Below are 144,179 nucleotides of genomic sequence, written 5' to 3'. Positions count from 1 at the left end.
CCCATGAGGTCTCTTCCAACTCTTTTGATTCTATGATTCTATGAATATTATTTCAGCTTTTTGAGACCTGAGATAGACGGGCAAAATTTTATTCCAGGGCAGATTGTGTGATTCTTTGAAAAATGAGTGAAAGCATACTGGACATTGGGCTGGGGGCATTCAACACATTCAGCATTTCACTCCTTTGTCTGCAGTTGAAATGTTGTTCCAGATTTTTCAAGATAACCATTGCCTTGATTTCCATCCTTCCCCTCTCATTATTTTTATCGGAGGTGTCCTTGATGTGCTAGATTGCCCTAACTGATCTGCTGTATCTCTTGGAAACAACAGAACTCAATATAGACAATGGTATCTTCTGTCACCTGGCGCAATATGCCCACTTCATGGAAAGTAACAAGCGAATGCCAGGAAGCTTTATTCTTGTGTTCCTCCACGGAGATTAAGATGACACAGTGATATTCAGGGACAAAAGACCAGGCGTCACTCAACCCCAAGCCCGCTCCCTGCATTCATTGAACTCTCCATAAATACCAGGACTTTGGACCTTGCTTTTCATCCACTCTGGTGAGTATCTTCTCCTTCATTGGATCCTGCAACCAGAGCTTCACCATGAGAGCCATATTCCTTGCCTTTGCAGTACTCCTGCTGTGCATCGTGGCCACAGAAGGTAAAAGGGAAATGGGGAGTTCGGTGGTTTTCTTGTATAAAGATTGTATTATTTATTGTTGATATTTAGTTTTTACCTCATCTTTTTCTGATAGAGAGACTCAAGGTAGCTAGGACCAGATGCAGGATTAGAAAAATGATTTCCTGATTTGCTTTTAATCCCAATGATTATGTAGTGGGTTATTTCTTTGAGGGGCAGAGTTATCTCTCCCATAGTCCAGGGTTCCGTCCTGGGCCCGGTCCTGTTCAGGATCTTTATTAATGACTTAGATGAAGAGCTAGAAGGCAGGATCATCAAGTTTGCAGACGACATCAAATTGGGAGGGATAGCCAATACTCCAGAGGACAGGAGCAGGATTCAAAACAATCTTGACAGATTAGAGAGATGGGCCAAAACTAACAAAATGAAGTTCAACAGGGACAAATGCAAGATACTCCACTTTGGCAGAAAAAACGAAATGCAAAGATACAGAATGGGGGACAATGCCTGGCTCGAGAGCAGTACGTGTGAAAAAGATCTTGGAGTCCTCATGGACAACAAGTTAAACATGAGCCAACAATGTGATGTGGCGGCAAAAAAAGCCAACGGGATTTTGGCCTGCATCAGGAGGAGCATAGTGTCTAGATCTAGGGAAGTAATGCTACCCCTCTATTCCGCTTTGGTTAGACCACACCTGGAATATTGTGTCCAATTCTGGGCACCACAATTCAAGAGAGATATTGACAAGCTGGAATGTGTCCAGAGGAGGGCGACTAAAATGATCAAGGGTCTGGAGAACAAGCCCTATGAGGAGCGGCTTGAGGAGCTGGGCATGTTTAGCCTGAAGAAGAGAAGGCTGAGAGGAGATATGATAGCCATGTATAAATATGTGAGAGGAAGCCACAGAGAGGAGGGAACAAGCTTGTTTTCTGCTTCCTTGGAGACTAGGACGTGGAACAATGGCTTCAAACTACAAGAGAGGAGATTCCATCTGAACATGAGGAAGAACTTCCTGACTGTGAGAGCCGTTCAGCAGTGGAACTCTCTGTCCCGGAGTGTGGTGGAGGCTCCTTCTTTGGAAGCTTTTAAACAGAGGCTGGGTGGCCATCTGTCAGGGGTGATTTGAATGCAATATTCCTGCTTCTTGGTAGGGGGTTGGACTGGATGGCCCATGAGGTCTCTTCCAACTCTTTGATTCTATGATTCTATGATTCATCAAACTATCCCAAAGTTGTAATGGTACTTTTTGGACTTCATCTCCCAGAATATCAGTTTAGTCACTGGAGTGAATGAGTGCCCCAGGAGACCACAATGGACATCCAATCCATTCCCATTTTGCAAAGTATTGGAAGATGTAAATCCAACCTCTGTTTAGAGACCTTCAAAAGGCCTCCCCCTATGAAGGTCTCTGAACAGAGGTCAGATTTACCTCTGAAACAGATGTACCATTCTCCAAGGCAGTAATTCTACTGTCAAAGCACTCTTCCTAATTGATAGGTAGAAGTTCTTTTCTTGTGAATTGAATCCAACAGAAAACAAGTTTGTGGCATCTTTGGTATCACATCCCTGCTGATATTTAGAAATGACTATCATGTCACCTCTTCTCCAATCTTTTTAAAGTATGCTTGTATAGGGTTGAAAAGGGTACATGGTTGGAATACATTCCATTGATACTAGGTATGGTTCTAAATGGTTCTAAAGTACTTACAAAACTAAAGTTCTGGTGGTAAAAACTAGGAGGCTCTGGTGCTTTGCTTCTACAGTGTTGCTAATGTTCTGGTGGTGAAAATTTCAGAACTCTAACAAAATTTTCAAAATTTCATTATAAATGGTAGTTCCTAATTGGTTATGTAATAAAAATCATCAATAATGAAATAATAATGAAATTTTGAAAGTTTTGTTAGAGTTCTGAAATTTTCACCACCAGAACTTTAGCAACACTGTAGAAGCAAAGCACCAGCGCCCCCTAGTTTTCACCACCAGAACTTTAGTTTTGTAATTACTTTAGAACCATTTAGAAATTATGTTAGTAATGGAAGGTTTCTGTAAGTAAGTATAGCATCTTGTATAGCCTCTGAAAACCTGAAATGGTCCTATCACCCAACCAAGCAACCATGCTGTTGAATCAGTCCCTGATGAATCATTGATAGTGCTTGTTCTCCTTGAAAACCTTTTCCTAGCTTCTGCATGGTCTAACCCTAGACTTTCTCTTTTGCAGCCTATCCACAGAAAGGCAAATGCGGCCTTCACTGTCCTCATGGACTTTGCCAGAAACATTGTGCCTATGGTGTAAATGCTGCTGCAAACTGTGCATGTGCTTTCCGAGGATATGGATATCAGTGCTGCCGTGTGCCACCACCTCCACCACCTCCACCTCCTCCACCACCACCACCTCCTCCTCCTCCTCCACCACCACCACCACCACCACCACCACCACCACCACCAAAGCATCACAAACATCCCAAACATCACTGGGTAGCACCACAACCTCACAAGAAAGGCTGAGCACCTGGGGAACCAATGGAGAGGAATGTGAAAAACATTTCTTCAGCAGTTGAAAAATAAATCTGTTACTCCTTATTATTCAAACAATAAAAAGTGTTAAACTCAACATTTTTGTTGTGTGTTGCATTCTGCCAAACTGAGAGAGCTCAATAATCTGTAAAGCAGTGCTTTTTGTTATCATTGCCAGAAACCTTTTTATTTCTATTATGACAGTCCTGTCAACCAGAACTTTTCAAACAGTTCCTTGAACTAAAACTGCAGTCCAACACATACTAGGGTTAGTAAGTTTTAAAGCAGTTGGAGAACCTTCCTAATGCCAGTTCCTCATGTTGTGGTGACCCCCAACCCTAAAATTATTTTCATTGCTACTTCATAACTATAGTTTTGATACTGTTATGAATCGTAGTGTAAATATTTGATATGCAGGTTGTATTTTCATTCACTGGACCAAATTTGGCACAAATACCCGATATGCCCAAATTTGAATACTGGTGGGGTTGGGGGTGATTGATTTTTGTCATTTGGGAGTTGTAGTTGCTGGTATTTATAGTTCACCTACAATCAGAGAGCATTATGTACTCCACCAACAATGGAATTGAACCAAACTTGACACACAGAATTCTCATGACCAACAGAAAATACTGGGAGGGTTTGGTCGGCATTGACTTTAAGTTTTGGAGTTGTAGTTCACCTACATCCATAGAGCACTGTGGACTCAAACAATTATGGATCTGGACCAAACTTGGCATGAATACACAAAATGTCAACACTGTTGGAGTTTGTGGAAAATAGACCTTGACATTTGGGAGCTTTAGTTGTTGGGATTTATAGTTCACCTACAATCAAAGAGCATCCTGAACCCCACTAATGATAAAATTGGGCCAAACTTCCCACACAGAACCCCCATGACCAACAGAAAATACTGGAGGGATTTGGGATGAATTGACAGTGATTTAGGGGAGACATCTGGAGAACAGTGTGAACCCAAACGACTATGCCAAAGGGATTCGTGAGACCATTGGAAATATGTGCTTTCTGATGGTCTTTTAACAACCCCTCTGAAACCCCTCATAACCTGTCCAGGGTCCCAACTCTCAGGTTGAGAATCACTGGTATATGTCATGGTAGTTAAGCATATTATACTGTTTTTCAGGGATGGCATAGCTCTAGACTGCCTGCATTAGTAGTACATGAAACTAAATCAGAGAGCATTATGTCATCCTTTATCAGCTATGGTTTCAAGGCCTTCACCAAACACATTCAAATTTGTCAATATTGTTCATGAACTGTTATGCCCAGTTCTTAGTGTCCTATCTGAGGTCTGATCAAAGGAGGGTAGAGTTAGTCTCTTACTGTAATGGGACCATAGACTCACAGATCTGGAAAGGCCATCAGCCAGTCCAACCCCATTCAACCATGCAGGGAGATACAATAAAAGCACTTCTAATAGATGGCCATCCAGTTTCCGCCATGCCTCGAGCCAGCTGCATATTCCCAGGTTGAACAGATCTTTCTGTTAGGAATTCCTACTTAATGTGTACATCGAATCTCTTTTTCTTTAATTTTTTTTTATTTAGCAGTCTTAGGGTCCATCTAAATAAGCCAAATGAATGATGATAGGGTGAATTGACTACATTTATTCATTTTTATTTGCAGTATTTATATTCCGCCTTTCTCATCCCGATCTGATTTGGCCACGGTAGTCCACGCTCTGGTTATATTTTGTATAGACTACTGCGATGCGCTCTACATGGGATTGCCTTTGAAGACTGCCTGGAAGCTTCAAATGGTCCAACGGATGGCAGCCAGGTTACTAACAGGAGTGACGTTCAGGGAGAATACAACTCCTCTGTTGCACCAGCTTCACTGGCTGCCGGTTTGCTACCAGGTGCAATTCAAAGTGCTGGTTAAAGCCCTAAACGGTTCTGTCCCAACTTACCTGTCCGAATGCATCTCCCCTTAGGAACCAGCTAGGATTTGGGTGTGCTGCAATGCTCCAGTGGGATTCCTTCCCAGGTAATCCTCAGTGCTTGGGGTGCTTGTCTGTTCTTAAGATGAAAAGCACATGTCTGTGTTTTAGATGGGTTAGGAATCAGCTGGTTTTCCCTGTAATAGGCAGTAAGAGCACTTAGAGCTTCGGAGAGCTTCTGTTCAACCATCTCAAAGCTCCCTGCTTGAGCAGTAATGGCACAATCATCAGCATAGGTGAAGCTCTCTGTCCCTTCTGGCAATGGCTGGTCATTTGTGTAAATGTTGAACATGGATGGAGCAAGCATGCTTTCCTGAGGCAGGCCGTTCTTCTGTTTTCGCCATGTGCTTCTTTGGCCCTGGAACTCAACAAAAAAGCTCCTGTTTTGTAGCAGATTTCCTATGAGGCAGGTGAGATGGTAAACCTTTGTGATATTATACATTTTACTCAGGAGGAGGTGGTAGTTTATAGTATCATAAGCCGCTGACAGGTCTATGAAGGCAGCTCCTGTGATCTGCTGCCTTTCAAAGCCATCTTCTATGTGCTTAGTCAGGTTCAGCACTTGTGATGTGCCGCATTTGCCTTTTCTGAAGCCAGCTTACTGTGGAATCAGACATGGGTCTATTTTTCCATAATTCTATGCAAAATAAGTCTCTCCAGGACTTTTTAGAGGTGGCACAACAGGGAGATTGGTCTATAGCTTTTTGGATCATTACGGTCTTTGCCTGGCTTCAAGATGGCTATGACTCTTGCTTTCCTCCAGATTTTGGGGATCTGACAGGATGCAATGCAGTTGTTCATCAGCTCCAGCAGCCAGCACCTTGCTTTTGGACCAGAGTTCTTGATTTGTTCCATCCGTAGATCATCCAGGCCAGCTGCTTTGCCATTTTTACATTTATTGAGAGCCATATCCAATTCAGGAAAAGGTTCATGAAGGTTGTTGTTCTCAGTATATTGGTTTCTTTCCTACTTTGGTGGCAAGGTTGGGTTTCCCATTCTTGAAGAATGCCTAGAATTGCATTGGCTTTATTAGCTGTCACTGCACACTATTGACTCATGTTTAGCTTGTGGTCTAGTGTGACTTCTAGATCTCTTTCACTTATACTGTTTATCAAGCAAGGTGTCACGCATCCTATATCTTTGCATTTCATTATTTCTGCTTAAGTATATTACCCTACATTTCTTCTTGCTGAAATTTCCTATGTTACTTCTGGCCCAGTTCTCTAACCTGGACTTTATCCACAGGATAAATCAAGCATTTGGGATAATTGTTTTTTCTTTAATCTTCACCACACCCTGTTTGGAAGTTAAACAGAAGATTTTCCTACACCCTTAACATCTAATCTTTCTCTCCGCTTTCTTTAAGATTCATCCATTTGATTTGCCATCACACAATAAAGACTTGTTTTCCCCACTGTCCGTTCCCCATTTTCTTTTTTTTAACTTCTCTCTTTGTAATCTTGGGAATTCAAATTAAAGCTCAAAAACACAGACTTGAGAACAAGATGGAGTTCTAGCTCTCTTATATGTCTGTCTTTGGTAGCCTTTTGATAGGCAAAACAAAAACCTGGCAGCACAGCTGGAGTTTCAGAGGGGCACGAGTTCAAAAGGACATTTATTACTGACACGGGAAGAGGGGGAAATGTTGAAAGAGGGAGCTTGCTAAGGTTACAGAGAGTCGAGAAAAAGTGCAGGATTTGCATGCTTTCATTTTCTCCTGAATATTTTGAATTTCTTTGAATGTTTGCTATACCTCCACAGTCCAAAAGAGGTAATGGCAGAAGAAAATTTATTTATTTATTTACTTCATTTGTATACCGCTCTTCTCAGCCATTAGACAACTCAGAGCGGTTAACAACAAACAGCGGCAAAAATTCAATGCAAACATTATACAAACCATTTAAAAAACAATTAACACAATAATACACTAAGCAATTATCATCAATAACCATCAATAAACATCAATAAACAACTCACTAGCGTCTCATAACTAAAATCATAATCCAAGCTCGTCCGATTTCCGATTTCCTATAATTCATTGTAATTAATTGCACTGCCTATTCAAACGCCTGTTCAAATAACCAGGTTTTCACTTTCTTCCGAAACGCCATTAATGAGGGAGCCAATCTGATGTCTGTGGGAAGGGCGTTCCACAGCTGAGGGGCCACCACTGAGAAGGCCCTGTCCCTCGTCCCCGCCAACCATGCCTGAGTTGCAGGCGGGATCAAGAGCAGGGCCTCCCCAGAAGATCTTAAAGTCCTAGTGGGTTCATAGGCGGAGATGCGTTCGGATAGGTAACTTGGGCCAGAACCGTTTAGGGCTTTATAGGCCAATGCCAGCACTTTGAATTGCGCCCGGTAGCAAATTGGCAGCCAGTGGAGCTGGCACAACAGAGGAGTTGTATGCTCCCTGAGTGTCACTCCTGTTAGTATCATGGCTGCCGAGCGTTGAACCAGTTGAAGCTTCCGAGCAGTCTTCAAAGGCAACCCAATGTAGAGAGCGTTGCAGTAGTCTAAATGGGAGGTAACTAGAGAAAAGAATCCATAATGCCCATCTCAACCCCTCCCTCCATAGTGATGTCACTGTTATGTTTACAAATGGTGAGAGGGAATTGCTATCACATGTTAAACTGGCCATTTTTACACATCTCTATGTGGGGAATTGTGGAATAAGTCGCTTGCTAACCAGCTTAGGAATTGTCAGTAAAACACAAACTTTAGAAATGGCAAGATACCTCTACCCCACTTTTGAAGCTTGTGTCATCGGCTGCAGTTTCTTAAGTGTGTAGAAACACTGATTTTATTGCATGTGATGATGTCACCTCTTAACAACATTCCTTTCCAAGTGCTTAAATACTTTCTAATTAATCATCTGCTATAGATTGTTTGAAATAGATGCCAGACCAACCAGTAGTAATTGTTTGGGCCCTCCCCTCCTCCTTTGCCTTCACCAGTCTGCTTGGACTTTTCCTTTTCTTCATAACTATTAACATAATCAGAAAAAAACTCTTTTAGTTGTAAGGAAATCAGAAGACGCTTACTTCTTGGGAGGAGAGCAATGTCCAATCTCGATAAAATAGTAAAGAGTAGAGACATCACACTGGCAACAAAGATCCGCCTAGTCAAAGCCATGGTATTCCCTGTAGTAACCTACGGATGTGAGAGCTGGACCTTAGGGAAGGCTGAGCGAAGGAAGATCGATGCTTTTGAACTGTGGTGTTGGAGGAAAGTTCTGAGAGTGCCTTGGACTGCGAGAAGATCCAACCAGTCTATCCTCCAGGAAATAAAGTCCGACTGCTCATTGGAGGGAAGGAGACTAGAGACAAAGTTGAAGTCCTTTGGCCACATCATGAGGAGACAGCAAAGCCTAGAGAAGACAATTATGCTGGGGAAAGTGGAAGGCAAAAGGAAGAGGAGCCGACCAAGGGCAAGATGGATGGATGGAATCCTTGTAGTGACTGGACTGACCTTGAAGGAGCTGGGGGTGGTGACGGCCGACAGGGAGCTCTGGCGTGGGCTGGTCCATGAGGTTACGAAGAGTCGGAGATGACTGAACGAATGAACAACAACAAGTTGTAAGTTCTTTAGATAAGTATATTTTTTTCTTTAGATATTTCCACTCCTGATTGGAACTGTTTGAAATTGTGCCTTTAGTATCTCATTTTCTAGAATCTCCCATCCATTATGAACCCCCTTCTCTTTTAGTATTCTTGAACTTTTTCAGATTTGGTTGTTCAAGGCTTGGGTCAATATATTCCCTTTGATCATCTCTAGGTCCTCCAGAGTGATTGTATTACCAACCTCTGCCCAAAATTAACCAATACCAGGTCTCACTGAAGACTCTAGAGCTTCACAAAAAGAACTCTAGGAATCTTTAGAACCTCTAGGATGGGTCTGTAGTCAGCTTCTAGAAGAAGTTGACCAAATACGAGGGCTGAATGAAATGTAATGCCTCCACCTTCATAACTCCTCAACAAATGGCAGTACTGGTAGGCAGTAGGTACTGGCTTGTTCAGTAGACTCTCCTCTACAGATCCATTTTGATGAGAAGCCATAGCATTGAATTGTTGTGTTGTTAAAATGCAAAGTATGGAACCCTGCGCAGACGGTCAGTCTATGTGACTTAAGCAATGTGCAGTCATTGAATTCTTGACAGTAGAAGGTGTCACCCCAAAGGTGATTCATCAGAGAATGCAAGATTTTTATGGTGATTGTGTTGATGTGAGTACTGTGCATTGTTGGGCAAGTAAGTTTAAAGATGTCGAGGTGGGAACATCTGACTCGTGTGACAAACAAAGTGTTGGATGTCCTGTGACAGCAACCACCGAATTTCACAAGCAAAAGATTGACAGATTGATTCAGGACGATCGTTGTATCACTCAGAGAGAAATCCCAAGCATAATCAGCATTTCACAAGAACATGTGGGTCACATTATTGCTTTGCTTGGCAATATCTGTGCACGTTGGGTTGCGAAAACAAAGTGTCGACTTCTTTCGTGACAACTTTAGAAAATGTGTTCATCATTGGCAGAATAGTATCGAATTGTCTGGTGATTATGTAGAAAAGTGAATAGTGGTAGTTAAAGAACACATTCACAGGATTATTTCTGCATTTGCTTTATTAAAATATTCCCATCCAAACCCAAATAATGAAGGTGGAGGCATTACTTTTCATTCAACCCTTGTATTAACCTTGGAGGACCTAGACATTATCTCAGTATTATTGTTCGCAGTTTTCCCATCTTTGCTGCTTTCCCATCTTACTATACCGGAAGCATGATACTGGTAGTTGTTATAGAAGTCAACATTAAAAGAAAGCTGGAACCTCAACCAGACCATCATATATTTTGGCCTCTCACGCCAAGAATATTCCAGTCAGTGGCCATGCTGGCTAAAAATGTATGGGAACTGAAAAGCAAAAATGATGTGTAGATATCCATCACTGTTGAAGCAAATATGGAAGGAGATGCCTTCAAACCTGAGATTCAAGTCTGTAGGGGTTTAAGGGTCAAAATGAAAACTATAACTAGAAATATATTGGGAGGTGATACAGCAGGTAGAATGGATTATATATAATGACTATGAGAGCCAGGCCCGTAGCCAGGATTTCGTTTCGGGGAGGAGGGCTGAATTTTTTTCAGGGGGGGTTTGGGGGGGCTGAGTTTTTTTGGGGGGGGGGCTGAGTCTGAGTGAAAGAGGGTCTAGCCTAGCAAACCTTTTGTATCATTACCCCAATACCCCCAAGCATATGGGATATATTGAGCATGGTGATCAGATCATGATATGAATAAACATAATAGTTTAAATAATGCACTAGTAAGGCCTTTTCGCAAACCACCATGAGAATTTCGGGGGGGGGGGCTGAAGCCCCTCAAGTCCCGTCCCCCCCCCCCCCTGGCTACATTCCTGATTGTGCATATCTAAGTCCATACCAAAGTCTGTGTATCCAGGTCCTATATCTAAGTCCCACATATCTAAGTACCACATCTGAGTTCACCTATCTCAATCCCATATCTACGTCCCTGTATCTAGGCCCAACATCTAAGTCTATATCTAAGTTCCCCAGATCTAGGTACCTACATCTAAGCCCCATATATAAGTACATATCTAATTCTGCACATCTGGTCCTAATTCTAAGTCCCATATTTAAGTCAACATCAATCAGTGTATTTTAGTCCTATATCTAAGTCGAAGAAAGCGCAAAAGCCGGGTTGCAGCTAAACGTCAAAAAAACCAAGATTATGGCAACAAGAATGATTGACAACTGGAAAATAGAGGGAGAAAATGTGGAGGCCGTGACAGACTTTGTATTTCTAGGCGCAAAGATTACTGCAGATGCAGACTGTGGCCAGGAAATCAGAAGACGCTTACTTCTTGGGAGGAGAGCAATGTCCAGTCTCGATAAAATAGTGAAGAGTAGAGACATCAGACTGGCAACAAAGATCCGCCTAGTCAAAGCCATGGTATTCCCTGTAGTCACCTACGGATGTGAGAGCTGGACCTTAGGGAAGGCTGAGCGAAGCAAGAGAGATGCTTTTGAACTGTGGTGTTGGAGGAAAGTTCTGAGAGTGCCTTGGACTGCGAGAAGATCCAACCAGTCCATCCTCCAGGAAATAAAGCCCGACTGCTCACTGGAGGGAAAGATACTAGAGACAAAGTTGAAGTACTTTGGCCACATCATGAGGAGACAGGAAAGCCTAGAGAAGACAATTATGCTGGGGAAAGTGGAAGGCAAAAGGAAAAGGGGCCGACCAAGGGCAAGATGGATGGATGGCATCCTTGAAGTGACTGGACTGACCTTGAGGGAGCTGGGGGTGGTAATGGCCGACAGGGAGCTCTGGCGTGGACTGGTCCATGAGGTCACAAAGAGTCGGAGATGACTGAACGAATGAACAACAACATCTAAGTCCTCCATATCTTGGTTCCACCTCTACACCCATATCTGAGTCTGCTAAATCCCATGTCTCTGTCCATATCTAAGTTCATACCTATATCTAAGTCCTGCATATCTGTCCAACATCTGAGTCCACCTATCTCAATCCCATGTCTAAGTCCATATCTAGGCCCTACATCTAAGTCTATATCTAAGTCCCCCATATCCAGGTACCCACATCTAAGTGCTATATATAAGTCTAAGTCTACATATCTGGTGCTGATTCCAAGTTCCTTATTTTAAATCAGTGTACATCTAAGACCCCAATATCTAAGTCCGTATATCTAGGTACTATACCTAAATCTGTGTATCCCATATCTAAGTCTGCATGAGAGCTATGGAACAAATGCAGTTTTCAGACCATTTTGAAAGGCACTTCTAAATGTTTTAAGGTCATTTTTTAGGATCTGAGGTGGACTTCTGCATGATTTCATTCCATGGTGGACTCTCAGAACAAAGCAAAGCATTCTGGGAGACTGGCAGAGGGCATTTAAAGTGTCTGGCCTTTGTCTCATTGTCTCAAACTAAAATGTTCCAGATTCTTGATGATAGCCATCAACTTGATTTCACTCTTTCCCCTCTCATTATTTCCTATTTGTTTTGATTGATCTCAATGGCTGTTAACTTTGAAACAGCAGAGGCCAATCTTGGGGGTTGTACATGCCGTCACAATAGGGGCTCCTCATGGAAAGTAAATAAAGAGACTGCTCTGATGCTTTCTTTTTGTGTTCTTCTGTTGGAGTCAAGATGACAGAGTGGAACTCAGATAAAAGCCCAGACATCACTTACCTCCAAGCCCGTTCCCCTCAATTCACTGAACCCTCCATAAATACCAGTCCTCTTGACCACACTCTTCATCCAACCTGGTGACTTCTCCTTCGTTGGATACTACAACTCAAGCTTCATCATGAGGGTCATTTTCCTTGCCTTGGCAGTTCTCCTGGTGTACATTGTGACCACAGAAGGTAAATAGAGGAATGGGGAACTGAGTGATTTCCTTCTAGAAGGATACCAAGAATGGACAAGAGGTTTCCTAGTTTCCCTTTTTATCCAAATGTTGTTTAGTGGGTTATTTCCTTGAGGGACGGGGTCATCTCTCCCTTAGTCATAAGATCCTAAAGCTTGGAATGTTACTTTTTGTATATCAGCTCATAGAATTTCACTTAGTCTGGTCAGTTGAGTAAATTAGAGCCCCAAAAGTAGCATTTCCACATCCTGTATAAACCTTTTATGGCATAGTGATTGCGGTATAAATATTGGGGTCAGAAACTGTGAATAGGGAAGGCTTTCTTAAATTGTTTTTTGTGGTAAACACTTTAAAATAATGGGGAGGGGGACTGTGTTTTAACTATAACGTCCAGAACCTCTTATTATTTTCTTTGTTGGCTAGGCCTGATAGGATATTTAGGCAGGAAAATGAAACAAATTGCACCATTATACATTTCTATTTTAAAGTTAATTTATTGGGTTAGTGGTAGAGATATGAGTAATGCTTAATGTATTGTCGAAGGCTTTCATGACCAGAATCACTGGCTTGTTGTTGGTTTTTTCGAGCTATATGTCAATGTCTTAGAGGCATTCTCTCCTGACGTTTTGCCTGCATCTATGGCAAGCATCCTCAGAGGTAGTGAGAGTGCTGCCTCTAAGGATGCTTGCCATAGATGAAGGCAAAACATCAGGAAAGAATGCCTCTAGAACATGACCATATAGCCCGAAAAAAACCTACAACAACCCAAAGGGGCACTGCTTATTTCTCTAAATCCCTGAATAAATATGAAATGTGAGGGCATCAAATTAGGGACATGAAGAGCTAACCATAACCAATATGAGTGCTCACAAAGGATAGAGAAGGCATCAGACATTACATTCCTTTTTGCAAATTAATTACAGAATCTCAGAATCTTAGAATTTTCTACACCAATCCCCTATCATGAAAGAATACACAATATACATATACTGCAGGTTTTAACTGGTTTACCAATCTCATTGGAGCCCCCGGTGGCGCAGTGGGTTAAAGCCCTGTGCCTGCAGGACTGAAGACCAACAGGTCGCAGGTTCAAATCTGGGGAGAGGTGGATGAGCTCCCTTTATCAGCTCCAGCTCCTCATGCGGGGATATGAGAGAAGCCTCCCACAAGGATGGTAAAACATCAAAACATCTGGGTGTCCCCTGGGCAACGTCCTTGCAGACGGCCAATTCTCTCACAACAGGACACTCCTGACACGACCAAAAAAAACCAATCTCATTGTGTTGCTCTCTAATCCCAAGGAGATTTACGGGTTGTGCTTGAGGGTGGGCATTTCTAACAGAGAAATCTTGCTATTTTTCATGTTTTTTCATTTTTTTCATTTGAAAATTTGATTGTAAACTGAAAAAAAATGAATCTGGCTAGCTTTTATTGATTCCTTTAGAGATAAAATATCAAACTGTAAAATTCAGTTATATGTTCCACCTCCCAATCAATATGGAAGCCACCAGCTGGCTCTCTCGGCTGAATCAGTCCTTGATTAATCAATTATAATTCAGTGCATGTTCTCCTTTGAAAACCTTTTCCTAGCCTCTGCATGGCCTAACTCTGGACTTTCTCTTTTTCAGCCTATCCACAGAAAGGCAAATGCGGCGTTCGCTGTCATCATCATCATGGACATTGTCAGAAACATTGTGCCTATGGTGTATATGCTGCTGCAAACTGTGACTGTGCAACCCGAGGACATGGATATCAGTGCTGCCGTGTGCCACCACCTCCACCTCCTCCACCACCACCACCACCTCCACCTCCTCCACCTCCTCCACCTCCTCCACCACCTCCTCCTCCTCCACCACCACCACCACCAAAGCATCACAAACATCCCAAACATCACTGGGTAGCACCACAACCTCACAAGAAAGGCTGAGCACCTGGGGAACCAATGGAGAGGAATGTAACAGCCATTTCTTCAGCAGTTGCAAAAGAAATCTTTATCTCCTTTTATTGAAAAAATAAAAATGTTATAACCTCCACATCTTTGTCGTGTGTTCCCTTCTGTCAAACTGAGATAGCTCAAAATTCTGCAAAGCAGTAGTTTTAAAAATTACTACCAGAACCTCCTCTTATCTCTACTGTAAGAACTGTGTGCAATCAGAACTCATCAGATGCATTTCACTAGAACTCTAGTGTTTAATACAGTCGTTCTCAATCTTTCTAATGCCGCAAACCCTTAATACAGTTCCTCATGTTGTGGTGACCCCCAACCATAAAATTATTTTTGTTGCTACTTCATAACAACAATTTCGCTATTGGTATAAATTGCGTAATCTAAATATCTGATATGCAGGATGCATTTTCATTCACTGGACCAAATTTAACACAAATTCCCAATATGCCCAAACTGGAACACTGGTGGGGTTGGGGGGGATTAATGTTGTCATTTGGGAGTTGTGGTTGCTGGGATTTATAATTCATCTACAATCAAAGAACATTCTGAACTCCATCAACGATGGAATTGAACCAATATTGGCACACGGAACTGCCATCACCAACAGAAAATATTGGAAGAGTTTGGTAGGCATTGACCTTGAGTTTTGGCATTGTAGTTCACCTACATCCAGAGAGCACTATGGACTCAAACAATGATGGATCTGGACCAAAGTTGTCATGAATACTCAGTATGCCCAAATGTGAACAATGGTAGAATTTGGGGGAAATAGATCTTGAGATTTGGGAGTTGTAGTTGCTGGGATTTATAGTTCACCTACAATCAAAGAGCATTCTGAACTCCACCAACAATAGAATTGGGCCAAACTTCCCACACAGGACCCTCATGACCAACAGAACATACTGTGTGGTCTTTGGCGATCCCTCTACACCCCCTTGCGACTCCCCCCCCCAGGGGTTTTGACCCCCCAGATTGAGAAACACTGGTTTAACACATACTATGAACAGTAGGTTTTAAAACTATTGGTAAGTACAGATTCCTCACAAGATGGCTTCAGTGATTTTTCCTAAGATGGGTGATCATCAGTGTTGTCATTTAATCTTATCAAAATATATGTTGTAATAGTTAAGTCGACGCCAGTGATTTGTCAGCATGGTGTAGCTGTGAATTACCTGCATTGGTGGTAATAATAATAATAATAATAATAATAATAATAATAATAATAAAGTAATAATCACAAGCCAGAAAAGGTTACAGAGAATGAACTCGCCAAACTCCTCTGGGACTTCCGGATTCAGACAAAGTTTTGGAGCATAATACTCCTGACCCCACAATCGTGTTAAAAAACAAAGTATAGATCAGGGGTCCCCAAACTATGGCCCACGGACTGTATGCGGCCCGCCGAGGGCGTTTCTCCAGCCCGCGCGGCATGGGCTGGCCTGGCCACGCCCATCCGGCACCGCTCCGCCAATAGTGGGAACCCTCTGCTCTGGCCCCTCTGCTCGTGTGGGAGGGAGAAGCCTCCCAGGTGGATCCTCTGGAAACCAGAGCGGCCAGAGCAGAGGGTTCCCGCTATTGGCGGAGCGGCGTCGGGTGGGCGTGGCCAGGGGGAACCCTCTGCTCCAGCCACTCTGCTCTCCGCGGCCACAAGGCACCTCCCACTCCACTCCTAGCCGTGCCGGGAGAACAAGCCCTGCAGCGCCGCTCTGAAAAGGTTTGACACATTTGGGCACATCAATAATAATAATAATAATAATCAGTGGCAAGTTTGGTCCAGATCCATCATTGTCTGAGTTCACAGCAATCTCTGGATTCTATTTCCCCCAAACTCCACCAGTGTTCACATTTGGGCATATGGAATATCAGTGCCAAGTTTGGTCCAGATCTATCATTGAGTCCACAGTGATTTATGGAGGCAGGTGAACTACAACTCCAAAACCAAAGGACACTGCCCACCAAACCCTTCCAGTATTTTCTGTTGGTCATGGGAGAACTGTGTGCCAAGTTTGGTTCAATTCCATCGTTGGTGGGGTTCAGAATGCTCTTTGATTGTAGGTGAACTATAAATCCCAGCAACTACAACTCCCAAATGTCAAGATTCTATTTTCCCCCAAACTCCACCAGTGTTCACATTTTGGCATATTGAGCATTTGTGCCAAGTTTGATCCCGATCCATCATTGTTTGAGTCCACAATGATTTCTGAATGTAGGTGAACTACAACTCCAAAACGAAAGGACACTGCCCACCAAACCCTTCCAGTATTTTCAGTTGGTCATGAGAGAAATGTGTGCCAAGTTTGGTTCAAGTCCATCGTTGGTGGGGTTCAGAATGCTCTTTGATTGCAGGTGAACTATAAATCCCAGCAACTACAACTCCCAAATGACAAAATCAATTTTTTGAGTGAAGGACATACATTGGGTTGTTAGGTGTCTTGTGTCCAAACTTGGTGTCAATTCGTCCAGTGGTTTTGTTCTGTTAATCCCACAAACGAACATTACATTTTTATTTATATAGAAGTGTGGGTTTTTGTTTTTTGTTTTTGGGGCGGGGGGGGGGGGGGGTTGCACTGCAAATAATATATGTGCAGAGTGCATAGGAATTCATTCATGTTTTTTTCAAAATATAATCCGGCCCTCCAACAGTTTGCAGGACTGAGACCCGGCCCTCTGTTCAAAAAGTTTGGGGACCCCTGGTATAGATTGTCGATGTTGCAATCCCAAGTGACAGCAGAGAGCACTGTGGTCTCAAACAATGATGGACCAAACTTGGCACTAATACTTAATATGCCCAAATGTGAACACTGGTGGACTTTGGGGAAAATAGATCTTGACATTTGGGAATTGCAGTTGCTGGGATTTGTAGTTCACCTACAATCAAAGAGCATTTTGAACCCCACCAACAATAGAGGCACCAGGTTCACTGATGAATCTAGGATCACTCCCAAGCTGAGAACCTGTGCCTTCAAAGGGAGTGTAACCCCATCTAGCACAGGCTGTAATCCTATACCCTGTTCGGCCTTATGACTGACCAAGATTCTGGAAAAGATTGTTAAGGAAGTGGTCTGCAAACACTTAGAAACAAATGCGGTCATTGCTAATAGTCAACATGGATTTATCAAAAACAAGTCATGCCAGACTCATCTGATCTCTTTTTTCGATAGAGTTACAAGCTGGGTAGATGCGGGGAATGCCGTGGATGTGGCGTACCTGGATTTCAGGAAGGCCTTCGACAAAGTCCCCCATGACCTTCTGGCAAGGAAACTAGTCCAATGTGGGCTAGGCAAAACTACGGTGAGGTGGATCTGTAATTGGTTAAGTGGACGAACACAGAGAGTGCTCACTAATGCTTCCTCTTCATCTTGGAAAGAAGTGACAAGTGGAGTGCCGCAGGGTTCCGTCCTGGGCCCGGTCCTGTTCAACATCTTTATTAATGACTTAGATGAAGGGCTAGAAGGCAGGATCATCAAGTTTGCAGATGACACCAAATTGGGAGGGATAGCCAATAGTCCAGAGGACAGGAGCAGAATTCAAAACGATCTTGACAGATTAGAGAGATGGGCCAAAACTCACAAAATGAAGTTCAACAGTGACAAATGCAAGATACTCCACTTTGGCAGAAAAAATGAAATGCAAAGATACAGAATGGGGGACAATGCCTGGCTCGAGAGCAGTATGTGTGAAAAAGATCTTGGAGTCCTCGTGGACAACAAGTTAAACATGAGCCAACAATGTGATGTGGCGGCAAAAAAGGCCAATGGGATTTTGGCCTGCATCAATAGAAGCATAGTGTCTAGATCTAGGGAAGTAATGTTACCCCTCTATTCTGTTTTGGTTAGACCCAGGGGTGGCTCAACCCATTACGCAAAGTAAGCATTTGCAGTATAGTTGATTTTGCCCAGGGGTGCTCTTGAGGCGTTCTTGGGGGAAAATAGACCTTGACAGTAGTTACTGGGATGTATAGTTCACCTACAATCAAAGAGAATTCTGAACTCCACCAATGATGGAATTGAACCAAATATGGCACACAGACCTCCCACGACGAACAGAAAATATATATCAGTGATTGGTTGGGGGGGCAAAATACTGTTTGCTTACCGTTGAAAATTACCTAGGGCTGCCTCTGGTTAGACCACACCTGTAATATTGTGTCCAATTCTGGGCACCACAATTGAAGAGAGATATTGACAAGCTGGAATGTGTCCAGAGGAGGGCGACTAAAATGATAACTCCAGATGATCTCTCCCAATGGCTTCATATAGATGTTAAACAACATGCGGGACAATACTGAGACCTGTGGGAGCCCTCAAACTCTTACACCTACAGTGAAGATGCACCCATTGACTCATAGACCCTTAGAACTTCAAGGGACATCTACTCCAACCTCCTGCCATACAGAAAAACACAAATCCTTTTTAAAGGCCCCCCAAAGATGGAGAGTGCGCTATGCTCCAAGGCAGTCTATCCCACTGTCAAGAAACTCTTACTGTTAAGATCTTTGTCCTGACATTTAAATGGAACCTCTTTACTTGTAATTTGGATCAATTGGTTTGTGTTTTATTTCCTGGAGCCGAAGAGGTTTTCAAAGGCTGTTCCAAACTAGACTAAAATGATCAAGGGTCTGGAGAACAAGCCCTATGAGGAGTGGCTTAAGGAGCTGGGCATGTTTAGCCTGAAGAAGAGAAGGCTGAGAAGAGATATGATAGCCATGTATAAATATGTGAGAGGAAGCCACAGGGAGGAGGGAGCAAGCTTGTTTTCTGCTTCCCTGGAGACTAGGAGGCAATGGAACAATGGCTTCAATCGACAAGCGAGGAGATTCCATCTGAACATGAGGAAGAACTTCCTGACTGTGAGAGCCATTCAGCAGTGGAACTCTCTGCCCTGGAGTGTGGTGGCGGCTCCTTCTTTTGAAGTTTTTAAACAGAGGCTGGATGGCCATCTGTCAGGGGTGCTTTGGATGCAATATTCCTGCTTCTTTGCAGGGGGTTGGACTGGATGGCCTATGAAGTTTCTTCTAACTCTATGATTCTATGATTCTACTAGCCATCCCCTGCCACGCATTGCTGTGGCCCACATGGGGGTTCTGTGTGGGAGGCTTTGCCCAATTCTATCGTTGATGGGATTCTGAATGCTCTCTGATTGTAGGTGAACTACAAATCCAACAACTACAACTCCTGAAAGTCAAAAATTCTATTTTCCCCAAACTCCACCAGTGTTCACATTTGGGCATATTGAGTATTCTTGTAGAGTCTAGTCCAGATCCATCATTGTTTGATTCCACAGTCAATTTTGATTGTAAGTGAACTACAACTCCAAAACCAATGGACACTGCCCACCAAACGCTTTCAGTATTTTCTGTTGGTCATGGGAGAACTGTGTGCCAAGGTTGGTTCAATTCCATCGTTGGTGGGGTTCAGAATGTTCTTTGATTGTAGGTGAACTATAAATCCCAGGAACTACAGCTCCCAATTGACAAAATCAATTTTTTTGAGTGAAGGACATGCATGTCCTTCAGGTGTCTGGTGTCCAAATTTGGTGTCAATTCGTCCAGTGGTTTTTGAGTTCTGTTTATCCCACAAACGAACATTTTTATTTATATAGAAGATTCTAAGACATCAGGTAGATTTTATTGAGCTGCTCACCCCACCAGCTTGATAGATATCTTGAGCAATGATTAATTGATTTGCCCCAAGGAAATTATTGTTTCCATTCGATGTTTGATGTTTTGTCTTATGTCTATTATAACAGGCTGTGTTTTTTATTTAATTTTAGTTGTTAAGTTATAATTCGTGTTTATATGTTGGGTTGTTTAAATTTTGTAAATATGTATGTATTGTTGTTGTATTCGTGTATTGAATGTTTGCCTTTTATGTTTGGAATCCACCCTGAGTCCCTTCGGAGAGATAGAGTGGAATATAAATAAAGTTATTATTATTTGAAACACAACAAGACCTTTTAACATTTTATCTCATACATCTGGCCCACCCTTTGTGTTTGATTTTACTATGCTATTTTATACTGTTTATATTATTTGTTATTATATATATTTTGTTACGATGTATTTTTGCTGTTTTGTGTCTAATTATGTTGTATTATTTTTGGGCTTGGCCTTCTGTTAGCCACCTCGAGGCCCCTTTGGGGAGATGGTGGTAGGTTATAAATAAATATTATTATTGGTTTGTTGTAGGTTTTTTCGGGCTGTATGGCCATGATCTAGAGGCATTCTCTCCTGACGTTTCGCCTAGCATGCATCCTCAGAGGTAGTGAGGTCTGTTGGGACTAGGCAAAAGGGTTTATATATCTGTGGAATGACCAGGGTGAGACAAAGGACTCTTGTCTGCTGGAGCTAGGTGTGAATGTTTCAGCTGACCACCTTGATTAACATACAATGGCCTGACTGCGCCTGGGGCAAACTTTTGTTGAGAGGTAATTAGATGTCCTTGCCTGCTTCCTCTCTGTTGTTGTGCTGTTGCAATTTTAGAGTTTTATAATATTGGTAGCCAGATTTTGTTCATTTTCATGGTTTCCTCCTTTCTGTTGAAATTGTCCACCTGCTTGTGGATTTCAATGGCTTCTCTGTGTAGCCTGACATGGTGGTTGTGAGAGTGGTCCAGCATTTCTATGTTCTCAAATAAAATGCTGTGTCCAGGTTGGTTCATCAGGTGCTCAGCTATGGCTGATTTCTCTGGTTGAAGTAATCTGCAGTGCCAAGGAACACGAAAGGCACCAGCAGAGAAGAGCCCTTTGTCTCACCCTGGTCATTCCACAGATATATAAACTCTTTTTCTTTGTCCCAACAGACCTCATTACCTCTGAGGATGCTTGCCAAAGTGCAGGCAAAATGTCAGGAGAGAATGCCTCTAGACCATGGCCATACAGCCCAAAAAAACCTACAATAAACCAGTGATTCCGGCCATGAAAGCCTTCAACAATACAATATTATTATTATTATTTGAAACAACACAAGATGAGTCCACAGCAGACATTCTGCTGGCTGTTGAATTGGATCACACGCCAGACACTTCCCAAGTGTCTAGGACTGCGTGATGTATCTCCGAATAACGTGTGCAGATCCCAGTAGGGTGGCCTTTTGAAGCTGGAAGATGGTAATTTTGTCAGTGCCGATTGTGTTTAAGTGCAGGCCAAGGTCTTTAGGCACTGCACCCAGTGTGCCGATCACCACTGGGACCAGCTTCACTGGCTTGTGCCAGAGTTTTTGCAGTTCGATCTTTAAATCCTCATATTGTGTCAGCTTTTCCTGTTGTTTCTCTGCAATCCTGCTGTCACCTGGGATTGCAACATTGACGATAAAATTATTATTATTATTATTATTATTATTATTATTATTATTATTATTATTATTATTCAAAAACATCTGTATGAATTTTCATTCTAAGATTGATTCCCAGGGACATTTGCAATGCCTCCTCTGAAAAAACTGAGACCATCAACATTTTTTTTTTTGTTGCCTCTGATGAAAAAATAGTTCCAGGTTCCAGTTTCACCGTCTTCTTCAAAGACTGCAGTATCAATATCAATCTTACTCCTCTCATTATTCTCTTTAGAGGCAAACCTGACGTCCCTGATCCCAACAGCTGTTAAGGCAGGCTTTGTCCATTATATCTTTTAAAATCTCAGAGCAAAGCCAAGAGATTGGCATACGCTATCATCTGGCACAAAACAGATTCCACATGGAAAATAGAAGAAGAAACCAGTTCCAGAACAAGACAATAAGTGCTAATGCGGCATTTTATAATGGACTTGACAGGGTTAGTCTATGGGACATTTTGTATGAGGGATAATCTTTCCACTACACCATTATATATAATAGGATTAGAGCAATCACAAATTTTGTTATCCATGGTGTGTGTCCTGAAACCAAATCCTAGTTAATACCAAGGACCCACTGTACTACTTACTTGGTTCTGCCCTGCTTTCATGCAGAAAACATACAATTTTTAAGAAAGGCATTTAAAATGAACTAATCACACATAAAAATGCTCAGTGCATAATGAGTACATTAAAAACAAAAGAACCAATGAACGAAATCACACCAAATTTGGCAATAAAATGTCTCACTACACAAGGAGTGACCATCACTCAAAAAAATTATGATTTTGTCATTTGGGAGTTGTAGTTGCTGGGATTTATAGTTCGCCTATAATCAAAGAGCATTCTGAACTCCACCAACGATGGAATGGAACCAAACTTGGGACACAGAACTCCCATGACCACCAGAAAATACTGAAAGTGTTTGGTGGGCATTGACCTTGAATTTTGGAATTGTAGTTCACCTACATCTAAAGAGCACTGTGGACTCAAACAATGATAGCTCTTGACCAAACTTGAGCATGAGTATTCCATATGCTCAAATATAAACACAGATGGAGTTTGGGGAAAATAGACCTTGACAAATGGGAGTTGTAGTTACTGGGATTTATAGTTCACCTATAATCAAAGAGCATTCTGAACTCCACCAACGATGGAATGGAACCAAACTTGGCACACAGAACTCCCATGACCACCAGAAAATACTGAAAGGGTTTGGTGGGCATTGACCTTGAATTTTGGAATTGTAATTCCCCTACATCTAGAGAGCACTGTAGACTCAAACAATGATAGATCTGGACCAAACTTGGCATGAATATTCCATATACTCAAATATAAACACAGATGGAGTTTGGGGGAAATAGACCTTGACATTTGGGAGTTGTAGTTACTGGGATTTATAGTTCACCTACAATCAAGGAACATTTTGAATCCCACCAACAATGGAATTGAACCAAACTTGGCACACAGAACCCCCATGACCAACAGAAAATACTTAAGGCCATCCAGTCCAACTCCCTTTACCAGGGCAAGAAAACGTAATCAAAGCCCTCCTGACAAAGAGCCATCCAGCCATAGATACAGAGAGAGATATATGACTCACAGCAGGGGCAGCTCAACCCATTACGCAAAGTAAGCATTTGCAGTATAGTTGATTTTGCCCAGGGGCACTCTTGAGGCGCTCTTGGGGGAGAATAGACCTTGACATATGCGAGTTGTAGTTACTGGGATGTATAGTTCACCTACAATCAAAGAGCATTCTAAACTCCACCAATGATGGAATTGAACCAAATATGGCACACAGAACTCCCACGACGAACGGTACGAATTTACCTGGAATATTACTCCACCACACCTCAGACTTCAGGATGCAATCCCATAATTATCATAATCTTCTCACAATGCACCTGGAAGACTGAAGAGACACAGTGAGTTTGTGCAAGAGCCTCTTGGTCTTTTCCTATCTCACCCTGATGTGATCTGAGTTATTCCTTGGAATGCTTCCTTCCTCATTCCTGTCATCAAACCAGACTTCATGGGGTTCCTGTTGAAATTGCTAACACCCTAAAGCACCCTTTGTTTCTCTGGACTGTCATCTATTGTATTGACCAGAGAAAATATATCAAGGCCTCTAGTTGCAACCCACTTAGAGCCACGAAGAGATGAGGGTAAGAAATAAAATTACTATTTAGACCCATTATCACTTGTCCCACTGCACTCCTCTCAGGAGTGGATCAATAAATGGGCACAATCTTCAGAATAACCAAATGATTTATTGAACTTTCCCACCATGGCAGGGACCAACCACTGATGACATTGGATGGAGCCCTGGACCAATGAGAGAATGAATTCAAGCCAGACACTTCTTTGACCAAACAGAAACCAGCATGGCAATCTCGAATACCTGTCAAAATGCTATAAATAAAATATATGTTTGCAGTTGCGGTATGTCAGTTCTTTCAAGTGCTGTCTCCACTGACATAGTCTCTGACCATTGAGAACAAAGCCCTTGGAAGCTTAGCACTCCAGGCCCCAAACCCACGGTTTTAGCAGAACTGAAATTACAAAACATCTTTATTCATCTTTACACCTATTTGTGCAAAAATAGACTTAGTTTGCTGCAAGAAGGATTGAGCCAAAGTCACAAAAGTACTTTGCATGCACATCTCTCTCCCTGCTCCCACCTTCCTTCCCACCTACCGTTAATAGTCTTTCAGATGCTCTGTTCCGTTTTCCCTCAGTTCATGTTGCTATACCTCCTTTAGTTGAACACCGCAAAGCAACTGTGACCGTACCTCGTGAAGGCGGATCTGGCCAGGGTGGTCCACGCCTTAGTCACCTCCAGATTGGACTACTGTAATGCACTTTACGTGGGGCTACACTTGAAAATGGCCTGAAAATTTCAACTGGTTCAACGAGCGGCGGCCAGGTTGTTAACTGGAGCTCCTTACAGGGAGTGGTCAACCCTTCTGTTTAAGGAGCTCCATTGGCTGTAGTTCATTTACCAGTCCCAATTCAAGGTGCTTACCTACAAAGCCCTAAACGGTTTGGGACTAACCTACCTGCGTGACCGCATCTCTGTGTATGAGCCCACACGATCTCTTTGATTATCTGGAGAGGCCCTGCTCACACTCCCACCACCATCGCAAGCGCGATTGGCGGGGATGAGGGAGAGAGCCTTCTTGGTGGTGGCCCCTTGACTCTGGAACTCATTCCCCAAGGACATTAGGCAAGCCCCAACTCTGGCAGTCTTTAGGAGGAGCCTGAAAATGTGGTTGTATCAGTGTGCCTTCCCAGAATAAGGAAACTCCCAGCAACATGTCCCTAAATGCACTTTATTAATGATCTAAGATTGTCTGCACATTTCTTCCCTCTCCAAAACTTCTATCCCAGTTACATGTCACCTTGTCATGCCCAGCATTATTTTTTAAATTTTTAATTATTACATTTGGCCCAGCCATAGGTTTTTAAATGCGTCGTGTTATTGTTAATGTTTATTGCTTATTTTTGCTTATGAGTTTATTTATTGTTTTGTATTATTGTTATTGTTTATTGTTGTATTGTGGGTTCGGCCTCATGTAAGCCACACCAAGTCCCATGGGGAGATGGTAGCAGGGTACAAATAAAGTTTTTTTATTATTATTTATTAAGCCTTTCAGTATGCTTCACAGAGCCCCAAGGGCTTTGCGGAGCACATTTTGAGAATCACTGATCTAGGCATTGCTTGAGGGATCGCTACTCTGAAATCTCAATGTCCTCCAGGGTGATTCTTCCAGTAGAAGCTGACCATAAAGTCACCTCAGAGGATCTAGAGATTCATAGAGAAGCAAAAAAGAATGTGGCTTTGTTGTTGCTGCTGTTGTTTCTGATTTTTCCATTTGCGCAGCGGTTCTGAATTCCTAACTACAGCAAAAGGGGGAAACTTCAAATAAAGTACCAGAGGAATGATTTCTGTGGAAGTAATGGAAGTCAACATTCAAAGGTGGAATCTCAAGTAGGCTCTCACATGGACATATTGGCGAGGAAATGGTCTATCATTCCAAGAATACCCTAGCTGGCATATCTAGTTTCCATGTTAAATTAAAGGTTCTGAGAAATGAAGTACAAAAACAACATCTGCAGTCTCAACCAATCATACTTCAGGAAATAAAGCCCGACTGCTCACTGAAGGGAAGGATATTAGAGGCAAAGATGAAGTACTTTGGCCACATCATGAGAAGAAAGGAAAGCTTTCTATGATGCTGGGGGAAATGGAAGGAAAAAGGAAGAAGGTATCCTTGAAGTGACTGGTTTGACTCTGACGGAGCGGGGGGTAGTGATGGCCGACAGGGAGCTCTGGCATGGGCTCATCCAGGAGGTCACGAAGAGTCGGAAGCAATCGAACAAATAAACAACAAAAGTTTATTTATTTATTTATTATTTACAGTATTGTTTTGTCGCCGCTGGACCTGGAATGAAGTGCATTTAAGAGAGGATGTATGGCTTGGATCCTGCGGGTAGCCAGTGGGCCTGAAAATGAGCCTTTAGAGAAATTTCCCTTATTAAACAGTCTTTATGAGGCTTGAGCTTAAATATAACAGTCTTTTATTGATGAACAAACAGGAATTGTAAAACTTTCTTAATAGACTCTTGGCTCTTGCAATCTTGTTCACAGGAAACAGGCACTATCTTCAAAAACCTTGTTTAAAGGAAAATTCCCCTTTCTAGCTCCTCCCAGGCTGCTGTGAACCTAAACCTGACTGATTTGAATCCACTACCGACTGAACTGTGTCTCAGAACCGAGCAAACGTACCAGCAGGCCTGTAGTCAGCTGCTTTGATGGTTAGAGCTGTTATTCCCTCCCGAATTCCTCAGGGCTGTAAGGCTATTTCCATGGAACCTTTGGGAATCTTCAGAGGCTCTCAAGACTGTTCTCCCCAGAAAGTCTTAAGGGACGAAGCCTTTGTACAGGAGGACGTCTGTATACTTCCTCTGCATTGACTTCCTTTGCTGAGACTAACTGAAAAATGGCCCCTTCCCTCCAAAAAACCCAGAGAGGGGTGGGACCAGGGATCCTAACTATTATTGACAGGTGGTTTGCCCTATGAATGCAGCCAAAGGAAGCCACCTATCTGCAAAGTCCCTGCAACTTAGGACTATGAACAAACACTCAGTGCAAAACACAAAATTGGAGCCCCTGGAACAGCCATTCCAGAACAAGTATTTATATTCCTCCCTTCTCACCCCGCAGGGGACTCGGGGCAGATTACAATGTACATATACATGGCAAACATTCAATGCCATAGACACACAACATATGTAGGCAGACACATAGAGACTTATTTAACATTCCAGCTTTTTCATGAGGGTATTCTGGCCACCAGGGGAGCTGTCGCTTCACTATTTGCGACACTGATTCTTTGCATGCTTGCTGGATATTTTTATGGCCTTGTAAATTAGCCTCCCCGCATAAGCAGTACCTAAATTTCCTACTTGACAGATGCAACTGTCTTTCGGGCTGCAAAGATCGACAGCAAGCTACACAAATTGGTCGGAAGCTCACTCTGACCTGGGCTGGCTTCAAACTCATGACCTTTTGGTCTGTAGTGATCTTAATGCAGCTGACTCCCAGCCAGCTGCACTACAGTCCCTGGTAACATGTAAGTCTCCATAACGGATGGAGCAAATACAGAAGGAGATGCTTTCAAATTAATCTCTTTAGGGTGAGGGGGTTAATGGAGCTTATTAGAGTGCAGAGATGTTAAAATGCTGAAATGCAAGCTTGAAAGAGGTTTGTCCTCTGGCCTACAGAAGAGCGAAGGCCAAAAGGAGATAAAATATTTGGAAGACACAGGATGTTACATTGTCAAGGATACGCAGGCCAGGTTGACATCCAAAAGCTATCTGAAGTCATAACATGTATGTTTGCTCTAAGTATGTAGAAGGTTATCAGTTTAGAGGCGCCAAAGTGACAAGAAGGTGAAAGAACATGTTTTTGAAAGGTTGATCCAGAGAGGGGTGGATTTGCTTCATGACACAGCAGGAAAATTGTATAAGAAGGGACTGAGAAATCCAAATGGCACAGACAGCTTTATTAAAGACACTAGATTGTCTGGGCTGATCTGTCCGGTGTGGCCACACTTGAGAATAAAGTGATTTTTTCTTCACCTCATGGAGACTGGGTTGTTGTAGGTTTTTCTGGGCTATATGGCCATGTTCTGGAGGCAATTTTTCTCCTGACGTTTCACCTGCATCTATGGCAAGCATCCTCAGAGGTAGTGAGGTCTGTTGGAAGTAGGAAAAATGGGTTTATATATCTGTGGAATGACCAGGGTGAGACAAAGGACTTTTGTCTGCTGGGGCTAGCTGTGAATGTTTCAGCTGATCACCTTGATTAGCATTCAATGGCTTGGAAGTGCCTGGGGGGAATCTTTTGTTGAGAGTGGTTTTATGTGCCTGTTTGTTTCCCCTCTGTTGTTTTGCTGTTGTAATTTTAGAGTTTTTTTAATACTGGTAGCTAGATTTTGTTCATTTTCATGGTTTCTTCTTTTCTGTTGAAATTGTCCACATGCTTGCGGATTTCAACGGCTTCTCTGTGTAGTCTGACATGGTGGTTGTGAGAGTGGTCCAGCATTTCTGTGTTCTCAGATAATACGCTGTGTCCAGACTGATTCATCAGGTGCTCTGCTATGCCTGATGTCTCTGGTTGGAGTAGTTTGCAGTGCCTTTCACGGAGACTGTTTGCTTTTTTTTGTTTCACCCACCATGATCGCTAATTGAAATAGTTCCCTACAAGGGGTTTAATACTCAAAACTAAAACTACATCTGGTAAGTAGCAGAGCTGTGAAAATAGGGGATTCGTGGCAGTGCATGCAAAGCAATATATGAAATTTTCAGTGTATTTTCAAAGGTACATCAACATATTTGACATATCAGTTCTTCAAGATATGGGTTGGGCTTGAGCATAATTCTATTCCAGGGCAGGTTCTGAAATTAAAGAAAAAATAAAGCAAAGGATTCTGGGAATCAGGAGGGAGACCTTCACTGTTTCCATTGTCTCCAATGAAAATGTTGTTCCAGGTTCATCATGATATCCATCATCTTGATATCAATCTTTTATTTCTCATTCTTCTCTCTGCACTTGATGTGCTTGATTGCAGTGCTTGTAAAGATCAATTCTATTTCTTTGAAACAGCAGAATCTGATATTGACAAAGGCACGATCTGTCACCTGGCATCAAGTGGACTCCTCATGGAAAGTGAGAAGAGAACGCCATAAAGATTTCTTCTTGTGATTCTCCATTGAGGTCAGGAAGATACCGTGATATCCAGAGACAAAAGACCAGACGTCACTCAACTCCAAGGCTTTCCACCTTCATTCATTGAACCCTCCATAAATAGCAGGGCCCGGACTTTGCTCTTCATCCAATCTGGTGACTGTCTTCTCCTTCACTGGATCCTCCAACCAGAGCTTCATCATGAGGGCTGTTTTCCTTGCATTGGTGGTTGTCCTGCTGTACATCGTGGCCACAGAAGGTAAATGGGGAATGGGGTGCTCAATAGTTTCCTTGCAGAAGGGTAAGAAAGTTGGACAAGAGATCTTTTGGTTTCCTTTTTATCCCAAAGGTTGTATAGTGAGTTACTTCCCTGAAGGATAGGGTCATCTCTCTCTTAGTATATAAAAAAACTTGAAATGTTACTTTGGACTTCAATTTGAGTGCCTGGAGCAATCTTTTGTTGAGAGGTGATTAGATGTCCTTGTTTGTTTCCTCTCTGTTGTTGTGCTGTTCTAATTTTAGAATTTATTTTAATACTGGTAGCCAGATTTTGTTCATTTTCATGGTTTCCTCCTTTCTGTTGAAATTGTTCACATGCTTGTGGATTTCAATGGCTTCTCTGTGTAGTTTGACATGGTGGTTGTTGGTGTGGTCCAGCATTTCTGTATTCTCAAATAATATGCTGTGTCCAGGTTGGTTCATCAGGAGAAACGTCAGGAGAAAATGCCTTTAGAACGTGGCCATATAGCCTGAAAAAAACCTACAACAACCCAGTAGGGAAACTGCATTCAATGCATCCCCTACAGGTGGCCATCCAGTCTCCACCACACTCCAGGGCAGAGAGTTCCACTACTGAACAGCTCTCACCATTAGAAAGTTCTTCCTCATGTTCAGGTGGCTTTCCTGTAGTTTGAAGCCATTGCTCCATGTCCTAGTCTCCAGGGCTGCAGAAAACAAGTTTGTTCCCTCTCCCTATGATTTTACCTCACATATTTATACATGACCATCATGTCTCCTCTCAGACGTCTATTCTGTAAGCTAAACATGCCCAGCTCTTTAAGCCTCTCCTCATGGGGCTTGTTCTCCAGACCCTTGATCATTTTAGTCACTATCCTCTGGACACATTCCTGCTTGTCAACCTCTCCCCTAATTTGTGGAAATATTTGTAAGTCACTCTGAAAGTCTTCATGGCTGAACAGTGGTGTATAAATATTCTAAATCAATCAAGCAATCAAGCAATCAATCAATCAATGCACATTAATATTCAAAGAAATACTTTATCATCCAGCCCATTCCCCTGCCATTATTGTGCTTTTCCTCCATGGCAGGGGGTTGGACTAGAGGGCCCATGTGGTCTCTTGCGGCCCTACAATTCTGTTATTCTAATCCCGAACTTTCTCTTTTGCAACAGATGGAAGCAAATGCAGCACTCACCAACGTGGTTTTTGCCAAAACTTGCACGTACTATGTGAAGTTACAGTCAGACACCATGTTCCCTTCAGATTAGGCCACAGAGAGAGATTTGTGTAGCCTCCCTGCCCTCCTAAGGTCCTGAGATCTCTGTTTGGTAATGAGAGGATAGCTTTTGACAATTTTTGAGATTGCAAATGTCCTCTACAATAGAAAATTATGTTAACAGTTGAAGGTGTCTATAATGACATTCAGCATTCTGGAGAGCTCCTAAAAACCTGGAAGGGCTTCACCTTCCAACCAATATGGAAGTTCCCAGCCAGCACGCTCCATGCTGTATTTACTGTGCCATATAATACATTTTGAATCTGTATTATATGATCCGTGTAGACCAGTGGTTCTCAACCTTCCTAATGCTATGACCCCTTAATACAGTTCCTCATGTCACGGTGACCCTCATTGCTACTTCGTAACTTTAATTTTGCTACTGTTACGAATTGTAATGTAAACATCTGATATGCAGGATATATTCTCATTCACTGGACCAAATTTGGCACAAATACCTGACATGCCCAAATTTGACTGCTGGTGGGGTTGAGGGAGACTAATTTTATCATTTGGAGTTATAGTTGCTGGGATTTATAGTTCACCTACAATCATAGAGCATTCCGAACTCCACTAACAATGGAATTGAACCAAACTTGGCACACAGAGCTCTCATGACCAACAGAAAATACTGGAAGGGTTTGGTGAGCATTGACCTTGAGTTTTGGAGTTGTAGTTTACCTATATCCAGCAAGCGCTTTGAACTCAATACTCAATATGCTCAAATGTACACTGTTGGGAGTTTGGGGGAAATAGAGCTTGACATTTGGGAGTTGTAATTGCCTGGGATTTATAGTTCACCTACAATCAAAGAGCATTCTGAACCCCACCAACGATAGAATTGGGCCAAACTTCCCACACAAAACCCCCATGACCAACAAAAAAATACTGTGTTTTCTGATGGTCTTTGGCGACCCCTCTGACACCCTCTCATGACCCCCCCAGGGGTCCCGACCCCCAGGTTGAGAACCACTGGTGTAGACCCATATAATGCAGTTCAATGCCGTTAAAATCCATCCATTGACCATATAAATGGTCAATGCAGTGTATATGTCAGAATAGATACTGCCTCAGTCACCAGTTGGAGCCTCCGGTGGCGCAGTGGGTTAAACCTGAAGACCGATAGGTCGCAGGTTCAAATCCAGGGAGAGGCGGATGAGCTCCCTCTATCAGCTCCAGCTCCTCATGCGGGGACATGAGAGAAGCCTCCCACAAGGATGATAAAAAAAATCAAATCATCCAGGCACCCCCTGGGCAACGTCCTTGCAGATGGCCAATTCTCTCACACCAGAAGCGACTTGCAGTTTCTCAAGTTGCTCCTGACACGAAAAAAAAGTCACCAGTCCACTGATTAATCCATGACCTCTCTCAGTTCTCCTTGAAAATCTTTTCCTCTTCTCTGCATGGCCTAACCCTGGACTTTCTCTTTTTCAGCCTATCCACAGAAAGGCAAATGCGGTGTTCTCTGTCATCATCATGGACATTGTCAGAAACATTGTGCCTATGGTGTATATGCTGCTGCAAACTGTGACTGTGCTACCCGAGGACATGGATATCAGTGCTGCCGTGTGCCACCACCTCCTCCTCCACCGCCGCCGCCACCACCACCTCCACCACCACCACCTCCACCTCCTCCTCCTCCTCCACCACCACCACCACCACCACCACCAAAGCATCACAAACATCCCAAACATCACTGGGTAGCACCACAGCCTCACAAGAAAGGCTGAGCACCTGGAAAACCAATGGAAAGAAATGTGGCAGCCATCAGCAATTGGTTAAGAAATCTTTCTCTCCTTTCATTAATAAAAATCGAAAGTGGTAACTCCACATATTTGCCATGTATTTATTTAATTACCTAAGTTGTTCTTCATCAGCTTTAGTTCATAAGGGAAGATGCAATCGTGACGATAGGACCCAAACTGCATTTTGTTCACACATTGGACAATCTATTTATTTATTTACTTTACTTTACTTTACTTTATTTGTATACCGCTCTTCTCAGCCAACAAGCGACTCGGAGCGGTTAACAACAACAGCGGCAAAGATTCAATGCAAACATCATACGGCCATTTAAAAAGACAATTAACACAATAATACACTAAGCAATTAACATCAATAACCATCAATAAACATCAATAACAACTCGCTAGCGTCTCATAACTAAAATCATGATCCAAGTTCGTCATCCGTTGTTCAGGTTTCCTATGGTTCATTTGAATTCATTGCACTGCCTATTCAAACGCCTGTTCAAATAACCAGGTTTTCACTTTCTTCCGAAATGCTATTAATGAGGGAGCTGATCTGATGTCTGTGGTTAGGACATTCCACAGCCGAGGGGCCACTACCGAGAAGGCCCTGTCCCTTGTCCCCGCCAACCGCGCCTGGGTTGCAAGCGGGATCGAGAGCAGGGCCTCCCCAGAAGATCTTAGAGTCCTAGTGGGTTCATAGGCGGAGATGCGTTTGGATAGGTATCTTGGGCCAGAACCGTTTAGGGCTTTATAGGCTAACGCCAGCACTTTGAATTGTGCCATATAGTTGTATATGGGGCAGTTCTTGGAGACTAGAATCATAGAATCAAAGAGTTGGAAGAGACCTCATGGGCCATCCAGTCCAACCCCCTGCCAAAAAGCAGGAATATTGCATTCAAATCACCCCTGACAGATGGCCATCCAGCCTCTGTTTAAAAGCTTCCAAAGAAGGAGCCTCCACCATACTCCGAGGCAGAGAGTTCCACTGCTGAACGGCTCTCACAGTCAGGAAGTTCTTCCTCGTGTTCAGATGGAATCTCCTTTCTTGTAGTTTGAGGCCATTGTTCCTTGTCCTAATCTCCATGGAAGCAGAAAACAAGCTTGCTCCCTCCTCCCTGTGACTTCATCTCACATATTTATACATGGCTATCATATCTCCTCTCATCCTTATTATTATTATTATTATTATTATTATTATTATTAACTTTATTTGTACCCCGCTAGCATCTCCCGAAGGACTCAATGCGGCTTACAAAGGCCAAGGCCTCAACACACAATATACAATACAAAACCTAAAGCAAATAAAAAACAATTAAAGCAATATTAAAATAACAAAACAATAAAAACAATACACAAAACACAATAAAAACTGGGGCTGGGCCAAAGTAATGGGTACAGATTAAAAGTGCTGATGTGACAGGTGGTATATCGGATTTCAGGGTAAGTGCAGTGTGCCAGAAATCTTAAGTTCTACTAAAGTACTTCTGGGACTTGTTGTTGGAGTTTTCCTATTCTGGAAAGGCACATTGAACAGCCAGGTCTTCAAGTTCTTCCTGAAGACTGCCAACGTAGGGGCCTGTCTAATATCTTTGGGGAGGGAGTTCCAGAGTCGGGGGGCACCACAGAAAAGGCCCTGTCTCACGTCCCCACCAGACGTGCCTGCAACGCAGCGGAATTGCGAGCAGGGCCTCTCCAGATGAACAAAGCGAGCGCGTGGGTTCATAGACGGAGATGCGGTCACGCAGGTAGGATGGTCCCAAACCATTTACGGCTTTGTAGGTAAGCACCTGCACCTTGAATTGGGCTTGGAATTCAGGCTAAACATGCCCAGCTCCTTAAGCCGCTCCTCATAGGGCTTGTTCTCCAAACCTTTGATCATTTTAGTTGCCCTCCTCTGGACACATTCCAGCTTGTCAACATCTCCCTTCAATTGTGGTGCCCGGAATTGGACATAGTGTGATTCCATGTGTGGTCTGACCAAGGCAGAATAGAGGGGTAGCATGACTCCCAATCTTGGATCTAGACACTAGACACCCATTTCCCCATAGGGTCCAATTCCCCATTTGACCTTGGAAGCCCAATGGGTGACCATGGAAGGAAATAGCACAAGACCTCTGAACAAAAATATGCGATAAGCCCTAGGGTTCTCATGTCAGAAACAACTTGAAGTAAAATACAAGTAAATATCTAGCACATTGCACATGACAGCAACCTAGAATCATAGAATCATAGAATCAAAGAGTTGGAAGAGACCTCATGGGCCATCCAGTCCAACCCCCTGCCAAGAAGCAGGAATATTGCATTCAAATCACCCCTGACAGATGGCCATCCAGCCTCTGTTTAAAAGCTTCCAAAGAAGGAGCCTCCACCACACTCCAGGGCAGAGAGTGTGGTGGAGGCTCCACTTGTACATGGACATTCATCTGCATTGCACACAGACATGCATTCAAAGAAACAAGACTGAATCAAACCCGTGTGCCACCACCCCATCAAAGGCACAGCAGTGAGCCCCCCTGACAGTTACCTTCAATCTTCAGGGGCCACATCAGCAAGCAGGTCAACCAAAAGAGCAAAGAGGATATCCTTCATGACAAGAATCTCATCTGGATCTTCTGTAGTGAGACAACGCATGGTCCAAGGTGAAACTCATTCAGAAGACTGGATGAAGAGTTCGGTTTGTTCTTAGTGAAGAATCTGCTGAACAGATGGGAGGAGATGAAGAGTTTGCGCTGAACTTCTGTTGTTGAATAATTAAGGGAAGAAGTTTTAAGGGAAGGTGGTGCAGTCATGTATTGCCCTGCAACCCCTTGGCATTCTGACCCAGAAGGGTTCTCCTCGTTCTTCTTTCCCGCCTTCCCCTACCTAAGGATCAAGTGAAAAAGATTTCATGAGTATCTGCCACTTCCTTTCCCAGACAGAGTCCTCTGGATGCTCAAAGCCAGAACAGAGCTCTTTCTACTTCTGGGTGCATGGTTCCAAAGAGGCAAGTTGGGTGAGCTCAACAGCCCATGAGATCAGAAAGGTCGAACACACCTCAGAGAAAAGATCAAGGCAGAGATTAAGTCTTTGAAGGTACTCATAGAGGCAGAAAGGCCTGGGCCAAATCCAACAAGGATCAATAGAGAGTTGTCTTACAGGGAAGAAGGGAAACAAAAGGGTCAGTGATACAAGTGGGACTAGGGTGAGGTTGATTTCACTCACTAATAAATGAGAGGAATAACAAAGAAGCCGCCAGAAGGAAGAGCAACCCATTCGGAAAATGTTGATGAAGGAAAGCTTTTGATATGGGACAAGACAGCACTAGAAAAGACAAGAATGTATTGTCGAAGGCTTTCATGGCCGGAATCACTGGGTTGTTGTAGTTTTTTTCGGGCTATATGGCCATGTTCTAGAAGCATTCTCTCCTGACGTTTCACCTGACGTTTCCTCTGAAGATGCTTATAGAATCATAGAGTTGGAAGAGACCTCTTGGCACATCCAGTCCAACCCCCTGCCAAGAAGCAGGAATATTGCATTCAAAGCACCCCTGACAGATGGCCATCCAGCCTCTGTTTAAAAGTTTCCAAAGAAGGAGCCTCCAGCACACTCCATAACAAAGACATACTTCACAGCAATACAATCTTGTGGCACCCATATTACTACTACATGAAATTACATTTAAAACACATTGCATACTTCAACATATTCTGACAATCCAGCCTCTGCCTAAAAGCATCCAAGGAAGGAGCCTCCACCACACTCCAGGGCGGAGAGTTCCACTGCTGAACAGCTCTCACAGTCAGGAAGTTCTTCCTTATGTTCAGAAGGTATCTCCTTTCTTATAGTTTGAAGTCATTGTTCCACGTCCTAGTCTCCAGGGAAGTAGAAAACAAGCTTGCTCCCTCCTCCCTGTGACTTCCTCTCACACATTTATACATGGCTATTAGGGCTGGGCGGTTTCGTTTCATAATTTCGTAATTCGTTAAAAATTCGTTATTTTTTTTATAACGAAGCGATAACGAACCATTCTGGAGCAACTAAAAAACGGAAACGAATTTTTCCGATTCGTTTCGTAATTGTTTCGTAATTGTTTCGTTATTATTTCCGCATGTCTGGTGCAAGTTTTAGCGTTGCTGCTTGTTTTCTCAGTGAAAAAATATATAATTATCACACCAACAGTCAACAACAGAGGGAGAGGGAAGCTTCAGAAGTTTTTTTAGCGTATTGCGCGATCGCAGCCGCCATTAACGAATTGATTCGTAATAGATTCGTAATTGTTTCGTAATTGTTTTTGATTTCCGAAATTTCGTAAATATCGAACTTTTTTAAAGAAAAAATTTGGAATTCTTTTAAATAATGAAACGCAAAAAAACCCCTAAAAACGAATCGATTTTAGAAACAAATTTTTCCGTGGTTGAACAGCCCTAATGGCTATCATATCTCCTCTCAGCCTTCTCTTCTTCAGGCTAAACATGCCCAGCTCCTTAAGCCGCTCCTCATAGGGCTTGTTCTCCAGACCCTTGATCATTTCAGTCGCCCTCCTCTGGACACATTCCAGCTTGTCAATATCTCTCTTGAATTATGGTGCCCAGAATTGGACATAATATTCCAAGTGTGGTCTAACCAAGGCGAATTAGAGGGGTAGCATTACTTCCCTAGATCTAGACACTATGCTCCTATTGATGCAGGCCAAAATCCCATTGGCTTTTTTTGCCGACATATCACATTGATGGCTCATGTATAACTCGCTGTCCACAAGGACTCCAAGATCTTTTTCACACGTCCTGCTCTTGAGCCAGGCATTGCCCCCCCCCCCCCACTCTGTATCTTTGCATTTCATTTTTTCTGCCTAAGTGGAGTATCTTGCACAGGTCCCCCAAGAAAGAGCAAAACCACAAGAACAGGGATTGCTATTTGTTATATCTCTCTAGGATATTCTCTCTATAAACCTCTAGATCTTCCAGCATGACCGGAGGAAATGGGCATAGAATCACGTTGGAGAATCTAGAGGTTTCTAGAGGGACGATGTATTCATTTACTATTATTTATTTATTGACCATATTTGTATCCTGCTCTTCTCAATCCCGAAAGACTCAGGGCAGCCTGGAAAAGGCAACAATTTGGTGTCTTAATTGTTTTTGTTCGATGAACAAAAACATTAAAAACCAACTGATTGATTACATTAATTGATTAAAACAACTATCAAAATCATATAATCCAGGTCATATTCCAGGGCCAGTCCGAGTTGTCAATATGCTGCTCCCATTATTGACCTAAAGCCTGATCCCTGAGCCATGTTTTTATTTTATTTTTCTTGAAGGCCAGAAGGGAGGGGTCCAGTCTTATTTCACTGGGAAAGGAGTTCCATGTACGAGAGGCTACCACTGAGAAGACCCTGCCTTTCGTCCCACCAGTTGCACTTGAGAGTGGGGTGGGGCTGAGAGTAGGGCCTTCCGTGGTGATCTTAGCCTCCAAGGTGGACCATAGAGGAAGATACGTTTGGACAGGTAAGCTGGGCCAGAACCATTTAGAGCAGGGGTCCTCAAACCTTTTAAGCAGAGAGCCAGGTCAGTCCCTCAAACTGTTGGAGGGCTGGGTTATAATTTGAAAAAAGCATGAATGAATTCCTATGCACACTGCACATATCTTATTTGTAGTGCAAAGAAACACTTAAAAACAACAGAATAATTAAAATGAAGAACAATTTCAACAAATATAAACTTATTAGTATTTCAATGAGAAGTGTGGGCCTACTTTCGACTGATGAGATAGGACTGTTGTTCTTGTTGTTGTGTGCTTTCAAGTTGTTTCAGACTTAGGTTGACCCTGAGCAAGGGCCGGGTAAATGACCTTGTAGGGCTGCATTTGGCCCTCGGGTCTTAGTTTGAGGACCCCTGATTTAGAGCTTTATAGGCTAAAGCTGAAAACAAATTAATGAATAATCAAATTCGCAAAAGTAAAAAATGTGGGTAGATTACTATATAGCTAATATTTGTGAACAACATGAATTGACATGTTTTATGTTAGAAGGGAATGAAAATACATGCATTGGAGTATCAACACCAGCAAAATTATCCAGCTGCATTTCATCAAAGCATCTCACCCAAACCATATATTCCAGGATTGCACAAAATCACAATTCAAAGCTCTGTTCTCTCCTTCGGCTGCTGTTATGCTCCTGTGCAACCTACTACTGTTTGTGTGTCTCATTGTATATGATTGTAAAAGCATTGAATTAAGAATTTCTCTTTGCCTTTGCTCCAAGCAGTTTTGGCGGCCAGACAACTAAGAGGTGATAACACAGGCTCCTCGGTTTAAAAATGGAGAAAGCACCTCCCCAGAGGCAGAGATGAGCACCGCCTCCAGAAGCCGGAAATGAAAGGAGAAGCCTCTACCTTTGTTTGTGTGTCTCAATTGTATATGATTGTAAAAGCATTGAATGTTTGCCTATGTATGTAAATGCTGTAATCTACTCTGAGTCCCCTAGGAGAGAAGGACGGAATATATATAAATTGTATAATAAAGTGCATTACTATGCTCAAGGTTTTTAAACAGAGGCTGGGTAGCCATTTGTTGGGAGTGCTTTCACTGTGTGTTCCTGCATGGCAGAAGGGGGTGGACTTGATGGCTCTGTGAGTCTCTTTCAACTCTATGATTCTATGCCATGAAACATTAACAATATTGCATCCAGTTTGCAGTCCTGTGCAAAACAGCTAGACACCATTTTTAATTGGAGATATAGAAGTTCAAGCATCAGACACATCCACCTCTACAAAGTTCTGGAGAGACTTATTTTGCATAGAATTACGGAAAAAATAGACCCATGTCTGATTCCACAGCAAGCTGTCCCCAGGAAAGGCAAAAGCTGCACATCGCAAGTGCTGAACCTGACTCAGCACATAGAAGATGGCTTTGAAAGGCAGCAGATCACAGGAGCTGTCTTCATAGATCTGTCAGCAGCCTATGATACTGTGAACCACCGCCTCCTCCTGAGAAAAATGTACACTATCACAAAGGACTACCACCTCATCCGCCTCATAGGAAACCTGCTACAAAACAGGAGCTTTTTTGTTGAGTTCCAGGGCCAGAGAAGCAGATGGCGGAAACAGAAGAACGGCCTGCCTCAGGGGAGTGTGCTTGCTCCATCCATGTTCAACATCTACACAAATGACCAGCCACTGCCAGAAGGGACAGAGAGTTTCATCTATGCTGATGATCGTGCCATTACTGCTCAAGCAAGGAGCTTTGAGTTGGTAGAACAGAAGCTTTCCGAAGCTCTAGGTGCTCTTACTGCCTATTACAGGGAAAACCAGCTGATCCCCAACCCATCTAAAACACAGACATGTGCCTTTCATCTCAAGAACAGAGAAGCATCCCGAGCTCTGAAGATCACCTGGGAAGGAATCCCACTGGAGCATTGCAGCGCACCCAAACACCTGGGAGTCACTCTGGACCATGCTCTTACCTACAAGAAGCACTGTCTGAACATCAAGCAAACAGTGGGTGCTAGAATCAATATCATACTAAAGATGACTGGCACAACCTGGGGATCACAACCAGATACAGTGAAGACATCTGCCCTTGCGCTGTGCTACTCTGCTGATGAGTATGCATGCCCAGTGTGGAACACATCTCACCACACTAAAACAGTGGATGTGGCTCTTAATGAGACATGCCGCATTATCACAGGGTGTCTGCACCCTACACCACTGGAGAAATTACACTGCTTAGCCAGTATTGCACCACCTGACATCCGCCGGGAAGTAGCAGCCAATAGTGAAAGGACTAAGGCAGAGACATCTCCAGCTCATCCTTTGTTTGGGTATCAGCCAGTACGCCAACGACTTAAATCTAGACATAGTTTTCGAAGATCTACAGAGACACTCGCTGGAACACCTCAGCAAGTGAGAGTCCAAAAGTGGCAGGCCCAAACCCAGCACCTCAACCAATGGCTGATACCCAATGAGAGTCTCCCTCCTGGGCACACAGAAGACTGGGCGACTTGGAAGGCGCTGAACAGACTGCGCTCTGGCACCACGAGATGCAGAGCCAACCTTCAGAAATGGGGCTACAAAGTGGAATCCTCGGCATGCGAGTGTGGAGAAAAGCAAACCACTGACCACCTGCTGCAATGCAACCTGAGCCCTGCCACATGCACCATGGAGGACCTTCTTGCAGCAACACCGGAAGCACTCCACGTGGCCAGATACTGGTCAAAGGACATTTAACCAGCTACCAAACTCACAAGTTGTGTATTTTTCTGTCTGTTTGCTTTGTTCTGTTAGAAATGTAACATATAATGGACTGGTTGCTCTGACACGACAAATAAACAAAATCAGACACATCCACTTTTTCTTTAGGATTCCACTTTATTGTGCCATTTTACTATTCCACTTGATCTGAGACAGGTAAAGACATAATTTATTTCGGCTGAAACCTGAGGACATTACAATATCTTTAGACACGTAGGAGTGACTACAGATGCCTCAAACAGAGGCCAGTCTTTTCGAAGAAGGAAGATGTAAACAATCAGCAAAAAAAAAAATCCACTTCTTGATTCCCATTATTTTTAAAGTGGGGGGCGGGGAGGGGATGTAATGAGAATGGTATTGTGAAAAACAATTTGAAATATAGTCTCCTGGCCTTGAAAATAATAAGCTGCTCAAGGAATCTCAGCCGACCTCATCCAAAGGCTGAAACTCCCAGAAAACATCATCTCCACAGCCAAAAAAAGAGAGCAAATTCTCCATAGTTGGGCTTTCGACTTTAGCGTTTAAAAGGTATTTGTTTTTGGCAGACAAACCCCACAATCCATTGCCAGTATTGCTGCTTATCTTCCCAGCTAGAGATACTGGCAGCAATAGTCCAAAAACAGTAACTTTTCCACCTAATAATGTGTGATACGTCTGAGTGCATATCTTCACTGTAGAATTCATGATGTATTGTCGAAGGCTTCATGGCTGGAATAATTGGGTTGTTGTGAGTTTTCCGAGCTGTATGGCCATGTTCCAGAAGCATTCTCTCCTGACGTTTTGCCTACACCTATGGTAGGCATCCTCAAAAGTTGTGAGGTCTGTTGGAAACTAGGAAAATTGAGTTAATATATTTGTGGAATATCCAGGGTGGGAGAAAGAATTGTCTGCTTGAGGCAAGTGTGAAGGTTGCAATTGGCCACCTTGATTAGCACTCAATTGCCTTGCAGAACCCAACAAGGATTCCTCCTGGCAACAACCAGCCAGCCTTTGAAGCTGCATGGCCATGAAGTGCTAATCAAGCTGACCAATGGCAAAATTCACACTTGCCCCAAGCAGACAAGAGTTCTTTCTTCCATCCTGGACATTCAGCAGATATATAAACCTCACTCGATGCCCTTGCAGATCTTAACAAAGGCTTCCCCAGGCAGCAACTAGACAGTCTTTGAAGCTGCAAGGCCATTAAGTGCAATTGGCCACCTTGATTAGCACCCAATTGCCTTGCAGAACTCAACAAAGGATTCCCTCCGGGAGCAACCATTCAGGCTTTGAAGCTGCATGGCCATTAAGTGCTAATCAAGCTGGCCAGCTGCAACATTCACACTTGCCTCAAGAAAACAAAAGTTCTTTCTCCCACCCTGGACATTCCACAGATATATAAACCTCACTCAATGCCCTTGCAGATCCTAACAAAGGATTCCCCCAGGCAGCAGCTAGACAATCTTTGAAGCTGCAAGGCCATTAAATACAATTGGCCACCTTGATTAGCATTTAATGCCCTAGCAGTTTCAAGGTCTGGCTTCTTACTGCCTGGGGGAATCCTTTGTTGGGAGGTGATTGGCTGGCCCTGATTGATTCTTGTCTGGATTTCCCCTCTTTTTGAGTCTTGTTTTTTATTTACTGTTATGATTTTAGAGCTTTTTTAATACTGGTAGACAGATTTTTTTCATTTTCATGGTTTCCTCCTTTCTGTCAAAATTGTCCACGTGCTTGTGGATTTCAATGGCTTCTCTGTGTAGTCTAACATGGTGGTTGTTAGAGTGGTCCAGAATTTCTGTGTTCGCAAACAATATGCTGTGCCCAGGTTGGTCCATCAAGTGTTCTGCTATGGCTGACTTCTCTGGTTGAAGTAGTCTGCAGTGCCTTGATTTGTGTTTGGTGGTCCCTATGTAGACTTGTCCACAGCTGCGTGGTATACAGTAGACTCCTGCAGAGGTCATTCCACTGATATATAAACCCAGTATTACTAGTTTCTAACAGATCTCACAACTTTTGAGGATGCCTGACATAGATGCAGGCGATACGACAGGAGAGAATGCTTATGAAACATGGCCATACTGCCCAGAAATCTCACAGCAATCCTTTGATTCTGACCATGAAAGCCTTCGACAACACATTGCAAAGTATAGTTGTAGTTTTTGTTTTCCTCACAAGAATCTAGAATTAATGATGTTTGATACCACTTTGTCATGCCTCAATGCTGTGTATTTCTGAGAATTATAGTTTGGCAAGGCACCAGCATGCTTTGGCAGAGAATGCTAAGGACCTTGTAAAACTACATCTCCCAAAGCATTAAGCCATGCCAATTAAAATGGTGCCAAACTGCAGCAGATCTATAATGCATATGCACTCTGAATCCTCGCCCATTGCCTGCTCTTTTTCCCCTTTTTGTGTCCTTTTTCAAAACATAACAATGACAGGAATTTAACCCCAGATGTGGAATGCATGATCCTATCATTGAGCCAGGAATTGGCCAACACCATTGGATGGGGTGGGGTTGCCAACTGACCAGAGCTAAAAATGAGCCTGTGCAGTTCTTGTGCCTTTGGGGAGCAGTATCTTAACATGCTATCTAATAAACAAGAGACATTTTTTTCCAAATCTGCCTGAATCACCAAAAATGTGGGCAGGAAAAGAGGTGGTTCATAGCAGAGGAGCAAGTTGGGTTGAAGACAATGTCAACCCTACTACTGAGTTGTGTGTACGTATCTCCTTTTATGGCAACAAGCATGGGAGAAGTGGCCAAGTTTGGGCTTAAAAGCATGGCTTTCCTTGCTGTGTGGGAAATGCTTCAGCTTATCCAGTTTATCATATTTGCAGTTTTTCCATATTCTCTTTCAAACTCTGCTTGAATTGGGGAAAAATTCAACAGATGTAGAAAATCCTCCCTTCAGCCTGATGTCAGGGAAGAGACTCTCTTAGGGCAATTTCAAAAGTAAGAAAATATATATATTCATCATTAGGAACAGAAAGAGGGAGAAAATAATCAAAGTAACAGAAATGCAGTGAATTAAAAATTTTGGCACATGCTGCCGGGAGCTGCCAGATCTCTAGATCCATAGGATCCCTGAGGCATTTGTGGAACCCACAAGTTGCAATCACAACAATGCCTGGAGCTGGAAACCAATGTCCAAAGGTTCACAGACCTTTTCACTTTTTGTAAAGTCCTCGATTTTCCATTTATTATGAGACTTTATTGTAGCTTATTAAGGAAACCCAGTCCTTGGTTTGCAAAAGGGGAAGCCAAGCAAGTAAATAAAGCAAGTCCATTCAATTTTCCAGAAATCTTTCCATTGGAGAGGGCTACAAAAGAATCCAGGTGGGCAACCAGTTTGGGGCCATCGCCTTGGAAAATTGATGTTGCCAGTGCCCATCTTTTGCCTCCAGCATTGGCAGATGGGAAGGCAAACATCACACATACACTCCAAGAAGGTAGGTTGAGACATTGTTGGATCATACAATAAGCTCTCCACTTATGTGGGTTTGACTTTTGCAGGTTTGATTATTCATGAATATGATTAAAATATTCTCTCTAGGGATCTCTAAGTCCTCTAGAGAAAACACCGATAGGACTTTCTAAGTCCTCCAATCGGATTCTACAGTTTCTGGCAGAAGTTGTGTTGGAGGACCTCGAGATTCCTAAAGAAGTGTGTTCTTGGATTTTAAAAAGTGTTTTAAACTTGCAGTTTTTTCCAATTTCGTGGGCGTCCTGCACCCCTAACTCCAAAGAATGTGGAAGGCTAACTGTCCTTTCTCTCTATTTTACTTCCACCACAAGGGATATTGTTTAGAGGGCATGGGTTTGCAACTCTCATTATCTCCAACACATCGACTGTTTTGGCCAGAGTAGATGGGAGTTGGGGTCCAACCACATCTGGAGAGCCACAGCTTACAAAGCCACATTTCATGGTCCTCGTGCCCACTCACCCTATACCAGTGGCTCTCAACTTGTGGGTCTCCAGATGTTTTGGTCTACAACTCCCAGAAATCTTAACAGTTGGTAAACTGGCTGGGATTTCTGGGAGTTGCAGGCCAAAACACTACCCTATACGATTATAGCCTTACAATTCCATCCATCTAACCCAGTGGTATCAGCCTTGTGGCCCTCCAGATGTTTTGGACTCCAGCTCCCAGGATTCCTGGCCATTGGACAAGCTGGACAGGGCTTCTGGGAGTTAAGAGTCTGAAATATCTGGAGAGACACAAGTTTGACGCCTCTGATTTAACCCCTTATTTATATCCCATCTTCCTCCCAGACTAGGACTCAAGCTGTCTTACAAAAGCCACAAAAACCTACCCTGGCAACTGGGATTTATAGTTTGCTGGGATTTATAGTTTTATGAGATCCTGGAGCTCTCTATGTAATGTCTTCATCCATAAATTTCAAGTCCCAAGATTCACTAGGACCTTATTGTTGAGCTGTAAGTGGCATCCTGCTACTATCATTATGTATTATATGAGGTTATGGGCTGCTCAAATAGTTTGCTTTTGCAACCTGTGGTGACTCACAACTCACTGGCTCAAAAGCCTTACTTTGTGCCCATCATATTTTGCAAGGTGGGCGCTCCACTGGAGGAGTTTTAGATCAGCGAACGGTGCCTTCACACACATTTCGCGTCATATCAGGGTTCTCCAGCTTGCACGAGAACCTCCTGCACAGAAACGTGGTCCACACAGCCACATCTTATCTTCTGCATTAGGATGGGCATATCCCCAGACGAAACCCACATAGCCTTGTTTCTCTCTCCAGGTCCTCTCAAAGTAGTGGGACCAGGAGCGACATGGCATCACTTTCCAAGTTAGGTCACCCATTTGAGAAGGATTGCAGAAGGAAATGGAGTTGTCTGAAGGACGTAGCAGGGAAGAGGAGTGAGAAATTGTCATGTCCTTTCATGCATTTCTGTGTGATGTCTATGGGGAAAATCACATTCAATGTTTTTGAAAAGTAGCTGATCTTGGAGTGAGCCACTTCTAAGTTAGGCCAGTCCAAGGAGATTATCATCCAAAACTTGTCAACTGATGCAGAAATCTTAAGCAAATGACAAATGTCGAGAAAAGGAGCAGAATGAATTAATAGTATCTCTCCGTTGCGCTGAAGGTAGCTTTGATTTCACAGCCAAAACATGTCCATTGCTTTCAGCTGTTCTGAGGTTTGGTGGCCATCCAAAGATGGACACCTTGGCCTGCAAAAAAAGCCATCTCTGAAGGTTAAGGGTTGGAATGGTTCTTCTACTAAGATCAGGATACCTTTCAAGATGATGGGCAGAGACATTTTTAAAAGGAGAAAAATGACATGGTGTGGCTCAGTCCTTGTGGCTTGTCTCTGCGTCATGAGCCCCATGGAGGGAAGAAGGTGCTTATGCTGTGATGATGTTACCATGGTTTTCATCTAAAACCAGGCCATTCCATGAGTCTTGCTTGGTGTTGGCTTGGCTGACGGCTGGCTGGTAAGCTTGTGGGGAAAGCTTGAGGGACGACATGGCGGAGTGAAGAGCGGAGCTGTGTCCGGACATTGTAGAGAGTGAGAACGGCTGGGAGGGAGAAAGAAGGACATAATTGGTCAATAGAAGGCTGGAGGATATGTTTAACATGCAAAAGAGAAGGTTGAGAGGAGGCATAATTGCCATTTATAAATATGTGAACGGATGCTGTAAGGAAGAGGGAGCAGGCTTGTTTTCTGCTGCCCCGGAGGCTAGGACTCAGTGGAGTAATTGGTTCAAATCACAAGACAGGAGATTCCACCTGAACATTAGGAAGAACTTCCTGAGTGTAAGAGCTTTTCAGCAGTGGAACTTTCTGCCTCGGAGTGTGGTGGAAGCTCCATCCTTGGAGGCTTTTAAACAGAGGTTAGGTGGCCATCTGTCAGGGGTGCTTAGACTGTGCATGGCAGAGGATTGGACTGGATGGCCTGTGTGATCTCTTCCAAGTCTATGATGCTATGAGTCTAAGTCTCCTTGGGAGATAGGGTGGGTTACAAATAAATTATTATTATTATTATTATTAGAATCATAGAATCATAGAATCAAAGAGCTGGAAGAGACCTCATGGGCCATCCAGTCCAACCCCCTGCCAAGAAGCAGGAATATTGCAATATTATTATTATTATTATTATTATTATTATTATTTTAATAAATATAACCCGTCCCCTGGTGGTGCAGCAGGTTAACTGCTAAACTGCTGAACTTGCTGACCAAAAGGTCAGCAGTTCGAATCCAGGTAGCAGAGTGAGCTCCTGCTATTAGCCCCAGCTTCTGCCAATGTAGCAATTCAAAAACATGCAAATGTGAGTAAATCAATAGGTATCACTCTGGTGGGAAGGTAATGGTGCTCCATGCATTCATGCTGGCCACATGACCTTGGAGGCATCTACAGACAATGCTGGTTCTTCAGCTTAGAAATGCAGATGAGCACCACACATCGGGCACTTCCCATATGTCCCATATAATGCGTGCAGATCCCAGTAAGGTGGCCTTTTGCAGTTGGCAGATGGTAATCTGATTGCGTTTAAGTGCAGGCCAAGGTCTTTAGGCACTGCATCCAGTGTGCCGATCATTACTGGGACCACTTTTACTGGCTTGTGCCAGAGTCTTTACAATTATTATTATTATTGGCTATTGTAGTAATTGTTAATTGTTTATTGTTTATTAATTGTGCAATTGTATTAAGTTGATAACTGCTTTTATACTGTAACATTGAATTCTGCTGTCTCTTGTTGTTGTGAACCGCTGTGAGTCACCTTCGGGCTGAGAACAGCGGTATATAAATAAGGTAAATAAATAAATTATTATTATTATTATTATTGGATTTAGGTTTTAATCTGGAACACTTAAGGTGTTTGCTATTTTAGGTGCCTGCCAACCTGAAATCCCACCAATACTTTCATGAGATAGTAAACATTAAAAAGGATCACCTGGGGAATAGGGCTGAGGTGCCCGTAATGAGATGAAATCCCTGGTTCCGTCTTGATGGGTCGCATTTCTTCGGTGGCAGTCGTGGTTGTGGTGCTGCTGCAGGCCGCTGAGCTGTTGGCTGGAGTAAGGTTTTCGGCATTACTGGCCGATCCTAGGTATGAATGATAGCAAGAAGGAGAAAGAAAAAGGATTCTTATTAAACCTTGGAATGTTGTGGAGTCTCCATCTCTGGAAGTTTTAAGCAGATGCTGGATGGTCATCTGTCAGGAGGGCTTTGATTGCGTGTTCCTGCACTGCACAGGGTTGGACTGGATGACCCTTGTGGTCTCTTTACAACTCTAGGGTTTTATTATGCTATGATTTAACTCTATGATTGAAAAACAAGATGCTATCTGATTGCTGGCAAAGTTGGAGCTGCTCCACGTTCTTGGAGCAAAGAATCCACACTCTATGCTATTGTTGGCTTATAAGTAGCTATACGATAGATAGATAGATAGATAGATAGATAGATAGATAGATAGATAGATAGATAGATGATAGAGAAAGGGTAGGGGAAAGGGTAAGATGGGATACAAAAAGTTTTATACATGTAAAGTGGGAGAACAATAATATACAAAGAAAATAAGAAAAAAAGAACAACATGAAAGTAACACACAAGCAATACTACAAAAAAAACTAAAAAGAGAGAGAAAGAAAAAAATTAAGATAAAAATAAAAATCCTGGTGACTTCCATCCAATCTTTTGCGGTTTCAAAATTATTTATTTTATAATATTTTGTCTTACCCTGATTTTAGCATAATAAAAGTTCCTTCCTCTTATATTCCCTTTAATAAGAGTTCTATTTATGATTCTTTAATTTTCTCATACTTTTATACACAATATTTTAAATAATTTTGTGCATGAAACCAAGTTGGTGTGCATTGAAGCACAGGAAAGCCAAGGTAACTGGAATTGTTAACTGGAGTGAATTACAGGGAACAGTCAAACCCGCTGTTCAAACAGCTTCACTGACTGCCATTACGTTTCCGGTCCCAATTCAAGGTGCAGGTTATTACCTATAAAGCCCTAAACAATTTGGGACCTGCCTATCTTCGCAACTACATCTTCTCTTAAGAACCTGCACAATCTCTAAGATCTTCCAGGGAGGCTCTTCTCTCATTCCCACCCCCATCACAGGTATGGTTGATGGGGACGAAAGAGGGGGCCTTCTCGGTGCTGGCCTCCCAGCTCTGGAACTCCTTCTCCAGGGAGATTAGGCTAGCACCCACTCTGTCCACCTTCTACAAAGCTCTAAAGACATAGATGTTCTGTTGTGCTTTTGACTAGACAATTCCCTGACAACTTGGTCCCAGCTAGGACTCAAAAATCTTGTCCTTGAACTTTCCTATTGTTCTGTATCCAAAGTTATAATGCTCTATCTTACATTGCTCACCATCCTTGCAGTTGCCTATTGGCTTACACACTTTATCCATCAGCCCTATCCTCACAATTGATTTACACCAGTCTGCCCACTCATACCCAGAAACAGATCATTATTGCAGGTTCATTGATTGTTAGTTTGTTGTTTGCTTGTATAGTTCGTTATAATGTTGTTTTTATTTTTATGCTGTGTTTATGTATTTCGATTAGTTGTATCTTGATTATGTTGATTATGTTGACTGGCTCATTCCTTCGGAGAGATGGAGGTGGGGTACAAGTAGTAGTAGTTGTTATTTGAAACACAACAACATAAGTCCACAGCTGACAAGATCACTCTGGTGGCTGTTGTATTGGATCACACATCGGGCACTTCCCAAATGTCTAGGACTGTGTGATGTATCGGCAAATAATGTGTGCAGATCTCAGTAAGGTGGCCTTTGCAGCTGGCAGATGGTAATTTTCTCAGCGCCGATTGTGTTTAAGTGCAAGCCAAGGTCTTTAGGCACTGCACCCAGTGTGCTGATCACCACTGGGACCACCTTTACTGGCTTGTGCCAGAGTTTTTGTAGTTCAATCTTTATTATTATTATTATTATTATTATTATTATTATTATTATTTGAAACACAACAAGATGAGTCCACAGCAGAAACTGTTCTGGCTGTCGTATTGGATCACACGTCGGACACTTCCCAAGTGTCTAAGACTGTGTGATGTATCGGCGAATAATGTGTGCAGATCCCAGTAAGGTGGCCTTCTGCAGCTGGCAGATGGTAATTTTGTCAGCGCTGATTGTGTTTAAGTGCAGGCCAAGGTCTTTAAGCACGGCACCCAGTGTGCCGATCACCACTGGGACCACCTTGACTGGCTTGTGCCAGAGTCTTTGCAGTTCTATTATTATTATTATTATTATTATTATTATTATTATTATTATTACGTATCACCATCTCAGCCACCCCTGTTGGCAAGTCTAGATTATTTTGGATTTCAGAATTCTAGTCTTTTGTGCAAAGTCTTGAGGTCAACGTGGGGGTTGAGAAGTGATACGTAGATGCCTTAGAAAAATAAAAAGATAATAGAAGAAATACACAAAAACAAAACAAAATACATTCTACTCACCTGAAGTTGTCTTAGCCTTGTTGACACTCTTCGGTTTACGTTTCCTGGTTTGGATCCCTTCTTTTCTCATCGCTAAAGGCCTAGGGACCTACAAAGAAAAATTCCAAATTGTTTAAGGGCAATAGTGGGGAAAGTGAAGTCACCCCAACAAACACATGCCTTTATAGCAGCCTAAAACTGACTAAAAAAAAGTATAAACTGGAATTAGACCTCTGGTTAGAAGCTACTTAACACCAAGCACGTTGTAAAACTTGCTTCCTTCCTATCCGATAGTCACATCGTGAACACTCGAACAGTCTGTTATCAGCACTAGTCCACACCTCTTGCATTCCAGAGTGACGTATGACTCATGACACTGCGTCCATTTGCTCTATACACTTGATTTATGACCTCTCTAGGAATGCTGTTCCCTCCATGGTTTAGTTAACTCTTTCCACACAGGAATACTCTCGGCACATAGCAACTACATTTTAAACATACATACATACATACATACTTTGAAATCTACATTATACATTGCAAACAGCTCCAACATCTCCCACCCTGGACATTCCACAGATATATAAATGCCACTTGTCCAGTTTCCAACAGACCTCACAACCTCTGAGGATGCCTCCATAGATGTGGGTAAAACGTCAGGAGACAATGCTTCTGGAACATGGCCATACAGCCTGGAAAACTCACAACAACCCAGTGATTCTGGCCATGAAATACTTCAGTGACATATATAATGATTTTCTTTAGTTGCTCTTACCCCATGGAGCTTCATGTATAAACCGCAGGCGTTACAGACCGGCTCGCCTTCCGCATTCCTGCGCCACAGGGTGGTCGTAGTTGTCTGGCAGTTGGCGCACATGAGCCCGATCCGACGGGAGGCCGACTGTACGAACAAGAGTCCAAAAGCAAGAACAATGGCCAGTTAATACAACAGTAGCCTTGAGCGAATCACTGTCATACACTCTTGGAAAATATCCATAATAAACAGGGCTGACATAGAATCATAGATTTGGAAGACACAACAAAGGCCATCCAGTCCAACCCGCTTCTGCCATACAGGAAGAAACAATCAAAGCACTCCCAACAGATGGCCATCCAGATTCTCTAGATTCTCCATAGCATTTTGAGGCAGCAGATTCCACTGCCAAGCAGCTCTTACTGAAAGGAAAATCTTCCCAATGTTTAAGTGGAATCTCTTTTCCTGGAATTTAAATAATACAGCCACCTGATATCTGCCCATGTTCCTTTTTATTCATTACTAGCAGTCCCATGCCACGCCTTGCTATGACCCAGTCTTTGTATATGTGTTTTGTGTGTGTATATATTTGTGTATATGTGTGTTTGCATATCTGTGTATGGTTCTCCACATGCATTGTAATGTAATTTTTGGTTTTTGGCTTTTTAAGCCTCTTCCGCTGTGTTTTTTAGTGTTTTTATGAGTGATGGTCACTTGTTGGCCTGATCGGTGTCTTGTGTCCAAATTTGGTGTCAATTCGCCCAGTGGTTTTTGGGTTATGTTCATCCCACAAATGAACATTACCTTTTTATTTATATAGACTAGCTGTACACGCCACGCATTGCTGTGGCCGACCTTCCCTCCCTCCCTCTTTCTCTTCTTTCTTTCTCTCCTTCCTTCTCTTCCTCTTCCCTTCCTTCTCTGTGCTGGCACGGCTGTGCCAGGATATTTCAAGTTCTTTTCTTGCACTCTTAGTTTGCATGAATATATTCAAGCTATTCTTTTCACAATTACTTTAAGCCTCTACAGAACTTTGTGTGGGGAAATCTAAAGGGCCTCTCAGCCGAGGCACCCCAGGCATCCCGTTGGGTATCCTAAAAGCACGTCCTGTAAACAGACATTGTCACAGGCCCAGTGCGCAACAGCACATTCTTCCCCCCCCCCCCCACCAACATTTCTTTTCCTTCCTCTTTCTCCCCTTTCTTCCTTCTCTACCTATTCTTGGACTGCAACTCACAGCAATCCTCCTGATCGATCTATCTACCTACCTATCTATCTCTATCTAATCTTTCTATCTGGAGGATTGCTGGGACTTGGAGTCCAGGAATAGGAAATGGGAAATATGCAGGGATTGGGATGCTCTCAAAAAATCCAAGGAGAAGCAAGCTTGCATCTTGGAAGCAATGCATTTGGATCATCCTCCTCTCCTAAAGGGCTTGGTCTAGGGGATGCTGGGAGCTGTAGTCCGGAAGAGTGTGTGGATATGCTATTATGTGTTTTGTTTGCCAGGGGAGTCGTTTAGGCATATGTGCCGTAGCATCTTTTTGCTTTTTTGGCTTTTTAATTCCCTTCCACTGTGTTTTCCAGTGTTTTTATGAGCGATGGTCAGTCGTTGGCCTGATAGGTGTTTTGTGTCCAAATTTGGTGTCAATTCGTCCAGTGGTTTTTGAGTTATGTTAATCCCACAAATGAACATTAACATTTGTATTTATATAGATAGAAGTTGATTTTTTTTCCACCTTCCAGAATAGCCCAAATGGTTGGCTGTGCCTGACCAGCTTGTGGCAGAAAAGGTCATAGTGTCAAGTACTGGGTTTGGTGTTGGACAGACAACCAAGAGATATTAAACTTCACAAAAGATCTGTCTCTCTGAACACGGCTAGAACTAGAGTACTTTGCTGAAACGGATCAAGAGCAGTTCTTGGAGGAATATGGTTTTTAGTCTGTGTCTAGTTAGGCAGATGCTCCTCTAGAGCCTCATGTTCTCTGCCCACTATTCAGAGGTAGATATTAAGCTATCATGGGGGAATCAGGTGAACGGTGAGCTGTAATTGAGCTTCACCTATAGAACTGGGCAATGGGGGAGCTCAAGTTTGATGAGGCAGCATGAAATGTGATTGCAGGCAGAGAATTATCATCATTATTATCAACTTTAATGTTATTGATATTATTATTATTAGCTTAATAATAATAATAAGCTAATAATAATAATATCAATAACATTAAAGTTGATAATTCAACAAATTTATGTAACTGACCACGAGAGGGAGCCTCACCCCATACAATATTAATGCAAATAAGCCTTGTTTCCATTTAGTTGAATGAGAGCATCAAGCTGAGTTTGAGACAGTCATGATCAGAGACTTTAAAGATCCTTCCAGCCCAAAGATCCACAGATCCTGCTACAAAAGGTTGCAGGACAGACGTCCTAGTTACATTTGTGCTAAAAGTTACTACCGCTTGTTACATCCCATATAGACTACTGCAACGCACTCTACGTGGGGTTGCCCTTGAAGACTGTTCGGAAACTTCAACTGGTCCAATGAGCGGCAGCGGAGCGACATACTGGGAGCACACCACCCCCCTGCTGTGTCAGCTCCACTGGCTGCCGGTTCAATTCCGAGCACAATTATTATTATTATTATTAGATTCATTTAATGTAGTTTTACAAGGCTCAAGACATTGCAAAATGACAACTCAAAGGATTCCACAGCCTTGAGCCATGGCAGTTAAAGTGGTGTCAAGCTGCATTCATCCCACAGATCCACCCCTAAATGCTTTCTATGAGGCTGCAAACACTGAATTCAGTAGCCTCATGATCTTAGTAAAGGTAAAGTTTTCCCCTTGACATTAAGTCTAGTCAGGTCCAACTCTGTGGGGTGGTGCTTATTTACATTTCTAAGCAGAAGATCCAGCATTTTCCATAGACACCTCCAAGGTCATTTGGCCGGCATGACAGCATGGAGTGCCGTTACCTTCCCGCAGAAGTTGTACCTATTGTTCTACTCACATTTGCATGTTTTCAAACTGCTAGGTTGGCAGAAGCTGAGACTCCCCGGATTCATACTGCCAACCTTTCAGTCAGCAATTTCAGTATCTCAGCGTTTTAACCTGCTGTGCCACAATATCTTAGCTGCAAAGAATTAGGGGTCAGTTCCTCCCAGATCCACCCAATGGACTACAGAGCACCCGGTGGCGCAATGGGTTAAACCCCTGTGCTGGCAGGACTGAACACCAACAGGTCGCAGGTTCGAATCCGGGGAGAGGCGGATGAGCTCCCTCTATCAGCTCCAGCTCCTCATGCGGGAACATGAGAGAAGACTACCACAAGGATGATAAAACATCAAATCATCCAGGCATCCCCTGGGCAACGTCCTTGCAGACAGCCAATTCTCTCACACCAGAAGCGACTTGCAGTTTCTCAGGTTGCTCCTGACATGACAAAAAAAAAAAACCCAATGGGCTACACTGTCATTCCTAAAATGAACACAAGGTGTCACTTCTAGACCCAGAGATAGCTGATCTTTAGCATCTGGAGGGCACACTGAAAATTGGGCAACTGAACAGACTGCGCTCTGGAACCACAAAATGTAGAGCCAACCTTAAGAAATGGGACCACAAAGTGGAATCCACGACATGCAAGTGTGGAGAAGAGCAAACCACTGACCACTTACTACAATGCAACCAGAGCCCTGCTATATGCACAATGGAGGGCCTTCTTATAGCAACACCAGAGGCACTCCAAGTGGCCAGATACTGGTCAAAGGACATTTAATAGAATGCCAATTTTGCAAACTTTGTGGGGGGGGGGGGGGTTGTTTTGTTTTGTTTATGTAATGCAACTGTTTGGTTCGCTCCTGACATGATAAATAAATAAGCATCTGGTGACAAATACCCAAACTGGTTTTGGTGATGGTTTGAATGTTCCCTGCTAATTTGGGGCTTAGTTTTTAAAATATGGGAGACTTGGAGGCTCCAGAATCTATGGATGGGCTACAGAATAAATTCCCAGGAGGTACATATAACTACAGGCTGCACTTTCGTTATCCATGGCATAGATTTATTTCTTCTGTCCATCCTAGGTCAGGGTTTTGCCTAAACACAAAAGGTTGGGGCAGTCCATAGATTTAGACACAACTCAACCATCATGTTCCTGGAACAGCATAAGCCAAGCCTTACCAGCCTCCTTTGGGGCTTGATCAGCGGCCGGTTGATGCCGTTCATCTTGTGATAGAGTCCACAAGCATTGCACAGGTAGTGGCCAGTGCCGTCTCTCCTCCACAGAGGGGTGGACATGGCCCCGCAGTTGACGCATTCCCGGCCTTCGCTGTAATCATCAAAATACTCTGTAGGCACTGGAGTGGGGAGAAAAGAAAACAGAGATGGAATCAAACACTCAGAATCTTTTTTTTTAAGCTTTTAAATTTGTATTAACTTTTCACAATATATACAGTACTAGCTGTCCCCTGCCACGCATTGCTGTGGCCCAGTCTGATGATCTGGAAAATAAAGTAATGAGAAGGTGTTGGCTTCTAATATACCATCCTTGTGGGAAGTTTCTCTCATAGAATCATAGAATCAAAGAGTTGGAAGAGACCTCATGGGCCATCCAGTCCAACCCTCTGCCAAGAAGGAGCCTCCACCAAACTCCGGGGCAGAGAGTTCCACTGCTGAATGGCTCTCACAGTCAGGAAGTTCTTCCTCATGTTCAGATGGAATCTCCTCTCTTGTAGTTTGAAGACATTGTTCCGCGTCCTAGTCTCCAGGGAAGCAGAAACCAAGCTTGCTCCCGTTTCCCTGTGGCTTCCTCTCACATATTTATACATGGCTATCATATCTCCTCTCAGCCTTCTCTTCTTCAGGCTAAACATGCCCAGCTCCTTAAGCCACTCCTCATAGGGCTTGTTCTCCAGACCCTTGATCATTTTAGTCGCCCTCCTCTGGACACATTCCAGCTTGTCAATATCTCTCTTGAATTGTGGTGCCCAGAATTGGACACAATATTCCAGGTGTGGTCTAACCAAAGTGAAATAGAGGGGTAGCATTAGTTAGACCACATCTGGAATATTGTGTCCAATTCTGGGCACCACAATTCAAGAGAGATATTGACAAGCTGGAATGTGTCCAGAGGAGGGCGACTAAAATGATCAAGGGTCTGGAGAACAAGCCCTATGAGGAGCGGCTTAGGGAACTGGGCACATGGGAAGCCGGAGCTGACAGAGGGTGCTCATCCACACTCATCTCGGATTCAAACCTGTGACCTGTTGGTCTTCAGTCCCGCTGGCACAAGGATTTAAGCCATTGTGCCACCAGGGGCTCCATTTTCCCCAATGAAACCATGGATATGGATTTCATGAGTATGAGGTCTAACAGCCATTATGGGTTTCTTTATTGAGAGAGATAGAAATATAATAATAATAATAATAATAATAATAATCACAAGCCAGAAAAAGTTACAGAAAATGAACACGTCAAGCTACTCTGGGACTTCCAGATTCAGACAGACAGAGTTTTGGAGCACAATACTGACCTCACGATCATGTTAAAAAAACAAAGTATGGATTGCCAATGTTGCAATCCCAGGTGACAGCAGGGTTGAGGAGAAACAACTGGATATGAGGATTTAAAGATCGAACTGCAAAGTCTCTGGCACAAACCAGTAAAGGTGGTCCCAGTGGTGATCGGCACACTGGGTGCAGTGCCTAAAGACCTTGGCCTGCACTTAAACACAATCGGCACTGACAAGATTACCATCTGTCATCTGCAAAGGACCACCTTACTGGGATCTGCACGTATTATTCACCGATACATCACACAGTCCTAGACACTTGGGAAGTGTCCGACGTGTGATCCAATACAACAGCCAGTAGAGTGTCTGCTGTGGACTCATCTTGTGGTGTTTCTAATAATAATAATAATAATAATAATAATAATAATAATAATAATAATAATAATGTCTAACTAGTATCTAGCCTTGTTCCCAAAATTGGAGCTCAATACACCATTTAAAAAAGGAGCCCCAGATAGCACAATGGGTTAAACCCTTGTGCCAGCAGGACTGCTAAACAAAAGATTGGCAGTTTGATCCAGGGAATGGGGTGAGCTCCCACCTGTCAGCTCCAGCTTCTCATGCAGGGACATGAGAGAAGCCTCCTACAGGATGGCAAAACATCCGGGCATCCCCTGGGCAATGTCCTGGCAGATGGCCAGTTCTCTCACACCAGAAGCGACTTGCAGTTTCTCAAGTCGCTCCTGACATGAAAAAAAATACAAAATAAAATCACAACCTGGCTAAACTCATATAGAAAAGTGAACATGGAAGTTAAGTTAAAGTATTGATAATATTAAAAAAGATTTGAAACTGCACTTAAAAAGACAAAATCCCATTAAAAATAAGGAGACATTAAAATAGCTCAGTCTAAACCTGAAACAATCCATTTTAAGAAGATTTACTGGTCCATGAGGTCACAAAGAGTTGGATGCGACTGAACGAATAAACAACAAGCAATTGTCTAGAGAAGTGTTCTCTCAAGTTAAAAAAAAGTAAAGTTTGCATTTTTTATTTATAGTCATTGTTTGCAATTTTTTTGCAAAGGCCCTATGCCCCTAAGTTCCACAAATGTGGAGAGACAAATGTGTCCACTTTAAAATGGATTTGGGGGCTCCCAGTAATTCATGTAACTGACCACGAGAGGGAGCCTCACCCCATACAATATTAATGCAAATAAGCCTATGTTTCCATTTAGTTGAATGAGAGAATCAAGCTGAGTTTGAGACAGTCATGAGCAGAGACTTTAAAGATCCTTCCAACACAAAGATCCACAGATCCTGCTACAAAAGGTTGCAGGACAGACATCCTAGTTACATTTGTGCCAAAAGTTACTACCGCTTGTTACATCCCCGTATAGACTACTGCAACGCACTCTACGTGGGGTTGCCCTTGAAGACTGTTCGGAAACTTCAACTGGTCCAACGAGCGGCAGCCAGATTGCTTACTGGAACGACATACAGGGAGCACACCACCCCCTGCTGTGTCAGCTCCACTGGCTGCTGGTTCAATTCCGAGCACAATTCAAGGTGCTGGTTTTGACCTACAAAACCCTTTACGGTTCCGGTCCAGTGTATCTGTCCGAACGTATCTCCCTCTACGTCCCACTCTGGAATTTGAGATCATCTGGGGAGGCCCTGCTCTTGACCCCACCGCTATCACAAGTGAGGCTGGTGGGGATGAGGAGCAGGGCCTTCTCAGTGGTGGCCCCTCACCTGTGGAACTCACTCCCGGGGGAAATCAGGGCATCAACATCCCTCCTCGCCTTCAGGAGGAAGGTAAAGACGTGGTTGTGGGACCAGGCCTTTGGGCAACCTGACAATTAGATATGGAAACCAGATGGATAGGACTGAAAGGACTGACAATTGTGGAATTGGAATTTAACTATGAGATTGTGAAACGCTGACCGTCAATGAGATTTGTATTGATTTTATTGCTTTTATTGGTTTTATGGTTATTTTTGCCTATAATAATTATTGTTTTCTGTTAATTGTTGTTATTGCTGGAATTGCTGTCTTGGTTAATTGATGTTATTGTCTTTTGCTGTTATGTGATGCGGGCATCGAATTGTGCCTTGCTTTTGTAAGCCACCCGAAATAAATAAATACCTAACTTCTGAAGGCATGTTAACTGGAAAAGGATTTCCATGCACTCATTCACACACAGCATCACAACTCTTACACAACCCAATACTGTCAGAGAAGAAACAAAACATTGGAAGACCTGGTTATAAATGTCTACTGGGCACTCATTTCTGAGAAGCAGGAGAAGAACACAGAAAAGGGACCTTTGGGGTTGCAACTCCCATCATCCCCAGACAGCATGGCTTAGCAAAATGGGATTTGTGGAGCTTTGTTCGAAAAACACAACAGCCTCAAGTTCTACACCTACATGGCTTTACATTACATTAAAACTTGTGCGCCAGCTGCGCCGTACCTTGGGAAGTCTGACTTGGCCACAGTGGTCCACACTTTGGTTACATCCCATTTAGACTACTGCAACGCTCTCTACGTGGGGCTGCCTCTGAAGACTGGCCGGAAGCTGCAGCTAGTCCAACGCTCGGCAGCCAGACTACTAACGGGTGCTGGGTACAGGGAGCACACCACTCCACTGTTACACCAGCTCCACTGGCTGCCAATTAGCTTCCAAGCACAATTCAAAGTGCTGGTGTTAACCTATAAAGCCCTAAACGACTCCGGCCCTGTTTACCTCTCTGAACGTATTCTCCCCTTTGAACCATCAAGAATATTAAGATCGTCTGGAGAGTCCCTGCTCTCGGTCCCACCGGCCTCGCAAGCGCGTCTGGTGGGGACGAGGGACAGGGCCTTCTCGGTGGTGGCCCCTCGACTCTGGAACTCTCTCCCACTGGAGATCAGAACCGCCCCTTCTATCCTTACATTTAGGAAACAGGTGAAGACTTGGCTATGGAGACAGGCATTCTACGAGCGAGCAAACACCCTGAGATATGGAAGGAGGATGATGTGACGACTGACCATTGTAGTTATTGATTGTAATTGCTGTTTTAATGTTTTACTGTAATATGAATTATGATTGTCTGTGATATTATGGTTGGAAACCGGCCTGACTCCCTCAAGAGAGGTGAGAAGGCCGGTATATAAAACTTTTAAATAAATAAATTTAAATACATTGCAGGATGAATGCTGTTTGACACCACTTTTACTGTCCTGGCTCAATGCTATGGAATCCTAGGATTTGTAGTTTGTTGAGGCACTAGCATTCCTAGGGCGAGTCTGTAAAACTATAACTCCATTTATTCCAGGGCATTGAATGAAAAGAGTTAAAGTGGTCTCAAACTGCATTAATTCTACAGGGACTGTGGCACAGCTGGCTGGGTCACGGTGAGCTTCCAACCAAAATTGTGTAGCTTGTTGTCGACCTTTGCAGCCCGAAAGACGTATCTGTCAAGTAGGAAATTTAGGTACCACTTATGAGGGGAGGCTAATTTAACTTATTTATGAGGCCATAAAAATCTCCAGGAAGTATGCAAAGAATGAGGAAGTACTTCATCAGTGTCACAAACTGACGGTGAAGTGACAGCTCCCCTGGTGGCCAGAAGCTGGAATGTTAAATAGCCTCTGTGTGTCTGTCTATATATGTTGTGTGTCTATGGCATTGCCATGTATATGTACATTGTAATCCGCCCTGAGTCCCCTGCGGGGTGAAAAGGGCGGAATATAAATAATGTAAATAAATAAAATAAATAGATGCACCGTTTTGCCAGGATTTGAAAAATCGATAAGCAGTATGAAGCAGTGGAACAGAAGCTATTCAATAGGGGCAAAGAAAGCAGAGGAGGAAAGGAGAAGGAAAAGTGGCCGTCCTTGCTCTGTCCTAGATTTAAATCCGCCTGGGATTAATCCATCACGTGCGAACAGAGGCCTTGCTTGTACTGTGTCCTGGAAGACTGAGACAGAATATACGTAATGTCCAGGACCGGGGTTGATAAGCTGTGCAAGGCTTCTGGAAGAAATTCAGAGTTGTGTCTGTGCCAGACAGAAGCTGGAAGAGCTTGGAAAGCAGATGAGGGGGAGGGAAAGGAGCATGGAAAAGAGAAAGAAGCAAAGGGAAGGGAAGGATGGAGCCAAGCTACTTCTGGTTCCTAAGAGAACCATTACATGATCTAGCATGACACTGGAAAGAGAGACCGGTAAATGTATTGATTCTGTTCTTGGAGTAGCAATAGCAAGAGGTGAGAAATCATTTGAGATGGGTGGTAAAAGGTTTTTCCTGGATGTCTTTTGCACATTTGAAAAGATTCAAATGTTTTTCAGTCTGCACAAATCCACTTTCATAAGAGTTGGAAGAGACCTCATGGGCCATCCAGTCCAATCCCATTCTGCCAAGAAGCAGGAAAATTGCATTCAAAGCACCCCCGGCAGTTGGCCATCCAGCCTCTGTTTAAAAGCCTCTGGGGCAGAGAGTTCCATTGCTGAACGGCTCTCACAGTCAGGAAGTTCTTCGTAATGTTCAGGTGGCATCTCCTTTCTTGTAGTTTGAAGCCATTGTTCCATTGCGTCCTAGTCTCCAGGGCAGCAGGAAACAAGCTTGCTTCCACAAGCATGGAACATGGCCATACAACCCGGAAAACTCACAGCAACCAAGTGATTCTGGTCATGAAAGCCTTCGACAACACAAAGTACATTTCTTATTTGTTGAGAGTGCAAACAGTAAGTTCTCTAAAGTATTCTGTTTCTACTGACTTCTAAACTATACTGTACTGCTTCTGATGTAAACACTGACATCTAAAATGGAGTCTCAGTCTGAATACTCCCAGATCTGATCACATGGTCTGTAATCTCTCCCACAACCTCAAACAACATAGAGTTAAGGGAAAACTGCATACCAATACACATATATACAATACAGTAATCAATCTGAATTATATACATAACAAATAACTAGTATAGGAGGCTTGTAGAAGGTTGCTATTTCCAACAATATTGGGGAAAGATGGCCTATAAATGATGCATTACTATTATTATTACTAGCTGCATCCTCCATGGGTTGCTGTAGCCAACCTTCCCTCTTTCTCTCCTTTCCCTCCTTCCTTCCTTCCTTCCTTCCTTCCTTCCTTCCTTCCTTCCTTCCTTCCTTCCCATCTTTCCTTCTCTTCTTCCTTCCTTCTCTATCTCTTTCCTTCCTTCCCTCTTTTTCTTTCTCTTCTGTTGTCTCTTTTCTCCCTTCTCTCTTTCCTTCCCTCCCTCTTTCTCGTCTTTCGTTCCCACTTTCCTTCCTTCTTTCCCTTTTTCTTTCCTTCTCTCCTTCCTTCCTTCTCTAACTTTCCTTCCTTCCCCCTTTCCCTTTCCCTTCCTCTTTCTCTCCTTTTGTCCTTCTCTACCTCTTTCCTTCCTTCTTTCTCTCTTTGCTTCTATGCTTCCTTCTCCCTTTACTTCTTTCTTTCCCACCCTCTTTCTTTTCTTTTCTTTTCCCTTTCTTTCTTTCTTTCTTTCTTTCTTTCTTTCTTTCTTTCTTATTTTTCTCCCCTTCCCTCCCTCTTTCTTCCGTTTTTTCTGTATTGTCATTTACCTTTTCGTCATTTAGATTTTTGGGGCTTTTAAAGTCTCTTCTGCTGTGTTTTTCCGTGTTTTATGAGTGAAGGACATACATTGGGTTGTTAGGTGTGTTGTTTCCAAATTTGGTGCCAATTCCCCCATTGGTTTTTGAGTTTTGTTAATCCCACAAATGGACATTACATTTTTATTTATATAGATTATTATTATTATGGCATTTTCTGAGGACTTTGAACTAGGTGCAGTAGCCTCGCACTAGCCCTGGAGGCCTATGGAAAAGTTGGCATCCCTTTTGCAACTCTTGAGCGGCTATAGAAAACAATTTATGGCTCTTCCTCCTTCACTGACAGCTCCAGATCCGGCCATTATGGGGCCTCTTGACACCAATCCTTTCCCCTCTGGGTGTCCTAGAAACTTGGAGAGGAAATTCTTATTCAGCCAAGAGCAGGCTCTGAAAGCTGGGAACAATAGCTTACAATCGGCCAGCGGCCAGCGTATCCCCATTCGGGAAAGATTTATGCCTTTTTGATAGGGCTTCCAAATGTTTCCCTTTCTGCTATTTCGAGGGACATTTATTTACTCTAAATGGGTCTCTGCCAGTAAGCAGTGCTAAGAGGAAAAGTCCTGCCACATTTGAAGTTCACTTCTATTCAAAGGTTACAAGTCACATGTTGTTGTTGTTGTTGTTGATGCATTTTCTTTTTTGAGAATGCAGCAACTTTAAAAACTCTGGCATAGACACTGAGAACTAGGAAGCCCTGGCCCTTGAGTACTCCAGCTGGAGGTCAGCTGTGACCAGCAGTGCTGTAGAATTTTAAGAGGTACAAATGGAGGGCGAAAGAGAGAAACATACCAAGAGGAAGGCGCGTCAAGCCAACCCCAACCAAGACCGCCTTCCACCTGGAAACCAAAGCCCTCACTGAGGGAGAACATACAGGTCAAGAATAGGGTTCCACAGTCGCCTACGGATCACTGCATACTGCACACTGACCCTGGAGGACTATCCTACTCAGACAACGAGGGACCGCCTAAGTTAAGTTGCTGTATTCTCTTTTTTAAATCATTTTTATTTAATTACACAATAACAATCTTTGAGTAAACAGTAAGCAATCCATACACTATCAATATAAACACATCCTATACAGTAAACCAGTACTGATCTTCTTCCAACACCTTCAGTTCTCATTATCTTCAATGTCTATTTGTAGATATCTGAATTGGTTTTGACTTAAAATAAGCACATATTCTATATTTATCTAATAGTTCTATATTCTGCAGTATTACCTTCTTATATGCAACTACATTTATCTGACTGCTTCTAGACACTACCCCAGGTTAACCTATACCAGTGTTTCTCAACCTTCCTAATGCCGCGACCCGTTAATACAGTTCCTCATATTGTGGTGAACCCCAACCGTAAAATTATTTTCGTTGCTACTTCATAACTGTAATGTTGCTACTGTTGAATCATAATGTATCTGATATGCAAGATGTATTTTCATTCACTGGACTAAATTTGGCACAAATATCCAATATGCCCAAATTTGAATACTGGTGGGGTTTGCGGGGGGAAGAGGTGATTTTGTCATTTGGGAATTGTTGCTGGAATTTTTAGTCAACCTATAATAAAACAGCATTCTGAACTCCTCCAACAATGGAATTGAACCAAACTTGGCACACAGAACTCCCATGACCAACAGAAAATACTGGGAGGATATGGACAAACTGGAACGTGTCCAGAGAAGGATGACCAAACATTAACCTGAATCACCTCCATGCACCATTTCACCAAAACGATTAGTTGAGAAGTGCTTCCATCCTTGTTGCTATTCTCCTTATGTCCTCAGCTTACTTCAGTCTGAGTACAAAGTACAAAGATATTTTGCCATCTATGAAATCAGAAAAGGAAGGGTGCCATCTTGCCCTTCCCAGCAATCTTAGACAAAAGGCTTTCAGAACTTATGAGTTTTTCCACCTGCATAAAGACCATCACCTTGACCACATTTTGATACCACTTGGCCACACATGTCCTGGTTTTTAGCTGTTGAATCCTAGAAGGTATGGAATGGCAAGCCAGACTGTGCCGTCCGCCCAGACGATATAAAAAATAAAACTGCAACATGCTTCTCTCTATGTCTGAGCGAACTGCAGGTGTCTATATTGAGAAGCTTGAGATACTCATCAACTGAGACTATTACTGGTTTAAACATCAAAAAAAGGATATTTACTTATTCAAAGTCCTTGAAGACTTGGCACAGTTCATCAAAGTTGCAAACAAACAGTCAATAGATGAAACTACAAAAAATATTCTTTCCTTTCTTTAGTTACAGAGGTAACCCTTTCTCCAGGTGGCAGATAAGATCCTGGAATCTTTACACCCTAACCTTAAGCTGTTGTGGTTTAGAAAAAAACAGGTTTTCCCCTATCTATAACTTAAGGTTAGTTCTGGAGACAAAGCAGTCAAGACACTCTATGACTATATAAACTCAATCTTCTCAATTAAGCTTATCTGTCTATAATATCTCAATACAACTCAATACACAATATACTATCTATATTACCTCAATATAGCTTAATACTTATCTATAATGTATAATATACTATCTATAGCTTAATATAGCTTACTCAGTTTAGTTTTTGCAATGGTTTTCCCAGAGCTAATTGCCTAGCCATCAGAACGTCTGAAGTCTTTCCTCAAACTGAAAAGGCAAGGGAGAATCTAAAATGGCGGTCTTTCCCTGGGAGAAAAAGCGGTCCCTAAACTCAAAGAGCTGCTCTCTAAGCCAATAGTTGCAAAGAGGCCTGAAGACTCTGATACTATTAACTTTTTGAACTCTTGCAAAGATGCAGCAGCCCTGGGAGAAAATGCAAGAGGAAGCAACCTCAAGCAACTTTAAAGTGAGGCAAGTCAGGCTCCTGGGAGACGGAACACGGACCCCGCATGGGAAACAACTATTCTTCAATTGATTCTCCATCTCCCTACTGGTCATTGCCACTGACTGCTGTCCTTTAATCATCACTGCAGGGCCTTTCATCTCCAGATAGCAAAGGGTTTTCAGTCATCCCATCCAAACCTTCTGTTTATAGACAGAGGGAAAGGTAATATCAACATCGCTAAGGCTTGAAGAGCACCTTGTCAGATTGGCAAAGCACTTCCACAATAGAGGAGCGATACGGGCTCTTACTGACTGTAAACAGAGAGGAACTCTTTTGCTCCATTCCACCCCTGAGTTTCCTAAAACAATCTGTTACGATAAAGGATGGCCTTGGTCAATCAGACACCGAACGCAATTCCTGGGAATTTCTGCAAGGATGAGCCAAGTCAAATAGGAAGGGAGGGAGGAAGGGAAATGAAAACAGATTCCAAAATTCTGACTACAGCTCCCAAAACTCTCCCAGTAAATATGCTGACTTGGTCATTCCGGGAGTTATAGTCTAAACATGTCTTCCCATCCAGGCTGCAGAGTTATAGCAGTTTGACACTGCAGTAATTAATGTATTGTCGAAGGCTTTCATGGCCGGAATCACTGGGTTGTTGTAGGTTTTTCCGGGCTATATGGCCATGTTCTAGAGGCATTTTCTCCTGACATTTCGCCTGCATCTATGGCAAGCATCCTCAGAAGTAGTGAGGTCATTTTACCTCAGCAGTATAAGAAATGAAACTGAACACCAAAATTTTGGCACAATGTTACATTCAAAAACACACATGTTTTTAGAGTAAAACTAGCAGTCCAGGAAGAGACAAAGTGAAGTCTGTGATGCCCAAAGCAACCACTCACGGCCTAGCTTTCATTTTACCTCAGCAATATAAGAAATGAAAACCGAACACTGAAATTTTGGCACAATGTTACATTCAAATACACAGATGTTTTTAGAGTAAAACTAGCAGTCCAGGAAGAGACAAAATGGAGTCTGTGGTACCCAAAGCAACCACTCACGGACTAGCTTTCATTTTACCTCAGCAGTATAAGAAATGAAAACTGAGCACAAGCAACCAATCGCTGCACAGCTTTCCTTTTACCACAGCAGTAAAAGAAATAACAACCTATCATAGAGCAGCTTTCATTTTACCTCAGTAGTAGATGGCATAACAACCATTCACAGCACAGCTTTCCTTTTACCTCAGCAGAAATACCAAGCAATCACCTCAGCAGTATAATAACTAAAAGCTGAGCTGTGGTTGGTTGCTATTGACATACCACTCATTCCAACCCACATGGCATTTGAGAACTAACGACTTAAATTTCCAATATGCCTTGCGTTCACTATGACTAGCAATAAAGTACAGGGGTAATCTTTGCAAGTGTGCAATTTGAATTTAGGAAACGATTGCTTCTCTCATGGGCAATTATATGTCGCATGCTCCAGAGTCGGTTAACTGTTAGATATTTATGTTTATGCAGAAAACTGACAAACCAAAAATGTAGTCAATCCACTAGCTTTATAATAAATAAGATTTCTGGGGGGGAAACTCTTTTTCTTTCCTTTCCTTTCCTTCCACATAGACACAGCAACGCAAGACAGGATATTGAATTGAATTATGTTTTTTCTCTATGAATCTATGTTCGCAACAATACTTCTATTTACTATCTCATTCATTCATATCACACTGAGCCACAGCGAAGCATGATCAGGTTTAGCTAGTATCTCATAAAACTACATATCCCAGAGTTCCACAGCAGTGATCCATGGCAATTAACGTGGTGGCAATTAACGTGGTGGCGGTACAAATCTGCAGGATAGATACAGCCTGGTCTCAATCCCTCAATCTGACTTTCGGGAAATGTGTCTATATGTTCTTAATCTCTGCATGGGACCAGAGGTTTAGCCACCAACTCATATGTATAAGCTGGAAATAAAAATGATTTCGCCATCACTCTTCGGCAGAACGAAATGCAAACACCTGCTATGGAAAATCCAGCGTGTGACTTTCCTTTCTTTCCTTGTGTTTGGAAACCTGTCAAAAAACAGTCGCTTTAGTGATTAATTCAATCTGTTTCAGAAACAGAGAAAGGAGCCTCGAGGTTTTCCTTGTCAAACGGGGCAGGGCTGCGATCTGGTTTTGACATTACAAATCTCACAAGATCTCCAATCACCCCTGAAGGCACAGCAGCACGGGCATTTCATCAACCGTACAGGACCGTAGCAGCATACTTTCTGACATTTTACAAAGGTGAAATGCTTTTAATCCAGATCAAATTGATACATTTAAGAAAATAGCATCATCAGGTAACAAAGCCTGATGCCATTCTTTGGCATGGCACAGTTGGGCACTTCATGAGGCTCTGTCCCAACATAGGTTCCAAACAAGGGCATCTAATCACCTCTCAACAAAAGTTTGCTCCAGGCACTGTCAGGCCATTATATGCTAATCAAGGTGGTCAGTTGAAACATTCACACCTAGCTCCAACAGACAAGAGTCCTTTGTCCCACCCTGGTCATTCCACAGATATATAAACCCTTTTTCCTAGTTCCAACAGACCTCACTACCTCTGAGGATGCTTGCCATAGATGCAGGCGAAATGTCAGGAGAGAATGCCTCTAGACCATGGCCATATAGCCCGAAGAAACCTACAACAACCCATAGGTTCCATTGCCTAGAATTTATCCAACACTATTCTGTTTGGTCAAACCTCATTTGGAATACTGTTTCCAATCCTGGGCACCACATTTTGAAGGCTGTTAAGTTGTACAAAAGACCATGTAAAAAGGCATCTAAATTTCAAGCAAACTAATCTAATATGATGGGGTGCATATTGTACATTTTAACATGGAATGTTTCCAATTTCTTCCATGAAGTGCAAGGCCTGATATGAACCTATAACAAGCTCAACAAATATCCCACTTAGACAGAAAATAGAAAATAACAGAATTCAGCGTATAATTGTTCCTTGATTTAGATCCCACTAGGTAAAAAGTCTGTATCTCTAAGTATCAAGTGTATAACTTTGTAAGTACCTTTAAATGTGTTTTAGCATATGATGTTTAATGGATATACTTGCAGCAAATGTTGATGTATAAGTGTTAAGTTTATAACTTTACAAGTATTTTCAAATGTATTTCAGTATATATATATATATATTGTCGTGTCAGGAGTTACTTGAGAAACTGCAAGTTGCTTCTGGTGTGAGAGAATTGGCCATCTGCAAGGACTTTGCCCAAGGGATGCCCAGATGTTTTGATGTTTTACCACCCTTGTGGGAGGCTTCTCTCATGTCCCCACATGGAGAGCTGGAGCAGATAGAGGGAGCTCATCCACGCTCTCCCCGGATTTGAACCTCCGTCCTGTTGATCTTCAGTCCTGCTGGTACAAGGGTTTAACCTACTGTGCCACCAGGGGCTCCATTTCAGTATATGATATATACTGAAATGGATATATATATATATATATATATATATATATATATATATATATATATATATATATATTTGCAGCAAAATTTGATATATATAATAATTTTAGACCACCAGAGGAAGGCCTTGAGTAAGATCAAAACTGGTCATGGGTGGCTTATTCGTATTCAACCCACATGTTCGTTTGTGGGATTAACAGAACTCAAAAACCACTGGACAAACTGACACCAAATTTGGACACAATGCACCTAACAACTCAATGTATATCCTTCACTCAAAAAAAAATTGATTTTATCATTCGAGAGTTGTAGATGCTGGGATTTATAGTTCACCTACAATCAAAGAGCATTCTGAACTCCCTCAACAATGGAACTGAACCAAACATGGCACACAGTTCTCCCATGAACAACAGAAAATACTGGAAGGGTTTTTTTTGGGGGGGGGGGGGCAGTGTCCTTTGGTTTTGGAGTTGTAGTTCTCCCATGAACAACAGAAAATACTGGAAGGGTTTGGGGGGCAGTGTCCTTTGGTTTTGGAGTTGTAGTTTACCTACATCCAGAAAGCACTGTGGACTCAAACAATGGACCAAACTCTACATGAATACTCAATATGCCCAAATTGAACACTGGTGGAGTTTGGGGAAAATAGAATCTTGACATTTGGGAGTTGTAGTTGCTGGGATTTGTAGTTCACCTACAATCACAGAGCATTCTGAACCCGACCAACAATAGAATTGTGCTAAACCTCCCACACAGAACCCCCATGACCACCAGAGTGGGCCACAGCAACGCGTGGCAGGAGACGGCTAGTCTTCTATATAAATAAAAATGTAATGCTCATTTGTGGGATTAACATAACTCAAAAACTACTGGGCGAATTGCTAGTCTTAGATAAAAAGTGCAGTTCCTGAGTTGAGCCCATAGAGGGAAACAGTATCTACAAATATTCCACTATCATATCAACATATTACAGACTTGTGCATTGGAAAATCCATGAGACTGGCTTTCAAACCAGGGGATTTGCTTGTTTAATTGTCTGCTTGTATTTTTTAAAGACTGCTTTTAACTTTTTAAATCAATAGCTTTTCCTTAAGCCATCCTTTAAAACCTTTTACTTCAAGGCACTTGAGCCAAGAGAATAAAGACAGATGAAGGCTGAGCTTCGGTCACGTATTGCATGGCATCTCCAACGTCTTTTGAACAAGGACTGGCAACCAAACTAAGAAGGAGAGACAGTTGATACAAATCAGTCACTGTTGAGCTTCTGCAAAAGGTGTTGGCTGGGTCTTTGCAAACCTAGAAAGAAGCAGGCCAAGACGAACAAAACAATGTATGGTGCAGAAAAAAATGAAATGCACCGAAATAGGATGAGTGACACCTGGCTTGAAAGTAGTCCATGTGAAAGAAATCTAGTAGTCTTAGTAAGCCATAAGCTGAACATGAGGCAACAGTGTGATGTGACCACTAAAAAAGCCAATTCAATTCTAGCTGCATGGATAGGAGGATAATGTCTAGTACAAAGGAAGCCATAGTCCCACTCTGTTCTACTTTGGTCAGACCTCATCTGGAATAGCACTGTCTTTAGTTCTGGACACTACAATTCAAGGATATTGGCAAGCTGGAAGGTGTCCCGAGAAGGGTGACCAAAATGTTTTTTTAAAAAAAATAGATTTTGATGTGACCAAAGAATAAGTTGAGGGTTATTTCATGGAGAAGGATCATTCCATGTCAAGACCCATGGAAATGCTGATGATCATTCTATGGAGAGAACCCATTCCATGACAAGACCCATGGATATGTTGAGGATCATTCCGTGGAGAGCACCCATTCCATGACAAGACCCATGGATAAGTTGAAAGTCACTCCATGGAGAGAACCTATTCCATGACAAGACCCATGGATATGTTGAGGATCATTCCGTGGAGAGAACCCATTCCATGACAAGACCCATGGATAGGTTGAAAGTCACTCCATGGAGAGAACCCATTCCATGACAAGACCCATGGATAGGTTGAGGATCATTCCATGGAGAGCACCCATTACATGTCAAGACCCATGGATAGGTTGAGGGTCATTCCATGGAGAGCACCCATTCCATGACAAGACCCACGGATAGGTTGAGAGTCACTCCATGGAGAGAACCCATTCCATGATAAGACCCATGGATAGGTTGAGGATCATTCCATGGAGAGAACCCATTCCATGACAAGACCCATGGGTAGGTTGAGGGTTATTCCATAAAGAGGACCCGTTCCATGATAAGACCCATGGATAGGTTGTCATTCCATGAAGAAGACTCATTCCAATTTTTTTTCGTATCAGGAGCAACTTGAGAAATTGCAAGATGCTTCTAGTGTGAGAGAATTGGCCATCTGCAAAGACGTTACCCAGGGGATGCCTGGATGTTAAATGTTTTACCATCCTTGTGGGAGGTTTCCCTCATGTCCTCATATGGGGAGCTGGAGCTGACAGAGGTACCTCAACCCGCTCTCTCTCAGAATTAAACTGCTGACCTATGGGTCAGCAGTCTTGCCAGCACAACAATTTAACCCATTGTGCCACCAGGAGCAAAATGGTCATGTTCTGGAAACAATTAGTCCCTATGAGGAGTGGGTTAGGGAGCTGTTTAGCTAGTGGAAGAGGAGACATGAGGGCCCTTTTAAATATTCGAAAGGATATCACATTTTGGAGGGAGAAAGATTGTCTTCTGCTACTCTAGAGACTAGGACACAATGGAGTGATTGATACAAATTGCAGGAAAGAAGATCCCAACTAAACATTAGAAAGAATTTCCTGACAATAAGACCTGTTCGGCAGTAGAATATGCTGCCTGGGAATGTGGTGGAGACTTCTTCTCTAGAGGTTTTTAAGCAGAGGCTGGATAGCCATCTGTCAAGAGTGCTTTGATTGTGTTTCCCTGCATAACAGATGGGGATTAGGTTGGATGGCCTTTGAGGTGTCTTCCAACTCTACAATTCCATGATTCTTAGAGAAATCATTGAAGCTCAAATGGTTGAAATCTAGCCAAGAGCACTCCCATGGGATGTCTCAAACATGGCCTGTTCATGTCACTCCAGGACCACAAGTGAAAGAGTGGCCAAACCAGAACTCTGATAGCAATCCGACTTGAAGGATCTCCTGCCTTTGTATGTAAAACAAACAGAACTATATTCAAACAGGATGGTCTTATCAGGAATAGATAAGACATCCAGGCCTGTCATGTAGCATTCCCTATGGCTCTCAGATCCAGGGATGTTGGGGGTTCAGAACTGTAAGCCTCTGAGGCTGGAAGGGGACCTTAGAGGTCATAGAGTCTATTTCCCTATTCACTGTAGGAATTGCAAGTGGAGCAAGGATGAAGGACATATGGGTCACATTCCATGGAGAGAACCCATTCCATGACAAGATCCATGGATAGGTTGAGGGTCATTCTCAGGACATGGCTCGTTCTCAGGACATGGCTCTAAGTCCATAGTTTTTATAGATAGCCTCAAGGTGGGAAATGGGGGTGCAAATTCTCCAGTTTGGATGTTTGCTTCAGACCTATGATGACTCAAAGGTGAATCTATCATGAAAAGTCACCTATTGGCTTTCCACAACCAAGTGGAGATTCAGACCCTGATCTACAGAATTGTATCCTAATGCTCAAACAACTATGCCACACCAGCTCTCTCTTTGCTGCTATGTCTTTTCAAGTTAACTCTATACTATAGTCTTCTTGACAATTGATATAGAAGAGGTTTTCCAGTTTCCTCCTCTGAGGTTGAGGGAATGCAACCTGACCAATGTCACTAAAGGAGTTTCCTTGCCTGAGAAGGGATTCGTAGCCTGGCCTCCCCAACTTCTAGTCCAACACTCAAACTACGTCTCACTGCCTCAAATAGAGATAGCTATCAAAGTGTTGGAAGTCAGCATTGAAGGCACCAGATCCCATCAGATCTTGAAATCTAAGTAAGGTCAAGTGCTTAGATGGGACCAACAACATCATAGCAAGGAACTGGCAAAACCATCTCTGATTACTCCATGCCTTTAAAAAGTATGACATTCATGGAGTTGCCATAAGTTGACTTGAAGGCACATCTACACCCACCACCAAATTGTCATTTGTGCCTCGAGTTTGACTTTAACTTATAGTGCACTTCTCATACAGAGTTATTTAATGGTTTGCCACATACTTCCTCTAAGGCTGAGAGTACGTAGCTTGCCCAAGTTCACCCAGTGGGTTTCCATGTTTGTGGTGGGATCCGAACCCTAGTCACCCCAATGTTTAGTCCAACACTCATACTGCACCTTACTAGTTCAAATGCAAATAGAAATACTTCTGGGAAGAATTATTCGGAGGAGCTTTATCGTAGTTTTCCTCTAAAGCTAAGAGAGCAGTCAACCAGATGTCAAATACTCAAACTACTATAACCTCACCAGCTCTTTTCCAACAGCTTGCATATGGAGTTCTCCTTACGTAGTCGTATTTTAGGATCAATGCAAAAGTTCACATCCTGTTGACTTCCTGGGATAGGAGGAAAAAAACATTTCCAAGAAATTCTCCATTGCTTGCACGCTCTTGAACTTTTACTCAAGGTATGTTTTGCAAGGATCTTGGAAATGTAAATGTTTAAGGTTTTTCCCTTCAAGGTAAGAACATAAGAGGCAAGGATGGTGATGTATGATGTTTGTTCATGTGTGTGATGACTTACGGCAACCAAGGGTTTTCTTTGGAAATGCTCAATGATACGTTTTGTCAGTTCCTTCCTCTGAAATCGAGCCTAAAGCACTTAGTCTTCGATGGTGGTGTTCCATCCAAATTACAATCTGGGCTGATCCTGCTTAGCAGCATTTCTTAACCTGGGGATTGGTTGAGAAATGCTGAGATGTTAATGTATCCTTGCCTCCATAATAAACATATGTTCCTGGTTGTTGTTCTGGTTGCTTTTGAAGACACAAAGTCTCGTCCTCCAGAGATTTTGTTGTTTATTCTTTCAGTCATTTCCAACTCTTCATAACCTCATGGACCAGCCCACACCAGAGATGTTACCTTCCTCAAACAAATCCTGCGTTCACCTTCCCTTTGGTAGCTTCTAATAGAATTTCGTTCACTTCAATAAGGCTTGCTAGCATTTTTCTGGCATTTTCTTTTGGGTGCCTTAAATACCTCCCCGCTTTAAAGTGGTACCTATTTATCAACTCACATTTGTTTTCAAGCTACTAGGTATGCAGAAGCAGGGCTAAAGACCAGGAGCTCACCCTGACCCGGGCTTCAAACTGTCAACCTTTTGATTGGCAATATTTACTGCAGCTGACAGTTAACCTGCTGTGCTAAAGCCCAGCCCTTCACAGCTATGTAATACTATACTTTTCTCAACCTCGGGGTCAGGACCCATGCACTTCTCATGCAGAGTTATTTAGTGGTTTGCCACATGCTTCCTCTAAGGCTGAGAGTACGTAGCTTGCCCAAGTTCACCCAGTGTGTTTCCATGTTTGTGGTGGGATCCGAACCCTAGTCTCCCCAATGTTTATTCCCACACTCATATTGCACCTTACATGAGGGGGTGTCAGAGGGGTCATCAAAGACCATCAGAAAATACAGTATTTTCTATTGGTCATGGGAGTTCTGTGTGGGAAGTTTGGCTCAATTCTATCGTTGGGGGGTTCAGAATGCTCCGTAATTGTAAGTGAAATATAAATCCCAGCAAGTACAACTCCCAAATGTCAAGGTCTATTTCTCGCAAACTCCACCAGTGTTCACATTTGGACATATTGAATATCCATGCCAAGTTTGGTCCAGATCCATCATTGTTTGAGTCCACAGTACTCTCTGGATGTAGGTGAACTACAACTCCCAAACTCAAGGTCAATGTCCACCAAACCCTTCCAGTATTTTCTCTTTGTCATGGGAGTTTTGTCTGCCAAGTTTGGTTCAATTCCATCGTTGGTGGAGTTTAGAATGCTCTTTAATTGTAAGTGAACTATAAATCCCAGCAACTACAACTCTCAAATGACAAGATCAATTTAGAAGAAATGTGCCCTTTCTAGGCATTTTCTAGGTCCTCCGGCACAAACTTTTTTTCTCTTCCTCTCTTATTTTTTCCTCTTTTTTTTGCTCCGTATTCTTGAACTTTTGCTTTATGGTCTAATCGTTCCTTATCTCTTCTGCGTCTCTAATCTTTGTAATTTTCAATCTGTTTCCAAACTCTCAATAAAACTATTATTTCAAGAAAAACAAACCGAACAAGCTGGCTCCTCACCCGAACTATGGAGCGATCTGATAAAAACCCTTCGGCGGAGAGTTTTCTGACTCAATTGATTGGGCTTTTTTATCTACAATAGCAGACATTATAAGATAGGCCGAGAGCTTCAGATAAGGAAGGGAATCAAAGCCGTCTTGAATCCCCATCAGATTGGCCTGGGGAGGGGAAGAGGGGTCCAAATTCCTCCATTGGCCCATGGGACTATCGATCGGTGGATGGTTGTTGGGATTGCCCTGCGCTAGACTTCTTGCCGCGGACAGGTAGGACGGCAGAGCTGGCAAGCTGAAACACCGCTAAAGCTGGGCGACCTTTGAAACTTCAGTTTATTTTGAGATTATGATTAACTTGGTAAACGGGTGCCCCATGGATCCCCAGCCTCAAGTTGGCAGCGGTGACGTGGAAATGAATGATTTTGAGGGAAGAGGCATGGAATGGATCGAAGGCTGCAGAGCGAGGAGGAAGAAAGATGGCATCACATGGGATGAGGCAGTGACCAAAAAGAGAAAGATGGCACATAAACCTGGCAGTGATTTTCATTCTTCTAGCTGCACTTAAAACAACAGGATTCAACTTTCCCTTGTATGAATTTGTAAACATTCACTGTTTTGTAAATGTTCTTACATAAGATATTCGTATTGATTGGATTCCATCTTTTAAAAAAGAGCCAACTGCAAATTCACCAGGTTGCTGTAAGCTTTACAGGCTGTATGGCCATATTCCAAAAGCACTCTCTCCTGACGTTTTATCCATATTTACTCTATTACTCTATTTATATCCCGCCTTTCTCTACCTTGAAGGAGACTCATAGAATCATACAATTGGAAGAGACCTCATAGGCCATCCAGAGCCCAACAAAGGATTCCCCCCAGGAAGCAACCAGCCAGGCTTTGAAGCTGCAAGGCCATTAAGTGCTAATCAAGGTGGCCAATTGCAACATTCACACTTGCCTCAAGCAGACAAGAGTTCTTTCTCCCACCCTGGACATTCCACAGATATATAAGCCTCACTCAATGGTCTTGCAGATCCCAATAAAGGATTCCCCCAGGCAGCAACCAGCCAGGCTTTGAAGCTGCAAGGCCATTATGTACTGAGATGGCCAACTGCAACATTCACACTTGCCTCAAGCAAACATTTCTCCCACCCTGGACATTCCACAGATATATATATAAATGTCACTCAATGGCCTTGCAGATTCCAATAAAGGATTCCCCCAGGCAGCAACCAGCCAGGCTTTGAAGCTGCAAGGCCATTATGTACCGAGATGGCCAACTGCAACATTCATACTTGCCTCAAGCAAACATTTCTCCCACCCTGGACATTCCACAGATATATATATAAATGTCACTCAATGGCCTTGCAGATTCCAATAAAGGATTCCCCCAGGCAGCAACCAGCCAGGTTTTGAAGTTCCACGGCCATTAAGTGCTAATCAAGCTGGAAAATTGCAGCATTCACTCTTGCCTCAAGCAGACAAGAGTTCTTTCTCCCACCCTGGCCATTCCACAGATATATAAACCTCACTCAAAGGTCTTGCAGATCCCAACAAAGAATTCCCCCAGGCAGCAACCAACCAGGCTCTGAAGCTGCAAGACCATTCAATGCTAATCAAGCTGTCCAATTGTAACATTGACACTTGCCTCGAGCAGACAAGATTTCTGTCTCCCACCCTGGACATTCCACAGATATATAAACCTCACTCAATGGCTTTGCAGATCCCAACAAAGGATTCCCCCAGGGAGCAACCAGCCAGGCTTTGAAGCTGCACGGCCATTAAGAGGTAATCAAGCAGGAAAATTGCAGCATTCACACTTGCCTCAAGCAGACAAGAGTTCTTTCCTCCACCCTGGAAATTCCATAGATATCTAAACCTCTAGGTTCTTGTAGGTTTTTTCGGGCTATAGGGCCATGTTCTAGAGGCATTTCTCCTGACGGAAAAAAAAAACCTACAAGAACCTAGTTATTCCAGCCATGAAAGCCTTCGACAATATATATCTAAACCTCACTTGCCTAGTTTCCAACAGACTCCACAATCTCTGAGGATGCCTGCCATAGATGTGGGGCGAAATGTCAGGAGAGAATGCTTCTGGAACATGGCCATACAGCCTGGAAAACTCACAGCAACCCAGTGATTCCAGTCATGAAAGTCTTCACCAACAACAAATTCACTCTTCATACCTTTCATAGGAAATTTAGTTTGCAGCATGAACTTCGTAGTAAGTCTGGCCAACTCTGATATCAGGTATGTTCCAGTTTTGGCCTGGGAAATGTTGCAGGACATGTGTATGTTGTTTTCATACAAGGCAGCTATGCTCTTTTCATAATACACAATTTTATAGTACCATGATTCCATCTGAATTGCTAATTGCTATGGTTCTATTTTATGGGATCCTGGGATTTAGAATTTAGGGAAGTTGTTCCTACTTCTTTGTATTTGGGGAACCTAAAGCAAAAGCTGTGATTTAGCATTTCTGATTAAATCAGCATTCAAATCAGGGCTACTTAACTGATAAGAGGAGTCAAGGATGAGGTAGCCACATTTGTAAACGACCCGGCCCTGACTCAGAATCTGGGAATCCACACTGGAAGAGTGCCAATTATCAGGAGAAAAAGTGGGATTTTAATTTAATTTAGCATCCTCAACAGGGAGGTGTGTTGGAGCATGTACCGAATCAATGAGTGTGTGTGTGTCATCTGTAAAATAAGATGCATGAAGCTGATCAGTCGGGCAATGCACAGGGAGGTGGCCGAGCCTGGGACTTTTGTATACTGTTAGATTTTTGTTCAGGCTTGAGCTATGCAGATACACAGACAGAGAAGAAGAGAGAAACAGACACAGAGTTTGGAGCGTACTCCTGCTTCGTGAGCTTCTGAAGGAATTTATCCACATAGAGAAAGGCCATTTTAAATCTCTCATTAAAGGACATTATTATTTATTATTATTATTTACAACATTTCTACTCTGCCCTTCTCAACCCCCGAGGGGGGACTCAGAGCGGCTAACATTGGCAGCAATTAAATGCCATAATATCACAATATACCACAATATACAATAATATAAAAACCATAAATACACAGATTAAAACAATAAAATTGATTAAACAGTCATAGTAGCCGTTTCCATTATCATGAAGGAGAGCGACTAAAATGATAAAAGGTCTGGAGAACAAACCCTATGAGGAGCAGCTTAAGGAGCTGGGCATGTTTAGCCTGTAGGAGAGGAGATATGATAGCCATGTATAAATATGTGAGAGGAAGCCACAGGGAGGAGGGAGCAAGCTTGTTTTCTGCTTCCCTGGAGACTAGGACGCAATGGAACAATGGCTTCAAACTACAAGAGAGGAGATTCCATCTGAACATGAGGAAGAACTTCCTGACTGTGAGAGCCATTCAGCAGTGGAACTCTCTGCCCCGGAGTGTGGTGGAAGCTCCTTCTTTGGAAGCTTTTAAATAGAGGCTGGATGGCCATCTGTCAGGGGTGATTTGAATGCAATATTCCTGCTTCTTGGCAGGGGGTTGGACTGGATGGCCCATGAGGTCTCTTCCAACTCTTTGATTCTATGATTCTATGATTCTATGATTCTATGACAATCATCATATGGTCCAATTCAATGTCCAAAGTGCCATTTGCCTGTTAGCCAAAAGCCTGGTTCCAAAATCACAATTTCCTCTTAAGGAAAGGAGGGAGGACGCTGATCTAATCTCTCTGGGGAGTGAATTCCACAAGCAGGGGGTCACCACCGAGAAGGCCCTATCCCTCGTCCCCACATGTTAGTGAGGTCGGTGGGACGGAGAGCAGGGTCTCCTCGGTGGATCTTAAACTACGAGGCAGAGCATAGAGGGAGATAAGTTCGGACAAGTAAGCTGGACCAGAGTCGTATAGGGCTTTATAGGCCAAGACCAGCACTTATGTGAGTTGGCACAACTGATCACGGTGTACATATGTTGTTTTGGATTTACGAAAAGTAAACTACTTGTTCATCTGCATGGCATATCTTGTCTCTATCTAGACAGTGTGTGAATTGGTAAAGGCGTGAACTATGCATGATTTTCATCCCACCACAAGGTGTAATGCCACACCAAACCACAAACCCCCAAATTGCATAACATGTAGTCATTGAAGTTAAAGGTGGAATACCATAAACTTTGCCGGATTGTCCACATTGTCCAAATTTCTGGTCACCTTCTCCCAAAGCAGTGACTTTATTCCCAACTTAAGAATGGAAAAGATGACCCATGAAAACAGAAGACTTGGGGCCAGGTCTAAAGAACCCACATTCCTAAATTAGATCCCTTTGTAGAGCCTCTTCTGCAAATTACACCATGTTGAGTCATGGGCCAAATGTGGCTACCTCATCCTTGACTCTTGCATCAATAAAAAAAACCCTGATTGGAAACCTGATTTAATCAGAAATGCTAATTTACTTCTGCTGTCTCTGCTTTGTGTCCCCCTCCTTAGGTCCTAATCCCATTGTTATACACAACTAGTTTGGGCTCTGTGAATAAATAAATAGCCCTTTGATGGTTCAACATTTAGGGAAGTTCCACTGATTCAGCAGGTCTACCCTAATCAGGACCATCACAATACATTTTTGACTGGTTTCGAAAGACAGTTCATCCAGAAGCCCCCAGCTATCTCTCCCTTTCATTGAGAGATAATGATACTTAGCATTTAAAGAAGAAACAACATGGAATAAAGGGTGCAAAAGGAAGGATTTGTCTTCTACTGTATGCACCAAAAGTATATTTAAAGCAGCATTTCTCAACCTGGGTGTCAGACACACACACCCCGGGGGGGGGGGGGGTTGCAAGGAGGTGTCAGCTCTCTGATTGTAGGTTAACTATAAATCCCAGCAACTACAACTCATAAATGACAAAATCAATCCCTGCCTCAACCCCACCAGTATTCAGATTTTGATGTATTGGGTATTTGTGCCACATTTGATCCAGTGAATGAAAATACATCCTGCATATCAGATACTTACATTACGATCTATAGGTAAAGGTAAAGGTTTTCCCCTGACATGAAGTCCAGTCGTGTCCAACTCTGGAGTGTGGTGCTCATCTCCATTTCTAAGCCGATGAGCCAGCATTGTCCGTAGACACCTCCAAGGTCATGTGGCTAGCATGACTGCATGGAGTGCCTTACCTTCCCACTGGAGCGGTACCTATTGATCTACTCACATTTGCATGTTTTCGAACTGCTAGGTTGGCAGAAGCTGGGGCTGACAGCAGAAGCTCACGCGCTCCCCGGATCCAAACCTGTGACCATTTGGTCAACAAGCTCAGCAGCTCAGAGCTTTAACCCACTGCGCCATCGGGGGCTCCCATATTATGATCCATAACAGTAGCAAAATTACAGTTATGAAGAAGTAACGGAAATAATGTTATGGTTGGGGGTCACCACAACATGAGGAACTGGATTAAGGGGTCACAGCATTAGGAAGGTTGGGTATACCTGTTTTCTATGTTATTATGGCTATAAGTGTCATGGCTGTTCTAAATGGAAAGCAGGAGGGAATTGGGTTACCATTCCTTCCTTTAAGGCTGAATGAGTGCAACACGGCTTCATGGAAGAACGATGATGCGAATCCATACAATAGAAGGGGAAAACTGCATCCACCTCTATACACTAGAACAGTGTTTCTCAACCTTCCTAATGCCGTGACCCCTTAATACAGTTCCTCATGTTGTGGTGACCCCCAACCATAACCCTAACATTATGAATCGCCATGTAAATAATGATCTGCAGGATGTATTTTCATTCACTGGAGCAAATACCCGGTATGCCCAAATTTGAGTACTGGTGGGGTTGGCGGGGAAATTGCTTCTGTCATTTGGGAGTTGTAGTTGCTGGGATTTATAGTTAACATGTAAACAAAGAGCATTCTGAACCCTACCAACAATGGAATTGAACCAAAGTTGGCACAGAGAACTCCCATGATCATCAGAAAATACTGGAAGGGTTTGGTGGGCATTGACCTTGAGTTTGGGAGTTGTAGTTCGCCTACATCCAGAGAGCACTGTGGGCTCAAACAATGATGGATCTGGACCAAACTTGGCATGGATACACAATATGCCCAAATGTGAACACTGATGGGGTTTGGGGGGAAAATAGACTTTGACATTTAGGGGTTGTAGATATTGGGATTTATAGTTCACCTACAATCAAGGAGTGTTCTGAACCCCACCAATGATAGAATTGGGCCAAACTTCCCACACAGAACCCCCATGACCAACAGAAAATGTTTTCTGATGGTCTTTGGCAACCCCTCTGACACCCCTTCATGACCCCCTCAGGGGTCCCGACCCCCAGGTTGAGAAACACTGCACTAGAAGTTGTTGCTTGCTCAGAGATTTAGCAGCAACACATTTGAAAGTTAAAAGATAGCCCAAGTCAAACCCAAGGGATGACGCCAAGCATATACATTAGCCACTTAAAACTCTGGGTGCATCTACACCAGCGTTTCTCAACCTCGGGGTCAGGACCCCTGTGGGGGTTGTGAGGGGTTGTCAGAGGGGTCACCAAAGACCATCAGAAAACACAGTATTTTCTGTTGGTCATGGGGGTTCTGTGTGGGAAGTTTGGCCCAATTCTCTTGTTGGTGGGGTCCAGAATTCTCTTTGGTTGTAGGGGAACTATAAATCCCAGCAACTACAGCTCCCAAATATCAAGTCTATTTTCTCCAATCTCCACCAGCGTTCACAGTTGGGCATACTGAATATTCATGCCAGGGTTGGTCCAGGTTTATCGTGGTTTGAGTCCACAGTGCTCTCTGGATGTAGGTGAACTACAACTCCCAAACTCAAGGTCAATGCCCATCAAATCTTTCCAGTATTTTCTTTTGGTCATGGAACTTCTGTGTGCCAAGTTTGGTTCAATTCCATTGTTGGTGGAGTTCAAAATGCTCTTTGGTTGTAGGTTAACTATAAATCCAAGCAACTACAACTCCCAAATGACAAAATCAATCCCCGCCCCAACTCTACCAGTATTCAAATTTGGATATATTGGGTATTTTTGCCAAGTTTGGTTCAGTGAATGAAAATACATCCTACATATGAGATATTTACATGACGATTTATAACAGTAGCAAAATGATAGTTATGAAGTAGCAACGAAAATAATATTATGGTTGGGGTTACCACAACATAAGGAACTGTATTAAGGGGTTGTGGCATTAGGAACATTGAGAAACGCTGTTTGAAAAGAAAAGCTAATTAAAACAAACATCCAGAGAAATAGGCATGATTCATTCCTTTTGCAACTCAGTTGATGTCAGGCAAAGTGTTAGTTACCAAACCATCCCCCAAAGCCTTCCTCCAAATATAGATAGAAAGTAAAGGCCTATCAAAGCAGAGCAAGGAGGATCAGAGCTTGGAAAAGTTACCTTATTTGAACTGCAACTCCCCATATCCCTTAATCAGTGTCCATTGCTTAAATAAACAAAGATAATAATAATAATCTTCACTGTGGAATTAATGAAAGTTGACATGACTTTAACTGCCATGATTCAATGCAACAGAACTGTGGGTTTCATACCAAACAATTCTACCAAGAATTCTATTTCTGTCTATATATGTTGTATGTCTAAATGGCATTGAATGTTTGCCATGTATATGTGCATTGTGATCTGCCCTGAGTCCCCTGCGGGGTGAGAAGGGCGGAATATAAGTATTGTAAATAAAGAAATAAACAAAGGAACTTTGCCCACAGTTTCATTTATCTACTTCTGATCTTTTTAGGCATTTAGATCCTCCAACACAACTCAGTCTGGAAGTCTTCCAATTTAAAGGGTTTGCTGTTATTCATAGTTTTGTGTATCTATGTGAAGTCCAGAAACATATCCCTCATATACAAATTCTACTTAACAGTAAATGAATAAAGATCAGGAGTCAGCATAGTGTACTGGTTTGAGCATTGGATAATCGATCTGGAGACCAAGATTCAAAACATTGTTCTTCCATGAAGCCAAGTTGCACTTACTCAACCTGAAAGGAAGGCAATGGCAAGCCTACGCCAAACCAATCTTGCCAAGAACCCCCTATGATAACATCACATAGGACTGAAATGATTTGAAGGCAGACCACAACAACTAGACATGAAAGAGGTTTCCAAATGGAGACCTCCTGTGCCCTCATTAGCAGTTTACTTTTGAGAATCTCACTTGAAGCAATGCGAATGAAACAAAACTGAGAACACTTTGCAAGAGAGGGCTACTAGGATCTTGATCCCAAAAGTCCACACTGGTTCAGCAAACTTGAAGTTTGAACTGGTCATTAACACCTGGGGATTTGCCCAGCAGGAGCAAAAATCCCAGAGACAAAAGGACAAGCCATTTGAAAGACCACAACACCAGGAAAATACAAGGCGGGATAATAGTTGGTCCCTACTGCTTTCCATTTAGAATAGCCATGACTCTTACAGAAATAATAACATAGAAAACAGGTATACCAGTGGCTCTCAACCTTCCTAATGCCGTGACCCCTTAATACAGTTCCTCATGTTGTGATGACCCCCAACCATAAAATTATTTTAGTTGCTACTTCATAACTGTAATTTTGCTACTGTTATGGATCGTAATGTAAATATCTGATATTTCCATTCACTGGATGACATTTGGCACAAACGCCCAATACGTCCAAATCTGAATACTGGTGGGATTGGGGCAGCGATTGATTTTGTCATTTGAGAGTTGTAGTTGTTGGGATTTATAGTTAACCTACAGTCAAAAAGCATTCTGAATTCCACGAATGATAGAACTGAACCAAGGTTGGCACACAGAATTCCCATGGCCAACAGAAACTACTGGAAGGGTTTGGTGAGCATTGACCTTGAGTTCTGGAGTTGTAGTTCACCTACATTCAGAGCACTGTAGACTCAATGATGAATCTGGATCAAACTTGCCACAAATACTCAATATGCCCAAATATGAACACTGAGGGAGTTCAAAGAAATTATACCTTGACATTTGGGAGTTGTAGTTGCTGTGATTTATAGTTCACTCACCATCAAAGAGCATTCTGAACTCCACCAACAATGGAACTGAACCAAAGTTGGCTCACAGAACTCCCATGACCAAAAGAAAATAGTGGAAGGGTTTGGTGGGCATTAACCTTGAGTTTTGGTGTTGTAATTCACCTACATCCAGAGAGCACTGTGGACTCAAACAATGAGAGATCTGGACCAAACTTGGCACAAATACTCACTATGCCCAAATGTGAACACTGGTGGAATTAAGGGAAAACAGACCTTGACATTTGGGAGTTGTCAGTTGCTGGGATTTACAAAGAGCATTCTGTACTCCACCAATGAATTGGGCCAAACTTCACATAAAGAACCCCCATGACCACCAGAAAAATACTGTGTTTTCTGATGGTCTTTGGTGACCCCTCTGACACCCCTCGTGACCCCCAGGTTGAGAATCACTGAGGTATACTATAACAATCACAAAGACTCACTGGAAATCTTAGCATAAACAACAGCATGGATTTCACGATGTGCCTTCCACTTTTCTACCTTCCTTCTTGACATGGACTTTCAAAACTCTCTCTTATAGTTTCCTTGGCAAGATTGTTCAGAGCAGGTTTGCTGTGCCCTTCCTCTGAGGCTGAGAGAAAGTGACTTATCCAAGGGTGCATCTACATAGCAGAAATAATGCAGTTGGAGGCCACTTTAACTGCCAAGGCCCAGTGCTATGCAATCATTAGAGTTGGGGTTTTACAAGGTATTTAATCTTCCCTGCCAAATAAGGGAAGTTTGCTCAGCAAACTACTACTCCCACAATTCCACAGCTTTTAGTTGTGGCAGTTCAAGTGGTATCAAACTACATTAATTCTACAATGTAAGAGGTGAAGATGGAAAATTAGCGGAGGGGGTTCACCTACTCTGCTGGAAAACCAATTTTATTAGAAGGATTCCAAACAAAGAAGGACTAGTGTTTCCGTCTAGATGTGTCCTATCCTCTGGTTTTCAGAAATTACTTATAGATGTTTCCTTGCACCCTTCATTCCAAACAGCTGTTCCCTTGCCTTGCCTCCAGCCTGAGAGTCCCTTCCTCTTGTTTTTGGTACAATATGTTCCATTCCAACACCTTGCAAGATCCCCTCTGGGCGAAAAAGTGCAGCCAGGCTTGTAGCCGATTCAGGAAGACCAAATGGTCAGACCTCAGGGCAGCGTTCTGGCCCACATCTGTTGCCTCTGCTTTCCTCTTCCTGAAGTCACAATGTCCATGGGTGGCTGAAATGGCCCACTCAATCCCTCCTTATTTACAGCAACAAGTGGGAATTATGCAGACTTCCAGATGTTCTTAGACTGCAACACACCACATTCCTCACTACCACCTGTGACATCCTTTCAAATACAGGCAATCCCCAAATTACAAACAAGTAAGTTTTGTAGATTTGTTCTTAAGCTGAATTTGTATGGAAGTCAGAAAAGGGGTGTGTTTGTGTGTGTGTGTGTGTGTGTGTATGTATATGTGTGTGTGTGTGTGTGTATATATATATATATATATATATATATATATATAAGGGCTGGGCGGTTTCGTTTCGTTAATTCGTAATTCGTTAAAAATTCGTAATTTTTTTTTATAACGAAGTGATATATATATTAGGCCTGGGTAACAACGGAAAAAATTTGTTTCTAAAATCGATTCGTTTTTGGGGGGTTTTTGCGTTTCGTTATTTAAAATAATTACAAAATTTTCCTTTTAAAAAGTTCGATATTTACGAAATTTCGTAAATGTGAAAAAATTACAAAACATTAACGAATCGATTTTCGAAACAATAACGAATTGATTCGTTAATGGTGGACGCGACCGCGAAATACGCTAAAAAACCTCCAAAAACTTCTGAAGCTTCCCTCTCCCTCTGTTGTTGACTGTTGGTGTGATATTATAATTTCTTTTCACTAATTAAACAAAAAACTTGCCCCAGACATGCGGAAATAACGAAACGACCTCAGAACAATAACGAAATGAATACAATAACGAAATACGAAGCATTTACAAAACGTGTTTAAAAATTCGTTTTTTAAAAAAATTACTCCAGAATGGTTCGTTATCGTTTTGTAATTGAAAAAATTAACGAATTATTAACAAATTACGAATTAACGAAACGAAACCGCCCAGCCCTAATATATATATAGGTAAAGGCTGCTCATCTCCATTTCTAAGCCAACAAGCAGGCGTTGTCCACAGACACCTCCAAAGTCATTTGGCTAGCATGACTGCATGGAGTGCTATTACCTTCCCACTGTTGTAGTACCTATTGATCCAGGCCTTTGGGCAATCTGACAACTAGATATGGACAACCAGATGGATAGGACTGAAAGGATTGACAATTGTGGAACTGGAATTTGAACTATGAGATTGCGAAACGCTGACAGTCAATGAGGAGAAATGGTTTGTATTGGTTTTATTGCTTTTATTGGTTTTATGGTTGTTTCTGCCTTACAATAATTATTGTTTTCTGTTAATTGATGTTATTGCTAGAATTGCTGTTTTCCGTTAACTGATGTTATTTGTCTTATTGCTGTTATGTGATGTGGGCATCGAATTGTGCCTTGCTTTTGTAAGCCGCCCTGAGTCCCCTCCGGGGTGAGAAGGGCGGGGTAGAAGCAACCGAAATAAATAAATAAATAAATAATACTCACATTTGCATGTTTTCGAACTACTACATCGGCAGAAGCTGGGGCTAACAGCAGGAGCTCACCCCGCTCTCTGGATTTCAAGTGGTGACCTTTTGATCAGCAAGTTCAGCAGCTCAGTGGTTTAATCCATTGCGCCACTGGGGGGGGGGGCTCCACGAATATATATATATATATATATATATATATATATACACACACACACACACACACACACACACACACACACACACGGGGGGGGGGGGGTCCACTAATATGTGTGTGTGTGTGTGTGTGTGTGTGTGTGTTTTGGAAAGCATAGGGAAGGGTTAACACCACTGTGGTGTTTGTTTTGCTGTCAGTGCCCCTGTTCAGAAGATTTCATCTCATTTTCTGTCCCTGTGATTGGATTTTGAAAAATATAACTTGGGTGGAAACAAGGATTAGTGACTAAGCTTCAGTCTCCTTTTCCCCTGGATAACTCTTTTAGGTGTCAATTCCCCTTTCTATGAGTAGATTTCTCTCACTTCCTGTTGTCTCACCCCCATTCTTAACTATGAGTCATTTGCAAGTCGGATGCTTGTAACTCGGGGACTGCTTGTATTTAAATATGCCCATCATTGTCCTCTCTTAGCCTTCAAGCCCTCCAAAGTAAACATACCCTACAAGCCTAAACACAATGTTGATTTACTTTTTGACCTGTCTAATGTACATATGCTTTTTTCAGAGTTATTGCTATCAGTTACAAAAAATCACATCCTTTTGTCATTGCTGGTGGCTTTTCACAGTCGTTGATTTTGTCACATTATTTGGTATTTTAGCTACAATATTGTGGTTTGGATGGATATGGAAAGAGATCCATGGGAGTGACACTGAAGTTACCACAATGATTCACCGCTATCCTATGATAGAATCATAGAATCAAAGAGTTGGAAGAGACCTCATGGGCCATCCAGTCCAACCCCCTGCCAAGAAGCAGGAATATTGCATTCAAATCACCCCTGACAGATGGCCATCCAGCCTCTGCTTAAAAGCTTCCAAAGAAGGAGCCTCCACCACACTCCGGGGCAGAGAGTTCCACTGCTGAACGGCTCTCACAGTCAGGAAGTTCTTCCTAATGTTCAGATGGAATCTCCTCTCTTGTAGTTTGAAGCCATTGTTCCGCGTCCTAGTCTCCAGGGAAGCAGAAAACAAGCTTGCTCCCTCCTCCCTGTGGCTTCCTCTCACCTATCAACTTCGTTGGACTGAAAGCCACATTGTCTGAATGCCCAATCACCGTCTCCCAAATATGTTACTTTACTCTCTGCTGAAGAATGGAAAACGCAATTCCAGTGAACAGCAAACGAGATTTAAAGATAGGCTTAAAGCTAATCTCAAAATTGTGGCATAAACACTGAGAACTGGGAATCCCTGGCCGTTGAGCAATCTAACTGGACATAAGCTGTTACCAACAATGCTACAGTTTGTGAAGAGGCACAAATAGAGGAAGACAACTGTTTGGGAAAACTACCCTAAAATATACAGCAGAGCATCCAGAAACAAACAAAAGTTGAGCATTCAGCTCATTAGCGAGCAGAGCATGAATTGCCGTGTGATGTGACTATAAAGAATTTAGAGCTTAGGAGGCAAACATGCAGAGTCCAATCTTAAAAAATCACAAATGGTTTGGTTCTTGTGGGGTTTTTTGGGCTATATGGCCATGTGCTAGAGGCATTTTCTCCTGACGTTTCGCCTGCATCTATGGCAAGCATCCTCAGAGGTAGTTAGGTCCTAACTCCAACAGACCTCACTACCTCTGAGGATGCTTGCCATAGATGCAGGCGAAACGTCAGGAGAAAATGCCTCTAGAACATGGCCATATAGCCCGAAAAAACCCACAAGAACCTAGTGATTCCAGCCATGAAAGCCTTCAACAATACACAAATGGTTTGTTTACAATAATTTATTTATTTATTTATTTATTTATTTATTTATTTATTTACTACATTTGTAGACCGCCCTTCTCAGCCCTAGGGCGACTCACGGCGGTGTACAACATATAAAACCAGGTACAATTTCAGCAAAACAATTACACATCAACAATAAACAACAGCAATATCAATAATACAGTTACACTAAATCATTCGCCAATCGCCACGTCTCATCGTTGAATCACAATCCGAATCTCATTATCCATGTTCCGTTCTAATCGTCATTGCCAATTGTTGCAGCACTTACACAAACGCCTTCTCAAAGAACCACGTCTTTAGTCTCTTGCGGAACATCATGAGGGAGGGCGCCACTCTGATGTCCACAGGGAGGGTGTTCCACAGCCGGGGGGCCACCACCGAGAAGGCCCTATCCCTAGTCCCCGCCAGGCGTGCCTGAGAGGCAGGCGGGATCGAGAGAAGGGCCTCCCCAGACGATCTCAAAGTCCTCGTGGGCTCATAGGCCGAGATGCGGTCAGACAGGTATTTTGGGCCGGAACCATTTAGGGCTTTGTAGGCCAACACCAGCACCTTGAATTGGGCCCGGTAGCAAATCGGCAGCCAGTGGAGCTGGTACAGCAAGGGCGTTGTGTGCTCCCTGCGTCCCGCTCCCGTTAGTAACATGGCTGCCGAGCGCTGGACTAGCTGGAGCTTCCGGGCCGTCTTCAAGGGCAGCCCCATGTAGAGAGCGTTGCAGTAGTCCAGGCGGGATGTGACCAGAGCGTGTACTACCGTGGCCAAGTCAGACTTCCCAAGGTACGGGCGCAGCTGGCGCACGAGCCTAAGCTGTGCAAATGCTCCACTGGTCACCGCTGAAACCTGGGGATCCAGGCTCAACGATGAATCCAGGATCACACCCAAGCTGCGAACCTGCGCCTTCAAGGGGAGTGCGACCCCATCCAGCACAGGCTGTAACCCTATGCCCTGTTCGGCCTTGCAACTGACCAGGAGTACCTCTGTCTTGTCTGGATTCAATTTCAATTTGTTCAATAATAAAAAATAACTGCATTTCTTAATAATCAAGAACTGGGTCTGAGCGACTCTAACACTCATCTCTTTTAAGGTTTCAAAGAGAGGGAGAAACACAAATCACTAAATCTCTCTGACACACACAGATCTCATAGCACATAGCACATACTCTCCATACTAAAGTGGAAGAAGACAGAAGTCAGATTTTAAAAACTTGCAATAGAAAAATATCCATTTTAAACAACCAATCAGATTTTTTTTTCCATGTCAGGAGCGACTTGAGAAACTGTAAGTCACTTCCGGTGTGAGAGAATTGGCAGTCTGCAAGGACGTTGCCCAATCAGAATGGAAGCAGAAAGAAAGAAGAGAGAAGAAATAAATACATTCCCAACTGTCATACAGGAGTCAAAGGGGCAGAGAAACCCTTAGTCTATGCTAAACAAACTAACTGCTCCTCACTGAGGATGTGAGACTTTGGCAGTGTGGAGTTGAATCACAGCAGCAGCAACAACAACACAATGATCACATAACTTGATTTTCCCATTTTTCAGAAATAAAAGGCTTATCTTTTGAGAGAGAAAAAGAAAATCTTAATCCTACAAGTTGCAACTCTGTAACATTTTCCCCTATCCATCTCACAGTCAATTCAAAATCTGCAGCAGAGTTGGAGGTAGCACATGCACAATGTGATCTTCCGCCTCCATCATTTAGTGAAGCCATGCCCTCAACTGAGTTAAATTGTTTCAGATCATTAGCATTGAATACACACAGTTTTAGACTGTTTACAAAGTATCACCATGGATCTCCTGGTGTTCATTGAAGTATGTATAAATATTTAAACTAGTTAATACTTTAAAAGAAACAATCTATAAACTCAGAAGATACAGTTGCATCAACAAGGGGGTAAAGGTATAAATTGTTTTGTTATAGTTGTTCTAGAGAATTATATTTTTGTCACTGGGAAAATGAACAAATTACAAGTAATGTGTTGTTTGTACTAGTTACTTCCAAGTTCTGTTTGAAACAACTGTGCATATTAGCAAACTGCTCCTATCTCTGTTCCGAGAATGGACAAAACTGGATCAGAAAGCAGAGGCATGAAAAATATATTTTATTTCAGTTGCTGTGTTTTCCGGACTGTAAGGCCATGTTCCAGAAGCATTGTCTCCTGACTTTTCACCCACATCTATGGCAGGCATAATCAGACATTGTGAGCTTTGCTTGGAAACTAGGCAAGTAGGGTTTATATATCTGTGAAATGTCCAGGGTAGGAGGAAAGGGAAAGTGCAAATGTTGCAATAGGCCAGCTTGATTAGCATTGAATAGTCTTTCAGTTTCAAAGCCTGGCTCTTTCCTGCCTGGAGGATCCTTTGTTGGGAGGTGTTAACTGGCCCTGATTGTTTTCTGTCTGGAAACAACCCCACTTGCCTAGTTTCCAAAGGACCTCACAACCTCTGAAGATGCCTGCCATAGATGTGGGTGATATGTCAGGAGATAATGCTTCTGGAACATGACCATACAGCCCTGAAAACTCACAGCAACCCAGTGATTCTGGCCATGAAAGCTTTTGACATCACATATTTTATTTGAGCCAGAACTAAACTTATTGTTAAACTAGCTTTCTAATCAAGGTGAAAGAAGAAAGCGCAAAGCTGGGTTGCAGCTAAACATTAAAAAAATGAAGATTATGGCAACAAGAATGATTGACAACTGGGAAACAGAGGGAGAAAATGTGGAGGCCGTGACAGACTTTGTAGTTCTAGGTGCAAAGATGACTGCAGATGCAGACTGTGGCCAGGAAATCAGAAGACGCTTCCTTCTTGGGAGGAGAGCAATGTCCAGTCTCAATAAAATAGTAAAGAGTAGAGACATCACACTGGCAATAAAGATCCGCCTAGTCAAAGCCATGGTCTTCCCTGTAGTCACCTACGGATGTGAGAGCTGGACGATAGGGAAGGCTGAGCAAAGAAAGATAGATGCTTTTGTACTGCGGTGCTGGAGGAAAGTGCTGAGAGTGCCTTGGACCGCCAGAAGATCCAACTAGTCCATACTTCAGGAAATAAAGCCCGACTGCTCACTGGAGGGAAGGATATTAGAGGCCAAGATGAATTACTTTGGCCACATCATGAGAAGACAGGAAAGAGTAGAGAAGACAACGATGCTGGGAAAATGGAAGGAAAAAGGAAGAGGGGCTGACCAAGGGCAAGATGGATGGATGGCATCCTTGAAGTGACTGGATTGACCTTGAAGGAGCTGGGGGTGGTGACGACTGACAGGGAGCTTTGGCATGAACTGGTCCATGAGGTCACAAAGAGTCGGAAACAACTGAATGAATGAACAACACCAAGTGGGTTCCATGCTATTTTCCATGACAACTTCATTTTCCACAAATGGAAACCAAATACAAGATAATAGCTGGAGATGGTGAGCATAAGCTTACATAAAGCAGTTCTGCCCTGACCACATGGAAAGACCATCAATTTGTTTCCCGAGATATTTAAAATTAATTATTTGTTCTCTTACTCCAGTTTTGTATTCACTCTGCAAACACAACATGCCCTTTCTCTCATTCCTGGAATATTGTGTCCAATTCTGGGCACCACAATTCAAGAGAGATATTGACAAGCTGGAATGTGTCCAGAGGAGGGCGACTAAAATGATCAAGGGTCTGGAGAACAAGCCCTATGAGGAGTGGTTTAAGGAGCTGGGTATGTTTATCCTGAAGAAGAGAAGGCTGAGAGGAGATATGATAGCCATGTATAAATATGTGAGAGGAAGCCACAGGGAGGAGGGAGCAAGCTTGTTTTCTGCTTCCCTGGAGACTAGGACGTGGAACAATGGCTTCAAACTACAAGAGAGGAGATTCCATCTGAACTTGAGGAAGAACTTCCTGACTGTGAGAGCCGTTCAGCAGTGGAACTCTCTGCCCCGGAGTGTGGTGGAGGCTCCTTCTTTGGAAGCTTTTAAACAGGGGCTGGATGGCCTTCTGTCACGGGTGATTTGAATGCAATATTCCTGCTTCTTGGCAGGGGGTTGGACTGGATGGCCCATGAGGTCTCTTCCAACTCTTTGATTCTATGATTCATTCCCTTTATTTCAGAAGCAAAAATGGCAGTAAGTTGTACCATCTTATTGGATTGGTTCACTTTGAATGATTTATTACATGGTCATATGTATATACTACTAACAGTCTCACAAGTGAGTAGTTCTGCGCTAAGAAAGCAGCTCAAGGGAACACTTAGGTTTGAAAAAGTACCAGCAGGTCAGGGTATTAGGAGGAAAACCACTACCAAATCAAAATGCACAATGGAAACTTCTTTAGCTGTTATTTTAGTTATTGCGTTGTGTGGAATGGCAGCTCTTGTGGAATGTATGGAATGGGTACATCTGGTGATGACTAAATAGCAAGTAAGTATGTCTTGGAAATGTTTCTCTCTGTCAGGAATGCAAAATAGAAGCTGGAAAATTTTGTTGCCGGTTCCTATTTTGGTTTTGCTCTCATCGTATGGAATAGGAGGACACTGTTAATTCACCCAAAAGTGAGTTCAGAGCATTTTTACCCAACTATAATAACATAATATAATAATAACACTTTATTTGTATTCCGCCCTATCTCTCCGAGGGGACTCAGGGCAAATTTGAGCATATACAGAGACACAAGGCAAACTTTCAATGCCTCGAAACAATGGAATATGAATACACAGATAAAGGTAAAGGCTTCCCCTTCATCTCCAGTTCTGAAGAGCCCGTTGTCCGGAGACACCTCCTAGGTCATGTGGCCGGCATGACTGCCTTGAGCACCTTTTACCCTCCTGCCAAGGGGATACCTATTGATCTACTCACATTTGCATTTTTTCAAAGTGCTAGGTAGGCAAAAGCTGGGGCTAATAGTGGGAGCTCACCCCATCCCATAGACTTTTCACTCAGCAAGTTCTGCAGCTCAATGGTTTAATCCGCTGGACCACTGCTATGGCCCCAACTAAATGTCAAAAATGCTGGCGGTTATACAAAATTCCACATGAAAACTACAAATGTTCCCCAGCAAATACACACACACACATGTATTTGCTGTATTATGTTGCATAGTTAATGCTGCTGCTCTGTAGTTCGAATCCGTGAATGGGGCGAGCTCCCATTCTTAGCCCCAGCTTCTGCCAACCTAGCATTTTGAAAACATGCAAACATGCAACAAGAATGAGTGACACATGCAAAAAAAAACCAACAACTACAAAGTGGTAGAAAAACCCAATTTCAACAAAATCCAAGTTTGGCGTCAAGCCGATGCGGCTCATGACCTTTGAGTTTTTATTTGTAGAGAATCTACCTTTGGCATCCATTGAAAAACCAAACTGAAAACTAATTTCCTAAAGTAGGGAGGCAGAGAAGTTTGTACACAACGCTTTCTCCATAGGTCTACATGGCTCCTGAATTTTTTTGTTAAATACGGCTAATTGCAAAGAAGGAAGCACGCACAGCATGGAAGGAGACCTATTTTTCCACTCCGCTTGCGAAAACAAACACATGGCAGGGTTCCACCTAATTTGCAAACATCCCCTTCCAACCCAAAAGGCCAACAGTGCTGGAGGCACACCAATAAAAGACAATGCACAGGTTTGTGCGCATAGCAAAGGTAGCAAATGGAAAATCTGAGGTGTCGGGTCATATGGCAAAGTACAAAGTCATGGTGTTACCAGCTGAGCGAAGGCCAAAGCTTCCTGGAGACCCCAACTCTATCAGAACCAAAAGAAAACCAACATCCCAAACAGGACCTACACCATGGGTGCATCTACACATTGAACAGGCATGGGCAAACTTAGGCCCTCCAAGTGTATTGGACTTCAACTCCCACAATTCTGAACAAATTGTGGGAACTGAAGTCCAAAACACTGGAGGGCCCAAGTTTGCCCATGCCTGCTGTAGAATGAATGCGGCTTGACGCTATTTTAGCTGTAATGGCTCAATGCTATAGAATCTGGGAGTTATTGTTTTCCATTTTCATTAGCCTTCTCAGCTGAAGAGGATGGGTGATTTATCAAACTACAACTCCCAGTATCCCATAGCATTGATCCATAGCAGTTCAAACTGCATCCACTCTACAGTAGAGCCATACACTCCAGTTAGTTTCCCCGGTGGCGCAATAGGTAAACCAGTGGTTCTCAACCTGGGGTCCCCAGATGTTTTTGGCCTACAACTCCCAGAAATCCCAGCCAGTTTACCAGCTGATAGGATTTATGGGAGTTGAAGGCCAAAAACATCTGGGGATCCCAGGTTGAGAACCACTGGGTTAAACCCTTGTGCCGGCAAGACTGAAGACCGACAGGTTGCAGGTTCAAATTTGCGGAGAGCGCCAATGAGCTCCCTCTGTCAGCTCTAGCTCCCCATGTGGAGACATGAGAGAAGCCTCCCACAAGGATGGCAAAACATCAAAACATACAGGCGTCCTTTGGACAATGTCTTTGCAGATGGCCAATTTGTTCACACCGGAAGCGATTTGCAGTTTCTCAAGTCACTCCTAACACAGAAAGAAAAAAGTTCCAACTCTATATTTTTCTTTGTGATTCCCCACACCAGATTTCAAATTGAATTTGTAGACTGCTTTGGTTCCTGTATAGATCACAACATGTGGTTGTAGGCATGTTGAACACATATAACAAGAGTAAAGTGGGACAAACATTAAGTAAATAAACAAAAAAATAAATTGAGAGAGCCAGCATTGCGTAGTGGTTTGGGCCTTGGACTATGGCACCTTCTACACTGTCATATAAAATCTAGATTATCTGCTTTGAACTGGATCATATGGCAGTGTAGAAGGGGTCTTAGGCTAGAGATTAGAGTCTGAATCACCACTCAGCCATGGAAACCCATTAGGAGACCTTGGCCAAGTCACACTCTCTCAGCCCCAGAGGAAGGGCAAAGACAAACCTCTTTGTATAAATCTTGCCAAGAGACTCAGTGGTCACTTCACCTTAGGGTTTCTCTAAATTAGAAAGGACTTGAAGGCACCCAACTGCAAGAAGACACATGCTGACTTTACGTCACGGGACAAAGTTGGTTGAGTTGGGGTTCATTTAGACAAAGCTTTACACAAAACAAAAGCTCCATTATACTGGTTATATTCTATGATCTAGATCTTCCAGTGCAAAACTTCAGGGGCCCAAGATTAGTATGTGATGCATATTGAGTATCCAGAAATCCAAAATACTCTGAAACCCAAAACTGTCCATAGAAGTGGCTGAAGAAGTGAATCCTTGGCTTTGTATATTATTATTTCAAACACAACAATATGAGTCCACAGCAAACAGGACCACTCTGCTGGCTGTTGTATTGGATTACACATCGGAAACTTCCCAAGTGTCTAAGACTGTGTGATGTATCGGTGAATAATGCACGCAGATCCCAGTAAGGTGACCTTTTGCAGCTGACAGATGGTAATATTGTCAGTGCTGAGTGTTTTAAGTGCAGGCCAAGGTCTTTATGCACTGCACCCAGTGTGCCAATCACCACTGGGACCACCTTGACTGGCTTGTGCCAGAGTCTTTGCAATTCAATCTTTAAATCCTCATATTGTGTCAGCTTTTCCAGTTGTTTCTCTTCAATCCTGCTGTCGTCTGGGACTGCAACATTGACGATCCACATTGTTTATTATTATTATTATTATTATTATTATTATTATTATTATTATTATAAAAACAACAAGATGAGTCCACAGTAAACAAGATCACTCTGCGAGCTGTTGTATTTGATCACACATTGGACATTTCCCAATGTCTAGGACTGTGTGATGTATCAGCGAGTTATGCATGCAGATCCCAGTAAGGTGACCTTTTGCAGCTGGCAGATGGTAATATTGTCAGTGCCGATTGCTTTTAAGTGCAGGCCAAGGTCTTTAGGCACTGCACCTAGTGTGCCGATCACCACTGGGACCACCTTTACTGGCTTGTGCCAGAGTCTTTGCAGTTTGATCTTTAAATCCTCATATCATGTCAGCTTTTCCAGTTGCTTCTCATCAATTCTGCTGTCTCCTGGGATTGCAACATTGACAATCCATACTTTGTTTTTTTTCCACAATTGTGAGGTCAGGAGTATTGTGCTCCAAAACTCTGTCAGTCTGAATTTGGAAGCCCCAGAGTAGTTTGGCGTGTTCATTTTGTGTAATTTTTTCAGACCAGTTCATTAATTAATTAATTATTCCTGATAGTTTGATGTATGTTATGCAGTTTTGTTTCACATGCAGATTTTTTTTAATAGTGTGTATAAAACAGTATACAAAATTGCTTTCATTCTGAATGCATATGAAACATACATTAATTTAATATTTAGACTCGGGTCCCATCTCTAAGGTATCTCATCATGTACACACGTCTATACAAATATGGGTTTCCGAATTCCAAAACGCTTCTAGTCCCAACCATTTCAGATAAGAGATAACTCCATCGTAAAAAGACTATTTGCTGAAATAAGATACGGTTAAACCATGAATCTAGGAGCAACTGACCCTCATTTGGTGGTTTAATGTCCCCAAGAGCCCCTAAAATCACTTTCTTTCTAATGGTAAGCCTACCTAAATCATAGTTTTAAATCCACCGTAGGTTTAAATCTCTTCCGAAGGAGAAGCATGTCATGGGACTGAAATATTTGACGCGGTGCTTCAAACATGATGTCTCTCATTTCAGGTAATATCCAGTATAATGGAAAGATATTATTCCCATCCTGGAGTAAAATGCTTTCTAATTCCAAAATGCAGTGAAACAAAAAAAAAACTCATTTTGTCTCTTTTTAAAAAAGATTATATGTACTGGAACAGTGCGACACAACTTTTACGCCGTTTGTTGTATGCTTTGAAAAGGTTTATTACTTACGGAAACCCTAAAGAGAACCTAGAATGGGATTTTCTCAGGAACAATAGATCAGAAAGGATTTGCCTTTGCCTCCTTCTGAGGCTGAGAAAGTGTGACTTGCCAATCAAGAATTCAAACCCTGGTCTCAATGCTCCAATGTTCAACCCACTACGCCGTGCTGGTTTTCTTATATAACGTAGATACTACATTATATTGTACTTTTGGGTAATCGCATGAATGTAATAATATCCTGTGGGAGGCTTCCCTCATGTCCCACATTGGGAGCTGGATGAGCTCTCTCTGTCAGCTCCAGCTTCCCATTTGGATGCTTCCCACAGGATGCTTCAAAAACATCAAAAAACATCTGGACGTCCCCTGGGCAACATCCTTGCAGACGGCCAATTCGCTCACACCAGAAGCGACTTGCAGTTTCTCAAGTTGCTTCTGACATGGGGGGGGGGGGAATCTACATTATAGAATTATTGCCAACTAAGAAAATTATGCCCCAACTATGAAAGAGGCAAAACCTTTCTAAAACAGTCCCTAAAAATACTGAAATGTGTAGAAATGAAGACAATTAGTAGCAAAGTCCATATTCTTTAAACTAATCTGGAGAAGTCTATGGCTAACCCTCAAACTAATTTGTTTTGTTTTGTTTTCCAGAGTACTGTGCATTGTAATATATGTATTTATGTGTTGTTACATAAATATTTCATAGTAATGTGTTTTAACTGTATCCCAACTAATGAGGAGAATCAGGAAACAACTATATTATGATTATGTTTATTAGGTTGTTGTGAGTTTTCCGGGCTGTATGGCCATGTTCCAGAAGCTTTCTCTCCTGACATTTCCCCTGCATCTATGGCAGGGATACTCAGAGATTGTGAGGTGCTCACAACCTCTGACGATGCTTGTCAGAAATGCAGGTGAAACATCAGGAGAGAATGCTTCTGGAACATGTCCATACAGCCCGGAAAACTCACAACAACACAGTGATTCCAGCCATGAAAGCCTTTGACAATACATCATGCTGATAATGGTGATCATCATCATTATTATTATCATCATCATTATTATATGATACACAACACGATTAGTACACAGAAGAAAAAGATCACTATGATGGCTTTTGTATTCGATCACACATCGGAAGTGTGACTGTGTAATATATTGGCAAATAATGCGTGCAGATCCAAGTAGGGTGGCCATTACAGATGGCAATTTTGTCAGCGCCGATTATTATTATTATTATTATTATTATTATTATTATTATTATTATTATTATTATTTGCTACAATTATCCCCCGAGGACCATAATAATAATAACAATAATAATAGTTACACATTATCATACACCCATTATAGTAGTAGTAGTAGCCGTAGTAGTAGTAGCAGCAGCAGCAGCAGAGGATAATGATAATAATAATAATAATAATAATAATAATAATAATAATAATAATAATATCAGCAGAACCCTAAGGATCCAAATCAGATGGTAAAATAAAACAATAGAAAATAGCTTGTGTGTTGCGGAGGGAAAGTATATGTTTCTAAGTTCTATCAATTCACACTCAAAGGGAGAGGAACTCTTAAGAATGAAATACATTCTAATTTTGTCTTCCTTTTCCAATGATCTTTTAAAATATCACTTTCCTAAAGCTAGACATCAACGACAGATAATTTTCTTTAAATATAAATTGTTGAAGGTTATTAGATGCTGAAGCAACACATAGATTGAAATGGAATCAGTAAAAATCCACCTCATTCCAAATAGTGATCTTTGCCGAAGCTTGCAATTATGACTCTTTTGGGTTAATTCTCCTTGCAGCACCAAATAAAGTTATGACGGACTACAATTCCCATAAAGCCAGAAAAAAGACAGTTCTAATAAACTCAAGAAATAATAATAATGTCCACACTACAAAACTCTATCTTCACATTACAAATCCCAGAATGCGGGCGGTAGTTATTTTGGATCACAACCCCCATTAACCCAGAAAAAAAGGTACTTTTTTGACTCCTAGAACCCAAGAAAAATAAAACTTTTCATATTACAACTCCAAGAACCCCATAAAAAAGGTTATTTTGGATTATGATTTCCAGTAATCCCAGAAATAAGCATACAAGAAACTGCAGAAAAATTACAACTCCCACAAATCCAGGAAAAAACTAATTTTCTAACTGCAACTCTTACTCAGGGCCCCCGGGAAAAAATACTTTTGTTTACAATTTCAATTAATATATGGAGGAAAGCCTCCTAGAACCGCAGAAAAAGCCGCAACACCCATAAACCCAGGGGAAAATCTTTGAAAAGGTAGCATTTTAAATTGTAATTGAACATCACTCATTCCAATACTTATTTACTATTACTAATTTCTTTAGTTTCACGCCATTTCTCTCCCGATATCGGGACTCAAGGTGACAAATCACAAACATGAGATGATGCAATTAAAAACAGAGCAAATATATTAAAATATGAATATAAAAATTTGGAAAACAGTAAAATATTTGTGCCACGGATCAATACTTTTAATGGTTGTAACTATTTATTATAATAGACCTATGTTTAATTGTATTTCAGTATTTATATGTTTCAGGGCTTTGAATTGTACATGATATTGTTTTTAGCACAGTCTTTTTTAAGAGAGAAAAAGCAGCATAAAATATAAATAAATAAAATAATAATAGTTATTATTTTACATTTGTGATTATGTGTTTTAATTATTTTTAATGGATTTTATAATGTTGTTCTAAATGTATTGTCGAAGGCTTTCATGGCCGGGATCACTGGGTTGTTGTAGGTTTTTCCGGGCTATATGGCCATGTTCTGGAGGCAATTTTTCTCCTGACGTTTCGCCTGCATCTATGGCAAGCATCCTCAGAGGTAGTGAGGTCTGTTGGAAGTAGGAACAATGGGTTTATATATCTGTGGAATGACCAGGGTAATGTTTCAGGATGCTTGCCATAGATGCAGGCGAGACATCAGGAGAAAAATTGCCTTCAGAACATGGCCATATAGCCCGGAAAAACCTACAACAACCCGTTGTTCTAAATGTTTTTAATTGTATTTTATGATTACTATGGCATCAAATCGCTGCCAATTTGTAAGCCGTCTTGAGTCACCTTTGGGCTGAGAAAGGCGGGATAGAAATATCGTACATAAATAATAAATAAATATTATTTCATTATTATTACTAAAAAAAATACACTCAAAAACTATACCGTCCCACAAAGTCCCATTCACCCATCCCTATGGTTCTATTCCTATAGTCCTCTTCACACACAAAAATTGACTTTTACATGCTTTAGCCCTTTTCATAGAAGCACACAAATGCTAAGATCTATTCAGGACCCAGTGGAATATGCTGCCTTAAATCATGGTGGAATCTCCTTTTCTGGAGGTTTTTAAGCAGAGGCTGGATGGCCATCTGTTGAGAGGGCTTGGATTGTGTCTTCCTGAATGGCAGGGGATTGGATGGGATGGCCTTTGGGGCTTCTACCAACTCTAGGATTATGAACACTTGGGAGGTTTCTTACCTAGGTTGCTGTGTCTGGCCGCTCCTGGGCTCCCTCGATTGGGCAGGTTGTGCAGCATGGGGTTCTCAAAGTGAGACGCAGTCCAGGTGGTGCCCAACTCGGGGCTCATGTAGGTGGCCGGGTAGGGGCTGGAGTAAGACCCCCCGAAATTCCGGGCGTACTGTTCCCTACTGTTGGCGGTGATGCTAAGCGAGCTGCTGTAGGCGGCAACCTCTCTGGAGGTAGTGGCCGCGATGGGGCTGCTGGTGGCAAAGGAGAAGCGGGGTGACACCGATGGGTGGGAGGACCCCGGGTTGTAGGCCACACTCTCGGCACTCGCTTGTGGAGTCCAAATGGAGTGACTGGAGACCGGACTGCCCTGCTGGGAGGAAGCACTCCCCTGGAGGTAAGGCAAGCTGGAGATCATGGAGGTGACTCTGGTGGTGGGGATGTAGACCGGCGAAGCTGCTGCTGCGCTGTGCATGAAACCACTGGCCCCTTCGTAGGATGGTGGGCCGTGGTTGGCTGCCATGGCCAGACTCTGGTACATCTCAGGAGGGTCCCAAAGGGTGCTGGTCTACAAAGCCAACCCAAGGAGGAGGATCTCCAGGACTGGATTGTGTGGAAGGAGATTACTCAGGCGTCCCTCTGCTGAAAGATGAGTCCTGATCTACAAAGCCAACCCAAGGAGCTCCAGGAGTAGACGGTGTGGTGGGAGATCACACAAGCATCAGCCCACTCAAAGAAGAAGTACAAGATGAGTTCTGATCTATAGAGTCAACCCAAGAAGGAGGACATCCAAGACTGGACAGTGTAGTAGAAGATCACTCTGATGATCTACAGAGGCAATCCAAGGACCTCCAGGACTGGATGGTATGGTGGTAGATCACTCTGATGTCTTTCTGCTCAAAGAAGAAGTATAAAATGAGTCTTGATTTACAGACAATCCAAGGAGAAGGACCCCCAAGACTGGTTGGTATGATGGGAAATCACTCAGATATCTCTCTACTGAAAGATGAGTCCTGATCTACAAAGCCAACTCAAGGAGAAGGACCACCAGAGTTGGATGGTGTAGAGGGAGATCACTCAGATGTCCCTCTGCTCCAAGAAGTTCTGAAGGGCCATGCACTTCCAAATCACGTCCAGACACAATGGTTCAAGGTTAGAGTCCTCAGCACTTCTGAACAGGGGGCTTGTGATGGTCCTCTCTAGCAAAGCTCCAGGCATTATAGGAGGGAGGTATCTTCAGCCACGCATGGTCCACTCCACTTGGCTTCAACTCCCTAGAAAAGAAGGTAAAGCAAAGTCAGGCACTGCAATACATGGAGAAACAGAAGTATGTGGTGAACCTACTGAGAGCAAAAGAGTCCCTGGTTAAAGGCAGCTGAGGTTAGGGTTAGGAAAGGCCAGGCATAGAGGTGGGAAGGCCAAAAGGTGTGAGACAGGCATCTCCAAAGGTAAACCCAGCTTCCTTCGGAGACTCCATTAACCAAACCTTTGTCCCCCCAGTTAGGTACAAGTTAACCCGGCTCTCTTTGTGTTGCTAATGGAGCGCCAGGTTTCTTGTTTGATCTGAAACCACATTGTCCCAGACAGCAGGGGATGTGGCGTCTACACATGGGCAAAGGGAGAGAAAACCCAATTAGGAGGATCCTGTTGGGAGGCAGACGACAGGGATGGGGCTTTATCACACCCTGGTCACACTTCCCTGTTACAATAACTGCAGAGTTTTGGGGAAACATTTCCATTCTCTCTCCCTTTCTCTTAGATTCAGGGTCATGCAGTTCAAAATAGGGAAAGTTTCTGCACTTTGCACATGCCTCTTATCTAGATTTCCTCCCCACATGGTTTGCCATTCTTGCCAGTAAACAGAAACAGAGTGGATTTCTGGGGTTGATGATGATTATATTTATTTCTCTCCCACTTTTATTCCAGTTAAGAAGGATGTAGGCTCTATTGCAGGCATGTGCAAGCTTGTGCCCTCCAGGTGTTTTGGACTTCAACTCCCACAATTCCTAACAGCCGATAGGCTGTTAGGAATTGTGGGAGTTGAAGTCCAAAACACCTGGAGGGCCCAAGTTTGCCATGCCTGCAATAGAGCCTTGAGTCACCCATTTCAATGGAAGGACAGGTATAATGTTAACCACAACATCCAAGTTGCACACACATACAAAAACATAGATAATCACTGGCTCTGCACTGTAGAATTAATTCAGTTTGACACTACTTTATCTGCCACAGCTCAATGATATGATATGAGATTGTGAGAGTTGGAGTTTGGTGAGGCACTTGCACTCTTTCGCAAAGACTTCCAAAGACCTTGTAAGACTACAACTCCCACGGTTCCATAGCATTGCCCCGTGGCAGTTTGAGTGGCGCCAAACTGCATGAATTCTACAGTGTAGACACATTCATTGAGACATGGCAAACACGAAGGACAATATGTATAGGGTAAGTCTTCCTATTCTAAAAGACTTGGGATAACGAGTGTTTTGGATTTCAGAATTCCTGCATTTCCATATATGTACATTGTGAGACAATGCAGAGATGGGACTAAATACAATTCATTTGTAACATATACATGTTATGCACAGAGTGTGATGTTAATGTCATACATTTAATATTATTTTGTGTATGAAACAATTTGTGGATACATCAAAGCATCGGAAAGCAAAGGTGTCCCTTGGAATATTTTGGATTTTAGAGTAAGGAAGACTCAACCTGTACTAGGTTCTTGTAGGTTTTTTCGGGCTATAGGGCCATGTTCTAGAGGCATTTCTCCTGACGTTTTGCCTGCATCTATGGCAAGCATCCTCAGAGGTAGTGAGGATGCTTGCCATAGATGCAGGCGAAACGTCAGGAGAAATGCCTCTAGAACATGGCCCTATAGCCCGAGAAAACCTACAAGAACCTAGTGATTCCAGCCATGAAACCTTCGACAATACATCAACCTGTACTTGTTGTGGCATCTTGCTTGAAAACATATATGCAAAATGTATATTTCTGTTGCAAGCTTGATTTGACATAAGCCCTTGTGAACTTATAGGTCTATTTCATCCAATGTATAGAGCAGGGGTCCTCAAACTATGGCCCAGGGGCCGGATACGGCCCTCCAGGGTCATTTACCCGGCCCACGTTCAGGGTCAACCTAAGTCTGAAACGACTTGAAAGCACACAACAACAACAACAACAATCCTATCTCATCAGCCAAAAGCAGTCCCACACATCCCATTAAAAACTCCACATTTCCTGTTTTGAACTGGAATATATGGCAGTGTGGACTCAGATAACACAGTCCAAAGCAGACAGTGTGGGATTTTCAGCCTTGATATTCTGGGTTATATGGTTGTGTGGAAGGGCCCAAGGACACTTGGAACACTTCACATTATATGAGGATAATGCCCAATTCCTAAATTTCGGAATACAGTCAAAATTATTAGCAGCCCATGCCTTCAATCAGTGACATGCATAGTCTGTGAAAGTGAGAGTTTTATACATGCAGGTATGCTTGCAATGCACTGAACATCATGCGGCAAAGAATGCAGAAGAGGCCACAGTGGGTAAGAATGGAAAACTTTACTCACAACAGAGACCAACCAATTCAACAAACCCACATCTCCAGTGAACACAATGTGGGAAAAGTCAAGTTTTGGGACTACCAAGTCCTAGACTGGGGTTGAAATCCCCACTTAGCCATCGAAACCAAATGAGTCACACACTCTCAGCCTCAGAGAAAGGCAAAGGTGACCCTTTGCGTCCCTCCAAGGAGATAAAGTGGAATATAAGGAAAGTGTATTGTTGTTACTCTCCTCTGAAGAAGGATGCATCCACACTGGGTTCTGCTTTCTGGGCTGTCTGGCCATGTTCCAGAAGCATCCTCTCCTGACATTTCACCTGCATCTATGGCAGGCATTTTCAGAGGTTGTGAGGTCTGTTGAAAACTAAGAAACTATATCTCTGTAGAATGCATCCAAACTGGGTTGTTGTGTGCTTTCCGGGCTGTCTGGCCATGTTCCAGAAGCATTCTCTCCTGACATTTCGCCTGCATCTATGGCAGGCATCCTCAGAGGTTGTGAGGTCTGTTGGAAACTAGGAAAATTGCGTTTATATATCTGTGGAATGTCCAGGGTGGGACAAAGGACTCGCCACATTTTCCTCGTTTCCTTATTTCCAACAGACCTCACAACCTCTGAGGATGCCTGCCACAGATGCAGGCGAAATGTCAGGAGAGAATGCTTCTGGAACATGGCCAGACAGCCCAGAAAACACACAACAACCCAGTGATTCCGGCCTCGTTTCCTCATTTCCAACAGACCTCACAACCTCCGAGGATGCCTGCCATAGATGCAGGCGAAATGTCAGGAGAGAATGCTTCTGGAACATGGCCAGTCAGCCCAGAAAACACACAACAACCCGGTGATTCCGGCCATGAAAGCCTTTGACAAAACATTGCATCCACACTGTTGAGTTAATGTGCTTTTCCTTATATTTCTCCTGTAAGGTGACTTGGGCCCCAATTTGGCAGTGTAACCTCATATAATGCAGTTCAAAGGATATAATGTAGATTATCTGTTTTGATCATGTGTAGAAGACATCTAATTCTGCAAATCTCATGGTCATAAGATTTACATCTAATCTGAGAACATGTCATTATCTTCTCACTTTTACAACTACCGTTTACATTGTAGAATGAATGCAATTTGACTCCACTATAATGAATTTCTAATGCCAGGGCTCAATGTTATGGAATCATGGGAGTTGTGGTTCATGGAAGTATCAGCACTCTTTGGCAGAGGCAGCTGAATAATAATAATAATTATTATTATTATTATTATTATTATTATTTATTTGTAGACCTGGATTGTTGTAGGTTTTTCAGGCTATATGGCCATGTTCTAGAAGCATTCTCTCCTGATGTTTCACCTGCATCTATGGCAAGCATCCTGAGAGGTAGTGAGATCCTATCTCTCCGAAGGGATTAGGGCGGTTTCCAACACTTATCGCAAACATTCAATGCCTACAAAGAACATATAAACAAATTACATCAATGGGTTGTTTTTCGTGTTGTATACCATGTTCCAGAAGCATTCTCTCCTAACATTTCACCCACATCTATGGCAGGCATTCAATGGATTTCAATGGCTTCTCTATGTATTCAATTTCACAGAGAAGCCATTGGACATTCCACAGATATATAAATCCAATATTCCTATTTTCCAACAAACCCCTCAAACTCTGAGGATGCCTGCCATACATGTGGGAAAGGATAGAAAGAGGGAGGGAAGGAGAGCAGGAAAGAGAGAAGGAGAGAAGGAAGGATGGAAGCAAAAAGCTAAGGAAGAAAAGAAAGAGGAAGGAAAAGAAAAGGGGGAATGAAAGAAAGAGGTAGAGAAGGAAGGAAGGAGAGAAAGAAAGAAGGAATGGAAGGAATGAGGGAAAGAAGCAGAGAAACAGGGAGGGAAGGAAAGAAGGAAATACAGAAGGAAGGAAGGAAGCAAAAAGCAAAGGAAGGAAGGAAAGAGGTAGAGAAGGAAGAAAGGAGAGAAAGAGGTAGAGAAGGAAGGAAGGAGAGAGAGAAAGAAGGAAAGGAAGGAATGGGGGAGCGAAGGAAGGAGGGAAAGAAGTAGAGAAAGAGGGAGGGAAGGAGAGAAGGAAAAAGTGTAGGAAGGATGGAAGCAAAACGTGAAGGAAGGAAGGAAATAGGTAGAGAAGGAAGAAAGGAGAGAAAGAGGGAGGGAAGGAAAGACAGAAGGAAGGATGGAAGCAAAAAAGCAAAGGAAGGAAGGAAAGAGGTAGAGAAGGAAGAAAGGAGAGAAAGGTAAGGAAAAGAAAAAGGGGAAGGAAAGAGGAAGAGAAGGAAGGAAGGAGAGAAGGAAAGGAAAAAGAAAAGGAAGGAAAGTGAAGGAAGGAGAAAAAGAAGGAGAGAGGGAAAGAAGGAGAGAAAGTGGGAGGAAAGGAAAGAAGGAAAGAGAGAAGGAAGGGTGGAAGCAAAAAGCAAAGGAAGGAAGGAAAGAGGTAGAGAAGGAAGAAAGGAGAGAAAGGGAAGGAAAAGAAAAAGGGGATGGAAAGAAGAAGAGAAGGAAGGAAGGAGAGAAGGAAAGGAAAAGGAAAGGAAGGAAAGTCAACAAAGGCAAAGGAAGTGAAGGAAGGAGGGAAAGAAGGAGAGAGGGAAAGAAGGAGAGAAAGTGGGAGGAAAGGAAAGAAGGAAAAAGAGAAGGAAGGGTGGAAGCAAAAAGCAAAGGAAGGAAGGAAAGAGGTAGAGAAGGAAGAAAGGAGAAAAAGGGAAGGAAAAGAAAAAGGAATGAAAGGGGTAGAGAAGGAAGGAGAGAAGGAAAGAAGAAAAGGGAAGGAAGGAAAAAGGAGGCGAAGGAAGGAGGGAAAGAAGGGAAAAAAGAGGGGGGGAAGCTTGGTCACAACAAGTCTGGTGTGGCGATACAGCTAGTATACTATAAAGACCTGGTAAAACTACAAACTCCATAATTCCATAATATTGAGCCAAGGCAATGAATGCATTCATTCTATGGTGCAGATGCACCCGAATTGAGTCTAGCCATGGGATAGTCTCACCCGACTTGGAAGGCATGCAAGAACAACAACAAGCAATAGGTTTCTGTTTGGTGCAGCATTCTTTGGCAAAGACATATTGTTTGCCAGAGTGTAGATAGACAGATGCATCCCTGCTTTCAGAAAACCACTTTCCCCAAAACGAAGCAACCGCATTCAAAGTCACCCCTTCGCTTCTAAAACCAAGTTTTGAATCCGAACCCGGTTTACCTACCGCTTTTTCCCTTCCTCAAGGGTTTACTTTAAGCTTGGGAAAGAGATGGGAAGAGAATGCTCTTGTTTGGGATTCAAATGCCATCTACATCCACATTAAAGTGTTTGTTTTCCACTTCTCCGACCATCAAAACTGGGCAGAAGCGAATTTAGTCCAGAAGAAGAACGTGTGAGCAGAAGATGCATCTACACTGCAGTTTAACACCGCTTTAACAGTCGTCGCTCAATGCTATGGAATGGTGGGATTTGTAATTTGGTGGGGAACTAGCAAAAAAAGCAATAGAGACTTTGTAAAATGGCAAATCTCTTGAGCCATGGTAATTAAAGCGGTATCAAACTGCATCATTCCAAAGTGGAGATGCCCCCCAGATATGCTTATCTCCTAGTATGAAATATAGAACATAAACATATATAACATAAACTTATATATACATTATATACTATATATTATGTACAATCGATTCCTTTCCGACCAAAGGCGGGCTTGGCAAGATTTGAAGCTGAGAGAGTGTGACTTGCAGAGACTAGAAGAGCACAAGAAATTACCCAAGATTTAGTCTGGTAACGTGTGAAATGTAACGCAAAGTAACGCCCGTTAGTTCATAAGAAAAGCAAGAAAAGCGACTTATCCCAGATTCATTTCCAGGCGAAGAAAATTACTAGAAACCGGGACTCCTTCCCGACAGGACACTTACACACTGTTTTTCAACAAAGCTACTACTAGTAGTCTTAATAATACTGTAATAATATCCTATTGATTTAAAACATTTTTCAGGTAATAGATTTAAAACATTTTACTAAAACTGTAGTAGTACTTTTGTACTATTACTATAGTTTTACTATTCTACTACTATAGAATAGCCATATTTTTGTACTACTACTACAGTTTAAAACATATTGATTTAAAACATTTTCAGGTAATAGATTTAAAACAGTTTACTAAAACTGTACTTTTGTACTACTTTTGTGCTATTACTATACTATTCTACTACTATAGAATAGTAAAACTATAGTAATATTTTGTACTACTACTATAGTTTAAAACATAGTGATTTAAAACATTTTCAAGTAATAGATTTAAAACATTTTACTAAAACTATAGTAATAGTAGTACCTTTATAGTAGTACTATAGTAAAACTTTGGTAGTAGTTCAGAAACTATAGTAGTAGTATAGTACTGTAGTAAAACTGTAGTAGTAGCATAGTAAAACTATAGTAGTAGTACAATAGTACTACTATTATAGTTTTAGTGAAATGTTTTAAATCAATATGATTTAAACTACATTAGTAGTACAAAAATATAGTAGTACAATACTATAGTAAAAATATTGTAGTAGTAGTTCTTTTGATACAGAATGTTTTGGTTTTGTTAGTTTTTAATTATTTGTTGTAGTAGCAGTACTAATGATAATATCATATTGACATATAACATTTTCATACAACACTATCATTGATATTAGTGTTTATATTGTTGTTGTTGTTGTTACCAGCAGCTCTGTTGAGACAGAATGTATGAGTTTTGGTTTCTAATGATACATAGCAGTAGGAGTAATTGACTTAAAACATTGTGACAAAACTATATTATGATTGTATTGTGGAAGGCTTTCATGGCTGGAATCACTGGGTTGTTGTAGGTTTTTTCGGGCTATATGGCCATGTTCTAGAGGCATTCTCTCCTGACATTTCGCCTGCATCTATGGCAATCATCCTCACTACCTCTGAGGATGCTTGCCATAGATGCAGGCGAAACGTCAGGAGAGAATGCCTCTAGAACATGACCATATAGCCCGAAAAATCTACAACAACCTATATTATGATTGTTATTGCGAAGGTCTATGTCTTTTCTGGGAGACTTTTTAAACAATCTTTTCTTTACATAAAATGTATTATTTTAATAATAATGTAATATAATAATTTATTTTAGATCATACTATTAAACTAAAGTTAAAATGTTATAATAGACTGACTTTATTTTAACCTCATGCACATATAATTAATTCATTTTATAGGTGTTTGTTTGTTTACTGGCGGAACATGCATTTATCACCCCATTGTTTTTGTATTATTTTATTATGTTTAAAAAATATTTTATATCATTTTATCTTAAAATATTGAAACATCCCAGCTTATTTGAACCATTATTCTTAAACTATTGTAATGCATCAACTAATTTGATGACATATTAAAGAGGGTATTTCTTAATATTAACTTATTTTAATAGACCAAATTATAATATTGGTTGGGTATTGTAATATTATAATACATTGACTTATTTTAACCTCATGCACGTATAATACATTGATTTTATAGGAGTATCTTAGGGCCCTTCCACACGGCCCTACATCCAGGAATATCAAGGCAGAAAATCACACAATATCTGCTTTGAACAGGATTATCTGAATCCACATTCAGATAATTTGGGATTTTCTGCCTTGATATTCTGGAATATAGGGCTGTGTGGAAGGGCCCTTTGTGTTTTACCAATTTATTACATTTTAATAACATATTAAGATATTGCAACATACCAATTGATTTTATATTTTATTAGCAGGCTACTCCTTATATCATCTGAAATTAAAATATTGTAATACACCCATTTATTTTAACTCCATGCACATATAATAAAGGAATGATGCCACAAATAATGGGATGTCCCAACTTATTTTCTATCATATTAAGCATTGAAAAGTTTGCCATCTTTTGATGTAATCTGCCCTGAGTCCCCTTGGGGAGAGAGTGAAGAATATAACTAAAGATTATTATTATTATTATTATTATTATTATTACTACTACTACTACTACTAGCTGTACCCGCCATCGGTTGTTGTGGCCGACCTTCCCTCTCTCTTTCTCTCCTTCTTTTCTTCCATCCTTAGCTCCCTATTTCCTTCCTTTCCTTTTTTTTTCTTTCCGTCTCTCCTTCCTTCCTTCTCTACCTCTTTTCTTCCCCTTTTTTCTCTTCCTTCCCTTTCTCTCCTTTCTTCCTTCTCTACCTCTTCCTTCGCTTTTTTGCTTCCATCCTTCCTTTCCCCTGGCTTACTCTCCTTCTTTCCCTCCATCCTTAGCTCCCTCTTTCCTTCCTTTGTTTTCTTCTCTCCTTCCTTCTCTACCCCTTTCCTTCCCCTTTTTTTCTTTTCCTTCCCTTTCTCTCCTTTCTTCCTTCTCTACCTCTTTCCTTCCTTCGCTTTTTGCTTCCATTCTTCCTTCTGTCTTTTCTTCCCTCCCTCTTTCTCTCTATTCTTCCTTCTCTATCTCTTTCCTTCCATCCTTCCTTCCTTCTGTCTTTCCTTCCTCCCTCTTTCTCTCCTTTCTTCCCTTCTCTACCTCTTCCTTCGCTTTTTGCTTCCATCCTTCCTTCTCTTTAATTCCCTCTCGCTTACTCTCCTTCTTTCCCTCCTTCCTTCGCTCCCTCTTTCCTTCCTTTCCTTTTTATCTTTCCTTCTCTCCTTCCTTCCTTCTCTACTTCTTTCCTTCCCCTTTTTTCTTTTCCTTCCCTTTCTCTCCTTCTTTCTCTATCTCTTTCCTTCCTTCGCTTTTTGCTTCCATCCTTCTGTCTTTCCTTCCCTTCCTCTCCTTTCTTCCTTCTCTACCTCTTTCCTTCCTTTGCTCTTTGCTTCCATCCTTCCTTCTGTCTTTCCTTCCCTCCCTCTTTCTCTCCTTTCTTCCTTCTCTACTTCTTTTCTTCCTTCACTCTTTGCTTCCATCCTTCCTTCTGTCTTTCCTTCTTTCCTTCCCTCCCTCTTTCTCCCCTTTCTTCCTTCTCTACCTCTTCCTTCGCTTTTGCTTCCATCCTTCCTTCTCTCTTTAATTCCATCTCGCTTACTCCTCTTTACCTCCTTCCTTCGCTCCCTCTTTCCTTCCTTTCCTTTTCTTTCTTCTCTCCTTCCTTCCTTCCTTCCTTCCATCTCTACTACCATGTTTTCTGTTTATCCCGGATTATATGTCAGCGCGAACCCATATAATCCGGTTTAAAGCAGGAAACCTGGGATCAGATCCTGGGACATCGCGCCTATCTGGAGGGGCCCAAAGTTTGTTTCCAAATGAAACTTTCCAAAAATGTACACGTGTATATTAAATATAGATATGTCATCCCAAGCAGATTGATCCCAATAATAATAATAATAATAATAATAATTTGATAGTTTAATTATTCCATTTTCGAAGTAGATTTTGTGATTGAGCAAGAGGCTTCATACACACAACATACACACAAACACACACACACACAGACATATATATATATATAATATAAATCCGGTTCAAGCATATACATATATATATATATATATATAAGCTTGAAATCCAGTTCAAGCACACACACGCGCACACGCGCACACACACATATATAATATAAATCCGGTTCAAGCATATATATATATGGATTTCAAGCATATATATATATATATATATATATGCGCTTGCAATCCATATATATATATGCTTGAACCGGATTTTTATATATATATATATATATATATATATATATATATGCTTGAAACCCAGTTCAAGCATATATATATATGGATTTCAAGCATATATATATATATATATATATATATATATCTCACACACACACATATAATATAAATTATATATTATATGTGTGTGTGTTTTGAACTGGATTTATATTATATATATAGAGAGAGAGAGAGAGAGTCTCTTCTGCTGTGGGTTGTTGTAGGTTTTTTCGGGCTATATGGCCATGTTTTAGAGGCATTTTCTCCTGCTGTGTTTCTTTCTAATTGTCTGTATGTCTGTCTAATTATCTATCTATCTATCTATCTATCTAATTGCCGTTCTGAGTCCCTCCACGGAGGTAGAGGATATAAAACGGGATATAAAAGTTCGAAATAAATACAACGCAAACACACATATATGCACATATTCACAAAAATATACACACAAAAAACACATATAATAACACACACACATATTATTAATATAGCAATAACAATCATAAAAATAACAGTAATAATTTTGTTTATATCTTTTAAAAAAGAGAGAAAAAAACTGAAAATATATGGATAGAAACACAACAACAATAAATAACAACTAAACCAAAACTGTTTGGGGAAAAATAGACTGTAGAAGACACAATGAACCCAATGTGGTTTAATTTAACCCTGTGGCAAATCCCATAACTTCATTGGCTTCACTCTTGTTGAGACTAGGAGTCGTATTTAGGCTTGAGATGATGAAATATAATATAATATATATCAGGATAGAACACAACAACAACAAAAACACATATATAATAATACGCATATATTATTATAGCAATAACAAAAATAACAGTAATAATTTTGTTTATATGTTTTAAAAAAGAGAGAAAGAAAACTGAAAATATAAGGATAGAACACAACAACAATTAACAACAACTAAACCAAAACTGTTTGGAGAAAAAGAATAGACTAAGCTCAAGCCTCTTTGGAAACCTCTCTTGTTTCCATGTGTATCTGATTACATTCCATTCCTTTTGAGAAAGAACCCAGAGGGAAAATATATCCGAAACTTACCCAAACCGATTTAAAATTCCCTTAGAGCCGAAGAAAAGCAGTTACGCGGGTGCGTCTACAATGCAGACTGAATGCAGTTTGGCCTCGCTTTAACTGCCTTGGCTCAGTCCTATGGGATCATGGGATTTGCGGGTTGTTGAGGCCCAGCCCCCTTTTATAGGGGAGGGTTTGTAAAACTACAACTCCCAAGATTCCATAGTATTGAGCCCTGGCAGTTGAGGTGGGATCAAGCCGCATTCATTGCACAATGTAGAGGAAAATCTCGCCACTGATATGATTCCTCCCTAAGCCATTAAGGTACTGGGTTGCACATTATGGTATTATTCCTTATTCACTGTGTATCAATAGTTTGTATCAATATCACCTCACTACCTCTGAGGATGCTTGCCATAGATGCAGGCGAAACGTCAGGAGAGAATGCCTCTAGACCATGGCCATATAGCCCGACAAAACCTACAACAACCCAGGGATTCCGGCCATGAAAGCCTTCGACAATATATCACTAGTTTACTAAATAATATACTTTCAAAGGGAGACTTTTTTCCACCAAGGCTCTCTTCCCTTCTCCTATTGTTTTCAGTCCACAAAGAAGAGAATCGAAGGGAGAAGAAGGAGCTCCAACTTATGCCGAAGTTGGTGGCCTCCATCCAAAGCAAGCAAAAAGTCCGCTCAAATCACAGATTCCCAGCCCGATTTCCTCGCAAAATCGTCGCTTTGACGAGTTACCAGTCCCAGGGTCTACTGAAAAGTAGACTCATTGAAGCCACGAGGGAAAAATTGAGAGATTTGATGGTTTGGATGCAAAACTGGATCCAGATCAACAGGCGTCGGGTGGAAATTTTAGTTGGGGCGCAAAAGGAAGAAGGAGAAACACTTTGGAGAAGAGAAATAGATAGATAGATAGATAGATAGATAGATAGATAGAGAGAGAGAGAGAGAGAGAGAGAGAGATGATAGATGAGAGAGAGAGAGAGAGAGATAATAGATATAGATAGATAATAAGATGGACAGACAGATAATTACATAAATATTTCGATAGACATACAGACAGGCCCGTAGCCAGGATTTCGTTTCGGGGGGGGGGGGGCTAAAAAATTTTCAGGGGGTTTTTCGGGGGGGGGGGCTGAGTTTCGGGGGGGGCTGAGTCTGAGTGAAAGAGGGTCTAGCCTAGCAAACCTTTTGTATCATTACCCCAATACCCCCATACATATGGGATATATTGAGAATGGTGATCAAATCATGATATTAATAAACATAACAGTTTTAATAATGCACCAGTAAGGCCTTTTCACGAATCACCATGAGAATTTCGGGGGGGGCTGAAGCCCCCCGAGCCCCCCCCCCCCCCCCCCCCGGCTACATGCCTGCATACAGACAATTAGAAAGAAAATTAGATAGACAGGCACACAAACAGATAGATAGATAGATAGATAGATAGATAGATAGATAGATAGATAGATAAGATAGATAAGATAGATAGATAGATAGATAAGATAGACGGACAGACAGGTAATTACATAAATATTTCGATTTCGATAGACAGACATACAGACAATTAGAAAGAGAATTAGACACACAAACAATTAGATATAGATAGATAGATAGATAGATAGATAGATAGATAGATAGATGGAAAGATAGATAGATAGATGGAAAGATAGATGAAAAGATAGATGGAAAGATAGATAGATAGATAATTAGATAGAAAGATAGACGGACAGATATATAATTACATAAATATTTAGATAGAAAATTAGACAGACATACAGGCAATTAGAAAGAAAAATAGACACACAAACAATTAGAGATAGATAGATAGATGGAAAAATAGATAGAAAGAAAGATAGATAATTAGATAGAAAGATAGACAGACAGACATATAATTACATCAATATTTAGACAGATAATTAGACAGACATACAGATAATCAGAAAGAAAATTAGACACACACACAAACAATTAGATATATGGATAGATAGATAGATAGATAGATAGATAGATAGGAAGATAATTAGATAGATAGAAAGATAGACGGACAGACAGATAATTACATAAATATTTAGATAGATAATTAGGTAGAAAGGCAGGCAGACAGAGAAATAGATAATTAGATAGACGGACAGACAATAAGATAGATAGCTAGATAATTAGATAGATACATAGATAAATACATAGATACATAATTAGATATATAGACAAACAATCAGATAGATAGATAGATAGATAGATAGATACAGATAGATAGATAGATAGATAGATAGATAGATACAGATAGATAGATAGATAGATGATAGACAATTACACATACACACAGACAATTTGATAAATAATTAGATAGATAATTGAATAGACAGACAGACGATTACACAGATAGATAGGTAGATGATAGATAGATAGATAGATAGATAGATAGATAGATAGACAGTCTTTCTATCCAATCAAGATAGATAAAATATGGAAAATGTTGAAAAAAGTTAACAACAGTCTCCAGGAATTCACATCTGTCGAAGGCCCCTTCTAAACTACCATATAATCCAAATTTTCAAATTATGTAACCCACATTATATGCTTTGAACTGGATTATATGAGTCCACACTGCTCAAAGCGGATAATCTGGATTTTATATGGCAGTGGAGAAGGGGCCTCGATTTAACCAAGTTGATTTTCCTTCCACCTAAAACAAGACAGATCCTTCGATGGAAGAGAAATCAAACTCAGCGGACTTTCCTTCTTTCCAAGAAAAATTAAACCGACACGATTTTTTTTGTACAAACTGAAAGTCGGTTGATTTTCCTCCTCTTTAAGGGAGGAAAACCTCTCCAACTAGTTTTCCTTCTCCCGAAAAGAGAAGTAAAAAAACCACAATGATTTTCCTTTAAGGAAAAACAAACCAACCTTGTTTTCTTTCTGTCCAAGAACTGAAATGTAATGAATTTCCCTTCCCTCCAAGAACAGCGAAACCCACCCGGTTTGGGCTCCTTCTACATACACAGCTGTACAAAACCCACACTGAAGTGGATTATATGACAGTGTGGACTCAGATAATCCGGTCCAAAGCAGATATTGGGGATTATCTGTCTTGATATTGTGAGGAAGGCCCTAAGAGGCAGCCAGGTTAGTTGGTTTCAGTATAGCAACATGGAGGGAAGACTCTGGGATCTCCTTTGAATCTGACTTCCAGTCTTTAGTTTAGCATAACCTTTAAGGCAAGTCTTATTTATTTATTTATTTATTATTATTATTTTACTGACACGAAAACGAAGTATGTCACAGCAAACGAGATATATATGCTGGATTTCGTATCACAAAATTATATTATTATTATTATTATTGTTGTTGTTGTTATTATTATTATTATTATTATTATTATTATTTTCCTGGCACAAAAACACAGTATATCACAGCAAATTAGATATATATGCCGGATTTCGTATCACAAAATCACAAAAATATTATTATTATATTATATTATTGCTGTTGTTGTTATATTATCATTTATCTTATTATAGTATTATTTATTATCTTATTATTATTATTTTACCGACACTAAAACACAGTATGTCACAGCAAACGAGATATATATGCTGGATTTCATATCACAAAATCATCATCATCATTGTGATATTGTTTTTTTGTTGTTATATGATCATTTTATCTTATTATCTTATAGTATTATTTATTATATCATGATTTTACTGACACAAAGAAACAGTATGTCGCAGCAAACGAGATATTTATGCTGGATTTCGTATCACAAAATCACAAAATTATTGTTGTTGTTGTTGTTATATTATCATTTATCTTATTATAGTATTATTATTATTATTATTATTATTATTATTATTATTATTTTCCTGGCACAAAAACGCTGTATGCCACAGCAAACTAGATACATATGCTGGATTTCGTATCACAAAATCACAAAAATATTATTATTATATTATATTATTGCTGTTGTTGTTATATTATCATTTATCTTATTATCTTATTATAGTATTATTATTATTATTTTACTGACACAAAAACACAGTATGTCACAGCAAACGAGATATATATGCTGGATTTCGTATCAAATAATAATAATAATAATAATAATAATAATATTATATTATCATTTTATCTTAATATTATTATTATTATACTGACACAAAAACAGTATGTCACAGCAAACAAGAGATATATGCTGGATTTCGTATCACAAAATTATTATTATTATTATATTATATTATATTATATTACTTTGTTATATTATCATTTTATCTTATTATAGTATATTATTATTATTATTATTATTATTATTATTATTTTACTGACACAAAATACAGTATGTCAGAGCAAACGAGATATAGAAGCTGGATTTCGTATCACAAAATTATTATTATTATATTATTATATTGTTGTTGTATTATCATTTTATATTATTATTATTACTATTATTATACTGACACAAAAACAGTATGTCACAGCAAACAAGATATAGAAGCTGGATTTCGTATCACAAAATTATGATTATCTTATTATATTATTATCTTATTATATTGTTGCTATATTATCATTTTATCTCATTATTATTACTATTATTATAGTGACACAAAAACAGTATGTCACAGCAAACGAGATATATATATGCTGGATTTTATATCACAAAATCACAAAATTATTATTATTATTACTATATTTTATTATGTTATTATATTGTTGTTATATTATCATTTTATCTTATCTTATTATTATTATTATTGTGACACAAAAACAGTATATCACAGCAAACGTGATATATATGCTGGATTTCGTATCCCAAAATAATAATAATAATAATAATAATAATAATAATAATTATTATTATTATTATTATTATATTGTTCTATTATCATTTTATATTATTATTATTATTATTATTATTACTATTATTATACTGACACAAAAACAGTATGTCACAGCAAATGAGATATATATATATGCTGGATTTGATATCACAAAATCACATAATAATAATTATAATAATAATAGTAATAATAATAATAATAATAACATCTTGTTGTGTTTCAAATAATAATAATTTAATTATCACAGCTCCAGGCGTGTTACAACATTGCTCAACACACAAATCACTAATAATAATAATAATAATAATAATAATAATAATAATAATAATAATAATTTAATTTTCACAACTCCAGGCGGGTTACAACATTGCTCAACACACAAATCACTTAAAAACACTCGTGGATTTCCCTCTCGGGTTTGTCTTCTCTCCAGGAAAAGTGAAACACTCCCTGATGTTGTTACTTTCCTTTCAGGAAAGTGAAACCCAACTGGTTTAGAAAAGGCAGACCCACTTCACTTTCCTCCAAAAAAGGAGAGAGAAACTCAACTGTTTTCCTTTATTGATCTCCCAAAGTGTCTTTTTTCTCCCCTTCAGTAGAACAGTTAAGACTATTCTTATGTCCCATTGTCCTTCTCCAAGCAACAATAATGAAACCTTCCTAGAAAGAGTTGAACTCACCTGGCTTCCCTTCCCTTCCAAGAGAAGAGAACCATCCAGAGTCTCCTCCAAGAGTCGCTTTCTTTGGGTTGTTTGGGGGTTTAATTCGGTGCCAGTCCGGAGCCGGGCGTCGTGTGGAAAGTAAAAGGGAGAGGGATTGAGGAAGGGCAGGAGGCCGGCTCCCAGCGCCTCCCTCCCAGCCCTTGGGGAGGAACAAGGCCCCCGCCCACCCAGGAGGAGGAGGAGGAGGAGGAGGAGAGGGGGAAGAAGAGCCCTTGACAGCCCAAGCTGGCTCCCCTCCTTTGCTGGCACAGGCATCCCAGGGGAGCAAAAAGTGGGGGAGAAAGGCTCTCTCTTGCGCCATCCGCCGGCGACAAGCGACCTTCCTGGGGGAAATGGGGAGGGTCCAGACCCCCACACCCATAGGCCCAAAGAGGGGGGTACCCATGCATCCATACCTACCTAGATATAGGTCTATGCACACACATGGTGGTATGGCCATATAGAGGCATGTCGGCATACAGAGATAAAGAGATGCATGGATGGATGGATGGATGGGTAGGTAGATAGATGGATAGGTAGATAGATGGATAGAGAGATAAACAGATAGATAGATGGATGGATGGATGGATGGATGGATGGATGGATGGATGGATGGATGGATAGATAGATAGATAGATAGATAGATAGATAGATAGATAGATAGAGAACCATGCCCATGTACGTGTGTGTGTGTGTGTGTGAGTGTATATGTAGTATTTGTATAGAATCATAAAAACAAAGAGTTGGAAGAGATCTCATGGGCCATCCAGTCCAACCCCCGGCCAAGAAGTAAGTGTGTGTGTGTGTGTATGAATGTGTGTATGAATGTGTGTGTGTGTGTTTTTTTCCCCTGGGATATAGGGCTGTGTGGAAGGGCCCCTGGACAGGTATATACAGATGTATATACATTTTTGGCCTGCATCAATAGGAGCATAGTGTCTAGAGCTAAGGAAGTAATGCTACCCCTCTATTCCGCTTTGGTTAGACTACATCTGGAATATTGTGTCCAATTCTGGGCACCACAATTCAAGAGAGATATTAACAAGCTGGAATGTGTCCAGAGGAGGGCGACTAAAATGATCAAGGGTCTGGAGAACAAGCCCTATGAGGAGCGGCTTAAAGAGCTGGGCATGTTTAGCCTGAGGAAGAGAAGGCTGAGAGGAGACATGATAGCCATGTATAAATATGTGAGAGGAAGCCACAGGGAGGAGGGAGCAAGCTTGTTTTCTGCTTCCTTGGAGACTAGGACGCGGAACAATGGCTTCAAACTACAAGAGAGGAGATTCCATCTGAACATGAGGAAGAACTTCCTGACTGTGAGAGCCGTTCAGCAGTGGAACTCTCTGCCCTGGAGTGTGGTTGAGGCTCCTTCTTTGGAAGCTTTTAAGCAGAGGCTGGATGGCCATTTGTCAGGGGTGATTTGAATGCAATATTCCTGCTTCTTGGCAGGGGGTTGGACTGGATGGCCCATGAGGTCTCTTCCAACTCTTTGATTCTATGATTCTATATACAGATGTATATACAGATGTATATACAGATGTATATATATGTGTGTATCTGTATATCTATACTTGTCCAAGGGCCCTGCCACACAACCCTATATCCCAGAGAGAGAGAGGGAGAGGGAGAGGGAGAGAGAGGGAGGGATACACACACACATATCTGTATATCTGTATATTTATACCTGTCCAGGGGCCCTTCCACTCAGCCCTATATCCCAAAGAGAGAAAGGGGGTGGAGGGAGAGAGAGAAAGGGAGGGAGGGATACACACACACACATCTGTATATCTGTATATCTATACCCATCCAGGGGCCCTTCCACTCAGCCCTATATCCCAGAGAGGGGGGGGGGGGGGGGAGGGAGAGAGAGAAAGGGAGGGAGGGATACACACACACACCTCTGTATATCTGTGTATCTATACCTGTCCAGGGGCCCTTCCACACAGCCCTATATCCCAGAGAGGGGGGGGGGGAGGGATACACACACACACATCTGTATATTTGTGTATCTATACTGTCCAGGGGCCCTTCCACACAGCCCTATACACACATACATGCATACACACGCGCGCACACACACACATACAGATATACAGATATAGATACACAAATATACAGATATATGTGTGTTTGTGTGTGTGTGATATAGGGCTGTGTCAAAGTGCCCCTGGACAGGTATAGATACACAGATATACAGATGTGTGTGTGTATCCCTCCCTCCCTCTCTCTGGGATATAGAGTTGTGTGGAAGGGCCCCTGGACAGGTATAGATTGATGTGTGTGTGCGCAGACACACACACATATATGTCAGTATATCAATATTCTTGTAAGTATGCACCCATAAAACCATGCAATTATGTGTATGCATGTGTATAGTCATGTCCATACATGTCTCTCTTATATAGTTATTCACACATATATAACTATATCCCTGAACATGCTTGTGTGCCCATATATATGTCCATGCATTTGTATATCCATGCATGTATGCACGTATGTGGCCATGAACATTTAGGTAAAGGTTTCCCCTTGACATTTAAGTCCAGTCATGTCCAACTCTGGGGGTTGGTGCTCATCTCCATTTCTAAGCCAAAGAGCCGGTGTTGTCCATAGACATCTCCAAGGTCATATGGCCGGCATGACTGCATGGAGTGCCGTTACCTTCCAGCAGGAGTAGACCTATTGATCTACTCACATTTGCATGTTTTTGAACTACTAGGTTGGCAGAAGCTGGGGCTAACAGCAGGAGCTCATGGCACCCCCCAGATTCAAACCTGCGACCTTTCGATCAGCAAGTTCAGCAGCTCAGCAGTTTAACTCATTGCACCACTGGGAGCTCTGGTGGTGCAGTGTATGTATATGCATATATATCTATGAACATGTATGTATATGCATATATATCCATGCACATGTGTGTGTGTTTGTATACATGTCTAACTATGTATGATATTTTTTGTCACAATATATTTCCATACACATACATGTATGTATATATTTATCCATGCATATGTACAGCCACTTTGAGTCCCCATGATGGGGGAAAGCTGCAATATAAATAAATCTCTCACAATATTAAAAATGTTAAAGAGCGTACGTTTGTCTGTTTGTACCACAAAGACTGTTGCTAGGTGAAGTGGCCCTCTGTGATGTCACTGGGAAAGAAAGGTGACGTGTATGGAGGGAAGGGAGGAAGGGAAGAAGGAAGGAAGGAAGGAAGGAAGGAAGGAAGGAAGGAAGGAAGGAAGGAAGGAAGGAAGGAAGGAAGGAAGGGAAGGGAAGGGAAGGAAGGAAGGAAGGAAGGAAGGAAGACAAAAAAGGAGAGAGGGAAAGAGGGAGGGAGAAAAAGTGGGAAGGAAGGAAGAGAAAGGAAAAGAAAGAATGCATGAAAGCACACAATGCTGGATTATTTATGCTAGTGTGATTATAATGAGAGATGATTGCCTACATATTGTTTCCATGACAAGCTTTGTTGAGAAAAGGGTTCCCTTGACTTTTTCTTTGTGGCTGAGAGAGTGTGACCTGCCCAACATCATCCAGTGGGGTTCATGGCTGAACAAGGCCTTCAAAGTCACACATGTATATACACACACACAGTCATGCACTGATCTAGTGGTGCATACATACATTTGTTGTTGTTCATTCATTCAGTCATTTCCGACTCTTCGTGACCTCATGGACCAGCCCACGCCAGAGCTCCCTGTCAGCCATCACCACCCACAGCTCCTTCAAGGTCAATCCAGTCACTTCAATGATCCATCTTGCTCTTGGTCGGCCCCTCTTCCTTTTTCCTTCCATTTTCCCCAGCATCATTGTCTTCTCCAAGATTTCCTGTCTCCTCATGATGTGGCCAAAGTACTTCATCTTGGCCTCTCATATCCTTCCCTCTAATGAGCAGTCAGGCTTTATTTCCTGGAGGATGGACTGGTTGGATTTTCTGGCAGTCCAAGGCACTCTCAGAACTTCCCTCCAACACCACAGCTCAAAAGCATCTCTCTTCCTTTCTCTCAGCCTTCCTTATGGTCCAGCTCTCACATCCATAGGTGACTACGGGGGAATACCATTGCTTTGACTATGCAGATCTTTGTTGCCAGTGTGATGTCTCTACTCTTCACTATTTTATCAAGATTGGTCCTTGCTCTCCTCCCAAGAAGTAAGTGTCTCCTGATTTCTTGGCTGCAGTCTGAGTCTGCAGACATCTTTGCACCTAGAAATACAAAGATTCCACATTTTCTCCCTCTATTTCCCAGTTGTCAATCATTCTTGATGCCATAATCTTGGTTGTTTTGATGTTTAGCTGCAACCAGCACACATACATAAGTATCTGTAAACATGCACACAGAGGGACATGCGCCCATTGTTCAGCTGCCTCTCTTCACATGCACACATACATATGCATATACATAAATATACATTTACGTGCAAGTACACATCAATATGTGGCAGGCCGTCTGCGTTTCTTTTCACCCATCATCCTAATCTGGACTGGAAATAGTAGGAAGTATAGTCAAATGAATCTGGAGCATGGCTCCAACCAGTCTGTAGAAACAAGACTATTTGCATTGAAGGATAGAGCTGGAAGAAGCGACAAAGGGATTTGTCCCAAGCCAAGATGTTCCTCTTGCTAGTAAGATGGAACCTCTTTTTTGTCACTTGAATATATTTGTTTGTGTCCCACTCAATGGAGCAGCAAGAAACATATCTCTTACATGCCATTCCCTTCAGATGGTGATCGCATCTCCTCTCAGTCTCGTCTTCCCCAAACAAAACATAAAACAAGGGGTCTTACATGTGCAACTCCATATAAAACCTGTGATTTGTTTAGTTTCTGTTAACAGTTCAGTATGATTCCCAGAGGACCATAGAACATGTCTAGAGGGGACATGTTCTGCTAGACGTGATTGAATGAAGCAGTGGATACTGGACCTGTGGATTTGTTGTTGTTCATTCGTTCAGTTGTCTCCGACTCTTCGTGACCTCATGGACCAGTCCACGCCAGAGCTCCCTGTCAGCCGTCACCACCCCCAGCTCCTTCAAGGTCAGTCCAGTCGCTTCAAGGATGCCATCCATCCATCTTGCCCTTGGTCGGCCCCTCTTCCTTTTGCCTTCCACTTTCCCCAGCATCATTGTCTTCTCTAGGCTTTCCTGTCTCGTCATATTTATTTTCTGGTATTTATATCCCGTCTCTTGTCTACCCGGAAAGGGGGACTCAGGACGGCTTACATAGGCAGCAATTCGATGCCGTTACATGAACAATTAGTACAATAACCATTAAACAAACCATCAAACCATTAAAATACATAAGCCATTAATTAAACAATATAAAAACATTTGTTACCAAATAGAATTGTATCCTCATGTAAATCACCTTTATTTATTTATTTTATTTATTTACTTTATTTGTATACCGCAGTTTCTCAGCCCGTAGGCGACTCAACGCGGTTCACAACAAGAGCAAGAATTCAATACAACATACACTATTTAAAACAATTAACACCGTAATATACTGAGTAATTACACATCAATAGACAACACATTAACATCTCGTAACTAGAATCGTGATCCAACCCGTCATCCGTAATTCCGTTTTCCTATATTCATTATATTCATAGCACTGTTTATCCAAACGCCTGTTCAAACAGCCAGGTCTTCAGTCTTCTTCGAAACACCATTAACGAGGGGGCTTATCTAATGTCCATGGGAAGGGGGTTCCACAGCCGGGGGGCCACCACTGAGAAGGCCCTGTCCCTCGTCCCCGCCAAACGTGCCTGTGATGCAGGCGGGATCGAGAGCAGAGCCTCCCCAGAAGATCTTAAAGTCCTGGTGGGTTCATAGGCGGAGATACGTTCGGATAGGTAACTTGGGCCAGAACCGTTTAGGGTTTTATAAATCCATTTCCACTAAAGTGCTAATTTATGTCTACTGATCGAATGTCTAGTCCCAAAGCCACGATTTTACTTTCTTCCTGAAAGCCAGGAGGGATGGGATTGATCGTACCTCGCTCGGAAGCACGTTCCACAGGCGGGGGGCCACCACTGAGAAGGCCATGTCTCTCATCCCCACCAGTCACATTTGTGATGTTTTGGGAGCAAGAGCAGGGCCTCCCCGGATGATCTTAAGTTATGAGGTGGCACCTAGAGACAGATGCGTTCGGACAAGTAAGCTGGGCCAGAACCCTATCGTACCTCACCCGGAAGCGCGTTCCACAGGCAGGGGGCCACCACCGAGAAGGCCCTGTCTCTCGTCCCCCCCAGCCGTATTTGTGATGTTGGTGGGAGCGAGAGCAGGGCCTCCCCAGATGATCTTAAGTTACAAGGTGGGATGTAGAGGCAGATGCGTTCGGACAAGTAAGCTGGGCCAGAACCATATAGAGTTTTATAGGTCCCTTTGAATTGAGCTCGGAAGTGGACAGGCAGCCAGTGCCCATATTGTATTAAGGGCACATCTTTTAGAGTTGCAGACCTGAAGTATGCAGGTCTGGAATTTCCTTCTGCCTCATTCAGGCCTGTCATTATGCAAAGCGCAAAATGGAATTTTACTGATAATCAATGAGGTTGGATCCGTAGGAGTTCATACTTCAACTCTGGAAAGATAAACATTCCATTGTTCAATGGTCAGAAAATCTGGAGGGTTTAGTTCCACTGGAAACTTGTATGTCATACAAGTCATACATGCAAACTTCCAAAAAGTATAATTTTGAAAGTATGGTCAGCTTATGTTACCATACATTACGACTCCCCATATCTATAGAGAATATATTCTTGGACATCAGATGGATATGCAAAACCATGGACAGTAGCGATCCCTCTTGGAATAGAGGACTTTGGCCCCAACAATACCATTTATTGGCACTGGATGACTTAGAAAATTCACAAAGAATCATTTTGTTGGAAATGGATGCAGTCAGCTTATATTGATGTAGAGTATCATCTCCACATCCATACAGGATACACCCCAAGACTTCGATTGGGGATGCAAAAACATAGATAAAGAAAAACCCTATAGGGATTAAGGCATTGTGGCTCAAACATATCTCCGAGGAAATGCTGAGAGAGGATTATTTTCTTAGACATAGATATGGTCATCTTACAATAATGTAAGACCTCCACACTTAGTGTTGTATCCTGTTGAACAGCTCTAAGCAACACCAAGTTCTTCCTAATGTTTAGGATGAATCCTTTTTCATAAACTTCAATACATGTATATTCTAGAATTAAAGCAGTCTGAAATCGTTTTCACTGTCATGGCTCAATGCTATGCAATTGCGGGAGTTCTTGTTTTACAAGCTCTGTAGTCTTCCCTATCAAAGAGAGATGGTGTCTGATCAAACTGCAGCTCCCATGATTCCATCGCAGTGAAAGTGGTATCAAACTGGATTGATTCTAATGGGATTTGTAGTTTGATTGAGCTCTATTACTCTTTGACAGAGAAGGCTGCAGACCTTGTAAAGCTACAATTCCCATGATTCCACAGCATTGAGCCATAGCCATTAAAGTGATATCAAACTCTAATTTTAGAGAACCCTTGGTGTCCATCTAACTCAGGTATGGGCAAACTTGGGCCCTCCAGGTGTTTTGGACTCCAACTCCCACCATCCTAACAGATCCCTTCCTTTGGACTTCAACTCCCACCATTCCTAACACCCGCAGGCCCTTCCCCTTCCTTTGGACTTCAACTCCCACCATTCCCAACACCCTCAGGTCCCTTCCTTTGGACTTCAACTCCCACCATTCCTAACACACCCACCATTCCTAACACCCTCAGGTCCCTTCCTTTGGACTCCAACTCCCACCATTCCTAACACCCTCAGGTTCCTTCCTTTGGACTTCCACCATTCCTAACATCCTCAGGCCCCTTCCTTTGGACTCCAACTCCCACCATTCCTAACAGCCTCAGGCCTCTTCCTTTGGACTCCCACCATTCCTAACACCCTCAGGCCCCCTCCTTTGGACTTCAACTCCCACCATTCCTAACAGCCACAGGCCCCCTCCTTTGGACTTCAACTACCACCATTCCTAAGGGATTCAACTCCCACCATTCCTAACACCCTCAGACTTCTTCCTTTGGACTTCAGCTCCCACCATACCTAACAGCCTCAGGCCCGTTCCTTTGGACTTCCACCATTCCTAACACCCTCAGGCCCCTTCCTTTGGACTTCAACTCCCACCATTCCTAACACCCTCAGGCCCCTTCTTTTGGACTCCAACTCCCACCATTCCTAACACACTCAGCCCCCTTCCTTTGGATTTCAACTCCCACCATTCCTAACACTCCCAGCATTCCTAACGGCCTCAGGCCCCTTCCATTGGACTTCGACTCCCACCATTCCTAACACACTCAGTCCCCTTCCTTTGGACTCCAACTCCCACCATTCCTAACACTCCCAGCATTCCTAACGGCCTCAGGCCCCTTCCATTGGACTTCGACTCCCACCATTCCTAACACACTCAGTCCCCTTCCTTTGGACTCCAACTCCCACCATTACTAACAGCCTCAGGACCCTTTGCTTAAGTGGCTGAGGGGGGAAAGGTAAGGGCCTGAGGCTGTTAGGAATGGTGGGAGTTGGAGTCCAAAACACTTGGAGTTCCCAAGTTTACCCATGTCTGATCTAACTTAACCAATTGTTACATATAGATCAATTTTCTCAGCAAAAGGGCTGAATCCATCCCAGTGAAATATTCAAAAGCTATATTCATCTAAATGGGGTTTTGTTTTGGAAGGGGGGAGCAAATAAGGGGGCCGGGCATGTGCTTAATTCCTTTGAAGCTGGTAGCTTTTTCAAGAAGCACTTAACTGGGGGGCTGGATGGTGGCCTTTGTATTTAGACAAGAGCTAATCCCAATGCTACATGAGGAAGACCACAACCCTCCAAGCCTATCATCCCAAAAGTTAAGCCCTTCTTCAATGTCTTGGATTACTTACAAGTAAATTATTTATAGTGGGGGTCTCAAGGTTCATCAATACTGGAGAAAAATGGGAACTCTGTGTACACACAATTGTATGCACACCCCCAACTCAGTGAGTTAGTCATGCTCTTGCTTGGATACTCTTCCCTTTTTTTCCTCCCCTTTCCCTTTGATTTATTCTTCATCCTGAAACAAAAGGAAATAATCCTGATGTTTAGTTTAAGATTTGGGAGAGCCGAGGGTTTGTATTTTAATTTCATTTGCTTCTAACGATTCAAAAGGGGGAAAGGCGCTCTCAAAAAATCCAATAAAAGAATATTATTCCTAGTTTCCAACAGACCTCACAACCTCTGAGGATGCCTGCCATAGATGCAGGCGAAAGGTCAGGAGAGAATGCTTCTGGGACATGGCCATACAGCCAAGATGACTCACAAAAAACTCAGCAATTCCAACCATGAAAGCCTTCGACAATAAATAAAATATTATATTTTCATCACAGAGTGCTGGGAAAAGGAAATGAGCTCTCCTTAATCCAGGCTGGATCTACACTGCCCCATGATCCGGTTTCTGAATCCAGATTATCTTCTTTAGACTGGATTATATGAGTCTAAACTGCCTTAGGATCCAATTCAAAGCAGATAATTTGGATTTGGAAAATTGATTATAGGGCACTGTAGATGCACCCTCATTAATAACAACAACATTATTTGATACATAACAAGATGAGTACACAGCAAACAAGATTACAATTCTTGCTTTCGTATTTGATCGCATGTCAGACACTACCCAACGCACGATTGTTTTTAAGTGCAGGCCAAGGTCTTTAGGCACTGCACCCTGTGGGCCGATCATCACTGGGACCATCTTTACTGGCTTGTGTCAGAGTCTGAGCTTTGGAGGGTGTCAATATTATAGAATCAATCCAGTTTTCCAGCACTTGAACTTCATTGGCTCCATGATACTATAGGGCCATGGGAGGTGTAGTTTTGCAAGGACTGCAACTTCCTTGCAAATCCTACACCAAAAACTGCAACTCCCAGGATTGCCTACCATTGATCCTAGGGTTGGAGGCACTCTCCAGCTTTGAGGAGAGGTAGGTAAGAAAATACTACTACTATTACTACTCCTTATCATAATAGAGTTGTTGCGTGTTTTCCGGGCTGTCTGGCCATGTTCTAGAAGCATTCCCTCCTGACCTTTCGCCCACATCTATGGCAGGCATCCTCAGAGCTTGTGAGGTCTGTTGGAAACCAGGCAAGTGAGGTTTATATATCTGTGGAATGATAATAATAATAATAATAATAATAATAATAATAATAATAATAAAGGTTGTTGTGTGTTTTCTGGGCTGTCTGGCCATGTTCTGGAAGCATTCTCTCCTGACCTTTCACCCACATCTATGGCAGGCATCCTCAGAGGTTGTGAGGTCTGTTGGAAACTAGAAAAGTGGGGTTTATATATCTGTGGAATAATAATAGTAATAATAATAATAATTGTGAGTTTGTGGTACGAAATCAGGCATATAGATCTCATTTGCTGTGACATACTGTGGTTTTGTGTCAGTAAAATAATAATAATAATAATAATAATAATAATAATAGGATTATTGTGATTTTTCCAGGTATGGCCATGTTCCAGAAGCATTATCTCCTGACCTTTCACCCACATCTATGGCAGGCATCCTCAGAGGTTGTGAGGTCTGTTGGAAACTAGAAAAGTGGGGTTTATATATCTGTGGAATAATAATAATAATAATAATAATAATAATAATAATAATAATAGGGTTGTTGTGAGTTTTCTGGGCCGTATGGTCATGCTCCAGAAGCATTTTCTCCTGACCTTTTGCCCACATCTATGTCCGATATCCTCAGAGGTTGTGAGGTCTGTTGGAAACTAGAAAAGTGGGCTTTATATATCTGTGGAATAATAATAATAATAATAATAATAATAATAGGATTATTGTGATTTTTCCAGGCTGTATGGCCATGTACCAGAAGCATTCTCCCTTGACCTTTTGCCCACATCTATGGCAGGCATCCTCAGAGGTTGTGAGGTTTGTTGGAAACTAGAAAAGTGGGGTTTATATATCTGTGGAATAATAATAATAATAATAATAATAATAATAATAATAATAATAATAGGATTAATGTGAGTTTTCCAGGCTGTATGGCCAGGTTCCAGAAGCATTATCTCCTGACCTTTCGCCCACATCTATGGCAGGCATCCTCACAGGTTGTGGGGTCTGTTGGAAACTAGAAAAGTGGGGTTTATATATCTGTGGAATAATAAGAATAAGAATAAGAATAAGAATAAGAATAAGAATAAGAATAAGAATAAGAATAAGAATAAGAATAAGAATAAGAATAAGAATAAGAATAAGAATAAGAATAGGGTTGTGAGTTTTCTGGGCTGTATGGCCATGCTCCAGAAGCATTCTCCTCTGACCTTTCACCCACATCTATGGCAGGCATCTTCAGAAGTTGTGAGGTTTGTTGGAAACTAGAAAACTGGGCTTTATATATCTGTGGATTAATAATAATAATAACCAGTCAAGGTGGTCCCAGTGGTGATCGGCACACTGGGTGCAGTGCCTAAAGACCTTGGCCTGCACTTAAACACAATCTGCACTGACAAAATTATCATCTGCCAGCTGCAGAAGACCACCTTACTGGGATCTGCACGCATTATTCGCAGATATTTATTATTTATGTATTTATTTATTTACCATATTTATATACCGCCTTTCTCAGCCCGAAGGCAACTCAACACACAGTCCTAGACACTTGGGAAGTGTCCTATGTGTGATCCAATGCAACAGTCAGCAGAGTGTCTGCTGTGGACTCATCTTGTTGTGTTTAATAATAATAATAATAATAATAATAATAATAATAATAATAATGAGAAGTCATTAGAAAGCAGGCTTTCTAATGAGGCAGTTCAAGACAATCTCCAAAGGCCGGCTTGCATTGTTTACCTTGATAATATCCAAGGAAAGGAAAACTTTTCAGGCTTGTAGTCCATTTTATTAATTCTTCTGGCTGGAGAAGAAGCTGGTGGCGATAACAAGGGTCGGCTTGTGTTATTTATGTGTGTGTTAAGGACTGCAATCTCTTGCAGATAAATGCAAAGAGTGGGAAGGAAGGAGAGGCAGCAGAGAAGGAGAGAGAGAGACTCAGAGAAGCAGCCAGAAGCAAAGGAAAAAGAGGAAGACTCTCGGATTAAACTCATTTCTTTGCAAAGGTTTAGTGTTTTGTTACAAACGTGTGTATTTGTTAATTATATGTATGTGTGTGTGTGTGCCTCTGTATCACAATGACCTACCCGCGTTAACCTTCCAAAGAGTCTAATGCCTCAATTAATTGGAGTCCCGGTAATTAAAGACTTCACAAGCTCTGAGGATGCCTGCCATAGATGCAGGCGAAACGTCAGGAGAGAATGCTTCTGGAACACAATGACCTACCCGCGTTAACCTTCCAAAGAGTCTAATGCCTCAATTAATTGAAGTCCCGGTAATTAAAGACTTCACAAGCTCTGAGGATGCCTGCCATAGATGCAGGCGAAACGTCAGGAGAGAATGCTTCTGGAACACAATGACCTATCCGCGTTAACCTTCCAAAGAGTCTAATGCCTCAATTAATTGGAGTCCCGGTAATTAAAGACTTCACAAGCTCTGAGGATGCCTGCCGTAGATGCAGGCGAAACGTCAGGAGAGAATGCTTCTGGAACACAATGACCTACCCGCGTTAACCTTTCAAAGAGTCTAATGCCTCAATTAATTGGAGTCCCGGTAATTAAAGACTTCACAACTTCTAAGGATGCCTGCCATAGATGCAGGCGAAACGTCAGGAGAGAATGCTTCTGGAACATGGACAGACAGCCCAGAAAACTTACAACAACCCAAAGTACCGGTAATTGAGGAACTCTTGGCAGAACGAGGAGGCGTTGACTAACGTTAACTCCAGTAACTAAGCAGCCAAATGCGACATCTGGGAAAGGGGGGAAATCGATATGAAAACGCTTTATTTTCCTCCCTGTCCAAGCGTCTTCCTTCTGTTTCCAAGCAAGGCTATTGGAAACGTTACTTTTTTTTGGAAGGATTTTTGTGGAGGCTTTTTTTGGGAAGGATTCTTTGTCTTGCGGAAGAAATGGGAAGTCTTGTCGAAGGCTTTCATGGCCGGAATCACTGGTTTGTTGTAGGTTTTTCGGGCTGTATGGCCATGTTCTAGAGGCATTCTCTCCTGACGTTTCGCCTGCACTTTGGCAAGCATCCTCAGAGGCAGTGAGGTCCTCACCTCACAACCTCTGAGGATGCTTGCCATAGATGCAGGCGAAACGTCAGGAGAGAATGCCTCTAGACCATGGCCATACAGCCCGAAAAAACCTACAACAGCCCAGTGGAAAGTCTAGTTTCTCAAATAATAGTGTTATAATGATAATAAAGTCTAGTTTCTCAAATGAATAAATAAAGTTTTATTATGAATGCGTTTCTCCCGAATTTTATTTACATATCGTCTCAGAAGCAAACCAAGGGAACAGTTGTAATGTATTTAAAAATGTAATATATAATACATATAATATATATATATAATACATATAAAATAATATATAATACATATAAAATAATATATAATACATATAAAATATAAAATGTATTATATAATACATATAATATATTTATAATACATATAAAATAATATAAAAATGTATTATATAATACATATAAAATGAAATTGTATTATATAATGCCAAGTTTCCCCGAATAAGAATATATTTATAATTACAGATGTTCAATATTTCTGCCCTACACACACACATATAAGCACATGCATGATACTGATATTTATTAATATGTGTATATGCATATATTTCCTTTATATCCATATGATCTCTGTGTGTGGACATATATTGGATATACATATGCACATGAATGAAACTACTATATGTGTGTGAGAGAGAGAGTGCGAGTGTATAATGTATATGTGTCTGTGTACATGCATACACGTATATGCACATGAATATTTATTAATATATGTGTGTCATATTTATTTATATATATGTGTATGTCAATTTATGCACATGTATGACACGTATTAATATATGTACATATATATGGACATGCACATAAATGATACTTATACATATGCACATGCACATAAATGATACTTATTCATATGCATACATGCATATGCTCACGAATGACATGTATGTCTTTATGTGTGTGTGATATATAAGTGTGCATGCACATATATGCACATGAATATTATTAATATAAAATAATATATAATACATATAATTAATATGTGTATGTGTCGATGTATGCACATGATGTATGCACATGAATGATACTTATTAATATATATATATATACAGACATATGCACATGAATGACAATATATATGTATGTGTGTGTGCCATATATGTGTGTGTGTGTGTGTACATGCATTCAGACATATGCACATAAATATGTATTAATATATGTGTATGTGTCAACGTATGAACAGGAATGACATTAAGATATATGTGTGTGCTATATATACATGCAGGCACATATATGCACATAAATATTTATTAATATATATGTGCGTGATAGTTATTAATATATATGTGTGTGCTAATGTATGCACTTAAATGATACTTATACATACATATGCACACGAATGATATTTATTAATATATATACATATTTCTTTTCTAACCATATGAATAATATATATACATACATACTCATACATATGCACATGAATGTTGTTGATATATATTAATATATATTTATTAATATATATCTATATATATTAATGATATGTATGTATCTGTATATTTACTTATATATGCCAATATATATGTATATATAAGGAAATGCATATATATATATATATATATATATATATATATATATATATATATCCAAATTAACGGGGGATTTCTGCCCCCGTTAATTCAAGACCGTTTTCACACACACACACACACCCCAAATTGAACTGAAGACCTGCAATCCGGTTCTGTATTGATTTGGAAATAAGTCGGGTGGATTCTTCTTCTTTTTCTTTGAATTGGTTGGTTGATTGTAATGGTTGATATTTTGAATGTCCGGCTTTGGAACCCGCTTTGGCTTCTCTTTTAGGCTTTGTAAAACTTTCAAAACGCGTTTCTTCCGCGCTTTGAAAAGGCCAATTATTTTATGGGTTTTTGTAGGTTTTTCGGGCTGTATGCCCAGGTTCTAGAAGCATTCTCTCCTGACCTTTCGCCTCCATCCTCAGGATATGCTTTCCTTCTCTTTTGTAAAACTTTCAAAGCGTGTTTCTTTCGGGCTTGGAAAAAGCCAATTATTATATGCGTTGTTGTAGGTTTTTCGGGCTGTATGCCCAGGTTCTAGAAGCATTCTTTCCTGACCTTTCGCCTCCATCCTCAGGATATGCTTTCCTAGTCCTTAGTTTCTCCAATTTTTGTGTGTCTTGGAACAGTTTCTCCCCTTTCCGGCTTTCACGGGGTTGTTGCAGGTTTTTCGGGTTGTATGCCCAGGTTCTAGAAGCATTCTCTCCTGACCTTTCGTCTCCATCCTCAGGATATGCTTTCCTGGTCCTTAGTTTTTCCAATTTTCGTGTGTCTTGGAACAGTTTCTCCCCTTGTATTTTCTCCTGACGTTTTGCCTGCATCTGTGGCAAGCATTCTCAGCTTGCCACAGGCGAAACGTCAGGAGAGAATGCTTCTAGAACATGGCCATACCGCCCGGAAAACCTATAACAACCCAGTGATTCCGGCCATGAAAGCCTTCGACAATACAATTCTATATTTTTGTGTGTATTTAACCAGAATTGCCTCCTCGAGCCTCCTTTTCTACCGTTAAACAACTTCCAGGGAAATATTAAATTGGTCTATTAAAAACGACCAAGAGTAGCTTTAAAACCTTAACTATGTGTTAAGACAGCCGTTTTCATACATACATACGTTGGTTTCATACATACATACATACATACATACATACATACATACATACATACATACATACATAATGCCTAGCCAAACCCCAACTCGCCCTTCGTTTGTTTCTCTTTTCTACTGTTGTTACTGAAATAATTGGGTTTGTCAAGCATGCCTGGCTGAGGAAGGAGTGCCCTAGATTCTGTTTTCCTTGGGACTCGAAAGAAAACGGGAATTTAGTTAGTTTTGGGGGGGAAAGGGGGAAAGAAAATGAGATAATCAAGGGAAGGAGATATCGCACTTCTCTCTCTGTGTGTGTGTGTCTCTGAGAAGGGAGTTAAATTCTGATAAGAAAGAATGGAATGGGATGGAGAGGAAAGAGGAATGTCAAGGTGAAGGCACCCGGGAGAAAGAGGAAGGAAAGAAAGAAGGAAAGAATGAGGGAAGGAAGGGAGGAAAGTAGGAAGAAGGGAAGAAAGGAAGGAAGGAAGGGAAGAGGGAAGGAAGGAAAGAAAGAAGGAAGGAAGGAAGGAAGGAAGGAAGGAAGGAAGGAAGGAAGGAAGGAAGGAAGGAAGGAAAGAGGGAAGGAAGGGGAGGAGAGAGGGAAGGAAGGAATCAAAGAAGGGAGGAGGGAAGGAAGAAAAGGAGAAGAAAAGAGGGAAGAAAGGAAGGGTGGAGAAAAAGAAGGAAAGGTGGAAGGAAAGAGGGAAGGAAGGAAGGAAGGAAGGAGGATGGGAGAAGAAAGAGATGAGAAAGGAAGGAGAGAGGGGGAGAGAAAGAAGGAAGAATGGAAGGGAAGAAGAGAGAGGGAGCAAAAGAAGGGAAGGAAGAGTGGGAAGGAAAAAGAAAGAAGGGAAAAGGGAAGGAAGGAAGGAAGGAAGGAAGGAAGGAAGGAGAGGGGAGAGAAAGAAGAAACGGTGGAAGGGAAGGAAGGAAGAAAAGAAAGGAGGGAAGGAATAAAGGAACAAAAGAGAGAAAGAGGGAAGGAAGAAAAACAAGGTAGATAGGGAAGAACAGAAGGAGTGAGATGAGGAGAGAAAGAAGGAAGGATGGGAGGGAAGGAACACAAAAAGAAGGGAGGGAAGAAAGGAAGAAAGGAAAGAAGAGAGATAGTAAAGAAAAAGAAGGGAGAGACGAGAGAATGAAGGAAGGATTGAAGGGAAGTATGGAAGAAAACAAAGAAGAAGGGAGGGAAGAAAAGAAAAAAGAGGAAGAGAGGGGAGGAAGAAAAGAAGGAGGGGAGATGGAGGAGAAGGGAGGAGGAGAGGGAAGGAGGGAGAGGAGGAGAGAAAGAAGGAAGGATGGAGGAGAAGAGGAAAGGAAGGAACAAAAGAAGGAGGGAAGGAAAAGGAAGGAAGAAACAAAAGAAGGGAGAAAGTGAAGGTAGGAAGGAGGGAGAGAAAGAAGAAGGGAGGGAAGAAAGGAACAAAATAGAGAGGGAGGAAGGAAAGGGAAGAAAAGAAGGAGGGGAGAAGGAAGAGAGGGAAGAAAGGAATCAGGGAGATGGAAAGAAAGAATGATGATGGAAGGGAAGAGGGAAGGAAGGAAGGAACAAAAGAAGGAAAGGAAGGAAAAGGAAGCAAGAAAGAAGGAAGAAAAATGGGAAAGAGCGAAGAAAGGAAGAAAGGAGAAAAAGAAGGAATGAAGGAAGAAAAGAGACAGGGAAAAGGGAAGGAAAGAAATGGAAGGAAGGAAGGAAAGCAGAAGGAAGGGGAAGGAGAGGGGAAGGAGGAAAGGAAGATTTCAAGCAAATCTTGTGCAAACCAAGATAAATCCAATGGCTATTTGAAGCAAACCTAATCTGAGTGTTGAAGCTGGATCCTTTTCATTTCAAGGGAGACATTAACTTGACATTTCTTCCCTCTTAAATAAATGCTTCAAATGCCTTTTTAAATTATGTATTTTTAAATACTTGGGGTTTATTTTGATAAAAGAAAATATTTTCCTCCTGTTTCCATTTTATGTATCTGGGTTCCTTCTCTGGAAACCAGGGATCATATCCCAATAAGCCATGGAAACTCATACTCTCTCAGGATGCATCTACACCATAGGTTTAAAGCAGTTTGACACCACTTTAAGTCCCATGGCTAAGGGGTGTTGGAACATGTAGTTTCACAAGCCCTTTGGCCTCCTTGGCTTCCTCACAGTCCATCTCCTCTGCTCCCAGCGAAAGGATCAAACCCCAGGGTTTGAAGGTGGCCTTCCTTCCAAACTCAAATATTTAGCCTCAGGGCGTAAGGAATGTTTTATCTCTGGCCATACTTACCACAAACCTTACATCAGATCTTATCAGGGCTTAATTACGCAAGTTCCTCTTTTATAATCTACCTTTGCTTTTAAAACTAAACCGACCACAATAAATGGGGAGTTCATTCTTTTGTGTCTGTAAATTTTAACCTACTCCCAAATCAAGTCAATACTAAATTCGGTGAAAAAAAAAAGAACCCATGTCACTGATTTCTAGGAATGCAGTGAAGTAATGCAAAAACTTTCCAGGAAAGTTGGGTAAGACTTTAGAGAGATGTAGTTTGGTGAGGTGACAGCCCTCCTTAGCAGAGAAAACTTCAATTCCCATGGTTTCACAGAGCCCTTAGCAGTTCCAGTCAGGGCTGTAGCCAGAAAAAAAATTCGGGAGGGGTTGAAATTTCGGGGGGGGGGGTTGAAAATTTTGCAGGGGGGTGTTGAAACCTGCCTCCTAGCTCACGCTGAAGCAGCCAAGAGCACAACGGGGCAGAGCAGCCTTCAATAGCCTGCAGCTCCGCCCTTGTCAACCACCTCCACCAAGTCTGGCCTCCTCAATGAGAGCATTCAACATCTCCCCCCCCCCCCCCAACTTGGTTGCTTCACTACTGTTCTGTCTGCCCAGCGGGAAGCCAGGGGGCCTAAAGAAAAGTTCTCAGAGGTTTCCACCACAAACAGTCTTTAGATGGCTTGAGAAGTATAACAAAGTCTTTTATTAATGAACAATCAAACAGAAACTTCTCTTGTCTTCAGTAAAGTTAAGCAAATGATTCCAAGCTTCTGGGCAACTGGTGAATTCCTAATCTTGCCCACGAAGGACAGGCAACTGTCTTCAATAACTTCTTCTTTAAAGGAAAATCCCCGTTTTAACTTCTCCCAGGCTGACTGTAATCTAACCCTTACTGATGTGGGCTCCGCTAGCGGGTCGAACTGCATCTCGAACGCCGAGTGGACCTACCAGCAAGGCAGTAGATGTTCTCCAGCTGGAGTTCTTTGGTCTTTAGTGCTGTTTTCCTGGAAATTCTTTGGAGACTCTTAAGACCTTTCTCCCCCGGAAGGTCTTAAGGGTTGAAGCTTTTGTACAGGGGAAGCTTGCACACATCTTATACATAAGCTTACCTTGCTGAGACTAACTAAAAATGGCTCCCTTCCCTTCCCAATTGCCCTGAGCAAGGGGCGGAACCAAAACTTAACAATGATGGACAGGTGACTTGCCCTATGACTGCAACCAAAGAAGCCACCTATCTGCAGAGTCCCTGAAACCTAGGACTGCAAGCAAACATTTAATACAAAACAAATAAAGTTGGAGCTCCTGGTACAGCTGTACCAGAACAACTACATCGGCTATTGCTGCAAGTAATGACAGTGTGAATAAATTGCTAATATTTGCTTGAGATAGTGCTTGCAGTTCTGGAGGGACTCTTGATTTTTTGCATCTCATAGACTTAGCATGGGGATTTGGTTAACCAGTTAAAATTCATGAGTAAACCAGGTTTCTTTAAAAAAAATCTGAAACATTTGGGGGGGGGGGATTGAACCCCTAACCCCCCCCCCCCAAATGTTTCCTGGTTCCAGTGGTGCCCAACTGCATTCATTCTAAGTCAATTTACAGCAGAGCAAAGACCTCCTCTTTATTCCAGTACTATGCTGATATGGGGAAGCACTTTACACATGTTCAGAGGCATTCTTGTCCTCTTTATCATTTGACAGATGCCAGGCCTGATGGCTAAAACAAATCCTGGACCAAATCACTGCTGAGGGTGCATCTAAACTCTAGACTTAATACAATTTGACCCTTCTTTAGCTGACATGGCTCAATCTTCTATATAAATAAAAACATAATGTTCATTTGTGGGATTAACATAACTCACAAACCACTGGATGAATTGCGGCCAAATTTGGTCACTAGACACCTACTAATCCAAGGAGTGACCATCACTCAAAAAATTGATTTTGTCATTTGGGAGTTGTAGTTGCTGGGATTTATAGCTCACCTACAATCAAAGACGCTTACTTCTTGGGAGGAGAGCAATGTCCAATCTCGATAAAATAGTGAAGAGTAGAGACATCAGACTGGCAACAAAGATCCGCCTAGTCAAAGCCATGGTATTCCCTGTAGTCACCTACGGATGTGAGAGCTGGACCTTAGGGAAGGCTGAGCGAAGGAAGATCGATGCTTTTGAGCTGTGGTGCTGGAGGAAAGTTCTGAGAGTGCCTTGGACTGCGAGAAGATCCAACCAGTCCATCCTCCAGGAAATAAAGCCCAACAGCTCATTGGAGGGAAGGATACTAGAGACAAAGTTGAAGTACTTTGGCCACATCATGAGGAGACAGCTTAGAGAAGACAATTATGCTGGGGAAAGTGGAAGGTAAAAGGAAGAGGGGCTGACCAAGGGCAAGATGGATGGATGGCATCCTTGAAGTGACTGGACTGACCTTGAAGGAGCTGGGGGTGGTGACGGCCAACAGGGAGCTCTGCCGTGGGCTGGTCCATGAGGTCACGAAGAGTCGGAGACGACTGAACGAATGAACAACAACAACAACAATCAAAGAGCATTCTGAACTCCACCAATGATGGAATTGAACCAAATGTGGAACACAGAACTCCCATGACCAACATGAGTATTGATAGACATTGACCTTGAGTTTGGGAGTTGTAGTTCACCTACATCCAGAGAGCACTGTTGACTCAAACAATGAAGGATCTGGACCAAACTTGGCAAATAGACCTTGACATTTGGGAGTTATAGTTACTGGGATTTATAGTTCACCTACAATCAAAGAGCATCCTGAACCTCACCAATTACAGAATTGGGGCAAACTTCTCACACAGAAGCCCCATGACCGACAGAAAATACTTAAGGCCATCCAGTCTAACTCCCTTCACCAGGGCAAGAAAACATAATCAAAGCCCTCCTGACAAAGAGCCATCCAGCCATAGATATAGATAGATATATTTTATTCACACACACAGATATAGTATCAAAGATTTGAAAGGGCCTCTAGAGAAGGACAATAATATGTTGCATGTTCCAGAGCAGGCAAACCAGACCATCTCGACATCAACACTGACAAAGAAACAGCACGAAATAGTGTTTACCCACAACCATCAAGACATTACATATATTAGAAACCCTCATAGCACAGAGCATAGAGCCATTGCAGCTAAAGTGCTATCAAATTTCTAATTACTTCATTTTCCAGATCACCAGACTGGGCCACAGCAATGCGTGGCAAGGGTGGCTGGCTAGTGCTATATAAGCTTGGGAGTTGTAGTTTTACAAGGTCTGTGACCTTCTTTCTCAAATCATGCAAGTGGTTTTGCCTTGGATTTGAACTCAGGTTCAACTACTCATTACCAAGACCCCAAAAACTCTTGAGCCCAACGTTAACATCAATTCTAAATCCCTCTCCATTTTCCTTCCTCTTCTCTGAGCATCCTGAATACCAATTTTATATATATATAGGTTCATCTGAATGTCCCCCTTCCTTTACTTATTCCTCAATTAACCTCATTGTAAACTCTGGTTTCTTTCCAGTCGTATTGGCAGCATCTCTCTTTCCAAACAATGAACCCCTGTCAGTCCCAAAGAGATAAAAAAGACATTTCTAAACCAACACCCACTCTCTCATGCTTGGGTTTTTTTCATATTCCATTTTTCCTCCCTCTCCCTTGAACTCCTACTGATAATATTTCCTTCCTTCTCTTTCTTTCCCCTATTCCCATTCTTTCTTATTTTCCTTTCTCTTCCCGTCTTATTTACATTCCTCCTTTCTCCCTTGCTCCTTCCCTCCTTTCTTTTTAGATTATTTCCTCTGTTTAAATACAACTTTTTCTTCTTTTCTCTCTCTTCTCTTTTCTTCTTTTCCTTTAGAACTTAACCAAAGGAGAAGGCTTTTCCTGGGTGGAATTTTATCTCCCAGCCCTTTTCAGGATGGGTGCCATTCCCCAATAGAAGACTTGGAAACATTTCCAGGCTAAGGGTTGCTGTGTATTTTTCGGGCCGTATGGCCATGTTCCAGAAGCATTCTCTCCTGAGTGGAGACTCCTTCTTTGGAAGCTTTTAAACAGAGGCTGGATGGCCATCTGTCAGGGGTGGTTTGAATGCAATATTCCTGCTTCTTGGCAGGGGGTTGGACTGGATGGCCCATGAGGTCTCTTTGATTCTATGATTCTATAATTCTATGATGTTTCACCCACATCTATGGTAGGCATCCTCAGACATTGCGCAAAAAGACCCCTCAACCTCTGAGGACACCTGTCATAGATGTGTCTGAAACATCAGGAGAGAATGCTTCTGGAACATGGCCATACAGCCCAGAAAACTCACAGCAACCCAACCCTTGCAAGCTAACACCTCCCAACAAGGGATTCCCCCAGGCAGCAATCAGCCAGGCTTTGAAGCTACAAGACCATCCAATGCTAATCAAGCTTGCCAATTGCAGCATTCACACTTGCCTCAAGCAGACAAGAGTTCCATGGAAATATAAACCTCACTTGCCTAGTTTCCAACAGACCTCTCAACATCTGAGGATGCCTGCCATAGATGTGGCTGAAACATCAGGAGAGAATGCTTCTGGAACATGGCCATACAGCCTGGAAAACTCACAGCAACCCAACCCTTGCCAGCTAGCACCTCCTAACAAAGGATTCCCCCAGGCAGCAATCAGACTTTGAAGCTGCAAGACCATTCAGTGCTCATTAAGCTGGCCAGTTGCCTCAAGCACACAAAAATTCCTCAGATATATAAACCTCACTGGCCTCACTGGCCTAGTTTCCAATAGACCTCTCAACATCTAAACCTTAAGGACAACCTTGTGCTATGTAGGGATGTGCGATCCATTAAAAAATGGTCCAAAAATCATTACAAAACTGGGCGTGCTGGCATTTGGTTTCTTAGTGAAAAACTAATTACTATAAAGAGACTTATGGAATTCCGTTGCTATTTCATTACCGTAATTGTGCATAACTAAATTATTGTAATTGGGGAAACTTCAGGTGTTCCTATCTCCCTCATTTTTGATGCTATTGGGGTGAAAGTTCTACATTGGTAGAACACATTTACCATCGTTAGCCCACCAAATGTCAGAACGTTTTGCTTATCCATGAATTTTTGGCAAAGTTTTTAATAAACAACAGTTGTAATAATAAAGAAAATTTGTTCCTAGTTTCAAAGTGTTATTTCCTATTTAATTGTGTAGTCCTTACTTTGAAAGTAGTTATTCTACTCCACAATTATTATTTTGTTAAATTGGTGGAGCCTTCTGAATTCTTTGGCATAGGGCTCCCCCCCTCCGTTCCCAAACTACATTTCCCAGAGTTCTATGCTGTTCCCAAAATGCACTGCTCCCTCTTTTTACAGCTCCTAATGCTGAGAGGCCATTAATTCCAGGCAGGCAGCCTTTTTGGCTTAATGGCTTTTCTTCCTTGCACTGAATATGAAACTGACTTTGGGACAATTCCAAAATTTACAAAACTAAAACGACAAAGTATGGCGTACGTTCCAATTTCTTAATTTTTGGTGCAGACCACGTATGCATGTCGGATATAGCATTGTAAGTATGAATCCTACAAAACTTATCCGACTTAGACTTTCCAATTTTTTTGCACATGCCTACTGTGTACAATTATGGAATCTGCTGCCAAAGTCTCTTTCTCTGGAGGTTCGACATCCATCTGTTGGGAGGGCTTGGATTGGGTCTTCCTACATGGTAGGGCTGGATGGCCACACAACAATGAATTTTTAAAAGAGATCATTTGCCTGATGATGGAAAGCCAAGAGGAAGGGAACCAACCCATTTCAAGAGGAAGGGAAGCAACCCATTTCTCATGGACAAGAACTCCAACTTGGGACCAACCACAGAGAAGACTCTTTCTATGTCTTCATCCAAAGTGCCCATGATGGTTAAGAGACCAATTATTCATCTATACCAGGAATGGGCAAACTTGGGCCCTCCAGGCATTTTGGACTTCAACTCCCACAATTCGTAACAGCCTACTGGATATTAGGAATTGTGGGAGTTGAAGTCCAAAATATCTGGAGGGCCCAATTTTGCCCATGTCTGAGCTACACCATAGATTTAATCCACATTGACATCAGGTTAACTGCCATGCCTTGATTCTATGGGAACTTGGGAGTTGTAGTTTAACAAGGTTTTTACCCTTCTCTGCCAAAGAGTGCTGGTGCTTCACCGAGATACAACTTTCATGAGGACATAGCACTGAGCCATGTAGATTAAAGTGGTGTCAAACCACATCAACTCTGCAGTGCAGATGCTCCCCAAGAGAAAGTCTTAAAACCAAAGCTCGTACTGCAAGATACAGAGTATTTCAAATAGTCTGGAACCAAGCCATACAAGAATTGGGAAATCCTAACCAGCACTTTTGAATTTGGCTTAGAAACAAACCAGGAGCCAGTGGAGCTGTTTCAAAGAGGTGTTATATGCTTCCTAAAACCATAAATAAATATGGTGTTAGTTCATAAATACACATTCAGTGCTGAGATGTGTTCATTTTTTTTTGTTCTGACTGACATTGCACTGCGTTGCCATCTTATCTACTGCATTGTTTTATTCCCATTTCTTTTCCTGTTTTGTTTTGCCGTGCGTTTTCCTGTTTTTTTCCACGGTTCCATGGACGCCCTGGCTGCCATTTTGACTGATGGGCAGATAAGGACAATTCAAAAATGAATACACAAGTAAACAAGGGAACGTGCCTCTCTCGCTTGGAAACGTGGCTTGCCACCCCACGCCCCGGCCTGTGCAAGACAGTTGCCAAAGCCTCCTTTTGCAGGAAGGCTGTGCAAAAGAAACAGGAATTGACCATAAGCCTAAGGAGAAAGCAGGAAGTGCGCCTCAATGGGGAGGCTCCACTAAAGGGCCAGAGGTGCTCTGAGCCTTGCAGGAAAACACAATCCAAGCCTTCTCGACAGATAGAATCATAGAATCCAAGAGTTGGAAGAGACCTCATGGGCCATCCAGTCCAACCCCCTGCCAAGAAGCAGGAATATTGCATTCAAATCACCCCTGACATTTGGCCATCCAGCCTCTGTTTAAAAGCTTCCAAAGAACGAGCCTCCACCACACTCCGGGGCAGAGAGTTCCACTGCTGAACGGCTCTCACAATCAGGGAGTTCTTCCTCATGTTCAGATGGAATCTCCTCTCCTGTAGTTTGAAGCCATTGTTCCGCGTCCTAGTCTCCAGGGAAGCAGAAAACAAGCTTGCTCCCTCCTCCCTGTGGCTTCCTCTCACATATTTATACATGGCTATCATATCTCCTCTCGGCCTTCTCTTCTTCAGGCTAAACATGCCCAGCTCCTTAAGCCACTCCTCATAGGGCTTGTTCTCCAGACCCTTGATCATTTTAGTTGCCCTCCTCTGGACACATTCCAGTTTGTCAATATCTCTCTTGAATTGTGGTGCCCAGAATTGGACACAATATTACAGGTGTGGTCTAACCAAAGCAGAATAGAGCATGGGTAGCATGACTTCCCTGGATCTAGACACTATGCTCCTATTGATGCAGGCCAAAATCCCATTGGCTTTTTTTGCCGCCACATCACATTGTTGGCTCATGTTTAACTTGTTGTCCACGAGGACTCCAAGATCTTTTTCACATGTCCTGCTCTCAAGCCAGGCCTCGTCCCCCATTCTGTAAATAAATAATAATAATAAATAGCCATCAAACCTCTGTTTATAAACCTTTAGAGAAGGGCTGGATCTACACCACCCTATATCCCAGGATCTGACCCAAGATTATATGAGTCTACATTGCCATATAATCTGAGATAAGAAAATAATCTGGGATCAGATCCTGGGATATAGGGCAGTGTAGATCCACCATGCTCCAAGGCAGTATTGTCCATTATCAAATAGTTCTTCCTCATGTTTGGGTGGAATCTCTTTAGTTTGAATCCATTGATACAAACTACAAGAGAGGAGATTCCATCTGAGCATTATGAAGAACTTCCTGACTGT

General features: G+C 42.0%; 1 protein-coding gene across 2 annotated transcripts; it reads right to left on the bottom strand.

Moving 5' to 3' along the window:
* Positions 1 to 40,645: 40,645 nt before the first annotated feature.
* Positions 40,646 to 118,239, bottom strand: GATA4 (GATA binding protein 4). 2 transcript variants are annotated; one of them, XM_060754641.2, is made up of 7 exons: positions 118,119 to 118,239; positions 100,341 to 101,602; positions 54,909 to 55,084; positions 50,751 to 50,876; positions 49,997 to 50,084; positions 47,459 to 47,610; positions 40,646 to 46,079 (listed from the first exon to the last, which is right to left on the bottom strand). In XM_060754641.2, exons 2-7 carry the CDS (start codon positions 100,867 to 100,869, stop codon positions 45,906 to 45,908), a joined length of 1,245 nt encoding a protein of 414 aa, XP_060610624.2. In that variant the 5' UTR covers positions 100,870 to 101,602; positions 118,119 to 118,239; the 3' UTR covers positions 40,646 to 45,905. The 2 variants fall into 2 exon arrangements, with proteins under 2 accessions (XP_060610624.2, XP_067318839.1); XM_067462738.1 differs by lacking the exon at positions 118,119 to 118,239 and adding an exon at positions 112,613 to 112,684.
* Between the last annotated feature and the right edge of the window lie 25,940 nt (positions 118,240 to 144,179).

The sequence above is a fragment of the Anolis sagrei genome, chromosome 1, assembly GCF_037176765.1.
Source record: "Anolis sagrei isolate rAnoSag1 chromosome 1, rAnoSag1.mat, whole genome shotgun sequence".
Lineage (NCBI taxonomy): Eukaryota > Metazoa > Chordata > Lepidosauria > Squamata > Dactyloidae > Anolis > Anolis sagrei.
Note: the sequence above shows the minus strand (reverse complement) of the source record. Positions and strands in the feature narration are given on the sequence as shown.

Coding starts and splice junctions, on each gene's coding strand:
- GATA4 (XM_060754641.2), bottom strand. CDS start 100,869: ATGTACCAGAGTCTGGCCATGGCAGCCAACCACGGCCCACCATCCTAC. Junction 50,085..50,750: donor TATACATGAAGCTCCATGGG/GTAAGAGCAACT, acceptor TTTTCTTTGTAG/GTCCCTAGGCCTTTAGCGAT. Junction 47,611..49,996: donor CAAGGCTAAGACAACTTCAG/GTGAGTAGAATG, acceptor ATTCATACCTAG/GATCGGCCAGTAATGCCGAA.